Raw genomic sequence first — 121,896 nt, forward strand, 5'->3', positions numbered from 1 at the left:
TCAAAGTGTTAGTCTCTGTGTGCTAGTGTGTGTCTGTGTTTACTGTTTGTTTGTGTATGTGTGTGTGCTAGTCTTTGGGTGTGGGTGTGTGATTGTCTATGCTAGTTGTGATTGTATTTGCCTATATGTGTGCATTTTTGTGTGTCTGAAACATTCTCGGCTGTGGTCAATTAGTTCCCATAATGCACTGCTGCAGTTGAAGTCATCATGCAAGTTTTAAAAGTATTTTGTAGTCACCACTGATCTGCCTCAATTTGTCTCTATTTGAATGGTTTAATAACCATTTTATTGATCGATGACATAATTTGCATACGTGATCATTGATAGTTGATGATGTCACAGGAAGGTGTAATGTTGGGAACACAACAAACGAGAAGAACTGGACAAACCATGTGACACTTGGATCATTTTCATAGTCGCCGAGAAAACCAGAGCGCTGAGGAGCGAGTGACGAAGCAGAAGCTGACGATGAATTAATCAACTAAACCTGTGATTAAAAGAAAAGTTTGTTTTGTCAGCATCTATTACATCGTCAACCGTCGAGGTGTTAGCCTGTAATTACAATCAGCAGCTACACACACGTATTCATCTGTGAGCTCATAAACATTCTCGTGTGTTTGCTGACATCAGAACTTCCACCGCCACACAATCCGACACATGTGTGTTTGTGTTAGTTTGTGCATGTTTGTCTTTGTGTGGGTGCGTGTGCTTATGTGTGGGTCTTTCTTGTTTGAGTGTGCTTAGTGTGTACATTAGTTTAGGTGTCTGCTAGTGTGCGTGTTTGTGTTTGACTGTGTTTAGTGTGTGTTTTGGTGAAAGGGTTTGTGATCGTGTGTGTTAGTGTGCATTTGCCAGGGTGTTTGTGTGGCTTAGTATTGGTGTGTGATTCTGTTTAGTGGGTGAGTCTGTTAAGTGTGTGTGTGTGTGTTTGTTTTTGTGTCTGTGTTCGGTTAGTGTGTGTATTCATGTGTGTTGGTGTGTTAGTATCTGTTCATGTTTATTAGTGTGTGTCCATGTATGTTAGTGTGTTTCCATCTGTGTTGCTTTGTGTAAATGTTTTCATGTGTGTTCATTCTTTGTTACTGTGTGTTCATTTGTGCCAGCGTGTGTTATTGTGTTTTAATTTGTGTTAGAGTGTGTTCCTTTGTGTTAATTCAATTCAATTGTTAGTGTGTGTTCCTTTGTGCCAGTGTGTGTTCATTTGTTTAAGTGCGTGTTAGTTTGTGGGCAACATTGTTGTGTGTTTGATAACATAACTTTCGAGTTTGGAGTTGTCAACCGACCTTAAATTAAAAGTGAAATTAAAGGTTAAAAGAAAAGTTTAAAACGCAAAGTTAAAGTGGTGGAGCTGCAGCAGATAATAACATCCAAACCTTCAGTGCAGGAATCGTCTATTTTGTTTTCCAAACATCTGCATTGAACCTCCCTCCCCATAACACCCACACAAAATTATTTATAATGTTCTATTGTGGCTGCTGCTGCTCATCCAGAACTATCATCAACGTTTTTATTTATTCCCGCTTTTTTTGGCAGAGCCGAAATTAGGAAAGAGCTCAACATTGTTCTTGAGAGGAAGCAGCAAAAATAATGATTCACTATGAGATGTTTCTCGACAACCACTTGGATTCAAGAGCTATTTCAGATGCTGGGTTTCATTCCACGAGACTCGCTGATGGATTCTTAAAAATAATGACATGTTTTGTGTATCAGCAAGAGTGGGGACCACGTGTGTGGAAATGCACAGGTGTGTGGATCAACAGGAAGTAGAGAATGCGTCATCAAGGTAGACAAACATGATGTTCCAGGATGGGAAAAGGCTGACGGACTGAATAAAGACACGGAAGAATAATATTTTCGAGAAACAAAATGTGCAGGTCGAACTGCAGGTTAAACAGTGGATTAACTTTTAGTGGACTCTCAGGTGATGTCATGGTGCCCCCTATAGGCCAGATTTGTAACTACATCAGCAGAAGACATGAAATTGAAAGTATTATTTTATTTGTTGTTTAACAAATCACGCAACATCGGTGATAGTGATACATACTTCCCACATATTTGTAAAGATAAACTTATTCTTATAGCAGATATCAAGCAGTTATTGTCAAAAGTGAACGTAAGGTGGGGCTAGAGTTTTTACGTAATAATAAAATTAAATCATTAAATAATTAATAACAATAGTGAAGCAATGTTTGACGTAATTTCATCCTAAGCACATTTTAGTCAATTGTTGAATTGATACCAATTGAGTTGATAAACTGTACCATTAAAAACATCATGACATAAACCTCATCATCTTTCATTGTAACCCATTTAATGCTGGTTAGTTACACAATGCTCGTCGTAATGTCACTGTAATACACGTTTAGACTTTGTAGTCACTCAGTATTTAGAAATGAGAACCTCATATGGTTGTTCTAAATTTTTATCTAATTTTTATTTTTTATTTCATTAGTAAAACCAAACTTTTAAAAATAAAACCTTTTTTTTTTTTTTATAAATAAGATTTTATCGTACAACTTTGTTACACTTTTAAAAAGCGATTGTAGCTCTAAGTGACATCTCACAATAAAAATGGCATCATTCAAACACTTGCAGGAGCCAAGGTGATAGGTTGAGGTTTCGTGATACAGTATAATACAGTTGCCTCAATATTGAGGCCTCTAGATGGTACTCTTTAAGCTTAATCTCTCCACTATTAGAGCGCCACCTACTGTTTCATGAAACATCATCAACCCACTGTCACATTTATAATTAGTAAGAATTCTTGTTTTTATCTACATTTTTAGTTATTTTATTGTTAAAAATATACTTTTTGAATAAAGGTTATGCAAAAATAAGTGTTTATGCCAGTCTTGCACTTTTAAGTTGCACCTTTTAACGCTATTACTAAAAGACTGTTTCTCATAGTGATATCACGCCCTGCACATGGCATCCTTCAAACCCTCGCCGGAGCCAAGATGTGCCCACTGTGACCTACACAAGGTGCACTGGAAGTCAAACTTCTGACCTTTCAAATGGGGTCATGATGTAAACAGGGGCTGGGCACATGTTGACAACTGTTGTGTCCAGAAAAATCCCTTGATAATGAGCTTGACCACTGTTTAATTAAACACAAATAATTGTTTTTGTTTTTCTCTCCAACCTTCATTTAATCCCAGCAGAGAAGGCAGCTCCAGCTTCAATGGGGGGTTTTCCGCTGTCACAGTTTCTCAAAGATGAAAGCAGCAGCATCTCCTCGCCTGCTTCTTGTGGCAGCGTGCTCGCTGTCACTTGAATTATGTAAAACATCAGATTGTCTCAAATCATTTCTCTGGTGGTTGAATGCAGGTTAGATACGATAAACATGTAGAAATAATGTGGTCTGACAGTCACAGGATTCAATCTGAAGACATCCTCCAGATGTGTTTAAACGGGTTTTGAGCGGTAAATCTTATTACATATGAATGAAAATATATACAATAATTGAAAGGCAAAAGAAGACACAAATGTGCAGCAGAATCATCACATCTGAGTGTTTCGTTCTTCTTCTAAGAACGACATGTTGTAAACACCACTGTTCTCATTTTCCACTTGTCTCTGTCTGGTTTCTGCAGGATCCTCTTCTATGCCGGGTTTTTCAGTCTTTTTCCTGCCGTGAGCAGAAACAAAAGATTAATAAACACAACTCGGATGAAAGTTCTGCCATCAGTTAGGTCTGGGATTAAGGTAGGTTTAGGGTAAGGTTAGGTTTGGGGGTTAGGGTTAGGTCTAGGGTTCAGGTTTAGAGTTAGGGTAGGGTTAGGATAATGTTAGGGTTAGGTTTTTAGTTTAGTTCTGAACAGTACAGAAAACAAGTATTTCGGAATCGTACCTTCGTACTGGAGCAGAGTCAGAGTTAAACCTTGACATTTAGCTGAGGCGGCTTCTTATTGAGGATTGTTTTTGTGTTTTATTACTGTAATTTTCATGACCGAGGTGCTGCATAATTATATTGTTTTACTGCTGTTCTTAGTCATGTGTTGTTGCCTTCATCCACTTATTTTCAACACAACCATTTGAGTTAGATAAGCTTATATCTTACACTGTGATTCTTTAAAAAAAAAAATACATCGACTAATTTTAATCATAAATCTTTGTAAATCAGCCTGTTTGCTTTTTTGTTTTGTTTAATAGAAGATTAAAATATACAGTATATGTAATTATAACTTTTACATGCACACAAACCTTTCAATTGCGCAGCAGAAACTTCTACCTGCGTACTATAAAATGTAAGTGTATTTAATTTATGTTTTTTCGTATTTCCCTCAAAGGGCTGTGTACATGTAGATATATGTTAATGAGGGGGACATATTCATTTTAATTGAAAGAAATACATTTTAGAAATACTTTTATCTCCTAAGATCTGGATTAATTGGAGTGTATTATTGATGGTGCTTTTTAGGTTAGGCTCTTCAAAATTGATTCCAAACCAATCTGAAAAACAGTTTTACAAACCAAAGTCAATCTCACCGTTTCCTCTGAATCACCGAGGTGACCAGCAGTGCAATGAAGGCAGCCACCACCGCTCCCATGACCACCCCAAAAACGATGAGCCACGGAGGGGTGTCATGGCCGACCGGTGCTGACAAAGTGGGGGCGATGCCAAGAAACTCCAGACTGGTGTCGTCCAGCAGGAACGCGCTGTTGATGCGCGGCCTGGATTTCCTGAACATAGAGAGGAGAAATATCAGGACTACTAACAAATCAAATCATCTGAAGGTGGAATTTAACTTGTGATTTGTTGATGAGGTTTCATGATACAGTATGATACAGTTTCAGTATTTTTAATGCTGTACTCCCTTTTTCATATGATCCATCCCTCAACTAATATAGCACCACCTACTAAGCTGTTAAGAAAACAACAATATACAGTATCATGAAACCTCATCAACTGTGTCATGAAACCCCATGAACTATATCATAAAACCTCATCAACTGTATCATGAAACCTCATCAAATGTATCATGAAACCTCATCACATGTCTCATGAAACCTCATCAACTGTTTCCTGAAACCTCATTAAATGTTTGATGAAACTTCATCAAATGTCTCATGAAACCTCATCAACTGTTTCCTGAAACCTCATTAAATGTTTGATGAAACTTCATCAAATGTTTCACTATACCCCATCAACTGTTTCATGAAACCTCATCAACTGTATCATGAAACCTCATCAACTTTATCATGAAACCTCCTAAATTGTATCATGTAACTTCATCAACTCTATCATGAAACCTCATCAACTGCGTCATGAAACCTCATCAACTGTTTCATGAAACCTTCTCAATTGTATCATGTAACCTCATCAACTGTATCATGTAACCTCATCAACTGTATCATGAAACCTCATCAACTGTATCATGTAACCTTATCAACTGTATTATGAAACGTCATCAACTGTATTATGTAACCTCCTCAACTGTTTCATGAAACCTTCTCAATTGTATCATGTAACCTCATCAACTCTATCATGAAACCTCATCAACTGTATCATGAAACCTCCTGAATTGTATTATGAAACCTCATCAACTGTATTATGTAACCTCCTCAACTGTTTCATGAAACCTCATCAACTGTATCATGTAACCTCATCAACTGTATCATGAAGCCTCATGAACTGTATCATGAAGCCTCATCAACTGTATCATGAAACCTCATCAACTGTATCATGTAACCTCATCAACTGTATCATGAAACCTCATCAACTGTATCATGAAGCCTCATCAACTGTATCATGAAACCTCATCAACTGTATCATGAAACCTTATCAACTGTATCATGAAACCTTATCAACTGTATCATGAAACCTTATCAACTGTATCATGTAACTTCATCAAATTTATCATGAAACCTTATCAACTGTATCATGAAACCTCATCAACTGAATCATGAAACTTTATCAAATGTATCATGTAACCTCCTCAACTGTTTCATGAAACCTTCTTAATTGTATCATGTAACCTCCTCAACTGTATCATGAAACCTCATCAACTGTATCATGAAACCTTATCAACTGTATCATGAAACCTTATCAACTGTATCATGTAACCTCATCAAATTTATCATGAAACCTTATCAACTGTATCATGAAACCTCATCAACTGAATCATGAAACCTCATCAAATGTATCATGTAACCTCATCAACTGTTTCATGAAACCTTCTTAATTGTATCATGTAACCTCATCAACTGTATCATGAAACCTCATCAACTGTATTATGAAACCTCATCAACTTTATCATGAAACCTTATCAACTGTATCATGAAACCTCATCAACTGTATCGTGAGACCTCATCAACTGTATCATGAAGCCTCATCAACTGTATCATGTAACCTCATCAACTGTTTCATGAAACCTTCTTAATTGTATCATGTAACCTCATCAACTGTATCATGAAACCTCATCAACTGTATTATGAAACCTCATCAACTTTATCATGAAACCTTATCAACTGTATCATGAAACCTCATCAACTGTATCGTGAGACCTCATCAACTGTATCATGAAGCCTCATCAACTGTATCATGAAACCGCATCAATTGTATCATGTAACCTCATCAACTGTATCATGTAACCTCCTCAACTGTTTCATGAAACCTCCTCAACTGTATCATGAAGCCTCATCAACTGTATCATGAAACCTCATCAACTGTATCATGAAACCTCATCAACTGTATCATGAAACCTTATCAACTGTGTCATGAAACCTTATCAACTGTATCATGAAACCTCATCAACTGTATCATGTAACCTCATCAACTTTATCATGAAACCTTATGAACTGTATCATGAAACCTCATCAACTGAATCATGAAACCTCATCAACTGTATCATGAAACCTTATCAACTGATTCATGAACCTCATCGACTGTATTATGAAGCCTCATCAACTGTATCATGAAACCTCATAAACTGTATCATCAAACCTTATCAACTGTATCATGAAACCTTATCAACTGTATCATGAAACCTCATCAACTGTATCATGAAACCTCATCAACTATATCATGAAACCTCATCAACTGTAATATGAAGCCTCAACAACTGTATTATGAAACCTCAGCAACTGTATCATAAAACCTTATCAACTGTATCATGAAACCTCATCATCTGTATCATGAAACCTCATCAACCCATCACTAGTTTTAACCCTTTAATGCATGATTGGTTTATGATGTTGCAGTTTGTTTTTTACTTTGTTTTTGTATGAAAAAACATGATTTAATCATTGATTTACTATTGTCCATATTTATCGTTGTGGATCTGATACAGATAAATACTTGTGTGTATCTTCACCCGAAAGAGTGACACATAATTAGTTTTTATCCCCCTTTGTTGAGTTTATGTATGTATGTGTGGATGGTTCTTTGTGAGATTTTTTTTCAACACCAAACACAGTTTTTCGTCCAAATCATGATTATCATTAGAGATGTGCCAAAATGAAAATGATATTTATAAACCGAAAATAGAAATTGAGCAAACCGAGTGTGACAAACTGAAAGCGTAAGACAGAAATTACACACTTAGATTTATGGCTCAATCAAAGTTAATGGCAAAAAAATAAAAAAATAATGTGAACAACATTTGAAATGTTCAATTCAAAGATTCAATATTCTGTTAGCACTGAGATACTTCCATACTTCCTGTTTCTAAAATATTCCATACTCTCTATCTTTGTTCTTCCTAGACCACTGCACCCTCGGAACACTATTTAGCAGCAGTTCAAAATCTTGCGTACAGGAAATGAAAAAAGGTGATCACCTGAGCGCTGCGTCCAGGTCCGATCTGTCCACCAGCTGAGTGACATCGCCCGGTGATGTCACCACAAACCAGAAGGAGACTCTGGGGGTCTCTTCGCACACGATGACGTTTGACACTCTGTTTCAGAGACAAGACTTCATGGAGTCAGTCAATCTCTTTAAACCTGTTTTATTCAAAGGTCAAAGGTCACTCACTCAAAGAGCTGTCCGGGGAAGTGATTCCTCAAGGCGAAGGCTATGGTGGAGCGGAACAGGTACATTTCATTCTGGGTCCAGGGGTACTGTAAGAGACAGAGACTTTCAGGGTTGACTGGTCACGAGATGGACCTTGTCCTCATAGTGAGACAAATACAGTGTCACGGAACATGAATACACACAGCGTCGTCTCCCAGAGCTGTTTTAAGGCTGAGGCGAACTTTGAATCCATCTGGGGCATCTGCAAAGATTAAAAAAAAAAAAAGAAGAAAAGTTTTGTGTTCAGAATTTTTGCCGACACAACATTAAAAGTGATTTCTGCTTACATCAGCTTAAATTCTTAAGAGAAAACACAAGTCTTTCATGTAAACTTCGACTTTTGTTTCTCTCTGGAAAAACTAGAAAGTATCTGTGCCATCAGAATATTCAGTAGTTTGATTAAACATTTCAAATGTTGAAACTTTGAATGTTTCATATAATTTAATTAGTTTGGGAATTATCAATTTGTTTTAATGTAAGTCAATCATTTGTACATTTAAAGGTTGAGTTGTTTATGAGTTCTTTAATAAATGTATTAAGATTTTGAACAATTTCAAAATGTTTTTTTGTTTGATATTCTAATTCCAATCATTGAAAAAAGAAATTTACTGATCGAATATTTTTATATGAATGGCGTTTTAGATTACCTTTGAAAATGTTGCTGTGATAGTGCGACCAGACAATACCAAAGGAGTACAGAGCTACTTGATCAACTGCACGTCGTATGATTGGCTGAAAGTTCGATGAAGTAGCTCGGTACTCTTTTAGTATTGTCTAGTGACACTATTATACCAACATATTAATATTTAATTCAAAGGAATATAAATAGAAAAAAATTTGAATTTAGAGAATTTATCTTTTAATTATTGTAATTAAAATATCCAACTCTATGTGTAAAAAAACATTCATTCTTTTTTTAATTAATCACATTTTTAATTACTGATCCAATAAAAGCAAATTTAACCTTTCATTAAATAAATTATTGAAATCAATATTTAAATAAATAATTAAATGCTTAATGATACAAATAAAATTTCAATTTAAAAAATGGAAAATGGAAAATTGAAAAAATGTTAATTGAAATAATTCAATATTCTGAAGACATTCATATACCTCTATATAATGTTACTCACCAGGTTTACAGCGAGGATCCGCTGAAACGGAAAAAAGAAATAACAAGAAGCAGAACTTTTCCAACATGTTGCTGCGACGGGAGAAAGCAGAGTGAGGCTGATCAAAAGATCTCAGCAGGAAAAAAAACACATCATGGGTTTAATGGTTAATCTGGGACACACCTTTACTCTTATTACACGGAGACGGCGGTCAGCCTGCCCAGAGGAGGAGAAAGAGGAGGAATAGGAGGAGGACGTGGAGGAGGAGAGGAGGACGAGGACGAGCTACTGTTTGTTCAGGCCAAACGTGCTTGATGATGTGAGAGTGAGGGGGAGTGTGAGTCACTCCAGCAACATCTGAGAGCTGCAACAGTCGTACATAAACAAGTCTGATCCAAACATCTGAGGCGCCTCATGGCGGGGGGTCACACCACAGTCTCCCAGCGAGGAGGTCGGGAGAACAAATCCAGCTTTGAGGAGTTGGTCTCTTCTTCATGTTCTCGCGGTTGACTCTGATTTCCTCCCCGGGTTTGATTAGAGACTTTAAGTTGTTTGTCGAAACGTGCACCGCTAGATGTCCAGGGTGTCCCCAAACCCCAACCCCCTGTGTAGCTGGGATAGCCTTTGTTTAATGAATGAAAATGGTGTGGGTTGGGGGAACATAAAAAGGAAAAAAATGAGGACAAAAGTTTGGTGCAACAAATAACACAACACTGAATACACAGCGTTCAGTTCTTTCTAGCCAGTGATGGTTTGATGAGGGTTCAGGATACAGTATAATACAGTGTATTCGAGTTCAAAGTCTCTAGATGGCGCTCTCTATAAGCTTACTACTGTAGCGCCACCTACTGAGTTCTGAAAATAAAACTGTATCTCGAGCCCCATCAGCTGTTTCACGGAAACTCATTAACACATCATTATTTCAACCCCTTGATTTTTTTTGGTTGTTGTTTTTCAATGGTATGACAAATATTGAGGAAAATAAATATTTGTGTGTATTGACTTGAGAGGCATTGCATAACTCGTTTACAATGATTCAGTAGTGGCAATGCATTATGGGACTCGTGTCAATGGTGAAAAAAACTCATCATTCTGTGTTTATTGTTGTTCGGCATCATTCCACATCTATTGAGAAGAAAAACAAACAAGTCTGGAGGAAAATGACTTTGAATAAAAATATGTGGTTTTCAGTTCAGGGTGGATAGAACTCATTCAATATCTGGCCCAGACATGATCAGAGACTTTCAAACTCCAAGATACCATATGTTTTATTTGTTGGGATTCATTTTTATGATTTACGGATATGTTTATTTGTTTTATAAAAACCTTTAATTTATCCAAAAAGCTATTACCAAATTAACTATTTCAGACCATCCTCTCCTCAGGCAGTCATTTCAACTGTTTTCAGCATGAGAACAAATTCATACTTTAGTTATTACGGCCCATACCTGCAGTGGCAGCCAGCCGGACGCATGCAGAGAGAGCTGACATGAACTTAAGCTAATCTTTTTTTCTTATTATTAAAAACGTATTCAAGTTTTTTTCCATATGTTGTTTTTGCTTAAACATTTTTTTTTACTTAACACTAGAACTTATAATGGTATAATAATGGTATATGTAATATATTCATGAGGTACCCAGGCTATTATTTATCATTTTAAATGTTAAATACTACCTCTGTTTTGGTATCTTTGGTATGAGCTGAATTATAAAAATATTTTAAGTGATTTAAATCGACTTTCTTGTATTCATAAAATCAAAGAGAAACTTAATGTATTAATAATCATATTTAAAAGAAAATAATTTGTTATGTCTGAGTAAAAACTACTTTAATGATGTGTAATGAGTGAACCCTGACTCTTTCAGGAACTCAACTTTCAGATCAATTATCCACCAGGACAAACGTCACTGTCCTGTGCCGGTTTGTCATTAACTTTATCTTTTAGTGTGGAAGCTTGAGAATGTTTGATGTGGTTTTAACCTCCAGTGAAGCATTTAAAAGACCACAATTGTGTAGTAAAAGTACATCAGTATTTGGAACTCAGAAGGTTTTAAAAGTACTTGTATCATCATAAGAGAAAAACTGCAAGTAACTTCTTCGCTGAGCTCATAGTAAGGTTTCTTTATCATTTTATTTACTCGGATGTACACTTAAGGAAGACAATCAACATGAATCATTTATTATATTTCCTCAAGACAATCACGCTGTAAAGATTAGAAGTGACACAAAATGAATTTTGCTCTCATAAAACCAGGCGTGCTTCTTCATAAAAGACACAAGTGGACATTTAAGCAGATTGTTATGGGAGGTTACGTTCTGTCATGGGTTGTTTATTGGCTATGAAAACAAATGTATTGACACTGATGGCATTATGATGAGGTGATTCATGAACACGTTAAAGTACTTTGGTGTGTGCCACTAAAGCCTTGAAGTGTAAAGGCACTTTGAAACCGCAACAACTGCAGTAAAACTCTCCGTCAGGCGAGGGCAGCACTCTCACGTCTTCTTTTTATTTGCTGTTGAAATTGTGGTGAGAAAGAAGTTGTTATATTTATGAATGTATTTCTAAATACTGAACCAATATTGATTTTATTTGAATAATTTCCGAGCAAATCCTGGGTCAGAACATGGCAGAGATGATAGAAATAATGTCGTCGATTCAGCAACTTATAAAAGACGAACAAGGGGCGTAATTCAGTAGGATTTAATTTCAAATAACAAAATGTTTCTAATATTTATATCAGACTAAAAAACATTTAAAACGTGATTTGTTGTGCCCTTTCCTCGCTTACAACGTCAATGCGGTTCTATATTGGGTTTTTTTTAATGTTGCATATCTTCTCGTATAATACAAGATTCTGCGTTTTAGTACTTTGAAATATTACGTTTTTCTTAATGTATTATTTTTTATTTACAACCATTTCAGGAACTATATGTAAATAACTCTTAATACAATGGATTGTTCTTTTATTGAATGGGGGTTCTTTAAACTATTTACTAATTTTACTTTAATATTCTATTTGAATATGTATTTTAATATATTATTGATATTATTGTGCTGTTTGTTTTATATAATGTAAAAACGTTTTTAAATTAATCTTGTTTTTTTTGGAAAGCATGACACTGTTTCACTGAATTTCTCGAAGGTGTTTTACAAATATTATAAATGTTATTATTATTTAAGTAGATTGACATCGTTTTTAAGCAACAGCAAAAAAAACATATGTCGCTATGTAGACAACGAAAGACAACCGATTTATGTTATACATGTACATATAATGTTATTAACATTTAAGTAATACATATTTTTGTATTACTTAAATGTTATGGCATTAGGAGTTTAATTATGTGTTCTCATACAAATTAAGTCGATTTAAATTGTTATTACCTGCTTATGTAAATTAAATGCATTTCATTTTATTACAGTCATTTACAAACGTTCACAAACGTACAATTTGGCGGTTTTATTTGAGTTTTTATCATCATGATATAATGTCAGGCATGAAGTAGTAAAATCATCAATGTTATAATTTGAATTAACCGGAAGTTGATATAAAATGGTTGAAGTAGGAGAATTGGGCGGAAACGAATGACATGTTGATGAAAGGATTAACAACTCTAAGCGATTTTTATTAATATTGTAGGCGTTAAAATACACCTTATTCATGCAAAAATCAAATGGGTGATTTTTTCCTAGCTTTTTATTTTGAAAGTGAATCCGCTGAACTGCGCTCTTTTCCTGTCCTCTACCGCCGCCTGCTGACGCAGAGCCGCACTGCTACAATCATGTGCAGTGGGAGGGTTGATCTGATCCGAGTCTCTGTCGAGGAAACCTTCATCCCGAGGTGAACCGGACCGCAGATCCCCCTCAACCGGTCCGAGTCTGAACCGACCCCGGATGCGCTGATGCTCAGCGGGAGCTTGATGCAGCAGCACCGGCGGTTATGGATCCAGACACCGGCTTCCTCGCCCTGAGCGAGCACGAGCAGAGGTTCTACTCCGGGCTGCACGCTCTGTGCCAGAGTGACAGCGCAGGAAAGCTGTCGTCCAGCAAAGTGTCCGAGCTCCTGAAGGCGTCTCAGCTGCACCCCGAGGCTCTGCAGAAGGTCAGTGGCGCCCCCCTGCTGCGAGACTGCCCTCCTCACCTGCCTCTTTTGTGTCTGCTTCCATCTGTCTGCATCTCTTCTCCACTTCCTTTCTTCATTCAAGGTTTTCTTCTGCGCCTCCCTCCTCTACCTGCACCCATTCATTCTGTCCATTCTTCTCCCATCTGCCCATCAAGATTGACCTCTCATGACCTTTCTGACCACAGCTGTGACCATCTCAGTTAGATCTATACGTTTAATTTATCGTCTCATTATTGAGGTTAATCCTGAGTTAGATAGATCTACAGAAAATGTAATTCAACACATGTATTGTTACTTTTCATGTATTTTAAATCATGTAAAAGTAAAAATAATAATTTTCCTCACAATATTTCAAGTTTATATATTATTTTTTCCCGTCATGTCATAGTGAAAATGATAGTTTCCTTACAATATTACGACTATATACAGTTATATTTTAAATATATTTAAAATGTTTTTTCTTATTTAAATAATATAAAACAAAAGTTGATTTTTAAATATATTTTCACACACTTTATTTTCACAAAGTTTTTTAGGTATACTCAATATTATATTTCTCTTCTGTGCTTATTTTAGGTTTTTATTGATTTATTTTTGTTATTTTAGTTCATAATGAAATTGAGTAATATTTATTTTATACCTATAAAAAAGCAGCAGTTATATGTGAAGTTACAATTTTCTATTTGTATGATTTACTTTCAGTATTAGCTTATGCATGTATTTCCCTTTTTTAATATCATCAATCTAAAGTCCAATTTTCTTAGTATCTTTTTTATATTCTTTTCTTTATTTCTGCTCAAATTTAATATTTATTATACTATTCTGTTATTTTAGGTTTTATTTGGGTCTTTTCATGAGTTTTTGAGAATTTTGTGAATTTTTGAGTTTTTGAGTCATTGAGATTTGAGAATCTAGACTCACACAAACACATAAGAAGTAATAAAAAGCAACATGGACCTGGTCAGGTGATCCTAATGACGCTCCAGCTCTTCCTGTTAGTCACATGTAACTATGAACACATGAATAATTCATGAAAAACTCTCTCGGGATTTGTTTACAGCTGCAAAAAAACCTGGTGGTCTAGTAGTTAAGACGCTTGAAATAACTGGCTCTAGTTTATTTTAGTGTAATGCCGTCATGTGAGGTTTCTAACTTCTGATGGAGCTCAGTGTCAATAAAGTTGTGAATTTACTTTTATTCACAGAATAAAATGTTAAAGTCGAAGGTCGACATACGAAAATGTTATACTTGACCATAATCATGTGACTTAGTGAACTGATGACTCATCACTCTCTGGACAGAAACATCTTCATGTGTGAGTCCAAACAAACACCAGAAGAGTCAATATTCTGAAAGAGGACTTTGTTCAAACATCACCTGATGATGTGGATCCAGATGAGTGAGGCGTCCACACATAAGTGAGCGTGTTAGGGGTTCCATTGTGTCTCTCTGTGACGTCAGGAAGCTGCTATTGAACTGGACTTCCTTCCTTCTTGGCAGTGAGGTTTTTATTTTATGTTGTGCGGCGGCAGGAAGCCTGCGCCATCACCAGCGTGGTCTCATGTCAGAGCGGGTCACACGGGTGCTGAACACTTCCTGTCTGGAATAACCATGACACCATATTCTTCACTGTGTTTGGACTTTATTTACAGCGTCGCTTTTATTTAACAATTTTATTCTTACACTGTTTATTGTACTTGTACAGGGTTTCAAATGTTCTAAAATTACAAAATAAATATAGTGCCGCTTTGTAGTATTACTCCTCGAGGCTTCGAAATCAGTAACCTTGAGTAATACTTCAAAAACAAGTACTATGAGTTTTACGAAGTAATACTACAGTGACTCGCAGAGTAATACTTTGAGCCTTGCTGAGTAATACTCTGGAATCTTGCGGGGTAATACTTCGGAGCCCTGCAGAGTAATACTTTGGATTAATATTGGATTAATACTTCGGAGTAATATTGTGGAGACTTTCTGAGTAATATTACATAGCCTTACAGAGTTATACTTCAGAGCCACACGGAGTAATACTACGGAGCCTCTGAGAGTAATACTACGGAGCCTCGCGGAGAAAAATTACGGATCCAAGCGGAGTAATACTACAGAGCCTCTTGGAGTAATACTGTGGAGCCTCTCAAAGAAATACTATGGAGCATCGTGGAATAATATTATGGAGTCCTGCGGAGACTCGGAGTAGAATTACAAAGCCATACGATCGTAATACTATGAACCTTGCGGTGCAGTTTCATAACTTACCAACATTTAAAAAAAAGGTTAGGTAAGTAAACCAGAATTACAATATAAGTCTCATAAGACACACTGTTGAATTTTTTGAAAACTAAGTCATTTTACTTGGACCTTTTAATAAGTAAGTAAATTATTATTATTTGTAAAGCACCTCCAAATAATACAGTTAATACATTTCTGTGATTTATCTGTTAAGTTGGCTTTATATAAGTATTTGAAGTGGGTCATGAAGAATACGTTTTTGTCTGATAACAACTGGAAGAATGTTCATGTAATGTGATTATGACGTTTTTAAATAGAGACAGAGCCTCCATGACCTTTAGCTTAAACATCAAGTCATCAATTCCTAATATCTTGACTTGTGTGTTGACTGAGCTGCTGGTATGAGGCGATGCGTTCAGGGACACACTGTCTGGATAAACAACAGACAATGTTGTCAAACCAGTCTGGTGGTGTTGAAGGTGAGGTCACACAGGATTACTGTGACATCATCGTCAGTTTTGCTCGAAGGAGTCGTTACAGTTGACAGTGTCAACAACACAGTGTTGTGTTGAAGGAACGACATCCTTGATCAGATGTGTGCGACCATGTTTCTTCTTGCACAGTGTTGATGACTCACAACACCGTTAATGCTTCATTTCTGTGTTTCAAGCTGCTAACATGCTAACGTGTGTGTTTATTGGGTTGTTTAATTTGCATGTCCTAGTGTGCATGTCGGTGTGTGTGTGTGTGTGTGTGTCTGTGTCTGTGTGTGTCTGTGTCTGTGCATGTGTTGGGGTGTATGCACGTGTTTCTTGGTGTGTGTGTGTGTGTCTATTAGTGTGTGTTTGTTAGTGACTTTGTGTGTCTTAGTTTTTTGTCCGTTTCTTAGTGTGTTAGTGTGTTTGCATGTGTGTCTTTGTGTGTTTGTTAGTGTGTGTATTATTGTGTATGTGTCAATACGTGTATTGTGTTTGTTGTGTCTGTATGTAGACAAGATGTGAAGTATTTATTTAAGGTGTATTTAATACACCTTAAATAAAGATGAAATACCAGTTTTTTTGACTGAACTGTCATTGTAAATGTACTTTGATGACGTTGTCGCATTAACCTACAATACCTACTATATATACTTGTGAGTGTGATCGTGTGGATACATGACGCGGGAGAGTCTTGAGCTCCTGCTGTAGATCTCAGCCTCTCTCAGGCTCTTATGTCAGCATGTTTAGTGAGCTGACCTTCACGCACTGATCCCAGCAGCCCCTCGTCATTTATCAACAACACAAGTCAAGCAGAAGTCGTCTCTGACTCCACAATGATCCGCCCACGTCCCTCTGTGTGTGTGTGATAAGAGTTTGATTGAATATGACGTGAGATCGAGGCTGGTATGAATCTGTGACCTTTCTTCATTTTTTATAAAGTTTTCTCATCAGTAAGAGCTTCCAATGTTGCAATGCATTATGGGAGCAAAAGTAAATTATAATAATCTGTAAATTAAAATACTAGAAGAAATACTAAAGAACTAAAAGTGTGTGTTTGTGTGGTTCTGTGTCTTAGCATGTTTGTGTGTGTACATGTGCGTGTGAGTGTTTACTTTTTAGTTTGTGTGTTATTGTGTTTGTTTTAGTGTGTGTTCTAGTCTGTTTTGTTCTTGTGTGTGTTCGATCTGTGTTATTGTGTATGTTTAAGTTTGTGTATGTTGAAGTGTGCTGGTTCACGCATGTGTTAATGTGTATGTTTTAGTGTGTGCAATTGTCTGTGTGCGCATGTGTGTATATTTAGGTGTGTGTGTCAGTGTGTGTAATGATGTATGTTTTAGTAAGTGTGTATGTTATTGGCGTGTGTGCTTACATGTGTTGGTCTGAATGTGTGTGCTAGTGTGTGTGCTTTTGTGTACGTTTTAGTGTGTGTTTGTGTGTATTAGTTTGAGTGCTTTAGTGTTTGTGTGTTCTCATGTGTTATTGTGTTTGTTTTAGAATGTGTATTTCTGAGTGTGTTAGTGTGTATGTTTTAGTATGTGTGTGATAGTGTGTGCGTTCTCATGTGTTGGTCTGTATGTTTTAGTTTATGTATGTAAGTGTGTTTGCTTGTGTGTATGTTTTTGTATGTGTGTGTTTTCATGTGTTAATGTGTGTGAAACGTACTCTCTTCTCCCCCCTCTTCAGACTTTTAAAATTATTTGGATTATATATAAATTATTTATCATTTGGATTTATTTGTATTTAAGTTTTTGTCATAATAGGTTTTTTGTTTTTATTTAAGTAATTTCTAGTTGTTTCCTATTTTCTTCAGACCCTTACTAAATCAAACCTAACTTACTTGGACAACACCAGGAAATTTGTTCTAAAAATATTGATCTTATACTGAGAATAACTAAGAAAATCAAAGATTGTTTTAGTTTGTTTTCCCAGCTACAGAATGATATGAAAAATATTCTCCACTCAGGTGACGGAGGTTTGTGGAGCCAAGCGTCTGGGTTACTTTGGTACGTCTCAGTTCTATCTGGCCCTGAAGCTGCTCGCCGCCTCCCAGTCTGGTCTTCCCATCCGCCCGGAGAGTGTGACAACAAGTAAGTGTGCGGCGGAGAGAGAAGCACGAGGGGATCAGCAGATTATCCTCCACATGCCAAGATCACGTCTAATCTGGATAAAAGGAGAGTCGCGTGAAACAGGCTAAGTGGGTTAACCCTTGTTACGATCAGCTGCAGATTAAATCTGTTTCTTCATTCTTCAGTGTTTCACAGTTGCTGTACGAGCTGTAAACATATTTATTCAATGAGATGAAACTAGATATAATATTTAAGTGTCAGTTAATGTTCACATCTTCCTACATTTCTATCATTCATTATCCATTGCTTATTACGAGGTAATAGAACCTTTTCCCAGCCTCCAGGTTATTCCTCACACTGTGAAATGTTGAAAATTACATTTTTACAGTTCAGAGTTTAATAAGTTTACAGTAGTTCTGTGAATTTTTACAAACAATGTTCAACTGTAATCAGATAATTTTCAACTATAATCAAACAATTATTAACTTGAAATAAAACAATTTTAAACTGTAGTGAAACAATTATTAACTGGAAATAAAACAATATTCAACTATGATCAAACAATTTTCAACTGTAATCAAACAATTATTAACTGGAAATAAAACAATTTTCAACAGTAATCAAACAATTATGAACTTTTATCAAACAATTATCAATGATAATCAAACAAGTTTCTACTATAATCAAACAATATTCCAATATAATAAAAACTATTTTCAACTGTAATGAAACTATTTTCAACTGTAATCAAACTATTTTCAACTATAATCAAACTATTTTCAACTGTTATCAAACTATTTTCAACTATAATCAAACTATTTTCAACTGTTATCAAACTATTTTCAACTATAATCAAACTATTTTCAACTATAATCAAACTATTTTCAACTGTAATCAAACTATTTTCAACTGTAATCAAACTATTTTCAACTGTTATCAAACTATTTTCAACTATAATCAAACTATTTTCAACTATAATCAAACAATTTTCAACTATAATCAAACTATTTTCAACTGTAATCAAACTATTTTCAACTGTAATCAAACTATTTTAAACTATAATCAAACTATTTTAAACTGTTATCAAACTATTTTAAACTATAATCAAACTATTTTAAACTGTTATCAAACTATTTTCGAATCAACTCAAACACTCTGGAACTGTAATCGAACGATGTATATGTGATGGATGAAGATGACAGAGGATAGGTTAAACTAGGACACATTATTGGTTTGAACAATTATTGAAAGATTATTGGACGGATGTTTTGCCTTTGCCCTTATTATTAATCCTCTCCTGTAGATCTGCCTCTTCCTCGGTTCGTTGGGCTGAAGACTGAGCCAGAGATGAGATACTCAACAGTCCAGCCCAGTGTCGACCCTCAGAGTCTCAGCTCCTGGACGGACAGAAGCAGCTTCAGACCCCTGGAGGCCAGCGTGGACAAGAAGGTACGGGTGGACACCATGATATCTTCAGAATGATATGTGGACTCTTTTGGATTCCAGTTTTGTTCAAGAGACAAAATCCTCCTTGAAAGATAAGACATACTCCTTAAACATCTAAGACCGACACGGTTGTTACTGATGTTAATTCTTAATTCTTTCAAGTGTTTGATTCTTATTTTAAAGCATTTTATTCTTTTCTTTTTAACACTTTAACTGTAAACGTTCTAGCATGCTAATATGTTACTGTCAAAAACACTTTTATTTTAATTTTGGTGAATATAACAGGAAGAAAGGAAGAAGAATTGAATTGAATTATTATTTTCCTATTGTTTTAGGAGTCTTGGTCTCCACATCACTCTCCAAATAGTTCTCCACCTCAGTCTCCTCCGGCCTATCACGCGTATCAATACTGCACACATAGAAGTGAAGCAGATCCAGCCACAGGTGAGATCTGAGCAACAACTACTTTCAAAATGGCTACTTTCACTGGATACTTTAAAAAGGTGATGTCTTAAGTATGTAGAGAAGGTTTAACCCATTTGGCACCTGAGCAGGACTTTTTGTGGTTACATTTTAAAACTTAAATCACACATTTTTTAACTGTAATCAAATGATTTTCAACAGTTATTAAACACATTTTCAACTGTAATCAAACTATTTTCAACTGTAAAACTATTTTCAACAGTTATTAAACCATTTTCAACTGTAAATAAACACATTTTCAACTGTAATCAAACTATTTTCAACAGTTATTAAACCATTTTCAACTGTAATTAAACAAATTTTCAACTAAAATAAAAAAACTATTTTTAACTGTAATCAAACTATTTTCAATTATAATCAAACTATATTCTTTAATCAAACAATATTCAACTGTAATCAAATTAAATCAAACTGTATTTAAACTATTTATAGGTATAACTTTATTGATAGGTTAGGTAGAACTTTATTTATATATATTATATTATATATATAGATTATATACTATATATATAGATTATAACTGTAATTAAACATTTTTAAATGTTTTAAAATGTTTGTATTCATGTTTCAATTTTAATTCAAAACATGTTTTACTGTAAACAACCAACTGTTTAATGTAATCAAACATTTTTCAAATGTATTCAAACTATTTTAACAATTTTATCTTCCACGCTACTTTAAAATGTAACCGGGATCTTCTGATTTTTTTTCTTAGGTATGTCAAGGAGGTTTTCATGTGATAAAAAATGTCAAAATTCTCCATCCTCAGCTTATGAGAGCAAACACTCTTCCAGACCTGCGGTTCTGCTGGATCAGCACTCCTCGCCCAGCAGATTCAGGCCCAAACACTCCGTGGAGACCCCTCTGACTGCTCGTGTACGAACTTTTAGTCATCCGAGCTTATTACACCTCGAGTGTGTACTCAATGACACCTGTTTACTCATGAAAAGTGTTTATTCAAGGCTTCGTCCGTTGAGAGGCTGGAGCAAGGATCGGTTGAATATGAGGACGACGACGACCCCTGGAGGATCACAGAGGAACAGCGGGAGTATTACACGCTTCAGTTTAAAAGCCTGCAGCCTGATCTGGACGCTCTGATCCTCGGTATTGTCTCCCACATCTCAGTATTTCTCAAGTTTTTTTTGCTGATATACTCTTTTTTAATATTTAGGAACTGTTGCAAAAAACTTCTTCACCAAGTCCAAACTGCCCATACCAGAGCTGTCCCATATTTGGTGAGTGATTCTATTTCTGGATCTTTTTTTTAAATGTGTTCTATAATGTTGTTTAAACAAAATATTGACACTTATTAAAGTATCAAGCTTAAAAATGCTTCAGGTTATGGTTAACTGTTGGTAGGGTTTGTTAAATCATAATTTACTTTTTTATATCACTTGTTAAATACCTGGAATACATTAAACATATATACAACATATATTAAGCTTCATTTACTTCCAGAACTTTTTTATTAACTGCATAACATTTTTCCACTTTTTCTGCATGTTAAAATAGAAACTATCCACTCAACCTAATACCATAACAAACTGGTCTGTGTCCCATATATTCCGACAGTTAAAGTCCAAAAAAATAATTAAAAAGTTGCTTCCTGAATCAAACCTTGTGTTATGCTTTAAATAAGACATTAGAATCTCTGTGTTTTTACTCAGAAAATCTGATGTTATTTTTCTTCAATTTTCAATAGTAGGTTTCTCTACTGTTTAGAATTGAAGTCTATTTTTTGTTGCAATATAAATCATCTAAATATTTCTGTGATGGATGCTGATCTCACTCCTGTCAGGATGCATAAAGATAAACCGTGTGGCGTCAGCTGACTCAACCGCTGCACAAATCTATAAAAACATTATTAACAGAACAATGAAAGCCAATTAAAATTCCTCACGCGACTCCTTCTGAACGACCTTCACTCTGCATCTGCTGACTCGTTCATTTTACAAATATGTGGGTAAATGTATCTGCTTTCCTTCCTTGTTTCCTGGTCTCCTTCCTTTCCTGGTTTATTCACTGGTTCTCAGGTTTCCTTGTTTCCATCCTTTTTTCCCTCATTACATTTTCCTCCCTTGTATCCTAGTTTCCTTTCTCTTTTGCTTGTTATGTATTACTTTCCCAATTTCCTAATTCACCTACTTCTCATTCTTTTTAGTTTCGTTGTTTCCTTCCTTATTTACTAGTTCCCTTCCTTTCCAATTTTCCTTGTTTACTAGTTTCCTAGATAATTCAGTTGTTTCCGAGTTTCTTTACTCTTTTCCTCGATTCCTATCTTTGTAGTTTAATTACTCGTTTCCTCGTTTTCTGGATTCCTTGTTCCCTAGTTTATAAAGTTTCCTTCCTTGGTTTCTGGATTCCTTGTTCCCTAGTTTATAAAGTTTCCTTCCTTGGATTCTGGATTCCTTGTTCCCTAGTTTATAAAGTTTCCTTACTTGGTTTCTGGATCTAGTTTATAAAGTTTCCTTCATTGGTTTTGGATTCCTTGTTTTTTTTTCTTAATATTCAAAAAAAGAAAATACCTTGGTTATTTATGTATCCATGAAGGGTTTATTGTGTTTTATTTTCATGCCAGTTTAAACTTAAATTGGAGGTGAAGTCGTGCATTGAAGTCTGTAATTGGATTTCTATCACCTCCTGAGTAATCTCTTCATATGCTGGAATAAATCCATGCTGCTGTGTGGTAATCCCAGTCAAGTGGTCGGGCCCGGAATGTGAAAGTTGAAAAGTTGAAGTGTCGCTCGTGTAGAAGTCCTGACCTTCGTTCTCCCTCCACTCGTGTCGTCATGTCATGAGTTTTGAAGATGTTCAACATTCCTCCAGGGAGCTGAGCGACGTGGACCGAGACGGCGCTCTGACCTTCTCGGAGTTCTGCACGGCCTTCCATCTGATCGTGGCGAGAAAGAACGGCTACCCTCTTCCCGAGAGCCTCCCTGTCACCCTGCACCCCGGAGCACCAGATGAAGAGACGCTCGACACTCCAGGAGTAAGATCCTCCTGTGATCCATATTACTGTTGAAATGTCCTGCTGGAATGACTTTTACTTGCAGAGCGCTGAGCCTCTCATTCTCTTCGACGACGCTGACAGTAGACCGAGTCAAAAGGTATGAAGTGAAGTTTTGTGTTGTTGCCGCAAGAGGTCGCTGTTCAGCTTCACATGAATAAATCCAGCACATCCTCCTTCATCACTCGGTGATATCAATGTTTTTCATCAGACGATTTTTGTGCGACTTCAGCCAAACACGCTCCAGGAGGAGGACAAGCAGTCATGTGATCAAGGTACGTGACTTTTATGGTTTTCTATTTACTTGTTTCCTGGTCCCTGGTTTCAAAGTTTACTTTCTTCTTTCCCATTTTCCTTTATTACTAGATTCTAAGCTTCTTTCCTCATTTCTCAATTATTCTCATGTTCATCTCACGTTCTTATTCTACAAGTTTCTTAGTTTCCTTCATGTTTCCTAGTTTATTTACTTGTTTCATGGTTTCCTTCAGGTTTTCTAGTTTATTTACTTGTTTACCAAGTGTCCTTCCTTGTATCATGGATTCCTTGTTTTGTATCACTTTTAATTGTTTCCCAGTTTTCTTCCTTTTCTTTTCTATGTCCTTTGCTTACTACTTTTCATAGATTCTTTCCTTGCGTTTAACTTTGTTCCTACTTGTTCGTTTCCTTACTTTTTTCCTATTTTCCTTCATACTACTTACATGTTTCTTTTTTCTTTCTTCTTATTTCCTTTTTTTCATAATTGTGTTCCTGCTTTCCTTGCTTTTTTCCTACTTCTATACTTGTTTCCTTGACTTTTATTATTGTGGGTTACTTGTTAATTTTATTTGCATGTTTCCTAGTTACCTTGTTTGATATTGTTGATGTTCAATGCAGCACCAGAGGCGACACCGGAGACACAAATGCTTCAACTTCCTCTTCCTCCGAGGCCAGGTGAGGTCAACAACATGAATGTTTCACAGATAAAATGTTGTTTTAATCATTTTTTCTTCACAGACCCTCCTCAATTCTTCGAACCCCAGTTGAAGATAAAAACACGTCCGAGGTGAACTTAAGCCTTCAAGATGCCGAGGACCTTCGACCTGCTTCATGGATTGAATCGTAAACTTGTGGTTCTGCAGGTCGTACTCTAGCACGTCCATCGAGGATGCCATGAAGAAGGCGGAGGAGCCTCCAACTCCTCCACCTCGACCCCAGAAGAGCCACTCGAGAGCCTCGTCCCTGGACCTCAACAAGCTCTTTCAGCAAGGAGCTCCAGGTAGGTTAGCCACATGCTGACTGTCCTTCACCTGAGCAGAGTCGTTTCATTTTCTGCTCATTAAATATCCCTAAAGTTGACTTATTTCCTGCCTCCTTGTTTACTAGTTTCCTTTCTTCTTTCCTGGACTTATTGTTTCCCAGTTTCATTCCTTCTTTATTTTTAAAATTCCTACCATTTTCCTCAATTCCTCTTTCCTTCCTCTTTTTGCCCCTTAAGTAAATTTTGTGTCTCTCGCATCCTAGTTTCATTCATCTTTTACCTCGTGACATAGCTTCCTTTCTCGTTTCCTAGTTTCCCTATTGTGTATTTAATTGTTGAATATTTACCCGATACAATAAAAAAGGAATTATTAAATAATAATAATCATGAAAAAAATGTGATATTGTGGAATTAAATATTGAAGTTGTTTCATAAATATTTTAATAGGTTTTAGTTATAATTATTCATATGTTCAATTCTGTGCAAAGATGTAGATTTCATCTGAAAGATCTTTTATGTATATATTTAATAACTGTCACAGTCTAACAGGATTCACTGAAGAAATAAGAAAACAACATCAAAGACCGTCATTTTTCAACCAAAAATACACCTCAAAGAAAACATTTAATGTGCTCAGGCTTGTCTTTGTGACTCCATATTAACCGTTAAACAAGGTTCTCTTTTCATGACGGAGTAAAAAGGGAAATGTTTTTTTCATGGTTAGTCAAATGTAGAACCACTGGCTTGATGATCATGTGTTTTTGTTTCTGTGTTTAAGGCATAAAAGCAGGTTGGATGCCGCCTCCGCCCGCTCTCCCGCCGAGGCCCCCCGCCACCCAGGTACAAAAAAAACACTTTTTTATCTTTCCTTCAGATGTTTTCCTGAAAATATCACCACTTTTCAGGTCCCTCATTTTGTCAGCGCGGCTAAAAAAGCTCCACAAAACAAAGTCAAGCAGCCGGACTTTGCCGACTTTAGCCGCTTCAGAGAAGAGGTGAGGGTTATGTGTCGTCATGTGAACTCAGGAAATCTGTATTCTTTTATACTTTCTTATTTTACTTTCTCCTCCCCCTCTCTCTTATTTTTTGGTTATTTTGGTTTTCAAATGTATTATATCCTCTATACAGTATATACCAGGGATACTCACCTATTACATATATGAATAATACATTATAATAGTAAATGAATAGTTATTGTGTGTTAACAATTTTAAGTCCTCCCGTGAATGTGAACAAAACAATTTCACATAATCTTAAAAAAGCGTATATTATTTAAGTATTATTTTGAGAAAACAAAATATTTATGTCTGATCACAATAATCTTATAAAAGACATTTCAGAAAATGTAAAACTACAAATATTCAATGCATTTGATTATTTTTGTGTTGCAAATAAACTTCCGGACCGCTAGATAGCAGCAGTTATCACGTCTTCCGCACTTAAAGGAACAATGAAATCCTTTGTAAATCAATAAATCACTGTGGGTGAGAGGATACAGTGACTCCAGCAGCTTTTAAAGCTCATGTTTCAACATATTTTGATTAAAAAAAGAATGAAAGCAGTTCTGCAACACCAGAGTCAAGTACTCGACAATACTACAAATGTATCCTTTTTCCCACAGTATCATAATAACATGTCGTATCGCTATATTCTTGACAAAAAAAAAAAAACAACCCTAAGGAGGTACATTTGATAGCAAAACCCTGTGAAGTTTAATTCACAAAGTGCAAAGGTCAAAGGCCGAAGGTTTGCTCTGGAAAAGATTCCAGAAGTTTCAGACCACTACACAATCCCTTCACCAAAGCGGGAATAAAAAAGTCAATTCAATTATTTCAGAGTGGATTCCCAGAAGGCAGATTCTTTCCAGATCGAGTTACATTTGTGTGATTGTTTTTCCTTTTGTGCAAAGTGCAAATCCGACCGTTCCCAAGTGCTGTGTTCAAACCCGAGGTCCGAGACTCACCACACACTCGTTTAATGAAGATTGACATGCTTTATGTTAAGAGAGATATTTCAAGAGCTCCTTTCCTTCACTGCTATCTCTCCGAGGAGCTGGTTCCAGTCTCTGTTACCAGCTTAAAAATACACGAGACTGTTGGGATCGGCCGGCACGCTCGGTCTGGTTTGAGTTTTTCCTCTGGGAAAGGTTGGAAATAGTGCACCGACCAATGGGAACGTAGAGTCTCAGGAACACATGTGGTGAAAAGGGCATGTCGGGCTGGAACCGACAAGTGTCCCGTGAAGTGACTTCTGCTCTAGATGTGCCCCAGAGGAGCTGGGATGGATGCCAAACATGCGGGGAGAAAGACCACACCCTCCCGAGGACAGACTGATGGAATACCAAAGCATCTGAGGGGATTAAACAGAAGAACATCTAGTTCATCCCAGCACATGTTGGTCAACAGGAAGTGGAGCAAATATGGTTTTGCTTAAGAAAAGGGAAACGATAAGTTGTGGAAAAGCTTGAAAGAAACAGGGTGAAGGACTAGTTTGAACCTCTGACCTTTCTGGAACTCTTCTAGTCTCGACAGTCCCTCTGACTGTGAGGCAACAGACTGAGAGTCTCACAGTGAGGGACCCTGGAGGGATTCAATCCCAGTTCATTCCGGAATTTGAGTTTATAAAACTACTTCGAAATACTTGAATTATAAAAGAAAACTGATTTTATTGAATTAATGTTTAAACTTTTGGCATTGTGGTTAGTGCTGCTGCCTCACAGCAAAAGCAAGAATGTTTTAGGTTCACTTCCAGCTCTCCCCTTGATTTACTCCAGGAAGCCCTTACTCTATTCATTGTTTCATTTATTTTTTCACTCATTACCATCCTATTTTTCCTCCTACTTTCTTAGTTATTTCCTTTTGAGGTATTTTCCTAGTTTCTTTCCTACGCTCATTATTCCTTTCATGTTTTGCTTATCACTGTTCAATTCTCCTCCCTGAATTCTAGTTCCCTTACTTGTTTCCTAGATTCCCTTCTTGTTTTCTTCTTTGTTTCCTTCCTTATTTACTAGTTTCCTCCCTTGTTTTCTATTCCCCTTGTAAACCATTTTTACTGTTTATTCTTTCATTTGTTCTTTGTTTCCTTTGGCTCCAGGTTTCCTTCCTTGTTTCATGGATTCCTTGTTTCCGAGTTTCCTTCCTTGTCTCTTTTCTTGTTTCCTAGTTTCTTCTCCATTATTTATTTAGTTTTTTCGCTCATTACCATTATATTTTCTCCTCTCTTTTAACCTAGTTCACTTCCTTGTTCCCTAGTTTCCATACTTGGTTCCTTGCTTTCGTCTTTGTTTTCTGGTTTTCTTCCTACAATTATTACTTGTTTTTTTGGTTTCCTTGTTTCTAGGTGACCTTCCTTGTTTCCTGGATTCCTTGTTTCAAAGTTCCCTTCCTTGTCTCTTTCCTTGTTTCCTTGTTTCTTTCTCCATTCATTGTTTCCTTCTTGTTGTTGCCCATCACTGTCCTATTTTTACTCCCTTGTACCTTAGTTTCCTTCCTCATTTCCTATGGCTTATCCAGATCGTGAAACAAAGTTTGCATTTTGTTTGGCCCTTGGCTTAAAGGGTTCTCTATTGTTGGTGCTGCTGGTGTTTGGCCGAGAGGCAACAACTAAAAGCTCTTGAAATGTTTCCACACTGCTCTTGTATTTCATGTCCAGTCCTGCACTGACTCACTTTGTTTATGTTTCAACTGGACTGTGTTGCTTTAAAAAGCAGGTCCTGGGTTGCATTAATAGTCTGTGGAAGAAATCAGGATTTCTTAGACACTTTAACCACAATGGAGACAGTCAGAACTTTGAAACCAGCAGATCAGATTCTCTTCATTCAACATTCACAGATGGACAAGAATGCTGCCCGAGTGGAATTCCTGGACGTTTAGAGTAACTTGTCATTCTTCTGGCAGAGAGTCGGACTTTTAGGTGGAGCTGCAGCACAAAAGTCTCCATACATGTTTGCACTATTAACCTCTGAGCTGACTGGAAGCAGGTGCTGCCACGCTACACGTGTGCGTTACGTTGAGAAGAGAATTATGGCAGCGAAGCAGCGAGGCCAGGCTATAAAAGCAAGTCGATCCGTCATCGCTGCCCTGGGACGTGATCAGGGTCCCGGTAGAGGGGAAGAGCTGATTTATAACCAGGCCAAGGTCGTCATTTCCCTCAAGAGCTTCCTTTAATCGTCTCACCTGAATGACATCATCGTTTTTTTAATGGTATATCAGTGCCATCAAAATATTGAAAGGTTGAATTTAATTTCAAAAGTTGAAACTTTTTAGTGAAATGTTGTTTTTTAAGCATTACATTTTTTATTTAATAATTTAATTAAATAATGTTTATATTGAAAGGTTAATTTTTTTAAATTAAAATATTTCAAAATTAATGCTTTTTCTACACATGTTTTTTTTTCCTGATTCCATTCAATTCAATATAAAAATGTTGCTATAATACTCTCACAAGACATTATCAATACGCAGGCTTATTGATCGAACCATTTGCCAATTGTGGTGACACTATGATACCAACGCTTCAACATAAAAGCAATTGATTAAAAAATATTGACTTAAAAAATGAATTGATGACATCCTTTTTTTATTATTTTATTTTTAATTTATAAATTATAAAATAAAAATAAAATTCAAATTATTTCTAAATGATTAAGAATATATATTAAACATTTTTTTATAATAATAGATTCAACCTTTTCAATATATAAATTAATGAATACAATTTCAAATTAAATTGTTTCAAAACTCACTAAATGTCACCAACAAAATTTTTACATTTGTAAGTTTAAAATCCACCACACAATATTATAATAACTACTGTACCTATTATAATACCTAATATACTTGCACACTTTCAGCCAATCATGGTCGCACTATAATATAACATTTTTATATCAAATTAAAAAGGCTAAACATTAAAAAAGGTTTAATTTTTTTTATCGGAATTAGAACATCAATGAAAAAAAATAATTCATTTAGAAAATATTGGATTTTTTTACATTTTTAATAATTGTTTAGTTTATTTATTTTAATGTTATGATCTTGTCCTGCAGGAGGAGAAGAGTTTGAAACTGGTGGAACACGGACCACAGTCCAGATTTGGCAGAAGCTCCGAAAACTTGACAAATGCCTCCAAACAGGTCAGGAGCTCTGACGCAGAAAGATGTTTTCTCTTCTGTGTGTAACTGTATTTACCTGTGCAGGACGCCGCCGTGGTTCCTCATCCTCCGCAGAAGCCTGTGCGCAGGAAGTACCACCCGGACGGCCAGAACCCAGAGACGGTGCCCGGACCTGCCCCGACAGTTCTTCCTTCAGTGAAGCCGGTTCAAAAGTCAGTGAAGCGTCAACTCGTCAAATGTTTATGTGATGATGATATCGACTCAATGATGTCATAAAATACCAGAAAAAAACAAGATCAGAAAAAGAAAAAATTTAACTTTAATTCACCTTAAGATCAGTCTGAAAACGATGTCTTGTGTAGGTCGAGGTAAGGGCTCATGAAAAGCTGATGAGGTATCATGATACAGTGTAACTCTCTGCTTTATAATCTTTGACTCTGATCTAATAATTAAATCAAACCTGGCGTTATCAAACTGAGAGTGACATCTAGTGGCCTTTCACAATGATGACACTGTATCATGATTCCTCTTTAGATGTTTCATGAGGCGTGAAATGTTGAAAAAATATTCTGCAATGAGTTAAAATGTGTCGACCAATCGGAGACTAGATATTATAGCTAAAAAATAATATGTCCAAACATCAGCTTTAAAAACTGTATCCTCTCATCCTCAGTTATCACCGGGATCTTTTGGGATTACATTGGGCCTTAAACTGCAGATGATATAATGGCTGCTGCCATCTAGCACTGGGAGTTGAATTGCAGCACATAAATGAACTAAAACACCTAACCCTGATAATAAAAACCTCACTTCAATGTATGTGGACGCAGCAGTTGTCACTTTCAATGGAGTAAATATAAAACATCTCCATAAAGGGTTTCAGGCCAGAGTTTTGGACGGCGAAGATAAATAGAAAAGATCTTCAACGCAGATTTATTACGACCTTTGAGACTCGTCTCAGCATGAAGACGGTCTCCGTCTACCGTAATGACTCTAACATATGCTCCCCTGTCTCAACCCCGACCAGACGGCTCGTTGAAACTGTCACTCAAGTCGTTTGCTATCAGGAGCGATTGTTGTGCTCAGATTTCATTGTTCCAGCTTGTTTACTTGAGCTCCGGGAAACAATCTAATCTCCTCACGCTGAGATTAAAGCTGAGCCCAGAATCGTGGAGTTGAGCTCATGTTGTGTTGAAGTTGTTGAAAGTGTTTAAAAGTGCATTAAATGGTGTTCCAGGCTGCCGTCCAGACAGAAGCGGGAGATTCAGATGGCCATCCGGAAAAACAAGGAGACCAACGCTGTGTTGACGCGTCTTAACAGCGAGCTGCAACAACAACTGAAGGTTAGCAGAGGTTTTTCTCTGAGACGCTGTTATTTCTGATGTGTCGTTCTGAGCTCTGCGTTCTATAGTCGTTCATTTATCTATATGTTACTTTATAGTGTTATTTATTGCATTTTCATCACACATTCCTTTTATTTGTATCAGTAATCTTGTGTCTGTGTGTGTTTGTATGAGTAAGTGTGTATGTGGGTGTGTGCATGAGTACGCTTGAGCGTGTATGTGACTGTATGTGTGTTTTTATGTATATGTGTGTATATGTTTGTGTGTAGTAGTGTGTCTGAGTGTCTGTGTGTGCACGTGTGCGCTTGTGTGCAAATGTGTCTCTATTTTTGTATCAGTGTGTGCCTCTATTTGTTATTTGTGTGATTATGTGCCCATGTTAGTGTGTGTCTAAGTGTGCGTGCGTGTTGGCGTCTGGTCTGTGCATGTGTGTACACACTTATGGTTCACATGCAGCTCAAATCAGAAAATAAAGAAGAATTTGATACATATTATCCCGTGAAACTTCTCCGGCATCAGCCACTAGATCTGCAGCTTCATCAAAGCATCAGTGGAATTCTGCAGAGGAAGACATTTGTGTCTTTTTTTAGACTTCAGGCCTTGTTGAAATGCCAAACAAGCATCGGCATCCACAACTGTCGTGGTGAAAATAGAGCTCCGGCATTCTGCCACGACAGGCAGCGTGAAAGGAACCATCCCTTGCTTTACTCTTCGTCGACTTCTCACGTGTTCATCCTCCTTTTCTCGATAAAAGTGTCATTTTATGCTCTTTTGATCGACTCGAACTGTCTGAATATATTTACATTGAAGTGAGTAAACTTCTATAATAACCTTAACTCGGGGTCACAGAGGCTGGATCTTCATGCTAATTGGTTCATTTCAGCACCAACTGTGTGTAACTTAATAGTGAAGACATTAAGAACATGACACTTCACGGTTGACTAAAAGGGTTTCGTGTCAATTTTCTGACCGGAAATAATAGTAGATAGTAATTAAATGTATTTCTTCTTGCTAAATCATATTTCATGAATGAGGATTATGAAGGAATATGACACACACACAGAAACAGTAACAAGAGAAACAACCACAACAATAATACAAATTATGGATAAAACTAGATTTACATTAATAGAATTGTCTGACCTTGTTTAATAAGGAATGCACACATGCAAACACACATTTACAAAAACTTGGAAAGGCAGAGACACACTCACACAAACACAGAACCATCCAATCCCACATACACACAAACACATGTACAGATACACACACACATTAAAGATAAAACTATATTTAAAGAATCAGAAAACCTTTTAACCTTTTAATAAAACCGTTGTATTTATATCATCAGCGGCTGTTAGAGCACTGTTGCAGTGCATTATGGGAACCTGATCATATAATCTCACTGGCTTGACGTGTCTGCTTTATACGTGACTCAAACTTGAATCTATCTCTGTTCTTCTGCAGGTGGTTCATCAGGAGAGAGTCACCCTGGAGACCCAGCTGGACCTCTACCGGCCTCTGGCCTCCTCGTGACCCAGTCCAGTGGCATTCCCAGCAGCGTGCAGCAGGTTCAGCGCTCGTAACTCAGCGTCAGTGAAAGTGCGAGCAAGTGTGTGTTTGGAACGCTGCACAAATGGAAAGAGGCTGATGGTGAGATTGTGTTTCAGTGAAGCTGCTGGTGAGCTGCAGACCTTCTTGTTCCAGCGACTATTCAAACTTGAAGTAGCCTTGAAAATGTGACGATTGGCGTTTTATTTAAAAAGCACAATGTTGGGATATATTTATTTTCTTTTAAATATGTGTGTTTATTGAATATATTCTCAAGGCCACGAATGTAGACACTCTAATGTGAACATCTGCCTTTTCATGACAAACATCTTGAACTTGTCATCCTGTCTCTTGAAATAATGAATGAATGTAGCGAATGTTAACTCGTGAAAATAAAAGATAAAAGCCTGACTATCATCATCCAAGGAGTCCAATTCATCTCATCCTTTAGGTTTACCCTTTCCATCATCTCCTCCTTCTCCTTCTGCTTCTCCTTCTTCTCCTTCTCCTTCTCCCTCTCCTTCTACTTCTACTTTTTCTTTCCATCCTCCTTCTCTTCTCTTCCTCCACCTTCTTTTATTTCTACTCCCTTTCCTTCTCCTTCTTCTCATCCCCCCTTCCTTCTCCTTTCCTTTCTCCTTCTATTTCTCCTTCTCTCTATTCTTCTCCCTTGCTTCTTCTCTTCCTGCTTATCTAGGTCCTTTTTATTTCTCCTAACTCTCCTTGTCCTTCTGCTTCTCCTCCTATTCTTCTACTACTTCTCCTGCCATCTTTTTCTCACTCTACTCCATTTCCCTCCTACATCTTCTTCTCGTGGTTCTCATCGTGAATGTTGTTGATGTGACATCGGAGGCGTGCATGAGGCTGCATGTTGAACTGCTGTATGAACTGAATTGTGAATCTCCAAAGAGGAACTGTTCAATAAAGTTTTCTATTTTTAACAAGTCTGATTATTTTCCAACATTAAGAACACAAAATAACTGTAGAGCACATTCACACAGCACACTTGGGGACCAAATCTGCCCCCTCAATTCAATTCAATTCAAAAGTTGGCAAGTTTGGATTAAATATTTAATGTATGTTGGTGCTAGACCATGTAAGGTTTTATAGGTTAGGAGAAGGATTTTAGATTGTATTCTAAATTCTACAGGAAGCCAATTTAGGGAAGACAGCACAGGTGAAATGTGTTCGCGCCTCTTAGTCTTAGTCAGGACACGAGCTGCAGAGTTCTGAATGAGCTGAAGAGTTCTGAGAGACTTCTTAGAACATCCTGACAGAAGAGAGTTACAATAGTCCAGCCTGGAGGTAACAAAAGCATGGATGAGCTTCTCAGCAGCATCTAAAGGATGGAAGTGCCTGATTTTTTAAATGTTACGAAGGTGGAAGTAAGCAGTCCGTGAGATTTGTTTTATGTGTGAGTTAAATGACAAGTCCTCGTCAAAGCATAAACCCAGATTCTTTACAGTGGTGCTAGTACCAAGCACGGACCAATTAGTAAAACCGTTTTTTCCGAGTTTAGTAGGAGGAATTGTTTGGTCATCCAGGACTTGATCCGTAATACAGGACTGTAGTTGTGTTAGCTGATTTATTTCATCTGGCTTCATGGACAAGTAGAGTTGGGTGTCATCAGCATAACAGTGAAAGTTTATAGAGTGTCTTCTGATCAAGTCCCCTAGTGGGAGCATATAGATTGTGAATAGTATTGGACCAAGAACAGAACCTTGTGGGACACCATAGCTGACCTTAGTGTGTGTCGATGAGAGGTGGTTGACATGTAAATAGTGCGTTCTATCCGACAGATAAGTTTGAAACCAGTTAAGAGCAGTTCCACGTATGCCTATATGGTTTTCTAGCCTCTGTAGAAGGATTTGGTGGTCGACAGTGTCAAATGCAGCCCTGAGATCTAGAAGAACAAGAACTGAAACATGGCCCTGATCAGAGGCCATCAGTAGGTCGTTACTTACTTTTACAGGGCGGTCTCTGTGCTGTGGTGTTCCCTAAAACCAGACTAAAACACCTCAAATTGATCATTGTCCTGGAGATAATCACAGAGCTGACTTGTTACCACTTTCTCCAGAATTTTTGAAATGAAGACAAGATTAGAGATCGGCCTATAGTAAGTGAGAACCTCTGGATCAAGAGTGGGTTTTATAAGCAAAGGTTTAATTACTGCAACTTTAAAAATCTGAGGCACATAGCCTGATGTCATTGACAAGTTAATAATGTCAAGTATGAAAGTTCTAAGTAAGGGGAACAGTTCTTTAAGTAGCCATGTGGGAATAGGATCCACAAGACATGTTGTGGACTTTGGGGAGGAAACAACCGTGGACAGATGTCGAGGACTCACTGGTAGAAAGGAGTCAAAATATGTATCAGTCATAGTGTCTGTGTCCGGTGAGGCTGCACCGGTTGTATTAGAAGAATCTAGCAGGTCTTGAATCTTTTCTCTGATAGTTACAATTTTTTCATTAAAAAAGTTCATGAAGTCACTACTACTGAGATGAGGAGGGATGGACTGCTTAATGGACTGATGGCTCTGTGTCAGCCTGGCTACAGTACTGAATAAGAACTTGGGGTTATTCTTATTTGCTTCTATAAGTGATGAGTAGTAGCTGGCTCTGGCTTTCCGAAGAGATGCCTTGTATATTTTTAACTAATCCTGCCACTCCTGGTAGAATTCATTATGTTTTGACGAACGCCATTTCTTCTCTAGTCGTCTAGAATCCTATTTTAATTTACGTGTTTCCTGAGTATACCAGGGAGCACGACTACTTTTGTTAACAGTCTTTTGAGTTAGTGGTGCAATTAAGTCAAGCGTGTTATGCAATTATTTTCATGTGGCCCAAGAGTGGTAGAATTTCAGTCAATACAAGTTGATCTAGTGACCTATTAAGATAGGAAACTACTAAGAAATAAAGATTGGTAATGCCAGAATTAAATAGGGACATTTACAAACCAAAAACAAACACAGATAGTTATGCTTGATTCATCATTCAAGAATTCCAACATGATATCAAATGATGCCCTTTATTTACTCTCAGAGAATTTTAGATTGAGACCCCTTTTCTTGAAGCAAATAGCTAATTATCAAGTGTTACTATCATAGGAGGTCTGTGTTCTGAATATAACAAATCTAATGATTTTACCTTTTTGTAGTAATAAATAGTAATTTAGTCAATCAAGTGTTCTGCTATGCAATCATAATTCATTCTTCTTTCATCAAAAGAGGGGTGGACGTACTTCAGAACATTTTGACCAAGCTTAATTTTGATTATAAAAGTCCTGCATGTCCCCCACGACCCAAATCTAAAGCAGACATTTTGGAGAACATCTATCCCCCTTTAAGATGCTCAAAACTGATTTCACACTTTGGTTTATGGGCCTAAAACATGTTGAAAGTCTAAATTTTGGATCCGGAGTGGAAACCAATCAGCTTTAAAAGCTGATTGAATCCACTGTATCCTCTCATCCTCAGTTATTACTGTGATCTTCTGGGATTTCATTGTTTCTTTAGCTGTAGAGGATGTTATTACTGCTGCCATCTAGTGGTCGGAAGTTTAATTGCAGCACAAGAATGAACATCAACGGTGTGAACATTTTCCTGTTAGTTGTCAATAAAAAAAATGTTACAACGCTGTTGAATAATGATTCAATATTGTGAAAATAAATTGTGATACATAAGTGTATTGATATTTTCTTGCCCCCCTACGAGCAACAGTTTTTTGCAGGATGATAAAAAAAAAGCCACTAGACTTCCATTTACGCAGTTTCATATACAAACCTTTCGGGTTTGGGCGGATTGACGTCACGTCTTGGTTTCTCGCCACAGCTCCGTGAAAAAAAAGATGAAAGTGTCCAACATTCACAAAGCAGCTGCTTCCATGACAGACACAACAAGCAAGGGTCAACAACAGATCGCCTCTGATGGCCGTTTTCCCAGACACTCTGCCACCCAGAATATCCGCTGACACACTTGGCTCTCCTCAGAGCCGCTCATATGAATATTACTCAACTCCCTGTTATTACCTGCCAAGCTCCCAGCATGCAACTGGGTGGGTTAGAAGGGACTTTCAAATTGAAACTTATATTGAAGTCAAAATGTGTGTGCTTGTGTGTGTGTGTGCGCATGTGTGTGTGTGTGTGTGTGTGTGTGTGCATGGGCTCCAGTCACACATTCGAGGAACTGGAGAGATGAAATAAGCGCGACAACATGGCGGCGGTGCCAAACCCGGTTCTTGGCACAGTCCGACATGTCACTACCTGCTGACTCGGCTCTTGTTGGATGGTATACATCATTTAACCCGACAACCTTCCAACTATAAATACCACTTAAAGGTGTTGTGGCGGCAGCTGCATGTGAGGAGGAAACTATATGTGAGAGGCAGGAGATGCCACTAAGTATACGCCAGATTATTGTAATTACACTCCCACACTGTCTTGTTATTATCCAGAGAGATAGTTATTACTATTAATGTTGCTGCTGGATGTTTGCTGGATTCACACAAATCTAATGAGTATTTTATCTTCTCCAGCTCAGACACTTGCACACAGACGGTCTTAGCATTGTCTAGCATAGCATAGTAATATAGTATAGGATAAGATAGAGCAAAGTATTTTTAAATCATTCTTCCATGGATTGACCTTTAGATTTCTTAATTTCCATTTGAGTTTCATCAAGCTCTTTACATCAGTTCACAATATATTGGTAAATTTGATATAAGTTCAATTTTAGATTTTTCAACTGTAATCAACCCACTTTTAACTGCATAGAAAAAAAAGCAATTGTAATCTAACAATTTTCAACTGTTATCAAACAACTTTCAACAACAATCAAAATAATGTTGTTTATTTTTTTAGCTGATCAATGATGATATTTTAGAGATGAAAGGATTAGAGAGAAGAACTATTATTGTTAGTTTGCCTCATATTCATTCTTAAAGCTATGTCATATTATTTATTATTGAATGTTACAGAATTCTGTCTTAATCAATCTTTTTGATGTTTATGTTGATCATTTATATATATAGCATTTGTTCTTGAATGCTTTTCATGGTATTGATGTTATTACTAATTCAATGCAGTTCATTTTCCGTGATCAGTATTGTCCGAGTACTTGACCAATCTCTGAATTAATATCATATCTTATATATTTTAAAAATTCAAAGTTGTTTATACTTGGGTCAGTTTCAGTGATGTTTAAGATGATAAGTTGGTGGTATTGTGAAGCTGCTGTTGACGGTGACGACATCAGTTTTGCAAGAGGAAGTCTGGGCTGAATAAAGAGTCAACATTTGGAAGCTTCTCAATTATCCGGTGAAGTTAAAGCCGACCAGATTCCCAACAAAGATTAGCAATGTCCGTCAGTTCTGTTTGGCTCTTTTGTGGCGGCATCATTACTCAAAGATGACGACATGGGTCTCTCGTCTCCTCTTTGTTTGGCGGCGAGCTTTGCAAAGGTTGCACTTCTGCTGTGGACTTTGGTTTGACCACAGGAAGGGCTTTAGGCGGCCACCTCTGCCCGGTCTGGCTCTGTCAGCTGGGATTTAGCTAAACACTCATTCAGCAATTGTCAATGAGGCCTGGACTAAGCTGTCAGGTCTGAGCGTACAGAGGTGAAAGCAAAGATTAACCTCGGCAAGAATACCACCCACTAAATAACAGGGATACTCTGTTTGTCACGCAAGTGATCATATACTTGTGTTATGTCTGAGCAGGAAACTCAACAAAACACTGGGATCAAGTCATTAACTCAAGATATTATCTCACACAGATCGTTGTGACAGGAATTTAACTTAAGTTTACTAAGTGACTCTCTGAGCTACTGTTCAGAGTTGTATTCTGAATATTTGTCTATGTTGAACCAAACATTAAGAAAACAAGAAAGCTTTCATCTTTGCTTTTTGTCTCTGTCTTCGCTTTTTACCCTCGTCTTCGTTCTCAATCTTTACTTTGCATCTCTGTCTTAACTTTGATTTCTCTGTCTTTGCTTTTCATCTCTGTCTTCGTCTCCATCTTTACTTTTCATCTCTGTCTTCACTTTTCATCTCTGTCTTCATCTCCATCTTTACTTTTCGTCTTTGTCTTTGCTTTTCATCTATGTCTTCGTCTCCATCTTTACTTTTCGTCTTTGTCTTTGCTTTTCATCTATGTCTTCGTCTCCATCTCCACTTTTCGTCTCTGTCATCGCTTTTCATTTCTGTCTGCGTTTCACTCCAATCTTTGTCTACATCTTTACTTTTCGCCTCCGTCTTTGTCTTGGCATTTCGTCTTAACTTTTCTTTTATCCTTTGCTCTTCGTCCTCGTCTCAATCTTTGTCCAATCTTTTCGATTTTCATATTTGTCTCCATCTTTGCTTTTCATCTTTTTCTTATTCTCCGTCTTCACTTTTTGTCTATGTCCGCTTTTAGTTTTTGTCTCTGTCTTTTCATCCCCTCTTTTCGTCTTCTTCTTCACTTTTCTTTCCATCTGCACTTGTGGTCTACATCTTCACTTTTCTTAATTCTTTGTTTTTCATCGTTGTCTATTAAAGTATTAAAGATATTGAAGATAAATTGATGGTATTGTGCAGATGCTGTTGACGGTGAGGACATCAGGTTTGTAAGAGGGAGTCTGGGCTCAATAGACTCATTTGGAAGCTTCTCAATGTCCAGTGAAGTAAAGCCAGATTCCCAAGAAAGGTTATTTTTGGTCTCGACCTTCTTTTTGGCTTTTTTGGCTTTCTTTTCCTTCTCCTGCTTCTTCATTATTTGTTTTTTTTGGTGTCTGTCTTTTTCTTGGCTTTTCCTCTTGGCTTTCTGTCTTAGCTATTTGTCTCCACTTTTCGTTTTTTCTATAAAAATAACATGGGAAATGATAAAAATGAATGAAAATGTATGACTTTAATCATTACAATAACTGTGTATATTTTTTATTATTATTATCATTATTTATTTCATTATTACATATTTTTATTTTGACATGGTATCACAAAATAAAATCTAATCAATAAAACAACTTGAAAAATGTTTTTTATTAAAGATTGAAACAAGACAAACATTCATTGGTCCCATACAGATATGTGAACTTACTTATTAAAGATCTGAACAAATGACCATGTGAACCAGGGCCGGGTCTAGACAGGCATGTATGAGGGGGCAGCCACAAATCTTGTGCTGTTACTTACTTACTTACATGTATGTTTGAGGGGGCACAACATTTATTTGAGGGGGCCAGGCCCCCTCTTGCCCCTGCCTAGACCCGGCCCTGTTGTGAACAAATATGATAGCGTACAAACAAAAACAAACAAATGCTGAAAATTTACAATTTTGACCAAAATTGTAGCCAGAAGTACTGGACCAATTTACAGACTTTAAAAAAACTTTCCTAAAACAAATGCACAATTTCCTTAAATTGTAATTTTTTTCTTGAAACCATTATTTTGTTTCAGAGTAAGTACACTTATTTTCTGGGCCACCCAAATATTGACAATATTTTTAAATAAATAAATTGTATTTGTCTTTAATTTGTCTGTTATTATGAAACTATTTCTAATATATCAGTAATTGTAACAATTAACTGAGAAGACTCTACAGTGACAGAGAAGCAGTCCTGATCCAGTGAAGTGCGCTACTCCGGGTTTCCCCTCCGCCCTCGTGTAACTCCAGCTCTCTCTGGTGAAGGGTGAGAAAGTGAGAGGGTCTTCAGTAGACCCGGGACAGCGGCGAGGACCGCACCAGTGCTCCTCGCGTAAAAGATGGGGGATACCAGCAGCAGCTGAGCCCAAAAGGACTGGATCAGTGGGGACTTTTCTCTCTACTTTGCCTGACTTTTTTTCGCTCGGATTACCTCCCGAACACAACATGCCGTTCGCCAAGCGGCTGGTGGAGCCTCAGCTCGTCTGCAGGTACCCGGTCCCGAACGACGAGGGTCTCCTCTACGAGGACCTGGTCTCCATCAGTAACGTGGCTCTGTCCCGGACCCTGCGGCAGCTGTCGGACCTGGCCAAGCACGCCTGCTCCATATTCCAGGAGCTGGAGGGCGACCTGGTGTCCACCAGCCGGCGCGTCCGCGGGCTGCAGGGCAAGATCAGCCGCCTCCAGGTGACCTGCGCCGAGATGGACCCCAAACTGGAGGCAGTGCGTAAGTACCGGCTCCACAGAGTGTGTGTGTGTGTGTGTGTGCGTGTGTGCGTGTGTGTGTGGAGTACCATGAGGAGAACATATGAGGGCGAGGAGGAGGCAACACCTTCATCCGTGCGACACAAACTCACAACAACTCCTTTTAACTTCCATCAAACTTTTTTTAAAAAAAGTTAAGAATCTCTGAGTTATTTTCGTTGAACTAAATACGTTTTTAATCTCTTACATTTATACTTTCGGTTTCTCATTGACCAGACTTGGGCAAGGTGCGGTCCGGGGGCCACATAAAGCCATTCATCTGTATTTAAGTGGCTCTCAAGAGGTCACTGTAGAACTAGAAATGTTTCCGACAACATTGGATATATTCTCTAAATATTAAGTTCTTCATTGTTTCTTTTTTTTCTTGCCACTTTTATATATTGATATACACATTGCATTTTTTATTGTATCAGTTCTTTTTCAATGTGCATGCATATTTTATTTACATATTTAGCTTTATTTATTTTTAACTATTTTTTAACGTCTTTCTATCATATTTTAGCTCCTCTTTTTTTTTTTGCTTGACGGCCCCACATGACAATCAGAGTATATAATGTGGCCCCTGAGGAAACTAAATGGTCATACACAAATCTAAAAAAGTATTTAAAACACATATATTAGCCCCTAGAAGAGTTTTTATTGTCATTATTTGGCATGTGAAAATGTATAATAAGAATAATTATTAATAATATAATAATATATATGACTTAACATTTTTACTTTTATTGAAATATTTTCATATTTCTTAAAAAAAACAAAAACCTGTTGATTGTTGAATAACTATATTTTGCCCCTCAAAACTGGTGGACCCCATATACATAGTAAAAACTTTTATTTTGAAATGAATTCCCATTATGCTGGGGTCCGGGTCGGCTGCCAGCAGAAATTCATGACCCTGATAACACAGCATGTGGGCCTGGCCTGGCTCTTTAAACTCACAGCCCCCCCCCCCCTCTGGGTGACAGAAGAGGGGGGTATGTGTGTGGGGGGGCGGGGGGTGATATGTTATTGGTTCGTATTTGGCATGTGAGTGTTTATGTATAAACCCGCTCTCTAGGAAACACTGTGGAAATGGGTCTCTGCCCCCCTTTTACACCCCTAAACTGTCCTGGTTCTCCAGTTCCGACATACCCCAGTGGGTTTAGCCCACTTATAGGTGCAGGCCGGGCGAGTTCTTGCATGTCTTCTTCCCCCTTCTATGTGGTCTGTGGGGCCCCAAGCTTTTAACCTACGCAACGGATAAGACACCCGAGTGACCTTTTATTTAGCTTAAAGGTAATTATACTGTATTGATGTTTGATTGCCCTTCACTGGGTGTCTCTTCAATAAATACATGTGGAAAGATGATCTGTTTCATTATAATAATGATTCTGTATTGGAGTTTTATTTGTTATTACCTTCAATACACTAATAATTTTACTTATTACTAAAAGTCTGGGACATGTTATCGAAAAAAGTAAAACAAAAGAAAATCAATAGCACATTACCTTAATGTTATTTTAAATACATATGTCCTTCATTTTAATAAAAAATGCAAAATCAATCACAAATTTATACATTACTAAAATGCACTTGTCTAATACCTTTTATCTAATATAAAGTAGTTTTTGTTTTTTGACATTAACTCTTTTTCCGGGCATAGTTATATTAAGAGACTAGAGTACCTAGGAGTACTGCAAGCACAAAACAAAAACAAGCTGCTGCATTTAAAGCCGACTTCATTTGTTGTGAAATGTGTTTGCGTCACATGTGTTTTTCAGAAATGAGCAAATCCCTTCACACCACATGTTGTATCAGAGATCTTGTGTGCTTAGTCACCGAACATCATCCCCCTCTCCTCTCCTCCCCTCTCCTCCCTCCTCCTGCCGCCTCTCCCCCGAGCTTGCCTGGAAAAGCCTAATTACTCTTAATTGTGCTTTTCATATTAATGGTGTCATCTTTAAAGAACACAAGCTCACATGAATAACAATCCATGTAAATGGAGCAGAGCCTCAAAGCTGGGCGTGCAGAGGAGGCCCCTCTGATGTGGCTCCTTCTTGTTTGTCCACTGTAAGGGTGAGAAACTCGGGTGTTTATATGTATTCGCTGATTCGTGTCCTTGTCATTCACAAACCGACTGTTTCACTTTCATATTTGTTCAAAAACGGCTCTATTTTTGCACAACATCAAGAAGAGCCTTTGGTTCTGATCCTTGGATGCTAATCTAGCTTTGAAAACTTCACTTTTCGCTGAAGGAGCTTTTAAAATTCCTGTAAACTTCAGTCTAACCAAATTACTAGCTTGTTTATCTGCATCTAAACTCATCTTTACTGCCTGTGTTTTCTTTGTTTTAAAAAAATAATTGAACCGGTAGTTTGATGTGATGCTAGTGAGGAACATTTGCTTTGTGGTTTAAATGCCTTTTAAAAGAATACATCACGTTTTCTTATGCAATAGAGAACACATTTAAATTAAATATACCCATTCCTCAACTTTATATTGTCATCCAGGTAACCCGCGGAGGCTAACTCAGGAGCAGATTTTTTAGCAAGCTTACCTTAAAATATAGGTATTAAAATGGATTTGTTTTTGTGTAAAAGGAAGATTTTAAATGTTTTTTTTACTTGCCTTTCCCCTCCTTTTTCTTTGTTTATACAAAAAATGAGGCAATGCTTGTTAGCAACATGGCTAAAACTTACCGGAACTGCTGTTTAGTTTTATTTAATTATTTATAAACGTGTAAATCACTTCTTCAATTTTGCTCAAGTTATTGATAGTATTAATATGTTATTACTTGTCATATCCACTACAGTTCTTAAGTGGTGTTTCTTAATTACGTCATTCTTATGAGATAAAAAATGAATTCATGAATAAGTTTTCATATATTTTCCTTTGTTTTGACAAAAAATTTACAGGAATTGTGAGGATATTCTAGCAGTGATTTCCCCAACTGCCATGTGTTGTTAATGCAGTTGTTTTCAACTTGTAAAAAAGGTTAAAATTATACATCTGAGTGTCATAGATGAAAGATTATTGACTTAAAACTAGTTCTTGAACCACCCTTTCCTGTCTATTTTCTTTGAGACAATGCCAGTTCGCTTCAGAGCTAACACTTACACCAACTGCAATTATTTATAAATGTATAAATCAATTCTATAGTTTTTGCTTCTTGGAGTAGATGCAGCATCTACATACACATGACTTCTCTACTAAGGAGAAAAGTAAATAAGGATACGTGTTTGTCAAAGAAGAACATTTGTTGGTTTCAAAGTAGTGACTCATCTTTTGCTCTCGGTCTCTCTGGCATGTTTCCCCTCAGCTGTGTATTTGGACGACGCTTTTGGACGAGCATCACAGCCCTTTTGGCCAGGAGGGAGTTGTGTACTTCAGTCTCGTGTACGAGCACTCGCTAGGGTTTTAGGTTACACTGAGCTGAACGTGGAGGGGGAGTCGTAATACTCGTGACGGCGAGCGGCCCTCCGGCTTTTTCTGCTCTCAGCGCACATGGCTGGCCGCTCACCATGTTGGTCCCGATCCTAAACAGAGCAGCAGCACATGCCTCCTTCACGGAATACTTGAGATTACTGGACGGTATTATGTAACAGTGGTGGGTCAGCGGCAAGAAATGGTTTGAAACCTGGAGGAAAATCAAATTATCATAGCTGGAGTAGATGAACCAACTTTAATGTCTGGTTTAAAATGCGGAATAGATCCCAACCATCCTTCCAAGTTCAATTTCTGGGTGAGCGATCCACATGAAAGAAGTCCACAAAGTCAGTCGAACCTTTTACCGAGTAATCCAGGGTCATGGGTTGATTCTGCCAATAATTTACAGCAAACTTTAATAGATTTTAGTTGAGTTTTAACATCCAAGAGAATTGTTTGATCCGGTCATCTTACGTAAGAGTTGATTATTCAGTACTGGTCACACTCGATCTTCAGTAGGTTGCGCTGTAGACCATGACCCGGAAACTTCCTGTTCAAATTTGACACGATCTGTGTTCTATTCATTCTGCAGATGAGAATGATGATTTCTCAAAAGATTTCAAATACGGCAGAATGTCCGCTTCTTTGGAGGGTTTACTCTATTAAATATTTTTGTACAAAAACAATTGTTTTAATTATGTGTTTAATTATCATGTATGTTATATACTGAATTGCATTGAATAGTTAATTCAAACAATGAATAAATTATGGTCAAGATTTCTTAATTTTTCCTTTGTTTTGCCCAAAATCGAACGGGAACTGTGAGTTGATGCTAGTTAGCAACATGACTTACATTTACCCCAACTGTTGTGTAGTTCTAATACACTTCTTTTAAATGTATGCATCACTTGCTTGTGCATTTGAAAACAAATGTCTATGAACAAGTTTTCTATGAGCAGCTAGATCATAATCATGCTAACAGTCAGATACAGGCTCTACCAAGCTAACTGGTAAAGGCTTAACTGGATTATTCCTGTAGTTTGAATCAGACAAAAATCAAGAGCTAAAGTTGAACTAACGGGTTTTTTAGAATCTGGTCTTTGTCGGACTAAGGTAATAACTCCATTATCTCAGCTAAGTAAGCCCAGAAAAAGCACTAACCGCCAAAGTAACCTCTGTGGATGTTTTGATTGTGAAAAGGCAAGAAAATTTTCAAAAAATCCAAAAATGAAAATACCTATCTGTGTGAGACTGAATAGATAAAAACCTTGTTACCTTAATAGTCAACAAACAAGTTGAGTCACTCTTATACTTAAAATTGTTTAAGTTAAGTTTCATTAAAAAATAAAACTTTTTCTCTGATACTCCATCTAATCGTTCAACAATTCATTTTTTATAGTATTCCCATTTTAGCAGAAGAATATGTCGTTTCCAAAAGAAAAGGCAAAGTTTCTAAATGTCAAAAGGCCGTGTGATCTGACTTTAACAAGCATTAGAGTGAAAGTCGGCGTCACTGATTCTCTCCGTCTCCCGACTCTGCGACGGAGCTGATCTTCCTCTTCAGCACCGTGACCTACGTGCATTTACGTGATTTATCCGCTGGCCTGGAATGAAAGCTTCGGTGCAGAGCAGCAGCACATCATGTCCACGGATCTAATCTCGCCCAGAGTGGCTCGAACTGGGAGGACACATTAGCCGTCTAATGGTCGGCTTTTACGCTGACCTGGTTCTGGCATCCATAGTGACTTTTCGATTTACTTAGCAACAGTTAGTCGATGGACCTCCCACCGGTCAGTAGCAATCAGGTCATGTCGCGTATACGGTGACATTCATTTAAGTTTCTTTAATCTTTTAATCTGAGCCAAAACACCGTGTTGTTGGTGCGTAATTACTGAAGTAGTAGTTAGCTCGTTCTCTACGATGGTTTCTAATCACCGCGCTTCATTGAGGCAAAGATGGATGACTTTATTTATTAACTACCCACTACTTGAGATGATTAGTCAGCATTTTTCTGCAGGTCCAGACAACCTGCCAGTAGCCTCCTAATTACAGAGAAGATTTCAAAGACTTGCTCTGCCCCTTCCGAGCCAAACCCCCCTGTTCCCGGATAGACACTTGAAAAGCCTCAATATCGTTCTTCTTCCTCCCTTTGCCACCTGAAAAAGTTTTTCTTACCGCATTTATCGAGATTTCGCTTCGTATCTAACTTCCTCCCGTAACTTAATAAGCTATATCACTTTATTTTGGATTTAAAACATAGATATCCCTTTAAATTACTTCAGTTAAGAAAGCCTAAATTCCGTTTGCCACCTGAACAACTGTTTCTTACTACTTTTGTTGGTATCTTGCAAACATATTCTTTGGCCTTCGTGAGAAAATTTTAACTTCTTCTTCATCCCTTATTATTATTATGATATCTCGCTTTAATATTGGGTTGAAACCAGAGATAACCCTTCAGTTTAAAGCACTTGTGCACCAAGCTTTTTTCCGTGACTGAAGTGGTTTTCCCTTAAATGCTCTGTCAAGTCGAAAAAAAAGCAGGAAACCACAGTGCCCGCTTGCAATTCTGGGACCTTCCCCCCCACACATGCTTTTCCTAAATTGTCCACCGGTGTGAGGTGTAGACGCAGAAGAATCTGTTTCAAAGTTTGTTTATGAAGGCTGACGTTCCAGTCAAATCAAGGATGAACTTTGGCTTTTGGGAAATGTGTGAGTTATTACGCTTTACATTCCTGCGGCGGGACCTTTCACGAGCAGCTGTCCTTAGATCCCTCCACCTTCTGTATATTCTGTAGACCAACGTTCGTAAGCCTGTGATCTGGAAGGAGAAAAAGTTCAGAAACTTAAAGCGGGTTTATCTGTGGTTATTTTATCTTCTACCAAAAATGTAGGGGTGTTGATAAACTCTTTCTTGCCAGCCCCCGAAGAAAGGACGAGAGTGGGGGAGTCTTCCACCCCTGACCTCAAAAGCCTGCTGACCTCCCAACCCCCAAACACACCCCCCCACAACACAATAGAGCAAACATAGTGCCCTCCATCTTGCTCCATCACTCCAGCTTTAAAGGCTCGACCGGCCAATTAGAGTGGATTTCACGTTTGACATGATGCTGAATGACCATAGGTCAGTGGGAGCGACCAAACACGGGCCCGGGTCCGGGCATAATAAAACCGCCAATCCAGTTGGTTAAACAAACATCTCCGCACTTACTCTAATGAACTTCATTCACACAAGCACACAGACCACTTTCACCTGCTCAAAAGAGAAGTCGTACAAACATGGCAGACGGAGGTGTCGTGGTACTACACACCCAGTGTAAGGCAACACAGGGCAAACCTGTTTTTTTCTTCCATGTAGTCCCTCTGTTTGTGTTTGTTTACTGTTCATGTTTAAATCTAAAAACTCATGACTATAGGGGTGTGTTGGACTTGTTGTACCATGTCATAGAAAATCAACCTTTCCAGGATGTCCCTCGCTTCTTGGGTCTATTACGGATTCCATTAAGGAATTTCATTCTAAGAAACAAATTCACTTAAGAAATCATCTCGGCCATGGGCGTTTGCTATTCAATAACTGGCTCTTCTTTATAAAGAGAGCGAAAAGAAGACTTCAAAATAGTTTCAGGCTATCTGTGTCTTCATTCAAAAAATTGGCATTGACACTTGTTATCTCTGCTTTCTATAATAATACATTTAATTTGTGTATATCTCTCACGATGCTAGTCTTGACTTTCATTTTGTTTTAATGCTCTTGTCGGCTACATATAATGGACGTCATAGCTCAGGAGGTAGAGTGGTTGGCTTGTGACCTGGGTTCAATCCGGATGAGATTGTGGCGTTGTGTCTTTAGACACAACACTTTAGCCTGATTGCTCCTAATGTGTGATTGTGTGTGTGAATCTGTGAATGCGTCACTTGCTGTAAATCACTTTGAGTACTGAATAAGCATATAAAAAAAACGCTATATAAGTAACAGCCATTTACTATTTACCAAAATTAGTTGAGTCCCTGGGCCTTGAGATCAACACATGTGATCAAGGATAGGACACCAAAGGTCTAAATCCCTATTAACATTACTTAAAAATTAAAAAATGCTATTTCATCAGATATTCACTGAATTTCTATTCCAAGTGTTTTTGGCTTAAAAAGGGGTTTAAGTGACGTAATCTGCTTTGCACAAAATAAAAAACTATCTTTGTAATAGAAAGTATTTCAAGATTTATTACAATAAAGATGTAAATGGTGGTAAAATTGTCAAACTTCGTAGTAAAATTGACCCAAAAAATTGTATTTACTTCTACATTGGAATATGTTTATTCTTCAATCAACAGTTCTCTGGTTCGACATCAGGTTAGATCTCAACTAGTCAATGAAGATCAGGAGGAAATAAAACACATCTATTATCATGACTATATAGCCTATTTTATGATGAGTAAGGTTTTCTCGACTTTTTTCCATTTTTTCATCACTTACGTGGAATTTAAAGGCGAAAAAGAGAAGCCACCCACCTATTTTTCCTATTGGCAACGAAAGTCAGCGTGAACTTGATTTAACTTCTTCAGTTTACCGTGCAACTTGTTAATACCACGCAGCAATGCCAAAGGTTTCAAATAAACCATTGTTCGACTTTAACATCTGCCCACATTCTTTTTCCGTGGAAACCTGGAGGAATATTGACAGCTTGCGAAGTCATAAAACTATTGTCGGCTGGTTTTTGTGGGCAGACACTCCCCAGACATGTCTCAGGCCACCTGAGAGTTTTTTCTTTTCCTCTCCTCACTCAAACCACAGTTCTCCAGATCTTCTGTAGTTGTATATGTCAGACCTCGGATTGTTATGTAAGGATATTGCTCTGGCATATAAGTTAAAAAGTTAATTTTGTCAGCAGCTCTTCGTGCTGCAGTGGGAGATAAAGATTGGAGTAAGAATGTTCTTTCAAAGAACGAATAAGTCGTTCATGTGATCTTCAGAAACAGACAAGGAAGAGCGTTTGAGTTCAAACTCGGAGGAAAATCCTCGTCCTCGCCATGCAGGTGTTTAGACTGGGATTTGACTGGAATGTGAACTCCCGTCACCTCGCCTGCGGATCAGCCGTGACGAGGAAGTTCAAAGAGCCTTTTTTCATCAATCATCCCAACACCACATCTAGGATGAGCACCTGCAGTTGTGGGGGTGAATTCATCGAGCGCACTTCCGTTCAGGAGTTGATCATTTTCTTTGTTTGTCAACGACAGGATCTTTCATCTAAAGAGACATGTGTCATCAATATAAATACCTGAAATATGTTCTTTTCATGAGTTTCTCTGCAAAAATTATGTCAAGGTTTGATCATAATCCAAGTTATTTTCGATCATATCAAGAAAGCGCAGAAGAAAAGGATGAAATACTTTAATAGGATTTTCTTCATGTAGTCTTGATTAAATTTGTACTTTTTTCATCCACAAATGCCAAGGGATTTCCGTAACTTAATGTATTATATATGTTTATATATATATATATATATATATATATATAAACATATTTTTATCAAAATTTGAAATGAAACTTTATTGTAAATAAACGTGTTTACTATTTTATGAAGTTATATTCATTGCTACACTTTATTTCAAAGCCCCTTGCTTATATGCCTGAATGAACAACATAAAAGTAACAAAAAATGATTTTACAGCAGCCATGATCTTTATTTGGTCATATTTACAAATTAAAAATGTCCGTACTGCAGTTTCCTTTTGATCGTCCATATTGCAAACAGTCCAAGTTATAGTTGGTGGAGAGTTTTTTATTAAAAACATGCATATAAAAGTTAAAATAATGAATAATATTCCATATAGGCAAAATATATTTTTACTTGTGTACAGATTATTTAATGATCTTCGACGTAAAGCAGGGACAGAAAGTTACAAAAGTTTGCCTTAAGCAGAAATGTAAACGTGACAGAATCCTTATATGAATGGTCTCGAAGAATCCCATTTATCTGGCCACAAATCTCTTTCACCTTTGGTCCGACGTTGTCAGAGCAGCTGAGAAGTGACTACGACTGGAGCATAATGAGCATCCGAGGAAGGCTCTGGTCCGGAACAGAGCGTTCACCTGCTGAGGACCTTTCAATTTGGGAAAGTGACATGAGAGGTGATAACAAAGCGGCTTGTTGCCGAGTTGGAAACCCAACCATAAAAGGACAATGTTAAAAAACAGACTGTAGTTGAGTGATCATTTTCTATGAATAATAACAGCTATGTTCTTCATCATTTTTCTGTTAACCTCTACCATCTCCTTAGTATAAGACATGTGTTAAGTTCTAGTCCATAAGTAAGTAAGTAAGTAAGTAAGTAATGATTATTTCCTAAGCGCCTTTCTAGACCAGGGTCGGCAATTCTATTTCTCAAGGAGACACATAAGACAGAAAAGACAAACAGGAACTTTTTTTTTCTTCTGTATATTAAATAATTCTAATTCAACATAACTCTTAAACAAATGTTAATACTAACATCTTAATATGATATAAAACCACCAAAGATGTTTTAGATAAAGATAAAAAAAATAGTTGAAATAGTAACTAATAATACTATTTGAAAACATTTCTAAATGGTCAGTTTAATAGATTTACTCTGTATTCATGAGGGCCACAGTCAAAGGGGCCACATTGGGCCCTTGGTTCGCAATTTACTTATGTCTTTTCTAGTCGATAGTCAAACCTATTAATATTTCAGTGTTTAAGCTAAGCTTAGTTAGAGAGATTATTGATGTCAACAATAATGCAGACACTTCCGATAACAGTAAAGTGATGTTGAGTATTTTTGATGAAGGAGAATAAATGCACAGATCATTGGGATCAGGCATTCAGGAATAAGAAGACAATATCTTAATAAACATAAGTTTTGTTCCGCGTAGGCTGCTTCAAAGACATTTGGCTTGTTTGATTTTGTTTTACACCCCTGCTTTAAGGGATACCTTATCTTATAGTTCCTGAATCGAAATACTTGTGTTCTATAGTCATGAATCTTACAAAAACTGGAAGTTCTTTTTAATAATCTGCAAAAGATGAAGCAGAAAATCTGATGAAATGAACCAGTTCAAAGCGTAGAACAGAACGTTTTCTCCCACATAAGAAAAAGAAAGAAACGTCTGATCTTATAATCTATCTTTCGTTCTCTTTCATTTATTTTCTTTATAATCTTCCCGTGCTGTGGGTCCTCACTTGTCTCTGTGATTTACACTCTGAGTGGTGCAGGAGGCATGCATCTGAAGAGAGAATCAAGTCTGGTGGCTCTGCTTCTCATCACCGTCCTCTGAACAAATGGCTCCACTTTAAACAAAGAACATCGCAGGAAAGGCTGTTCTTAAAAAACAGCTCCTCTCTCCATTATGAGCTGGGCCTGATAAACCTGGGTGTTGTATTTGACAAAGACATGTCTGTAGTTCAACACTACAGAAAACTGACAAGAAACTGATTCCTTCAACTGAGAAAAATCTCTAAATTTAGGAAACATGATCTGGAGCTTGTAATCCATATGTTTGTGTCTTCTTGTTTAGACTATTGTAACAGTTTGTTTTCATGTCTAAACAAGAAGGAGCTGTCTCGCCTGCAGTTGATGCAAAACTCACATTTCTCCGATCCTTAAATCTCTTCAGTGGCTGCCAGTTTCTTTCAGGATCAACTTTAAAATTCTGGTTCTTATTCATGGTCAAGCTCCTCCTTACATCAGTGATCTGATCCAGCATTACACCCCAGCTCGGGCTCTGAGGTCTGTGGATATTTCTTGGTATTTCTTTGATTGTTAAAGCACTTTGTGACCCTGGTCAGGAAAAGTGCTCTACAAATATAAATTACCTACTTACTTACTTACTTACATTATAGGAAGTTTCAATCTGACACTGTGGGAGCGTGCGACAGGATCGAAATGATAGTCGAGATACATGACACATCCACAACTGTCTCATAGATCCTTTTCCCATGTGGCTGCTTAAAGAAGTATTCCCCTTACTTAGCACAGCTAGGTCAGCTATGGTGTCCCACAAGGTTCTGTTCTTGGGCCGATCCAAATCACAATCCATAAAGCGCTTTGTGACCCTGGTCTAGAAAGGCGCTATATAAATAGAGATTATTATTATTATTATTATTATATACTACCTTTAGTTAACTTGAGAAAACACTCTTTGACACCCAATTTGGTCACCCAATATGTATTGATCAAGGAAGCCAGATAAAGTAATCAGCGAACAAAAGTACAATCCTGTATCACAGATATCAATCGGAAACTCAAACAGTCTCATTGTCAGGTGGATCCTCTGAACATGGTTTTGCTCTCAATACTGAAATTGTTTACGTAACCCTTTTTTGTTTTCTTCATTTTCAGTCTTGATCAGCAGGGATTTGATGGCAGATGTGACTGGGTTTAATACACTGGAGAGTATTAGTCGTGGCACTGGGATTGACCTGGGGCCTCCGTACAGGCTTTACTGGACAGGTCAACATCAGATGATGAAACGCGTATATATGTCCGCTCTGCAAGGCTTTTACTACATTTTCTCTCTATCCCTCCTCTGCTGGGAAATTTCCTGGCCATCAGGATTCATCCTTCAGTCCTGCCAATAATTTCTGTGCCGGCCCCCCGGGGCAAGTTACACACTTTTGTTCTCGGTTTCTGGTGGCTCTCGCTGTTCTCTCGGCTTCTGGGTCGGTCTCGCTCAGCCCGTATCCCAGTTTCTTATTTTGGGATTCAGCCAGTTCGGCTCCCAGCAGGCCTACAGTGACGACGTCAGGCAGCGATTCTTATGAAAGCCACAAAAATGAACATGAAATCCACTGTAACTGTCGACTGTTGATGGAAAGAAAACTTCTGTATGACTGGTTTTCATTTAAAGTCATGGCTTTGGTTAGAAGATAAAAAACAAGTTGTTTGCTTATTACAAGTTATACACTGATCCCTCGCTATATCATGGTTCACATATCTTGTTTTATTTCTTTTTTTAAACCACACCCTCCTTACTTGTAGTGCCAACAAAACAGTGCACTCCCATGATGCCTTTCTACACACTCTAATAAAAGACTATGTTGCTATGTCAAAATGGTCACCGATGTGATTGTTAGGCTGGGCGGCAAAGCATTTTGGTAGTTGTCCAGGTCACTGTTACTAAGAGCGTAGTTGTGAGGGATGATCCCTCATATAGAATGTTTAGTTTGCAAGTTCAAATAAATGTTAGCTAAAAGCTAATTTAGAAAAGTGAAAAAGTGTTTCTAACTATGATGTACTTGGCTAAAATACCAGCTCTTAGCCAGGTATATAAAATGTATTGACCCGCCCCCTATAAGCTTCACTGACAGGTCAGTTTTCTAAATGATGAAACTTCTATATACTCATCTGTGTAATTGCTTATATTTAATCAAGACTGCAAAAGGAAATTCCAGTTCACCTCAATCTTTCCCACATGTTTCCGCGAAATAGAAGATCTGGTTACCAATCCAAAGGTTGGCTCTCATATGGGAATTCTGACCAGGGGGAACTTCCACTGACATCCGAGCACGGGAGCCCTGAATGAGTTGTCGTATTGTTCCTCTGTGAATGTGTGGTCCACAGGTGATCCTGGGACTACACCTGAACGGGTTAAGAAAATGTTCCTATTTGTATGTCGTTTTGTTCTTCGCTGTGAGTTTGCTCTACACCAACACAAACTTGTTTACCCGTAAGATCATGTTTGGAACACAAAGAAAGAACTTTATTGTTCAGCCGATGACAGTGAGCTGCCATGTGGCTCATCAAAGCTCGACTTTCCTGAACTCCTTCGACTGCTATAGAACCAAGAATTCCCACCTCAATGAGCAATAACAAACGTCATCATTAGCAACTTCTGTGACTGTATTTCATAGATGTGTAAGAAAATATCGAGACACTTAAATTGCAATTGTCTTATCGATATTTAATAGCTTTTAAATAAATTATAAACATCAAAATATTCACTTGTATTTCTTCTCTTGTGAAGTACGAATAGAGTTCCTCGGTCTGAAATCATTGAGCTAATGTTAAGCATGTAACAACATTGGGTGTTTACTTTGCTATGACGACAGTTGTCCTGCAATAATTAATTCTATATATCCTTGTTCCTACCCTTACTCCGTTCTCGTAACCTCTAGTTCGCCGAGATTTCAGACAGGGGGAAAACTTCATAAAGTATTAACTTCAAAACATGGTCTTGATGAGGGACTTACTGCATCTTGGAGAGGAAGACTTCAACATGTGAACCCTTTAAATGGTTGATGAATTAAAATTGTTAAACTATTATTATGGTTTTATATTATAGTGGGATTTATGTTGTTTTAAAAATAAATATTTAAAAGAATAAGTGCGTGAATTGTAATAAAAATGCGATACTGTAATTAAAAGTATCAATCAAAAAAACATTTATAAGTCCTGTGAATATGCTTGTGTCAGTCAGTGTAGTTTGTGATGTGCAGTTCACCCGCAGAGGTTTGACCGTCTTTTAATTTGTTCTTCAAACAGTTTGTGTTGAGTCACTCGTGGGAAACACATAGTCTGTTGCATCATGGGCTGAGATAAGTTTGGTCGACTGTGTCAGAGGACGGTCTCCTCGTCCTGCGGCTGTTTGCAAAACTGTAGCTCGGCTGGGTGGAGGAGGAAAAAAAACATGGGCATGAAAGCAAACTGAATCATTGGGTGTTCTTTGATGACACGTAGACTTTAATTTAGCCTCTTGTCATCTTGCCGACTCAGCCGAATGCAAACCTGCAGACAGATAACAGTGGACAAGTAAGACACAACTCTGGTTGTGGAGCTATTTTTGCTGCGGTATAATTATATCAGGCCCACAAGGAAATACTGAAAACTTTCTTTTAGAAATTAGGATCTAAATCAGAACCTAAATCAGTATTATAAACACCTAAAGTGGGTTATTTTTGCAGCTTGGAAATCAGAACTCAGATGTCTGGCAATGTTTTTCTCATTAGGATTTGTTTTTATTTTATTTCTTTTAGCGACGCAGATATAGATCGGATCGTTCAGGCAGTAAATCAGTGTTAGAAAGTTAAGTGTATCTGGTCAATACACAAAATAAAACAATGCTAAAGTCTGCTATCTGACTTGTTGGCAAGATCTTGACAAAAATGCCTAAAGATTCACGTTTGTAAAAATTGATAATAAATGCCACGAATAAAAGGTTCATTGTTAATGTGAGAACAAATAATTGTGTTGAAAGTTTAAAATGTGACTTTCTGAAATCTCAAAAAGTTATAAAAATATTCATTTAAATTGAAAACATTGAAAAATGCCCATTTATTAAGTTAAGTGCAACACCAAAGTTCCATCTATCTTTCTTTCAGTTCAGGCTCCACTGTGGTTGTAAATTTGTAATTTGACTGCAGGTCCAAACAAAAGCCAGTGAAGTGTGTCAGGCAAACAGAAACCAATCCAAACAAAGTCCAAAGATTAGACTGAAAGAAAGCGAAAGCTTGAACGGTAGACGTAGAAAAAAGGGCTCCTCATGCCAGCTGCCATGCTGGAGGGTCATTCGGTGAGAATGTTCTTCTCTATTTAGGAATACAACGTGTGCTTGCCGTCTGTGCCTTTCAGAATCTTCTTTTTTTGGAATGCGGAGGTCAAATTCATTGACCTCATGCTGAGACTGCAGCTTCATCCTCCTGCAGCCAATCAAGAGCGTAAATGAAAGTCAGGTGGTTGAGACTGACAGCAGGGAGTCCGTCCCTCTACCTCATGACCCCCCAGTTACCCTGGTAGCAACTCATCGGGAGACAAAAATGTCTCTGTAGACTCAACGTGGCGATTCATTGTGTCCTCAAGGAGTGACTTTGGTTTTTATTGCTGCTGTGTTTGTCCGCACACACGCTGAGTACCGCGGCGGCACCAGCTCTGGTGGTGAATTAACCAGGTGACGATCTATTTACACCTGTCGTGAACATGCAACAAGTGTTGTGTGCTCCATTTCTTTGGAAGACAGTACACAAAAAATACTTTTTCTTATTCTGATGTGAACAACAGTGCAAACAAATCTCTCTTGAAATTGGCAAGAACTAAATAAACATTCAAACATACATTGGTAAAGTTTGGAGAGAAAAGTTATACTACACAAGAATACTACCCTTCGTGGTGTGTGTTGCTGACATGTATTTAAATGTATTTTTAGCTTTCAGTGGCAGAACTTCCTCTAACTTGGTGGAAGTGCTATCCATGAATCTTGGCTAGGCCAGACCATTTGAAGGAGTCACTGGGGTCATTCTAGGGTCCATTTAGTCTGATATCAACAATGTAAAAATGTATTTGAAAGCATCAAAACTGTTAATGGAAGTGTTTAGATCTAAAGCAGGAGTGAAAAATATGCACTACAGAAAGTCCTTCCTTTTTCTCTTTGTTTATTTCTCAATTGTGTTCAGACACATTTTTATTTCCAAAGTCAATACAAGTACATTTTGCAATACTTAAATACCTTTTGGATACCAAAGTTAAAAAATAAAATAACCCTGTACTTTAAGAACACAACTTTACCAAGTAAAAATACAACAATCAATTATTTAACATTTAATGAGTGGTTATGTTCTCTTTTTCAATTCTAAATGTGAAAATAATACCAAACACATCAAATTATTTTTTAAAACATTTTTACTACTGAAGTATCGGTTCCCATGACAACGCTAGCCTAGACTATGCAAATAGACATTTTCCCCTTTTTTTTTTACATCGTCTTATCAATAATTGTAATTTTGTCTCTTCTTTCTTGAAAGCTCAAACTATCTAAGTTTCTAAGCTTTTTTTTCTTTCCTTGAACATTATTTGTACTATTTTTGGAAGTTTTTGTATAATTGTAGACATTCATAATCTATTTCTTATCTTATCTTAAACCCTGGCATCATTATAGGTCAAAATATCATCATGAAGTACTTTGATTTCAAATCAGCTATAAACATGAAATGACTTGAGTTAGACTCTAAACATGTAAATACAGACACTGATTTCATAGTGTGAACTATTAGCATGTGAAAGGCAGAGAGTGTGTGGGCGTAGTCTCGGAGGCATGTGTTCCGACATGTGTTCTCAGAAGTTGCTCAACGAGGATCTAAAGTCGCTTTATTCAGTCAGAATAATGTTTTAATCAAAAACACATGTGGTGCGTTCAGGAGCGTCCAGGTAATACCGCCGGGGCTGCGATGAAATGCATAGATACAGTGTGAAAACTAGTCGCCGCCGACACGGACTTGAAAGTCATAATAAATACCCTGACGCATACCAAGACAGATTAGAAGGACTTACTGGAAGCAAAAACAATTTCTAGTCAATATCGCTGAAGGGATTTCTCATTTCGCTCCAGCAGATCATATCTTGATAACCTTGCAGGATTCTAGGGAGTCCCGGCCCGGAGCCATCTGTGAGTCCGCACTACCCCCCCCCCCACCTTCGTGTGTTAAAGTGGGACATGCTCGGAGCCCGTCTCCTGCTCCAGAGGAGACAATGGAGATTACCAGAGTCTGATCTCTTGATTTAAACACAGTCTGAGAAGGGAGGGCCTCTGGGAGGGGCCTTTGAATCAGCACTGTTGTTTTAACCAGCCTGTTGTCATGTCAGCATCTTTCTTCATTACGCAGCTGTGTTTGAGGCTGGATTAGTTTTCCTGACAAACCAGATGCACAGATTCCCACTCCCTGAATTGATTCTGTATGGAAGTATATCACTGCCATAAGAATATTTAATGATTGAAATTTTAATTTAAAAAAATACAATTAAGTGTTTTTTTTTTAGTTTTAACCCTTTCTGAATATATGTTTATATTAATCCATTTAATTAAAAACAAAGTTTAATATAGAAATAAATGTTCTAATTATTTTCAATTTTTATCCTTTTAAATTGAATATAAAAATGTTGATAAAATAGTTCCAGCCTCCATGGCTGCCCTCCTGCTGCTTCCTCTTGGGGGGTCTACAAGTTAAAGGACCACTGATCCTGATCTTATTACCGGAGAGTCATTTGCCCAGTGAGAGTCAGCTGGTCTGATAGAACCTCGAACACAGCCAGGTCAACCCATGCACTCACTGTTATTGGAGCAACGAAAGAAAACACTTTTTCAGTCAAGGTTTGTATTTGGACGACACTTGGTTCTGAACCAAGACAAAGAAGGACAACATTGTAGATTAACTTTTCCTTTTTCTAATTATCTAAAACAGACCTGTGTCCCTTTAACTATCTATGTGGATCATGCAGAAAACTAACAAATTAATTATTATTTTTTTCCACGCCAAAAGAAGAGAATATAAAATTATATTTGGGTAAAAAAAAACAACAACTCAGTTATATAAAATACAATAAAATGGTAATTCAAGCATATTTAGCTAAATTAAGGTATAAGTGTTTTAAATTGTATTTACACCTTTCACTATTTTTTACTTGATGGTCCCTCACAACAGTCACTGTATATAATGTGGCCCCAGAGGAAATGTAACTGACCACTATTGGGAGCATCCTATTTCTTAGGACATTCTCTCTGTCTCTCTTCCGCCTTCCCGCTGCCAACACTGAGTCTGGTTCTGCTTGAGGTTTCTGCCTGTTAAAAGTTGTTCCTGGACACTGTCACTAATTGCGATCTGCTGCTTTTCTGTTCTCTTGTGTAGTGTTTTTTAAAGTGTTGTGTTTTCAGATGACTCGATTATGATTTCACACGTTAGATAAATATAAATAAACATAATCCCACTTCAGTCACCTCGTAAAAACTTTAAAAAACATTAAATGTTTCCTGCATTCTGATGTTGGAAATGACATTTAACTTTTTTTTTAGTGTTTTGAATATTATAGGTAATATGAAAAGATAAAAAGTATAACGCAGTAGGATATTTCACCTCAGAAGAAAGTGAAGACTTAAATACATTTTTAACACATTCTTGCATCAAAAGATGAAATGTTTTTCATTTCACGGATCTAAAAATATGGCATAAATTTTTAGATGGATCTTGAATTATTGCCCAACTGTCCTCTTGTGCTCCTTTGTTTTGATGACCTCTGTCACATGAAGAGTTTAGAAATCTGAGATGTTGGGAAGAATCCCAGTCTGAGGTGTCTCTCAGTGATTAAGCACTCCGTTTGACCTTCAAGTCAAATACCTGACATGACTCCCTTTTTTTGGTTTTCTATTTGTTTTTGTTGTTTTATCGAAAGACATTCGATGACAAACAAAACAAAAATAAACTTTCAAAGTTAGAAATTAGCAGTGTAAAATGTACACGTAAAAAAATATATATACAGTATATATTTATAAATATAATTTAAAAAAAAAGGAAAAATATATAAAATATGGGAACATTAAAAAAATAAATATTTTTTTTACATATCCTCTGATACACGTATAAGAGGTTGAGTAAAAATGCAGAATGAATTGAGTTAACATGTAAAAATCAAATAAAATTAGATTGTGGGATTCGGGGAATCCTTTAGAGAGTCTAACATATTCTGGAGTGAAAGTTTTGTTGTCAATATGAATTGTTTGAACTCATTATTTAAAAAAAAAAAAATACACATGTCCTCGTCTGAATGTAACCTTGGGGTCATGAAATATTTTCTTCTTCGTCATGTTCCTTCAAGGTCAACTGATATTTCCAAAAGGAAAGGCTGACAAATCCTCTGTTTTCCCTCACATGACCGTGTGGGAAGCAAGCAAGCTTGTCAAGTTGTGTTGTTACTCTGAGTTGTGGTGGCGTATATATCCCCTTACATGGCAACCCTCACGGAGTCTTTCAGTGCATGTCTCTGAAACAGTTTGTGAACACAACTCGCCCTCGTGTGTCATTAACATTTCAGATTTGCTTCAGTCTGTCATTTCCCCTCCTCACTGCTTATTATGGGGCAGACATGAGGCATCACGCTCGGCTGCAGACAACAATACATTCTAATAGCAACACACGACGATACGTGCCTCTCCAGTGATGTCATGAGTAGCCAGTCGTACCACCAGGAACTGCAGCTGCTTCACCGTCTTCCATATGGCAAATCCATAAGTCCGACGCAGTCTTTTGTTGCTCCGGGTGCACTGACCACGGGTCGGAGGTTGAATTCCGTCTGTACGAATTATCTCAGTATCAAAAGTACTCTCTGTTGGGAGCTGATGGTTTTTTTTTGTTGAAGTCCCTGCAGATATTTGCCCTTGCAAATGGAAGCTGCTTGAAAACGTTGAGAAAACACCCTGCTGTGTTTTCAGATGAGCCGACATTGAGGTCACTTGTGGCTGAGTGAATCATCACAGGTTGGGCCATAAGTAATGTGGATCCAAAGAATATACTCGTATCTGGATGTGTGGGTACAAAGAAAAATACATTTATTGTTAAAGCCTGAGTTGATCCTGGCGTCTGGTTTCTAAGCCTCACTCACTAATGCAACAACAACATTTTTCTTTCTATGGCGACTGAAAGTCATTATGATGAGAAACACTTCAGTTCTCAAAAGGAAAAAGAAGGAATTGTTGAACCAGTTTGTGTCGTTGCTTAACTTTATTAAATTTTAATTGATTGTTTGTTGGTAAATGTTTTCTTTTAAAAACCTGTTAAGTCTTGTTTGATTTCCTTTTGCATGATTTTTTAATTAGTAGTTGCCAAATATATCGTGAGAAGATGCGAGAAGAAGCTACGTTTGTGTATTTGGTAAGAAGATGAATATATAGCAAAGCATACTATTTCATTTTTGTTTTTCCAAGTGCCATTTAAAATCATGAGATTAGAATAAAATAGAAATAAAAATAAAAATACAAACAAAGAAATACGATCAGCTATTCGCTTGGATAAGAACCAAAGAGTAAAAGTGTGTTTTAAATTAAATTAGTTTTAAAAAAGAATCTATCGTAACTAAACGTTATCTTTTTACATCATTGGGTAATAGGAGCATGCACACACAGGAAAGAACACATTTGGACAGACAACCTCTCACACTAGCCAACCAGTCAAGACTATTTATTTCTTGTTTTTTTTTGGATACATGGCTGGATACAAACTTTGACCCTTTACTGTGAGGCTGGAACACTAACCGAATATGACAAATGTGAAAATGCCTTCGTAGGAAAATGACAAGATTGTACCAAACGTGACTGAAGGCCTTCAATATCATGATGCATTTCTGCAAGGTATTCACTAATAAGCCTAACTTTCAAAAGGCCTTTATTTTGAAATGTAACATGGTGCTGAGTTCAAATTTTCTTGGGATGCTCTAGTTCAGAGTGTTGTCATGGTTTCTTGACAATAGCATTATGAATTCATAAAAGTTATTCTGTCGTGTTAATGTCCCCTTAAGATGGACACACAAGTGAGAGGTTTTGGAGCGAGAGCTGTCCTTGCAGAAGTAAAAAAAGAACAGGACTGTGATGCGAATACATCATTCATGTCCCCAGCCCTGTCCAAAAGCTATTTGTGGCTTTTTATCGAATTTCAAATCCCCCCCACAGTTGTATCATATATGACTTTTGGTATTGCCGCACTATCTAGCGGAACATTTGAAATTACAGAAGGGCATTTTAAATGTCACATTAGATCTTTTTCACAAGGTTTTATGAATCACACGCAAATGCCACAAAAAGTTGAGCTGCTGGTTCACGACGGTAATTATTGAATACGAGCCTGGTTTTACCATTTTAGTGAGGCAAATACATTTTTAAGATGTATGAACTTTGATTTTAGAATTGGAACATATTTAATTCCAGTTTTAAACATTTCAATTAACATTTAATGGCATGTTTTAATCAGATTATCAGATTTTTCCAAGCATTGAAAAACAGTTATATTTTCTTGTGTCGTGTTCTGTTTGCAAGAAAATGTTCTAGTTCATTTTAATTTATAGTCAGATAGAGTTAAAACAGGAGTGTCAAACTCCATCACACATGAAGCCAAATCTTTTAGCAGTCTTGGTCACAGGCTTACAGGAAGTATGAGTCTGATACAGTGTACCTTATCTTATCTTAAACACTTAAGCATTGGAATGTAAATTGCTTTGTTTGGCGATACGTATCACAATACAGGGGCAATGATACAATATATTGTGATACTTTAGGAACAAGGATATATTTGTAGTATTGTCGAGTACTTGACTCTGGTTGCAGAATTAATAGACCGCAGGATGGTATCCTCAGTCATTGCTGTGATCTCGCAGGATTTCCTTGTTCCTGCAGAGGGCTAACTACTGCTAAGTTTAGTTGTAACACAAATGAAATTGGTAATAAAAAATCAAATTATTTTATTTTACACATACTTTTATACTTTATCTATCGATAATCCTGCAAAAGAAATGTATACTTTTTGAATATCGATACAGTATCGTGAACAAAAAATATTGCGATGTATCTGTGTATCAATATTTTCTCACAAACCTACTTAAAAATCTTTATAGGTCACGATATCAACATGAACAATAATCTACTTTGATTTGGAGCCAACAGTCAGGTATGATTCTGAGGGCTGTTACTGTATTTAGTGTGATTAGTTTGCTCTGGAGTCTATATCGGACGTCTGTCTCTGTATATTTATTTGAGATGATGGATGTTGAGATAGTAAGTCATAAACCAAAGCTAATGTCTGGCGGATCAATTGATAATTCCAAGTCAAACATTGCCACACAAGTCTGTGTCTATAGGCGTGGTGTGATGAATGTGTGAAGATAAGTGATGGTAACGAATTTTCCGTGTCATTGGATGAAGGAAAACACCCTTCAACCAGCAAATGTAGCAGCTGTTGCATAATTAATTCAGTTGCACTTGTTTCCATCTGTTGTCTCGTGTATTCTGACATCTGTTGACGAGTCTTAGCCGAGCGAACGGATCCGGTTATCAATGTTGCATTAGATGCGGCATAATTTGCCGGCGGTGACAGCGTGGATCCGAGACGTCCGATGTCGTAATGCCGCTGCCTGTGTTGACACGAGAGGAAGCCTGCGTCACCGGCGATGATCGCCCGCACAAAGAGTCTTTTCATATATACGCCGAAACTTTCTGATGCGTTGTCGAGAGGGTCAAAGTCAGTGGAATTTGACACAGGGTTGCAGAAAAAGGGCAGATGGTCCAACTATGTGGAAAACTGCTTTTGTGTAGACGTGGAGTTCACTACATTTCCCAGGATTTAATTCCGACGAAAGTGAATTTGCTCTTCTTCGAACTGAAGCAGACGTGATAGAGGACACTTACATGTTGAAGTAATTAACTTTGAAAGATGTTGACTCAAGTTAAAGATAAATCCGTCACACAAAGGTCGCCTGAATGATTCAGACGATTGTGATTTTAAAACAAGACTGTTTTCACTAACAAGGTTTTCCCACTTTTAAAATGCCTTTTTTAACTTTAACTTAACTAAAGCAGAAATGACTACATAACGTTTTTTTACACAGGTCATACAGAGTTGACATCACATCTGAATCCATTGATCCTATTAAAATGATTATTTTCATTGTGTTGTTTTTTTAGCAACGTATAAAAACATCTGATTTTTATTTCTAATTCATTATTTCAAAAGATGTGTGGTTTTCTGGTCATAAACATTACTTTGAGAGTTTCTTTTTGAAGATCAGTTTGTTATTTTCTCGATCTGGTGTGTCCCTGATCCCAGATGGATTAGTTGTGTATTTCTCTGACATGCTTCTGTCAATTTATAGTTTGTGTATTTTGTTTTGGTCCATCCTGCTGACTGCTCCTGGAGTTGTTGTCAGTTGTTGCTCCTTCTGCACCACGTGCCTCGTGTTTGTCATGCTGAGTCCAGAAGATCAGAGGTTAGCTCCATACCTTCTGTCCTCGTGAAGGACAGGAGCGGCGTGCAGATGTGACCCGTCCATCTGGACTCCCAAGAGGTCACTCTGCTACAAAGATAGGAAACCGAAGGTGCGATTCTGTCATGCTGCTTTTGTGCCTCGTCAAACACAACACACTGCTCTCACACCTGAGAGAGTGACAAGCCTTTTTACCGCCAATGAGAGCTCATTTCCCTCCATAAACAAACTGTGGAGGGTCTGTCCGGACCTCCATTAGTCATTCTCGCTCAACGCAGGCCGCGCAAAACACACACCCACACACACACACTCAAGAAGCACACATGGGGTCAAGACCTGGTGTCGGTCTGCGGACAAAGATCTCGCGACGGCTTGTCTCTTCACGTCGTCGGCGTGTCATTTGAGAAGGTCGGCAAACAGAGAGGGAGAAGTTTGCAAAGACACGGACGACACATCAATTATCACACGTGGACTGATCATCTTTTGTGCAGCCTGGGCCTTAAATAAAGCTTCTTTTTTTTCAGGTCAGTTAAAATCCACCTGAAATATTTAATCTGGGACGCTGCTCATCCCTAATCTGCTGGTCAAAGGGGATGTTGTTTAAGGTGACACACTTCTGTGAAGTTTGGTGTCACTGCTGCTATCAAAAGGTTTAAAAAAAAAAGGCCCCCTTTCTCCTCATTAATATTCCATCGACAGCTCCGCCCTCGTGGCATCTGGTGAGCTGTGCTGATGTCGCTGACCTCTATAACAGCCGCCACATTAAAGAGCATTTTTCCGTTGCTATACTACAAGCTTTAGGATTTCTGTTGAAGCTAGTACACATTATAACAGTATTGACCCTTAATTCTTGTTTAGCATGTATATATATACATATATACACATAAATATGTGTTTATGCAATGTGATTGAAAACAATTTGGCTTTTTTCCAATTAGAATCTAGTTCGAGGGTCAACAACCTTTTGTCACTCATTGATAATGAAGCAAACATAATACAGTAGTTCCATAAAATGTATCAACAAAAATAAAAATACTTACTTTGAAGGGAAAAATATTAGCAGTTTTAAGTTTTTATTAGATAAAATATAGCAAAGGTCTGTATACATACAATGAATTGGGGAAAATGTTACTCTTTAACCTCAATAGCAACATTTTAAACTATTTTAAAATAATTAATTTAAATGTCAGCGAACTAACTACCGGATCAACAATCAACTACTCATTGAGAAAATGAAATTAATATAATTCAAATGGGTATTTTTGATCAAATTATATATATTTTTATTCTCTAAATTCATTTCTCTCTAAACTGAAGGAAACAAATCAAGAGTGTGAGGGGGCCACATGTGGCTCTTGAGCCGTGGGGTGCAGACCCCTGATCTAGTTTGGCAGCAGAACACTGACTGAAGTAGCAGCTTACAGCAGCTTTAAGAGACGTTTCCAGGTTTATTGCACGATAGTCGTGATGAGTGACTGATTCAAGGTTTCCAAATGCTCTCTAGGCAAACACTAAATATGGAAATGTTACTTTAACATTTAAATTCTATGCATTAAAAAATTAAAAAATGGAATGGGGTTAAAAATCAACGTGAAAAGTTAAAGCTGCTGCAAAATTATACTCATATACTGATAGAGTCCTGAAAAGTGTCTTTGTTGTACTTCCGATAAGACACATGCTGCAGTTGTCGTACAAGATTCCTAAGATTCCGCAGTGACATAATAAAACAAACAAACCAAGAGTTTGTTAAATACATTTCATAACTCAATGTTTGCGCTTTTGGCCGCAAACCGAATTGGATTATAACTCGGAATTATTATTATATCTACAAATGTAAGTCAATGAAGTTGAAAAACTCACAAAGACCAAGCATAAAAGAATTTGGAAATCTTATTTGATGCATTGGGGACCCCTTCAGGGACCCCAGTTTCAATATCATTGGATGTTTATTAGGGAAACAACTGTGAAAGAAAATTGCAAATGCATTTTTTGCACAGTTCAAGTTGAAACTTTCCTCGAAAGCATCCTTTCAATGAGAGTAAAACTGCTAATGATGAAGGAATTTGATGTTTTATGTAGAACAAACACAAAGGAAACTAGAATAGATTCAGCCTCCTAAAATGAAAAGAATGGGATTCATTCTTCCTGTTAGGTACACAGAATATACATTTTGTCTGGCCTGCCTTGTGTCCTACCCTTCGTGTAGAACAATGCAGGACAACTGAGTTTTACCTCTTGATCAAAGATAAGTTGATGCGTTTGAATGTACGTCATATGGGAAAATGAAATCCAGGCATGATTATAATTATGTAGAGATTATTAACTGTGAGTCACTAATAGTGGATTTCTAGAAGTTTTCACATCGATCAACACTTTGTAGTCGGCTTTTGTCGTTTGACTTTACATCTCACGATCCTCTGCTTCGTGATTAGAAGTCCTGCAAGGTTGAAGTGAGGCTTTGTCTGTGGACTCCCAGCCCGGCCTGCCAGAGCCTTAGAAGTAGTGATGTCATCGCGCCCGAACCACTGACTTGATGCGATTATCATCTCAAGAATCACTGTCAGGAGACCGAATCGCTTTCCACGTTACTTTGGTAACTCTTCCTTCTCTCGCTCGCCCTCCCTCCGTGATCCAGGTTCACCCTGCTGTGATATCATGCCCGGCGGAGCCAGACTAATCACAGTCACTTCCCAGGATCGCTGCCGCCGCCTGCGAGCCGCCACTCATTCTCAAAAGCATCAACTTAGTCAGGAGGGAGGAGATATAGTTTCATACAAGTGACCTTTTTTTTTTCTTTAATCCTTGGCTCAACAAGCGTGTTCCTGCTTTCTAAACGGCGAGCGCTTACGCATATAAGCAATTAAGGTTACTTACGGTGCTGTACCATTTGTTCAAAGGCACATGGAGAACCACAGCAACCATAACACTGGCCTGTGTGCAAGATTTTGTTGGCTCAAGAGCATTGTCGGCCTTCCTTTCTACTCGCATTCCTGCAGTTTCTTGAGCAGCCTCCCGACCACACAAGTCGACGGTCGGGGAAAAGCTCAGCAGCCGTCAAATATTAAATGTGTGTGCCACACTTTATGCATCTACAGTGACGACTGTGAGGGTTGAATGGTTATCTGCACCAGTTGGTGATTAGTGTAGACGTATATTGTTCAAGGATCCGGGGATGAAATCCGTCCACACGCAACAGCCACTGAGTCCCCTCGCAGATAAAAGCTCCTTTAATGGGAAGGGATGGGAGTTCTGCTTGAATGGTGGCTGGAGACTAGGCTCCTTCACATGTGGGGAACCCCCCCGCTGACGTGGTCCCCCACACACACACACACACACACACACACACACACACACACACACACACACACACACACACACACACACACACACACACACAGAAACACACACGCATCGTTGGACTTGTTTCCTTCTTTCTTAATGTTCCCATGCTCAGCTGTGAAGCGTGATAGCGTGTCAAAACCTCACTCAAAACTCTTGCTTTGTTGTGGCACAGCTACGTGTTTCCAACCAAAAACTTGCTAACATGAAACACTGCTAATGACTTGAAGGACACAAAGACACAAGTTTAAAGAGATTAAAAGCTAAGTTAAGTTGTTGTAATAAGAAGTATATCAAAAAATTTGTTTGTCCTTTCAAAAATGTTTATTTTAATAACATGTATACAGTTGGAGGTCCAGGGTGAGATTCTCATTCTTGGTAATATCGTAACAAAGACTTAAGCTAAGAAATCAGGAGGTGTAGGTGGAGTGTTTTCATGTGGAAAATAGTTTCCAAATGCAAACTACAAAAACAAACAACCTCAAAAAGTGTTTATTTGAATAAAATATATACAGGTCAGATCCTCATTCTTATTCTCAAACTATTTTCCAGCATTGATTACCAAATGCAAACTAGACTAAAAAAACAAAAACGTTTATCTTAATTCAATGCATATACAGTTAAAGGGTTTAAGGTCAGATTCTTATTCTTATTCTAAAATGGTAGCAGCAGGTCTCAAGTATACAATTTTAAAACTCTGCAACTAGAGAAAATAAAGAAAGAAAGTTAATGATAAAGTAAATAAGTTATATAAGAAATTATAAAATCAAATCATTTACATGAGAGTAAAGATAACTTAACTAATATATGAACATTAACTTCCCAGTTTCAAACACATGAACAGGAACATAAAACAAAAACTAAATACTCAACTAAGAAACAGACGGAAGGTTATATTAGGGGCCTTGATATGGGCCAGAAATGGCCGTCTGGTCTGACATTGAACCTACCCGTACTACATTGACAATGTCACAGCAATTTTGGGTGTTTACACTTCTTATAAAACTGCATTATTTATGTCAGGTGAAGTCCTAACACGCATCTACTCAGTAGAAGATTGAGCGGGAGGGTCAGCTAAAATTACAGTTGCCCTTTAAATACTCTCATTTTGAAATCTAGGTGGGTGTAATTGTACCCAGATTGTTTAGGCTGCTACTTGAAAAAAAGAAGGGACCAGCCTCCTCTCTGTCCATGTGGTTTCTCTCTCCAAGTCAAGCAGGAGGGATGAGGGATCAGAGAGAAGGAAACTCCGGACTGGAATTTTTGGAGGGATTAAATATGTGATGATGCTGGAAGTTTGGGAAGAGAAATGACCTTTATACTTCAATCCTTCAGTTTTATTTACCAGAAAGCAATAAAGAAAAATCTTCACTACAATTAAATTAAATATTTTTACTTTCTTTATGTGTCACCTCGACATGCAGGGACAGACGGACTGGAGTTAGACGGTGAAAGTGCTCCTGTGATGTCCTTTGTCGGCCCGTTTATCTAAGAAATTATATCCCAAACAAGGGACAGGACAAAAGGGCAAGACAATGAAATCAGTTTTGCTTGGTTGGCTTCAGTGGATTGTTTTTAAGTAGCCCTTCTGTTCCCTTCGCACCCCCTCCCCACACACACACCCCTCTAGCACCTCCAGAAAGCAGCGGCAGCAGCAGCAGGGAGACTCAAACTGTAACAATGCAAAGGAACATGATTGGCTGGAGGACCACGCACTTCTGGCCAATAGCAAGAGGAGAGCTGGTGTGTGTGTGATCAGCGTAGTTTAGCTGCGGTAAACAATCTTATCTTTCCACTCACAGTAAAAATTCCTGGCCTCATTAAAACCTCTAATCTTCCGCGGCGTTGTGATTGCAGCAGCGCGAGGAAACATTATCATCCACCATTATTCTGTTGCATCTCATCAGTCACTTCCTCATTATCTGCCGGCTCTCTATTGATAACCCGCCGGCACTTTTACTACCGCGTCAGGAGAAAAGTTCCAGTTACATAATGTCAGTCAGGGAAGGGCCCGCGATGACTTCATATGTGTTTTTGGCAGCGTGTCCACCTCCGAGGTGGTTTATGGGAAGTTTTCTCTGAAACTGGAGTAGAGCTGGCGCGAGCTTGCAAAGAAAATAAGACAAGATTGACGAGTGCGACTCTAACTCCCTCACAAAAGATCATATTCTACAAGAGTTTCTCAAAATGCGTACACAACATGCACACTAGCAGCTTATTTTGGCTGGAATCTCATTAGAACCTTTGTTATCTATCTGATCATGTTTCTTCCCTCGGTTTCGTTTAGGATAATAAATATGGGTGTAAGTCATCCCGGCTGAAGTCCATGTATTTGAACTTATAGAGAAGGTCGTAGGTTTCCTTACAGTGCTTGCTGAAATACCAGGTATATAAAAGAAAATTGAAAACCAAAAAAGTGTGAAGGGGAGAGAGGAGAGTCATTTCAGGTGAACTTTGAGTCTAATTTCTAAAAGAAGCAGAACTTATTTAAATGAGTTTTTTCAATATGTGTTTAAATTCATTGAAGTAGGCAATATCACACTTTAATGGGGGTCTTCTGCCCCCACGATGCCCTCTTTCCGTTGACCTAATGGAGTTGACCTTTGACCTCCTGCCTTTTAAGGAGTGGTCAGTAGACTACAGGATCATGACATTACTAGATAACAAACTTTCTATATTGTCCCCGATACAAGGGTTTGCTGGAACTTTTCTTTCACCCAATGAACAACTCTAGGCATTTATATTCAAACAAGTTAGCTATTAAGTTAATGTGAGGTGAATAGTACAATGTTTAATTAAATCCCTATCTTCCATCTGTTGATCTTGTAGGTTCACCAAAGAACGTACATGAAAGACCCTTAAAATGTCAAACATTTCACATTCATGTCAGGAACACGTCTGTTAATCTGACAAATCAATCCTACATCAGAATAAGTTCATTAAAGGAACTATAACTATACATATTTTAAATCAATTACTCTTAAACTGATGTTTTATAAAACATGCTCATGATACATTAAAATTATTTGGCTCTTTCATGAAAGTTAGTATTATAAAGTTTAACCCTTGTCAGTAAGTATTGCGTTACTGTGGTGTTGTTTTATGATTGTTATAATTGTTTCTAGGACAGTTATCGGCTTTAACTGAAGAGACAATTTTAGATGCTCTTCCACTATAGACCCTGATAGTACCTTGCAGTGGGCGGGTGTTCATAACATAATGCTACAAAACATAGAGGCAATGGTTTAAGTACCAGATTAAAAAAATAAAAATACGGCTTTGACGGAGTATTGCTGGACACTACAGTGACCAATCAGTGGCCGGCAGTCGCTCAAAGTCACCTTTTTAGTTTTGGTGCAGCAGGTACTCAAATAGAAACTGATTCTATATTCTTTGCTGGTAGAAACACAACACAAGCTGGTTAGAGTTTAGTCGAGTAGAATATAGCTATAAGGCCCTGTTGAAATATGAAGTGCCCTCAAACTTCTTTCATTTCCCCTTAAATATTGAAGGAAAATACATAAATTTGCATTGTTTTTGTTCAGCTGAACGGACTCAAGGGAAGTACAGACAGTAAACTATAACTTTAGCCGTCTGGTACCAACACTTTTCTGATGTTTTTCTCCGCCACGGTCGAAGACTTCAATGAGGGAAGTCAAATCTCTGTCTCCCCGGCCGGACGTAGATCAGCATGGATAAAACAGAAACCATCTGGACAGACTCTTATATCAACACAACCTGAACCACATGACCATTTGGAAGCACCAGAGATGGACCATTTGTTGCCGGGTCGTCTCTGTTCTTGTTTATCTTCAAAGACTTATGGGGGGCTCAAGGGTAGACTTGCCGTGTATTGTGACATGGATTAGAAGTGCAGCTTTTCTACTGGGCTTGTGCTGTGGTCAGGCTGCTGCTGAGCAATTCAGGCTAGGCTCAGCCGCCGTTAAATCCCAAGCCAAGGAATTCATTATGGCACAGTGTGTGTTTTATGGGAATTCAGCTGTTTGTCAGCAAAACTGTCCTGCGGTAGAGAGACATTACTTTATAGCGGCTGTTTTCACACAAATTAATGTGTAAATGCTACACAAGCTACCAAACACTCAGGTGGGACTTTACAAGTGGGTCCAGATCAAGTCTAAGATGTAAACATTCCACTTTCCCCACTCACCCGTCTGTGGGTGCCTCCTCTCCCTGGCCCCTGTTCCTAGGTTATCCTAAATCCCAGCGGCTCCCGGGAGCGTCCTCCAGCCAGTGGAAACTGGACTATATATGGTAAAGAAAGCTGCAGATGATCTGGTGCAGAGCTGATGGACCGATAGAAGCAAAATGAAATACAGAAACAAGACTCTGCGGTGGACACACACGTGTTTATAGAACCTTTGTTCTTAAGACCAGCTGCGACCTAACATACGCTCACTTTTATTGGGACCTTTTGGTTCTCCTGCAAATGCGTTTTCTTTTTATAAGAGGATCTTCAACTTGCTTCCTTCCTTTTTCCATCATGACCCAGTCTCCGATCGTCATGGGCGATACATATCGAAAGTAAAGTTAAAAAAAGTGCTTTTGAATATAATTTATTTGATAAAACAGTAAAAAAAAAAAAAAGATAAATTATTTGATACACTATTTCTGCATGATTGTTTCTTAGTGTTACTTCATTAGGGCCGCATAAACAATATCTAAGGGCTGTATGTGGCCCCCGAGCCAGACCATACTATATAAGGATAGAGACATAGCAGGAGTGGACTCATCACTTATCAGTGGCGATTGTGTCAGTTTGAACCATAAAAACATTTCAATCAGGAGTAAAGTCTGACAAAAGGAGGTGAAGAACATAACTTCTACTTTTCATTTCTCATAATCAAAATAATGATGTTTTTGACTAACCTTTTAACTGTATAAAGATAAGAGATGTTGAATACAAAATGGAAAATGCAGGAAAAAAATTCAAATTAATGTGGATTTTTAAAGATACCCAGAGCTATTTTTTTTTTACTCTCCATCATCTTCATTAGGTTATTGTGACAAGCGTATTCAGGCGTCCTCATAATGACGGATTCATTTCAGGAAACGGGAAAGAGGGAAGCTTGACTAGCTTTCAAACTACTCTTGTTTACATCACAAATTTGATAAGGTGCAGAAAAGCTTTCGGAGAACTTAAGGAGAAACTCTATCCCGTTGGGAACGAAGCACCTCAGGAAACACAAGCTTGACTCTCCCTGTAGAGAACAAAGCAGCTGTTCAGATTAGCTTCAACGCTCAGGGAGGAGTTCCTTCTCTTTCTTCCGGGTGTCTTCGAATATCCAGGCCGGTAAAGACGCCTGGGGCCATGTTTGGAAGATACCTTGTCGGTTTCACAGATTGCCTCCGAAATGCAACCCGTATCGAGGGATGTGTTGCGACAGGTGATTTGTTCTCATAGTACAGGTTCTGATGAGAAAACGCATCAAACATGTCACCATCTTGTGTTTTTCTGCAACTTACCAGTTCATGATATCGAACGTCCATCTTGAATATTTGTGTAGTTGTTGTCTTAGACATTTTACTACTCTGGGAATAATTTGTCAAAACCAGGAGACCTCAATGTTTAATGGAACCTGGACCAGTTTAATTATGGCATTATAATCACGGACCGACCTCGAGATAAAACTGGCCAAAATGAAACATATATGTGAACCATAATGCTAAATCAACTGGAGCTTTGGACCATCAACAATATGTATGTACAAGAAGTATATCAGTGCCATCAGAATATTGAATGTTGAATACATTTCAGATTTTAAAACTATCTTTTTCAATTTAAATGTTGTTTTTAAGTTTTTCATTATTTAATAGTAATAATTAAATCCAATATTTTGTATATTGAAATGTTGAACTTTTATTTTTTGCACAATTGAGAATATTCTTTTTTCTTAAATTAAATCATTTTTTCACATGGATTCTGAATTTGTGATAACAATATTACAATTCATAAATACGTTTTATTGGCCTGTAAATTCAACATAAAAATGTTGGTATAAAAGTTCAATCAAGTAGCTCTGTACTCTTTTGGTATTCTTTAAATTTTGGGAAGCACTGGTCAAAACACTACACTATAATCTATCAGACATAACAGGTTTGTGTAATATTGCATGTTCAAGACACACATTAACACACACATGGTGGGACACACCCTCACATCTGTTTGCTCAGCTGCTTTTTCTTCATCCAGCAGAGAAGGAAGTTGAAATTCCTTTATTTTCATACAAATCACACTGAGTTGTTGCATTTTTCTAACCGTAAATCTTTATATCCTCCTCTGGAGGATACATAGGGCCGATTTCAAGGTCGGTGTGTTTTTATGACTCACACAGGTGCCGTTCAGGGGGAGGCTTGTTATGATTGTGCGTACTTTCCAGAAAATGAGCCTGTTTTTGCTTATGTTTTGCGCACAACTATTCGGAACGGCAGGAAATCCACTCCGCCGCGAGGCCTGAGAGACTTTGGGACCTGAGATAACAGCCCGGCCGCACTCAGGGTCATTTATTATCTTTACTTTACGCACTCAGCTTCACAGCTTGATTGTGGGTCACGGTGGAGCAAGAAAGTGTAACCGTATATCTCGGTGTTCATGCTGACTTTGCACAGACGCCCTGCTAATGGCCTCAAAATTTGTTCCCACATTTGTGAAAGTTAAGGTTTGTCCCAGTTTTCATTTATCCTGCGATTAAAGCCAATTCAGAATATGAGACTATTGAACCTGCTTCTGTGAGTAAAGTATGGAAGTATATCAGTGCCCTCAGAATATTGAATGATGGTATTTAACATTTAAAATGTTTACATTAAGAAGAAAAATGTTATTAAAAATAATTAATTATATAGTTTCTATATTGAAAGGTGGAATTACATCTGTTTCAATAAATTAATGTAATATTTTTATATTTGGTGGTTGTTTTTTTTAAAATATAATTGAATAAAAAACAAGTAGTTTCAAAATGAATGTATTGTTTTTTACACAGTTATATATTTGACTTCCAATAATTTCATTTAATTTAATTTCTAAGTTCAATACTTATTGATTTTTTGTGTTTTAAATTTAATATATATATATGTATTTTTTTGTTTTTAATAGTGCCACCATTACCGAAAGAGTACTGAGCAAATTGATCTAACCATCTGCCCATCGTCAAACTCTAAAAAAATAAAAAAGATAGTTTCATTTTAAAAAATTTCAATTTTTAAATATCTGAAGTTAATTAAAAAAAACAAAAACGAATCAACCTTTTAATATAAGAATCATTTAAATCAATTATGAAAAGAAATCATTTGAATATATTATATTATATATTATATTGATATACTTCCATAATAAAGTTTCGAAATGTTGAGAATATTTACTATAATCAAAGTCTTTCTTCAGGAGAAGACAAATGGGGGTAAAAAAGTTTAAAAAAAATAGCAAATGAGGGATTTAAACTTGCAGACCCAGAGGCCCAGCCTGCTCTTTAACCTCAGCCTTACAGTCATCCAGAGTGACTCGCGCTCTTAAACTCTCGCAGACTTCAACTCCTTTTGGCACCGAGTCCTCCGGCCAAAGCACTTCCACACACGAGTCATTCAAGAGTCAAGCCCACTTTCTCTGCCTCCCTTTAATCAGAAAAAAAGGCTCTAAAGGCCCCTACACTGCTGCCAACACGTGATCTGTCTCCTGTCCAACAGAAATACTCCAGGCAGCACGCATGTGGAGATTAGGGGGAGCTGAAGACTTTCAGACATAAAGACAGTCTGAACAAACATGAAAAAACACATTAGTCAATAAATAATATTTCACCTCATTCCTGGATCAAAAGCTAACAGTGTGTTTTCCTTTTTTTTCTTTTTCATGTCACTGACGTCTTCCTGTTGACCTTCAATAGGTAAGTACAATGAAATAAATGTATATTACATTTATTTACCTCTCTATTCGACAATATCTGCTTTTATAACTTTCGTTTTATTACTACCTACAGACATACCAACAGGACAAAGTCCATTTATGTCTCTTTACCTTTCACTTTGAAATTGTATTTAGTTAATATAAGTACATTTACAACTATTGACACTACCTTGTCACAGAAAACCCAGCTGATTGGACCAGTCCCCTTGACAAGTTGACTAATGAACCAATGAGCCGACAGCCCTAACTTCAACTTCTATAAATCGTGTTTTATTTTGTAAATTCCCTAGAGTCACCTTACCTTTATCACCAATTTCCTGCCTGAACAGTCTTTTTATCACTAGCGCTGCAACGTGATGGGATATAGATTAATAATTCTCTTATTTTCGGCACCAGTTGTTTTGTATTAGTTCTATTTTCAACGGTTGTGTTTTTGAGGTATAACAGCTGTAAAGTACCAGCTACTGTATATCACGTATCACCAGTGGCTCCTATAATGTGCCTCTTCAGTTCAAACCATCAAAAGTCACTCACTTTGTTGAACCTACTAACTTGATAACATTAACGAAAGCTCTGTGGTTGTACTAGTAAAAATTTTGGGTGACAGTGATGAGCAAACAACAACGCATCATCATCACACAAACTCACACACACAAACACACACTCTGGCACAATGATATTCTCAACTGAAATGAAAATATCTATAATTATTTGGGCCGATCTATAGACATGTCGGGCTCTATTGATGGGTCAGTTAGCGACTGGTCAAGTCCATTATGCTCTAGCAGAGTGCAGAGTTCTTCAATATCTTGATCCATGTTGCTGTCAGATCGATAGAAGCATCAGTGGTTTGGTTTTTGGACGCTAATGTGAGACGAGGTTCGCATGGAAACATGAAAGTTGTATATCTTTGGTTCACTTGTATGAAGGACTATGAGTAAAGGAACTGTAAATAAATAAATACATGTATGAATTTATAAAATAAACGTGTGAATAAATATAAATATGTAAGTATAAATATAGTGAATCAATAATAACAGTGTTATTTCTGTGAATATATACATTTATTTATACATTTTGAATTGTATCTATTTTACATTTAATATTGTTATTTTTAACATTTATTTATTCATGTATTTATACATCTTGCTTTTTTATTCATTTATGTTTTTTCAAACTTTAATCTTCTATTTATTGTATAACTAAATAAAAAAATAGAACAGTTTTTCAACAAAAATAAAATCTTCAGTCACAATATATTTTTATATTTATTCACAAGTGTTGTCATTTATTTATACGTGAAGTTATTATTGTGGAATACCTACAACATTATTAACTTACGCATTTATATATTTAATTATTTTAAATTAAGTTATGTAATGTCCTTGTCCATCCACGTGTGTAAGTGTGACTGTGTAGATGTTTTCACTACGTTGTGTTTTGCTTGTAGTGACTCAGAGATTTGACTCAACTGCCTCTCAAGGTCACATCCGTCCTATTTCAATTTTCTTGAACGCTCCGGCAGACTCTCTCCACTCCCTGTGGAGGATTTTTCCCACAGTCACACACGGGTCACTCTTTTCCAGTTGAAACCTCACCCTGACCACATATGTAAAAAGATGTTTCCACTGAAGTTGTCCAGCTCACTTTCTGCCCTCGCCGTCTCTATCCAAACCACCATCTTCCCTGTGAGTCTGACTCTCTCTCTTCCCCATCGCTCCCCCTCTTTGCCGCCCAGCCGGTCTGCTGCATGTAAGCAGGGAGGGACGCCAGCAGACCAAAGTCAGTGTTTAGTTTAGAAACAGAGAGATTAAACTCATTCTTATATAATCGTCTGCACGACCTTGTTCACAAGCAGGTTACACTTGACCGTGTTGTTGGTCTGTGTGCGGACATTCAGTTCTTCTTTGACCCCCCGTGACCTGTCGCAGAACCAATAACACCGTGATGAATGAGGAATTTCAGCCCTCTGTTCCAAGGTTGTTCTTGTTGAACGCAGCGACGGCAGGCGGCGTGCCAAAGTGTTGTTAGCGGCACCTGAACAAAGGCGTCAGTCTGTCAACAGTGTGTTTGGCAAAGATGTCAAGTTGTGTTGTCGTTGTAGGACTCACCTGCCAAGAATCTTTTGCACACATGCATAACAAACCCCCAATCATGGGGGTGAAAATGACAAAATATCGATACAATAAAATATCATGTTTTCTTCACAATTCTTTATCAATATTCAACAAAACTCTAATTTTTTTTTTTTAATATCGTTTTTTTTTCTTTTCAAATTCTATTTCCTCTTTATCATTGTTCTTATGGTTTATATTTCAATAACGTAAAATTATTTATTTTTTTAAAATTTACAACTTAGATGAAAATACTCCCAGCATTAATTTTTTGTGATATAGTAAAACAGTCCTCCATAGGTAAAGGAAAAATGAAATCCTTCGCGATCCCAACTGAGGACGAGAGGATACAGTCGAATCCAGCAGCGTTTAAAGCTGATGTTTGGACATATTTTGGTTATAAATCAAATGAAAGCAGTTACGACTTATCAAGAGTCATGTGGTCTGTAAATACTGCAACACCAGAGTCAAGTACTCAGACAATACTACAAATATATACTTGTTCCTACAGTATCACAATAAATGGCAATATATCATATTGTTGACCCTGTATTGTGATACGTATTGTACCAGATTCTTTCCAATACTTACCTCTACATCCATTTAAAACATTTTTTATATATATTTTTACTTTTTTTTCTGTCTATGTCTCTTTTTCGAATGGCTTATTCACTTCCCTGGAATGACGCTCTTTGCCTTCAAGATGTTTGGTTCGTTCATATGTCTGTATTAAATATGAGTGCAGTCTTTGAGTCAAAAGCTTGTGTTGGAGTGCGTACAAAAGATTCCTTTAGCCATTTCTTTCTTTATCTCCCTCTCTTCCGTGACTCTGAAGAAAAGGTAAATCCACTGCTTCAGGCAAATCGTTTCCTAACTCAGCTTCAAAAGCTTTTTTTTTCAATTAGAAGGAAAAATACTTGACCATCGGGCGTCAACTCTTCTCTTGTTATGACTATTTTTTTTTTACTATCCCTGTTGACTCCAAGGATTCCAACACTCCCTCCTGTCTTATGGTGCCTGTGAGACGAGAGCTCAGACTAAACAAAGGCACCGGGGTTAAAGGTCACTCATTTCCATTTGTAAGACAAATGGTCAAGGTGTACCTGGAGGGGAGCCCGGATATCAGGGACCATCCCAAACAGCCCCTCCGGCCCCTCCGTTCTGATTTGATGACTTCAAAGATTCAGGGTAAAACGGGAGCCAAACTTGGCGGGAGAGCCGTTACACCCCAATAGAAATCATCTGTGACCTCAGAGCGCGTCAAATGATGTGACATGAGAAGGCGTGCGGTGGCCGCCTGCAGGCATCTGCAGCCAATCAGGACGTGGAGGCAGTAAAAGGAACGTTGTGCTGATTTAAGGGGTGAAGGAATGTTAAGTGTACCTAAGTGGAGCCATTTTTTTCCTCTGTATTAAACATTTACAGCCTGAAGAAACTGCTTGACAGCTTCTTTCTTTTTCTGGGACGTCTAGAAGAAAGTTGTCTGCGTCCAAAGGTTCATGTGAGAAACATAGTCATTAAGTGGAGAAGACCGTTGTGTATGTTACTCGCCAGGATTCACTGGAAAGTGGATTATATTGCAGTTCAATACGTTCAAAAGGAGTCATTTTGAATGCTTTCAACCAATCGATGACTTCATTGATTTGATTAAACTAAAAAAATGTTTGATTACAGTTGAAAATTGTTTGATTAAAGTTAGAAATTGTTTGATTACAGTTGAATATTTTTTATAACAGTTGAAAATTGTTTGAATACAGTTAAAAAGTGTTTGATTATAGTTGTTCTATGCTTTTATAAAAGCCTATCATGGATCTAGAATATCACACTATCAAGTCCAGACAGGAGTCAGTGAACAACGTGACAGAAACATAATTATTCATGTTAAAAAGTGTTTATACGTGTTCATGAGCCGTAGATTGAATGTTGTGTCTCCTGGCAGAACAGAAGTCAAGTGGTGCAAGCAGAAGTCCAATCATCATGTGATTTACTCCAGTGTTTACCGATGTGGGCTGACCTCCCTGTCTGTGTGCAGACCCAATAATGAGGTGTCTGGAGGTCAGGAGGTCGACTGAAAGCAGGTCCTGACCCTGCTGAGTGTGCAGCTGAAAGCAGGAGAGAATCAAATGAGCAGCTTTGTCAGCCCAGATCTGCTCACGTGTCTGTTGTGCTGCAGCTTTTCATTGCTCAGCAAGTGTGGAGAGAGTCAGCAGCGTCCGGTAAACAAGGCTGTTCTTATGTGAACTCACCGGAGAGAACACACTGACACCAAACACACCAAAGTCCTGTTTAGGATCACAATAACATTCAAAATTGTTTTTTTATTTTCATTATTTTCTTGTTTGGTTACAATTATAATTGAAAATCCTTTGATAAGAGTCAAAAATAGTTTGATTATAGTTGAAAATTGTTAGATTACAGTTGGAAATTGTTAGATTACAGTTCAAATTGTTTACAAATGTACATGAGTGATTTACACAAAAGATACATTTTTTTTCTTTCCAACTCTTACTAAAGGACAAAATGAGATTGAAACAAATACATAAACAACATAACAACATCATATTAAATAAAAGTAAAAATGAACCACATGTTGATAGTTGTAGTATGAACGTTTTTAAATTTTGTTGAAAGTGGCCGTTGTTTTTGCTTTAAAGAGAGAAATTGTCACTTGCAAAGCCCATTAGGATATAGACTTGAATATTTGAATATTCCTCAATAAAGATCTATATTGTTCAGCATGTGTTTTAAATGTCAGCTCTTATAAAGTCAGATTAAGTTGGTCACAATAGTTTGATTTAGCAGCTGTAGGAAGTGAAACATTACCAAAAAGAAAATAACTTTTCCATCGAAAATGACGTCTTTGTGCCTCAGGAAGTTTGATCCGGTGTCAGAAGTGGAGATGGGAATATTGCCATCATTCGCGGTCACGGATGACAGTGGTGTTATTAAACGTGCGCTCCCAGCCCAGCTCAGAAATGTGGTGACACTTATGTTACGACACTCCCAATGAATTAGTTCCACCGCTGTAAAACCCACCACACACTTATTCCACATCCCGGCGGCCGTAAAAACTCCACAATGGAGATTCCTCCACGCCTGTCAGACATTCTAACCGTCGCCCAACCCGTCCCACCTCTTTCTTTACCAGCACTCCCCAAAAAAAATCCCGCTTCCTCAGCCGTCATTCCGAGTGATAAATCATCCCCTCTGGCGACCTGCCCGCTCTGTGATATGTGTGCCACACTTGGAAAAATGGAAAGTCACCACAAGCATGCTGATCAAAAACAGCTGACACAACAAGGAAAACTTTTCCTCCTCGAAACATTCAGTGAGCGGTACATGCTGGGAAGTTTGCTGCAGATCCTGAATAACAATTAGTCATTGTGGCTGGAGCGGCTATGTGCGGCAATAATGTCAGGAATTTTATCTCTCTATAGGGAATTTTGGAAACAGCAGCTTTTTTTTTTTGGCAGACTGAAAAGTGCCAACACGTATTTAATGCTCTTCCCTGGAAATTCAGCCAGAGGATTAAGAGTGGAAAACTTCTGTACAAAAGTCTGAATGATCCGCACACACATTTACATTTACGCTTTTTTTTATATAACCCTATATATCCTTTCCCATTTTTAAGTACATTTACTTCATCAGTTATAAACCAAGTACGCACAAGAAACTGTTGCAGGACATTTTAATAGATTAAACATCCAAATAAATCTTTAAATATAATATAGTAACTTTTTATATCTGTCTGCGTGTGTAATTATGTTGATGCAGTTTGTGTGCATTTGTCTGAGTATGTGTGTCTATCTGTGTATGTGCGTATCTGTCTATTTGTATGCATATAGATAGATGGATGGATGGATAGATAAACTTTATTGACCCCTTTTGATATCTCCTTCGGGAAATTGTTTTCCAGCTCACAGCAACACTGACGATAGATTCATAAAACAAGAACTAAGTGCAATAAAAGAACAAAAAAACAAACGACAGAAGTCTAAGTATAAAGAACATGTCTGTGTGTTGTTGTGTGCATGCATGTGTGTGTCTGTGTTCATTCTGTCTGTGTGTGAATGTCGTTGTGTTTCTGTCTGTGTGTCAGCATGACTGTGTATATCTAATACTTATTTAATGTTTTTGACGTGCGACGGCGGGTATTTGTACTAATAGTCAATAAGTAACCATTTTGACGTAAAAGGATTCCCCCTCTTCACTTCCGCTCGACCAGACAGAGACTCAGGCGCTGGTCCGAATCTCAAGAGTGTTGTCAGGATGCAGGAGATGAGTTCATCCCGGCAGAAGAGTGTGCAGGCCGGTCCGTGCACGCCCACTGTGTGACCTTAACATCAGCAAACCCTCCACAACTGCAGAAGTGACTCTAAAGTCACCGTCAGAATTCACCACAGTCGTGTACGCCGACGACACTCGACTATTAATCATTCCTCCGACTGCTAATTAAACGTCTGGCGCTGTCCGACATCTGAGAGGCGCAGGAAGGGAACCAGCGACTTGATTACAGTTCAGGTTTGCTTTGCTGTGGTACCTGCAGGCGGCTGAGAGGAGCTTTGTCGCCCGTCTGGACTGCCTTCTGGTTCACACACAAGGTTCAGGTGAAGCTCCGGAGGTGTGGCGCTCTCATCATGATCCATGTGGTCAGAGTTGATTTGTGCTGACTCTATACGGTCACACACTCAGAGTATTCACTCTATTATACATAAGTCAATTATTTAACTTTTGGTTGTTTTTTTGACACACATTTGTTATTCTGATGTTTGTGTTGTGTTGCTTCATCTCAGTAACTTTCATGTTATTTATTCAGTTTTTAACAGTTGTGTTTCTTTAAATCAATTGATTGATTGTATACACACTTCCTGGTTTTATTGTTTTGATGTGTGTCTATTTGTGTTTTTTATGTCTTGCGTGTGTGTGTTTGCATGTGTGTGTCTGCATCTCTGTGATGCTTGCGTGTTTTTGTTTGCTTGTCTCTTTGTTTGTGTGCATATGTGTGTGTATGTGTCTTTGTGTGCATGTGTGAATCTGCGTCTGTCTTTATGTTTAAATGTCAGTGTGTGTTTATTAGTTTGTGCGTGTGTGTCTGCATGTGTGTGTCTACGTCTCTGTGTGCATGTGTTTCTGTGTGTGTGTCTGTGTGTGTTTGTGTGTGTATCTGCATCTGTTTTTGTGTATTTGTGTGTCGGCATCTGTGTGTTCTTCATTTGATAATGACACAAAAAGGACGTTAGGAGAACTGCCTTTTATTCCTATTATTATTTCTCTAAATCCCTAAAAAGTTCTAGAAAATCTAGACAATGAACACCTGAGACGGGTACCTGAAAAGTACAAAAAACACAGGAAAATATCTGAAATTGTAGTATTAGTTGTCTGTTCTTCAAGTGTTCATCCTTTCTTACTCGCTGATGCAAACGATCTCCACCCGCTCACTGGATCAGCAGCGACATCATCAGCCGGGAGGATGTTGGGCTCAGAACGGATTACGAGGACGATGGTATTATTCTGTGGTTACTGGGATTGCTACTCTGCTCTTTGTGTTCCACTAATCAAGACGAGCGAGGACTTTCTCCTGCAGCTGCGTCCCAGAGAGGAGTTCATTACGCTTGGTTTTTGTGGAACTTTATTTAGACAATAGTGTTGACTGAGCTTTTCTGTTTCCGGTGAGTTTTCTTTTTTACTTTGAGCTGCATCAGAGATGTTTGTTGGATCGATGATCAGATCAAGTCAAACTCGTCTGAGATTCCACCATCCTCATCGTGGGGGCATCAGTCTCCGTCGCTCCAGCAGTTTGGATTAACAGACTCCTGCTCTCCTGCACAAACAGATTAGTGTCCCAAGTCTGGGCCGGACGGCATCATCTGTGGTCGGGGGGAGGAAGAGTGTGAGCAGATGTCACGGTGAAGCTTTAGGTCAGTGTGGCAGTGGTGACACGAGGGAGGTTTGGTGGCTCTGAGCTCGTGTCATGGCTCTTGTTTGCTGCTTCAAGTCAATAGGTATCGTTCGCTTGATTTTCTTGCTACCGTTTTGCTTCTTCTAAGCTGTTGGTTCCTCCACCTTCTGGCTCGTGACACCCTCTTATCAGACTTATTTTTTATTTTGTAACCTGAAAAAAACACACCAAATTCTTCAGTTTTAGCACCATATAGTAGTTGAAACAAAATAGAAGTACATCATCTGCATAAAGAGTTATTTTGTGCTTCATATTTCCAACTGCTATATGGCCATTGCGTTCAATTGCGAGGGTGGAAAACATCAGTTTTTGAAAAGCAAGTTTGATGCCAACAGAAGTGTTTCCCAGGCCTCTGAAGTACTAGTCTCTGCTGCTGAGGGTCTTTATCTGGGCTCAGTGTGGCTGGCTTTGGTTAAATTACAAGGTAAGTCTGAAGATCAGCCCAAGGGGTTTTGCACACTATTGAGATGGTCCTGAGAACAAGACCTGGAGAGATGTTTGAAAAACATGCTGGGCAGATGACATTCTTTTCATGTCCTCCACTTCTTTGTCTGGATGTTGTGTACATGTCTCCGCTAACATTTCTACAATAACAACAGTCATTTTAATTGTCGTCCAAATCTGTGTGCATGAGAAACAGAGAAAACACTTTTACTTGAAAAGACACTATGGTTGTAAAAAAAATACTTCAATACTACATTTTTTTTAATTAAAAAAGAAATAGTAAAATAAATATATTTTTTAATTTCCCTTTTTATATTTTTACTATTAACATGCAAATATTCAATGCATTTGTTCATTGTTGTGTTATGATTAAGCTTTCGGCCTTTAGATCCTAATCCCAATCCTCCACATTTAGACTATTAAATCTTGTGGCATAATCGAGACCACTGAGGACGAGAGGATACAGTCGACTCAATCAACCTTTAAAGCCAATGTTTGGACATATTTTGTTTTCAAAATAAATAAAAGCAGATACGACTTCATCAAGAGTCATGTGGTCTGTATATACTGCAACACCAGAGTCAAGTTCTCAACAATACTACAAATGTATCCTTGTTACTACAGTATTATTATATATTGTATTATATTGTTGCCACTGTATCGTTATATCTATTGTATAGCCAGATACTTGCCAATACACACCCCTTATTTTATACCACATATGTTGACCAGGTTTCATGAAGCTATGATTTTGCCTCATAAAAACAGCTTCTAAGTGAAGTGAGACGTCCAGTGAGAAGGTGTAGACCAGCAGGCTCTTGAGAGAAAGTTAAAAGGTCGAGCTCCGTGTGAGTCCGGATTGTTGTTATTGTTGCTGGTGTCAAATGGGTTGTTGGTTTGCTGAAGACATTAGGGTTTGGCTGCAGGGCAACAGTTGAGATCTCAGCAGGGATCCAGAGGTTGGGGGTTCTGAAGGTGTCCTGTGGTGAACATCTGACCCCTAAAACTCTTACCTTGGTGATGGCGTTTGCTAACAGCCAGTGAACATGTTGGATATTTAAAAAATAGGGAATTGGCTCTAATGGCAGATTCTTTTTGGATTAGTTAAGAAACCAATTAGTTTTCTAAGTACATTGAAATAACTCAATTCATAAACGTTCATAAACATGGGTGCATATTTTTTTTGATTAATGCTACATCAATTCAACATAAAAGTATCAGTGTCCGAAAAGTGTTTTACTTCTTCCTACATTTTTTGCTTAGTTATATTAAATAAAAAAATAAAAAAAAGGAAATCAATTAAAGAAGCAACAAATGTTAAACCTGATGATTGTTTTCCCCCTCGCTGGGTAACTCATTGTAGACAAATACCAGAACTAGCTCTGAGGTCAGTGGGGTCACGTCAGGAGTCTTTTGGCTTCGGCTGGAAGATGGAAAACGTCTCTAAGTGATGTATAAACATGTTTCCTCTCCTGGGATTCTTGAATCTTGACATGAGCCATTCCTTTTTTTACATGTGCTAAATGTGTCCAGCTTAAGCCCTAAAGCCAAATAAAGCTCAACAACTAGTTTTATAAAGTCCACAAGAGATTAAAGTCATTTGGATTACTTGTTTCTAAAATAATTTACTTTAAAAAATGTTTTATTTTAACTACAATAATTAGAATCGATTTTTTAAAATTCATTATTGTTTACGTGTAGTCTTTTAAATTCAATATATAGATGTTGTCATATTTTAATTTCAATTTGAAAAACATATTCAATTCAGAAAATGTTCAAGTCGTAATATTTCAAAATCAATATAAAAAGAAAATACTATACCAACATTTGATATATAATTTGAAATGTTTTTAATTAAAAAATATTGAAATTTGAAAAAAATTACAATAGAATTAGAATATAAAAACTTAATGTGTAAAAAAAAAATTGAAAACATAATTTTGAAGTGCAATTTTAAGTACAACAAAAATCTACTACCTCAATCGAGTGATTTTTAGCTTTGTCATTTCATTTTTTCAACTGGAGGTCTTAAGTGACCTGCTTACAACACAAGATTTTGGCAACACAAATCTATTTTTCCCCAAGTAGCTCTTCTTCAGGTGTCATCTGCCGTGATGTGGTTAAACATGGACGCTTGTATGTGTGGGAAAGTGTGAGTTGAATAAATGTAACATCACTGAACAACAAAGACGCCTCGGCCCTCCCCTCACCATCAGGGTAACCCGAGTGCAGCCTTGTTGTAACTGGAGCAGACATGAGGGGGCGACGAAGCTACCAATTGCTTGGGATGAAAGCTGCAGGCTCAGGTTTTTCTAAAGCCATTTATCCTGTCTGCAGGTGACGCCACTGCATTTGTAAACAATGTTTAGTTACTAATGTTGAATTCGTTTTTTGTCCTGTCGGAATTTGACCTCCAGGGTCAGTTGGTGACCTTCGCTAACTCTGCACCAATGTGCTTGTGTTGTGCTAACAGGAGAATCATTCGTCTTTTTCTGACACTTCAATGAAAGTACAGACATTTTATGACTACAAGTGCACTTAAAGTTCTTATTTACTGACCTTATTTACTTCAACCGATGTGGTACAAAGTGCTCAAAAGTCTGTCTAAATCATGGTAAGCTGCACCACGTGGCTCTGTAGTGTTAATCTGTGAGGCTCCATAGTATTACTCTGCAAGGCTTTGTAGTATTACTCTGCCAGGCTCTGTAGTATTACTCTGCCAGGCTTTGTTGTATTACTCTGCAAGGCTTCATAGTGCTACTTTGAAAGGTGCTGTAGTATTACTCTGCGAGGCTCAGGGGTGTTACTCTGTAAGGCTTTGTTGTATTACTCTGCGAGGATCCTTAGTATTACTCTGTGAGGATCCGCAGAATTACACTACGAGGCTATGTAGTATTACTCTGCGAGGATCCTTAGTATTACTCTGTGAGGATCCGCAGAATTACTCTACGAGGCTATGTAGTATTACTCTGCGAGGATCCTTAGTATTACTCTGTGAGGATCCGCAGAATTACTCTACGAGGCTATGTAGTATTACACTGATCTGATCCAGCCTTACACCCCAGCTCGGTCTCTGAGGTCTGTGGATCAGAATCTACTTATGGTTCCACGCACACGGCTCAGGACCAGAGGAGAGAAATCTTTTCAGGCTGTTGCTCCTAAGCTTTGGAACAATCTTCCTCTCTCTTTGCGCTTGATGGAGTCTACTGACTCCTTTAAGAAACATCTTAAGACGTTTCTATTTGTGCAGGCTTTTCCTTGAATTTCTCGAACTCCTGTGTTGTTCTCTGTGTTGTCTTGATCTTTGAAGTATGTACTGTTTTGAGTATTGTTTTGATTGTTAAAGCGCTTTGTGACCCTGGTCTCGAAAAGCGCTATATAAATATATATTACTTACTTACTTACTTACTCTGCGAGGATCTGAAGTATTACTCTGCAAGGTATTAGACTTTGTAGTAATACTCCACGAGCCGTTCCTCACTCAATGTTCCTTGTAGTTAAAAATGGTGATACTTTCAATAGAGCAGCTCCTGCTCTCGAATGTCATGTGAAGGTTATTCATCTGAACTGGTGTTTCTCCTTCACAGCCGTGTCTGACCTGGACGTGGAGAGTAAGCTGACCAAACACTACAGAGCTCCCTGGCTCCTGCAGAGGAACGTCTTCCGGCCATCAACGAGGCCATCATGCTTGGAAGAGCTGCACCGACAAGCTGGCCTTTACTCCTCGCACCAAGGTGAAGCAGAATTCACGCGCACACCTACAAAAACATGATGGTTGGCGCCGGAGAGGTTAGCTGTGTTGATCAGTACCGCTCTGCCCCCTAGTGGACAAGATACGCCGGCTGAAACACGTACATTATTTCACATACACCTACATAACACATACAGTACTCAATTGTTAACTATTTTTGGGCGTGTGCCGACAACAAAAAAACGTCACTATAAAACACTGAACTTTTTTAAGAGAAAAGGTAATTGTAATTATTATGATATTTTGAGTTATCCCTGATCTCTCTTTGACTTTACATTTTCATTCTTATTCTTTAACATGTGGCAAAACAACTGCATTAAGTATGTTCTTGTTAAAGGAAAATGTGTGTAAGAACACTCTTAAATGAAAAAACTAAAGTAAAATCAAAGTGCAATGGTATTTACAGATATATTAAATACGTCATAAAAGGTTCTTGCCGTACCCTAGATCCATGCTGTGCCATGAACCCTGATCTACAGTATTTAACAATAAGTAAATGTACTCAAGACCCGGGGGTCAAATCGGGCCCACAAACCCATTTTATAAACCCAACAAGGGATTAAAATACTTCTTTAACATTAAATATTAACTTTCAAAAATTTAATGTAATATTGAGGACTATGAACATAATTTCTGGAGACAATTGTTTATTATTCTTAATAATAATAATGATAATATTACTAATAATAATGAGCAGAGCGATTATTTCTGGACATAGTTATTTGTTATTCTTAATCATAATAAAAACTGTTTGGATGATTTCTGGACATAGCTATTTATAATTCTTAGTAATAATAAAAAATAATATTAAGGACAATTAGGATGACTTCTGGACGTAGTTATTTGTTATTCTTAATCATAATAAAGACTGTTTGGATGATTTCTGGACATAGCTATTTATTATTCCTAACTACTAAAATAACTTTTTAAACCAGACTCCTAAAATGTAACTATTTACTTAAAAAACATCATTTTCTTTGCAGATCCCCAGCAGAGGCTTCTGGGAAACAGGAGGAGGCGAGTAACAATCTCCATCTCTGCTTTGCCCCCGATGCCTCTGTTCCCTTCTCCGGACTTCAACCAGAGGCGAGACAACAACGGCACGCTCTTGACTACAGTAAGATTTACTGGTTTTTTTATGCCTCGTACTTTTTTTTATTTTCACTCAGGTTCATACTTTTTGTTGGTCAATTATTCCTAAATGTTTTGTTTTGTCAATGTTTTCATTCCTCATCTTCATCTGTTATTGTCTTTATTTGTATAGTTTGAAACCACTCGCTCCTCCTCCCCCACCGAATGTTGCCGCTTCTCTCCCTGGAGCAGAAAGGTACTGGTTCCTCCCTCGCTCCTCCTCGTGTGCTCCTTTAATCTCACCTGTGACTTCCTCTTCTTTGCATGTTTGACGCTTGTCGTGCACGTTCCTTTCTTTCTCCAGAACGTGTTTTAAATATGCTGATGAAGCCCTGAGATGTCAAAGATATGACACAGAAAAAGTTTATGGACAAAGTTTTATTTTCTTTCGATACAGATTTTGATCGTGATGGGGTTGAAATTCTTAGGTGGATGGCATGTTATTTACCAAGATTACCAACAGGGGGCAGCACAGGCCAGAGAAAAAAAAATCTAATTTGCGTTAATTTCAATAATAATAATAAAAACTTTGTTAAACGTATTGTCATTACTATTTATACTATTTATATTTACTATTATAATTACATATTTATGTAGCAATACAAATGTAGCAGAATTTATAACTTGAATTAAAGAAGATTTGTTTAAAAATTACTTTTCCAATTTGGTGAAATGTTTCATGCCTATTCAAGAGCAGCTTTATTCGCCAGTACATATTGCTATACATACATGGAATTTTCCGTGGTTGTGGACGACTCCGGAATTGGTTTAACAAACTTAGAAGATGGATAAACAATATGTACAAAATATACAAGAGAAATAATAATAATAATACAGTGCAAAAATCGTCAAACAGTGCAAATGTACGTGAAAATAATAATAATAACTTTATTTATATAGCACTTTTAAAACTGTAGTTACAAAGTGCTTTACATTAAAGCAAACACATACAGTAAAAAATGACACAATCCATTAAAACAGCACAGTAATAAAACAACACAGTTCCATTCAAGGAATATATTATTAAATAAAATTATAAAACAATGAAAATAAAGGAGAAAATAAAAGTGTGTTTTTAAAAGAGACAATTCATTAGTGACATTCAAAGGCGCAGTCTCCGTACTGTGACCGGATCTAAAACTTGATTGAAATCTTTCAAATAAATTAATAAAATTTTGAGGGACACCGCCTTTTCTAAGACTTTTGCTAAAAACGGGAGTTTAGAAATGTGTCTTAAATTTGTAACAAATGATGGGTCCAGGCTGGGTTTCTTTAAAAGTGGTTATCTGTTGCCTTATTTCATGGACTCTGGTTATAAAAAAGTGCAGAAATCTTTCGCAGTCTTCGAGAGTAGCATTTGGGGAGTGGGATTTTTTTTGGATTAAAAGCATTATCTAAAACCTGAAATAAAGTCCGTGGGTTGGCTTGGTTCGCTAAAAATCGTCATTTATATTTATAATGTCATGCTTATTATATATCCACAATATTTTAGCACATTTTTAAAGGCACAAGATATGAAAAATAGCCCAGAGTTTTATGTCGATTTTGATCGTGATGCGGTTGAAATTGTAGAGGTTGATGGCTTGTTGTGTACAGTTTTGCCAACAGGGGGCAGCAACGCCCTTAAAAAAAACTTTTTTGATTTTGCTAAAATAGTTGTATTTAAAATGGCATTATGTTATTTTTATGATAACAACAAATTCTAATTTTTAATTGATTTTATTTTCTAATATTATATTGAAAAATACAGATGATATTATCGTAAAAAAAACACAACATTCTTATTTTCTTTCAAATGGTTATTATCGTTAATTATATATTCTAAAATAATTTAAGTTAACAATAGTGTTGGGTTGTTATAAAATATATCTAGGACAACATATTTTCACACATTAGCATGTATCCCGATACATTTAAGGAATAAAGTGGGTGGTATGTAAAACTGCAAGACAGGGAAAGAAATAATGTTATAAAAATAATACACTTTCTAATGAATAAAAATGTGGTTTAAAATTGTAGACTTGTGAGATGTATAAAAATGTCTAAATAGTCTATCTAGCAGCCGGATGTTGAATTGCAACACAAAAATGAACAAATGTCATAAATATTTACATGTTAATTGTATAATATAATTTTTTTTTTAATTTATACCATAAACTAAGTGTTATGAAAGAAAAATATGAATTGAAATTAAATATAAATATATTTATTTTTATTTAATTTGAATTCTTAATTTTCTTTCTTTTTAAATATCACTCACACCTCTAGTGTGTGTTGACTTCAATGGCTGCTGCTCTCTAGTAGTGGTTCTTCAGTGTTCTGTCAGGCCTTTGTTCTCTGTAAGTACCTTAAGTTCTTAACTTGCTGGAGTGAGAAAAGTCTTCCCACTTGTATCACTCACTGCTGCTGTCAGACTCTCTGCTTTCTTCTCTAGAAACAAATCAGCTGGAAAAGTTTCCTTTTTTATCTTCTCTCCTGGTTGGGGGAAAGTTTCCAAGGAAACGGGTTTCTTTTGTAGAGGCGGTTTTGTCATTGGTCTGATGGGGCTGGAGAGCACAAAGGCTGGGGAGACACATTCGAATGGGGGTGGGAGGTTGTTGGGAACCAGTTAGTCTCGAGGTGCAGTTTCACGTGTGCGTGTCTGACTGAGTCTGGAGGTAAGAGAGCAGCTGTTGTTTTCACATCATTTGACTTGAAATGACCTTCAGGTGTTTGTAGTTGTTGATGTGAGTTAAGATGTTTGTCTCTGTTGAATGTTGACACCACAGATTACAAAATGGAATGTTTGCGCTGGAATTAACTCTTCCATCTTCAATTCTGCTCATGTGAGGCGGGCTAACCTTCTAACCACACGATCATCCATCTGTTGCAGGCGGCGCCCGCTGACCCCGACACAGACGAAGGGGTGCCTCTCGGTCAGCGCTCCAAGTTCCCCATCCCTAACACCCCCACCACTCTGGACAAGCAGACCAACTGGTCCAAAGCTCTGCCGCTGCCCACCCCTGAGGAGCGAATGAAAAGCAACTCACAAGTCATCAACTCATGCATCATACCCATTAATGTGACCGGTAAATATAGTAAAACTCTTTTTTCAAGTATTGACTAGTCATGAAATTCACATTTTCAATAATAATTACAATCAGGAAAATCTGTGTTGTCAGCAATTTAGTCCTGTCCTGCAGTTCTACATCCTACATATGTATATATTTAAAAAAAACATCTTACTGTTGTTAGTTGTAAAAATAACTACAATTAATTAACAAAAAAGAATCAATTGTATTATGATTATTACTATTATTACTTACGATTTCTAGCACAAAAACATATATTTGACTCATTATTAAAACTTAAAAAACAGTTGTTTTAACAAAACAATTATATTTTCCAAAATGAATAAAATAACCTTTCCAAATTCAATATTTTTTAATGTGTAGCCTTTAAATTAATATAAAAATGTGGGTATTATAGAGCCACCAGACAATACCAAATTGATATACTCGATCGAACTTACAGCCAATCATGTGACACGCAGCCGGTTACATGACGATGTCACGGTTTGAGCAATGGTATTGTCTGGTGGAACTCTTTTACCAACATTTTTATATTATATATAAAAGACTACAAATTGGAAATATATAGAATTTTGACGTATAAAAAAACTCACTCGTTTTGAAAATATTTACATTTTTAAAAGAAATGTTTTAAAAAAAGAGAAATCAACTTCTCAATATAGAAGTTATTGAATGAAATGAGTCCAAAAAATACTGAAATGCTTAAAAAAAACAATAACAGCATTTTAATTTACGTTGTATTATTTGTTTTTGATACTTTATTAAAGGTCCACATGTGTTTCACTCTATGCTCCGCCCCAAAAACTTTCTGCAGGGAGTGCCCCAAAGCTCCAGTAGCTGCAACGAATAAGAAAATGATCTTGAAGACGATGCATAAAATGCTTTCTTAGTGTCAAATGAAAGAAGTTAAGTGGACTCGTCCACCGTGACGGCTCACAAGTGTTCTATGCTCGCTTTGTTGCTGCTGTTGTGACATGAATTCTAATGGCTTGTGTCTAAACTGCTGAAAAGGTTATTTACTCGTGTTCACGTCCTCTCACAAGAGAAGTCGTCGCCAAGTCTGGCCAAGCGGCTTGAGGAAAGATTCCTGTGAGGAGTCAAGAAACACAGAAAAAAGTTTAACGATTGTGCTCACAACAGGAAGCTCAGAGTCAGCAGCATGTTGTGATCCAACATGCGCTCCGTGAGACTCCCGGCTAACAAAGATTCCTTACATGTCACGTCGTCTTCACAGGCGTCGGCTTCGACAGAGATGCTAGTGTGCGCTGCTCGCTGGTTCACTCCCAGTCGCTGCTTCAGAGGAGGAGGAAGCTGAGGAGACGCAGAACCGTCGCCGGAGTTCCCAGACAGTTGCAGCAGGATTTAGGTGAGTTTTGCCCTCAAGTGGATCTTGGTGTTAGAAAGAAAGATACAAGTAAGGCTTTTGCTCTTCTGGAACAGATCACAATTTTGACCAAAAAACTTGACTATGACTTTAACTAACTATGATGTAAAATAATTATAATTATTTTCAAACTTAAGGGACCAACATATGGTAAAAGTCTTGAGTTCGCTACCAAACGAAAATGTAAATTAACTTTCTAACAGATTCCAGTTTTACTAGTTTTGTGACATAATATTTGTCCCTTATCTTATTTGATTCAGGCCGAAAAGGACATGTGGGGCTGGATTGGGTCCCTGGCCTTTTTTGAGCCGGTAACCCAAGCAGTGAAATGAAGAAAAAACAAATATTCAAATTAATTTAAAAAAAGAAAAAAAAAGACAAAATGCTGTAATTAATGATATAAAAGTGTGTAAAAAAGATGCTCTAAAAGAGGTTAACTAAGTTTATATTTACATTCATTCTTATGAATTTGATGATAATATGTGAATGTCTTATTAATATCTATTAAAGTATTAGTTTATATCTGACTTAAGAAAAAGAGAGAAACATAATGTTAATAAAATGACTTTATTACAAAATAATTTAGTAAAGTAAAATGTTTTCATTTACTATATTTTCAAAAAAATTACTTCTTAAAGTTATATCATTTTAAATAAATAAAATTAAAGGGAAAAGAAAGTAAACAAATACACACATATGAAAAGTTATGTTTGATTTAAACATGCAGAGTAAATACAAATAAGTTGTTAAAAAAACTAATGACTTAATAAGAAGAAAATTATTAATTAAACTAAAACTATTAATAATGATAAATAAATGTGAAGATCTTAAATTTAATTACTCAAATCAATAAATATTTGGCTCATTAATAGAAACAAAAACATACAATAGATGTAAAAAAAATGTAACTTCTTAAAGTGATAACATTAAAGAGACCTACAGAAAAAAACAGTTCTGTTTGAAGGTCTTCATGAAGCTCAAATGAATAAAGAGGATTTATAAGACTTGACATTTGGTTGTTTTCTCACGATTAATAAACAATAATGAGAATATTGAAGAAATATATTTACTTCCCAATAACAATTACTTTATTATGGAAGTATATACAGTAAGTTCCACTAGCATATCTAATAACATTTCAAATGTTGAAACTTTGAATTTTCTAAATAGACTTTTTCAGAATTTAATCCTTTTTTTTAATTATTTAAATTTAATAGCATCTATATTTAAAAAAAAAGGTATTATAATTTCTATGAATCTATGGAATTTGATAATTTGTACATTGAAAGGTTGAAAACTGTATTCTATTGAAAGAATAAAAAGGGGGGAAATGTCTTAATTGATGTTGTTTTTCAACAGACTCTGACGATTCTCCCAGCTTCAGAGAGAGGACTGTGATTGTTCATGCAAGTTTGGACATCACTCCTTCTAACGAGGAACTGACGCTTCATCACGGCACCAGAGATTCGGGTTGCCAGACGGAGGAGTTTCTGATCCCTGGAGCTCCGTCTCGGAGGAGGATCCGGGCCCAGCGTGGCCAGGGAGCGTCCCTCTGCCTCTCTCAGTCTGCAGGCAACATCCGTCTCCTGCCGGACGACGCCGACGCCATGTTCACCGCAGTGGACGCCCGGTTGCGCACTCGCAGTCTGCCGCGTGAAGGTAGCCGCGTGATCATGGACGACGAAAGCGATGAGGATGAAGAGCTCTCCCCGTTCGAAGCCGAGGGTTTCTTATCCGGGGCCGGACAGTTGATGCTGAAGGACGAAGAGGAAAGTGCAGACGACCGGGCGATGTCCGACCGGCAGCTGGGAAGCCTGAAGTTCAAGGAGCTGGCTGAAAGTCCAGAGCGGCGTTGGATGGACAGGTCCAGGTCGCAGCTGCCCAGGAAGGTGGACTTGGGCAGCTGCGACATGTCGTCCAGCTCAGACACATTCAGTAGTCCAGTTCACTCGGTCTCTGCTGCGGGAGTCCAGATGGATCACAAAGACGACCACCAGTCCTCCAGCGGGAACTGGAGCGGCAGTAGCTCCACGTGCCCGTCCCAGACCTCCGAGACCCTCCCGCTGGCGGCGTCCCCTCATCTCACTGGCTCCTCGCACTGCGACTCTGAGCTCTCGCTCAACGCCGTGTCCAACGTCAACGACGACCAGAGCGGCTACTTGCTGGACCAGCTTCAGGGCGTCAGGACCCAACGAACCGGGTCCTTCTCCTCCACGGCCATGGACATCCTTGAGGAAGCCGGGGTCGACACTAACGTTGAGGGGGAGTGGAGCTACTCCAACGCAGAAGCTCCACTGCCCCAGGACTTCAGTCCAGAGCCCAGCCGGGAGGCAGAGAGCAGCCTGGGCTGCCCCAGTTTCACCAGCATGGCCACCTGTGAGAGCAGCTTCTCAGACAAACCTCCGTCGGAGAAGGCGGACACCGTGTCACACTACTCGGTGGACACCGAGGGCTACTACACCTCCATGCACTTCGACTGTGGGCTTAAAGAAAGCAGGAGTTTCACCTACAACTACGCTTTCTCCAGCTCAGACTGTGGCCTGTCAGATTTAAGTTGTCACATGACACTCGGAAGACGATGTCTCTCTCTGAGGAAGCCGAAGTCAAAGCCGTCTCCGCCCAAGAGAAGTTCGTCGCTGAGGCAAATATTTAGTGAAGGAAACCTGCCGGTTAAGAAGGAGGCAAAGATCAGCTGTGGACAGCAACTGTCCTGCAGGGACAAGAAGATGCAGCTGGTTCTGTCCGGCACATCTCAGCAAACAGAACCACTGCGGGTGTGGGGGGTCGAGGGTTCATCGGATTTACCAGATTTGGGCGTTTTTAGCTCCACGGACGCGCATTCTTTCAAAGATGACGGCGTCGTGCAGACGGACTACGCAGACCTCTGGCTGCTAAACGATTTGAAGTCCAGCGACCCATACCGCTCCTTGTCCAACTCCAGCACAGCAACAGGCACCACGGTCATCGAGTGCATCAAATCGCAGGAAAGTTCCGGGTCACAGACGTCGGACTCCAGGGCCACCACGCCGTCACTGCCTTCAGTGGAGGGCGAGTACAAGCTGTCGTCCCCGGAGAAGCTAGCAGGCCTCGCTAGCCCGTCCAGTGGCTACTCCAGCCAATCAGAGACCCCCACGTCTTCTTTCCCCTCAGCCTTCTTTCCTGGGCCGCTGTCCCCGTCCTGTGGCAAGAGAAAACCCAAAGTCCCAGAGCGAAAGTCATCTCTAACACCCTCTTCCTGTAAAGACGCAGCAGCGTCCAAGAAAGACCTGGAGTTACCCATCATCCCTCCCTCTCATCTAGACCTCAGTGCCTTCGTCAACAACAACAATTCCACCTACAGGACTGACACACAAGTCTTTCATCAAACGGTAACGCAAATCTCTGAGACACTCAACAGCCCTCCCATGTCCATCACACCGTCAGTGCTGCACTCGGTGCAGCTGCGCTCCGTCAGTAAAGAGAAGGACTCGAGTCAGAGAGATGAAGACGACGCTGATCTCTGCAACAACTACCATCTGACAAACGAGTCGTTCGTAAACTCCTCAAAAGAGGACCTTTCTGATGGATATCAGTCCCTGAACGAGCGAAACAGAAACGCTCCAGATCTTCTACAAAGCATATCCGCGTGTAGGTTGCCCTGGGGACGACAACAGCTGGACGTCCCTGAGATGCCGGCTCGCGAGGAGCCAGCGGAGACAGAGGTCAACTGCTCTGAAACTGTAGATGCAGCAGGAGATGAAGATGAGCTGATAGAACCGAACCTGCACAGTTCGCCCAAGAGGCCGCAGAACAATCAAGTACCCGAGACCGATGGCAAGACGACGCAGGAGAGTTTGGTCCAAAAGGACGACCATGAAGAACTAGAGTCTTCTAGCGCTTCAGCTGAAACTGCGTCTCTGGACGAAAAGGAGGAGACGATCTCCGAGGACTCCTGCTGCATAGGTTTCTAAATCACTTTTTTCACCCTTTATTGACCATCCTATCTAGAGTTTAAATACCGTTTTATAAATAACTCCTCAAATACCTGGACCACATGAGTCAAACTCAAAGCTCGGGCGCCTAATATGGATGGTTGTCTAAACATCAAAGAGGATTAATGTTTAGGTTGATGTGGTGATTTATAAAGATAAGTCAGAACAGAGATTATGAATGTCAACAATAATATACACTAAGGGTGTATTGAGTAAGAAAGACAGTGGGGAAAATTATTTTAGTTCAATTTAAAGTATCAATTAGTAGATCACAACCCAAGATTATAAAGCAGACAGTGACATCTAGTGGTCATTTAGAATGAAGAAACTGTATCATGAAGCCTCATCAACACATCAATAATATCAGTTACTAAACCTGGACTTTGCACTTTATAACTGGCAGAAAAAATTAATTAAATTAAAAGACAAGAGTGAGGATTCTTTATTATATATATATATATATATATATATATATATGATGTTGTGATCTCCATAAACTGACTATAACTAAAATATGTATAATCAACTATAGACATAAAATTGACATAAATCCAGGACACTTAATAACTAAAGGGTTAATTCACGTGTGTCTCAAAGACCAGGGCATAATCTGGTACGCCAAGTCATTTTTGTGGCTGAGAATAATAGTAGAAAATTTATGTCAGACAAACACATAGAATATTTAGATTAATTGAACCTCCAAGAATGAAAAGACGACATTTCAATTAGAATCATACTTCCTTCCAGGTTACTTTACATATTTTTCGGCCTGCGACTTATTTGCCTAAATATGTCGGCCTTTTGTGTCATTTTGTTTGACACCCCTGGTTTAACAGATGACCTCGATGTCTAAAGTCTGATTATCATTTTTAATTCCGTCTACAGATTCTACATCCAACGAAACGGTGTTTTCTCCTCCAAGCGATGACTCCAGATCCGAGGATGATGCTGTGTTTGTTTCTCCAACCAAGTCGAGGACCACTGAAGATCTGTTTGCCATGATACACAGGTGGGGGTCTTAAGAAGAAGATTGTCAGTCTGGATGAGTTCCAGAGATTCTTATTTGTTTTATTTTTCCAATCACAGATCAAAGAGGAAAGTGTTGGGAAGAAAGGATTCCACAGAGCTGGCAGCGAGAGCTCGTCTGGGTGCTGCGTCCGGACTCACTTCACCCGTCAGCAGCGCGAGCTCCCCCACTCCACTGGCGTCCCCGCCCTCCGTCGTGAGTCCACCCGGACTACAAAAGACCCCGAGTCCAATCTACAGGAACGTGAAGAAGTCCAGCACCTCCAACGAGGAGTTCAAGCTGCTGCTGTTGAAAAAGGGGAGCCGCTCAGACTCCAGTTACCGCATGTCAGCCACCGAGATCCTCAGGAGCCCCATCACGCCCAAATCTCCAGCTGAGTGTTCCTCGGAATCTCAGGAGCTCATGTCACCTTTGCAGATGCAGCTGCAGCTTCAATGCGGACCAGATGTTACCTCCAGCCCCTACCCTAAAGCCAATGCTGAGAGTTTCTCCCCAAAGTCCTTCCCTACCGCAGCGTCTTGCAGACAGAGCCGGTCCAGGGTTCCACCACCGGCCACCAGCAGTCGCTACAGCATGCGCTGCAGACTGTACTCTGCGCCCATGCAGGCCATCTCTGAGGGGGAAACAGAGAACTCAGACGGAAGTCCTCATGACGACCGGTCCTCACAAGACTCTTTCTAGACCAGAAATATAAAATGTTTGTTTACAAAAAGACCATTTTCTTGAGAAAAAGCTGCAGTGGGGGCGATCAAACACATTATATAAAAGATTAACATTGTTTTTCCCTTCTGGTTACTATTTTGTCATTTAGAAACAATCCATAAATATATATATATATATATATATATATATTTTAAGAATATATAGTATGTATGACATGAAGATTTACTGTAATCTAGGTGCCCAGAGTATTTAGTTTGAGTTGCTTCACCCAAAAATCACACTCGTAGACACTTTCAATTTGTCTTTTAAGAGAAACCTTTTAATCACTCCTCAGCTAAACATAAACGTACAAATCATGTATTCTGTGAATACTTGGCTAAGTTTGCTCCCACATCATTTCTAGTTGTTGTCAATAGTGATAGGTTTATGAGGCTTCATGAGGTATCTTGCATACGGTATCTTTATTTTTCTGATATGCCACTAAATGTCACTCTCAGTTTGAAAATAATTCCAGTTCAATCTCATTGAATTAATAGATCAGATTCAAAGATTATAAAGCAGGGAGTGACATCTAGTGGTCTTTCAAAATGATGACACTGTATCATGATACCTCATCAGCTGTTTACGAGGCCTCATCACTACGATACAGAATAATTCAAGTCAACATTTATGATGCAATAAAAAGTTCAATGGTACGACTGAAAACTTGACGTGGCAGGTGAGGTGGTTTGCTGGGGTCAGAAAAGTGATACATAAGTGCGAGAAAGTTTATTGTTTAAGGTTTATATTGGGTTTGCTTACTTACATGTGTTCAAAGGTTGTAGGGAAGTTGTTCAAGAGGATTAATGATGCCTTATTTTACTCAGATCAGCAATAAGAAGCAGGTTTTTATCAAATTATTTCACTGTTTTGGGTGATATTTTTACATGTGAACTTAAAAGCAAAGAACCCCATCGGTTTAAATGATATAGCAATAAATATATATTTATTTTTCTAACTTCAACAAAGACTTAAGCACCACCCGAGTCCATATAAGAAACCTCTGGGATATAAACAATAAGCACATTTGGATAGACTTAAAAGCACCCAAAGCTAAGCTACATTTTAATTACTTTTATAATAATTGACTTCCTTTGCAACATATTCACAGTAATTAGCTATATTACAGTGATGTACTTGATAAAGATGTTGATGTTTTTATAGCTTATTTTTGACAACTACTATATAACACTCGACAGTGTTCTGATATTGGTTTTGTCGAAGCCTTCATTCCATATTTTTGTGCACTGAAAAGGTGATTTTTGTGTCTTGCTGTAGCATCAAATATTTAAAGTCTTTCCTTGATTAAACTTTACATTTTACTTTCTGAACAGGGAGGACACAAAATCATTTCCTCCCTTTGTTTACTTGACTAGATCTTCTTAAATGACTTGTGGTACCAGATGAATCTGTGGTTCGGATCAATTCTTATTACTGTAGCTGTCAGATTTATATTCTTTTCTGTAAAAACTTGTAAATACAACAACTTTTAAAAGATGTTAGCGAGTTGTTGAATTGTTTCTCCTGTAAAAACCTTTTTTTCTTCAAAGTTTACATGAATTTGAAACCTTTGTATATTTTTGAGCCGTGGAACATTTGCTGTCTTGTATTTATTTTTAGAAAGCAACAGTGAGGAGCCTCAACAGCATCCAGTCAGAGCAAAACTGCAAGCACAACGCTGCTTGTCAAAGTTGTATCAAATAAGAAATAAATATGTCTGCTTGAAAAACCGTGGGTCTATTTTTGGATTTTGTTAATTGAAAAAAGGTTACTTAACCTTTTCGTTTGTGACAAAGTACAATTAAGTTTAAGATGGAATCCATTTTTTTTTAATTTACAAGAAAGTGTGTTTGAGATAATACTTTGTTATCAACTATTAGATGAAGATAGAGATATTTTATGGATGTTTTTTTTCTTGGCTTTCAGCAGAATAATCAAATGTAAAAAGTGATCAATTTTAATAAACACCATTATTTACATGCAAACACATTAAAATTAATAATTATGTAAAGACTTTATTTTAGAAAAAATAGAAAGACACAGTAGTTGGGCCAAATTCCATGCTGGGGACTGAAAAAAATGGCAGAAAAACTTGAAAGAACTTGGAAGAAAAAAAACGTTCCACATTACAAATTCCACCAAAACATTAATTCAAATTCCACTGTCCATTTTGAAGCTGTAGAAGTTGTTCAATTCTTATTGATTCTCAACAACAATCTTTTTTTTACATATTTTTATTTATTCTATTACTATCATATATACAGCCATTCGAGATAAGGGAACATCTATATGTAATTGAATCAGCTTAAATATTTTCTTTCTTTTTTGACAAAGTAGATATAGATTTCAATTCAACTCAACTCAATTAAATTAAATTAAATTAAATTAAATTGTATTCAATTCAGTTCAATTTTATTTAAAGTGTCTTATCATAACAAAGTTATCTCAAGACACTTTACAGTTGAAGTAAGACTATAGTGGAGAAAGGAAAAACATCCCAGCAACTCAATAATGAGTAAAGCACAGTGTGGCTAGGGGAGGAAAAACTTCCTTTAAGAAGGCAGAAACCTTGATCAGAACCAGACTCATTGTTGACGGACTCTCGCTGTGACCGGCTAGGAGGAAGGATGGGGGGGGAAGACAGATAGACGGAGATAAGAGTGAGGGAGTATACAGTGAGAGAAAAGAGGAGAGTATATAAGAGTCCATGGAGGTGATGACGCGGTGGAGCTCCTGGATAAGAAGCTCTGGAGGTGGAGCCCTGGGGCTCAGGGAGAGAAAAGAAAAGTGTGGGTTATAACTGCACAGGTGATGAATTTAATGCAGAAAAGGAAGGAAATACAGAGCTGGGTGTCTAAAACCCCTCCAGCAATCTAAGCCTGTAGCAGGCCATGCTTAGAAAAGTGAGTCGGTTCATGTACACACTGAGAGAAACCAAATGACTCCAGGTTAAAGTTAAACCTGTTAGCCAAGCTATCATGAACCATATCCACGTGGATGTTCAAGTCACCAACAATAATCACTTTATTTGATTTAAGCACCAGGCTGGTCAAGGACTCGGGAACTCAGACAAGAATTCAGAATATGGCCCAGGAAGACGATAGAGTCCAGCAAAGAGAAGTGACTGACCTGATCTCGATGTTGTATTAGATATGCTAAGTATAATAATTCCAATAGAGTTTAAATCAGATTGTGGTCTAGTAAAGGTTGACAGACATGAGTTGATGATGGCTGCGACTCCACCACCTCGACCAGAGCGTCGAGGGGCATTAAAGTTAATGTGGCTGGGTGGTTTTGATTCATTTAAAGATACGTAATCATCTTTAGACAGCCAGGTTTCGGTTAAGCAGAATAAGTAAATGGTTTTATCTGATATGAGTTCATTAATTAGTGCAGCTTTTGCGGACAGGGATCGGATAGTAAACCATCCACACTTAATTCTCCTGTCCTGTACAATAGTAGTGGGATTTTGTATTGGAATTAACTTTTCTTTAACAACTCTTCTACTGCCGACATTTTTTCTTGGTTTTATTAAACTGGGCAGATTCACCCTCTCTATGTGGTTAAAGGCAGGTGACTATTGTGGGAGAAGTGCAGAAGAGTGTGTAAGACTGCAGTTCTGCCTCCTGGTATGTGCTTGTCATGTTAAACTAATACAAAATAAAAAGATTTCACATATATTGTAAAATCAATATATATAATGTAATTTTATAATTTTATTCAGAACTGATTTAAGAGGGAACATTGTCCTTTTTTATATATATATATATATATATATGCTACAAAGTGCAGAATTTAGAATATAAATAAACAACACTATATCCCTATATGTGTCTGCAAATAACTAATATTATAATACTATTTTTCCCTGATAATAATTTCTTTAATAAACATGTACGTGGACAGGTCTGTTATTGTAAGATCTTTTTCCGCCGGTAGGGGACGTAGGTATAATAATGTATACGCACAATAAAAATCATCCATAATTATTATTTTATTATAATAATAATTTATTCTGTACGAAGTGTCATTATATCAACTGACTTTTCTGTCAATTTAAAAAGTTTCTATTCTTTTTTGAGCAGCGCTGCCCACGGAGTCACGTGACATGAACCAGGAAGTGCTTGACAGCGCGGTTTTGTCAGGACATGTCCTCAGTGACGATGAAGGAACTTCTAATAAACATAAAAAGTATAACCGCGAAGAAAAAGAAGACACCTGTCGCCCAGAGTGAACTTCAGAGTCATGGTTTGACAGGTCAGAAGTTTGTTTTGATGTTACCAGATTTATGGATTAATTTAAACCTTAAATGTCTGATGAAAAATGGATTTTACAACGGTGTAGTTTGTTTTAACCATATACACCCAAGAAGGTTTACGGTGCTTTCAAATAGTAAAACCTTGTTTGTTTGTGCAGGTATCCAGTTGAGGGAGTACCAGTTAGATGGGGTGCAATGGCTGACCCAGTGCCTACAGAACCAGCAGGGATGCATTCTGGGAGACGAGATGGGTCTGGGCAAAACATGCCAGGTCACTATATTTTCATGAGTAAACAAGTATTCTTGCAAACCTTAAAATGAATTGAACAGTTTCTTGTGTGTTTAATTGCATTTCCTGTCAAACACAATAATATATTATCATTTACACAATTTGAATTGTATGATTGCATAAGGTAACTTTGATGAACACACATAAACACGCACACACACTCGCACAGGCATAGAGGAGAGCAGCGCACACACACACAACATGTCGGCAGCGACACACACAACGATGTCAAGATGTAAAGTTGTTCAAAACACTGTAGTTTGTTTCTTACTGCTGCTCTTTAGCTTCTCTAGACTCTCTGATTTACGGGTTAAAGCGTCTCTCCCCGCTTGCTGCAAGTCATTTTGACGGCTTGAAAATATAAGTAAAATCGCAACCTCTGATATAATAATCGCAAATTTAAATATCGCGATTATATCGCAGATGCTATTAATCGTTCAGCCCTACTACTGTCTATATCAGTTTCATTATGCCAAACGTTGATTTATCCATGGATATGGTAAGAGAGTGAACTTATTATTAATGTCATTCAAAGGGCCTTTAGTTAAAAGTCATGCTCCAGGATCCTGCTGGAGACCGCATCTCTGCAATGATATGTTCAATTGTCTACAGACTATTTCTTTGCTGATCCACACATCTGGCGTGCACGGAGTGAAAGGTCCTTTCTTGGTCTTGAGCCCACTGTCTGTGCTGGAGAACTGGAGGAAGGAGCTGGGATGGTAATGGATATGAATAGTTTAAAGACCAGTGCTGGGCAAGCAACTTCAAATAAAGTAATGCATTCCTTTTTGCTGTAACCAGTAGCATGAGGCCTTATAAAAGATATATAATAATACATTATATTACTGAGTACATGGATTACATTTTAAATTTAAAAAAATTCATATAGTTTGTGTGGCCAAAAAAAGAGAAAGAGAAACTAGGGAAATCTAAAAAAGGGTCTCATTAAAGTTAGAAATATTATTGTGAGTCATAGCCATTTTATTGCTGTATTGAAATAGTAGAGTATAGAAACACTTTTTTTTAAGTAATATAAAAGTAGTGTAACGCCTAACAATACAAAGCCTATTAATAAGTCATAAATAATGCATTACCACTGTGCAGTAACTTACCCAAAACTTAATGACGAAACATGACTTTACAGCATCGCACCATCTCTGACCGTGCTGTGCTACAAAGGAGACGCAGACCGACGGGCAAAGATCCAGCAGGAAACGGTGACACAAGAATTTCATGTCCTGCTGACCACATACGAGGTGTGAAGATTTAAACTCTTTAAAGTCTTGTTTTTAGCTTTTTCAATAAACTCATTTGATGGTTTGTGCTTTCAGTTGTGTCTCAGAGACACTTCCTTCCTGAGACGGTACGTCTTGTCTGTTTTTATGATGAATTGTCATTGGTTTTTAGTGGTTTAAGAAAACACTGATAAAGATAAACATTGCGAACATTCTTTTCATGATACTGTATCGATAACAGCACTGTTTTGTTTTTTCTTTGCTTTGAAATCATGTTTAATTATAATCATTAGGTACTTCATGGATTATATTTAACTAAGTGAGGATAAAACAAAATCAGTATCAGTAACAAGCAAATATGTACAGTGTGGTACATTTTTCGGCTGCAAGTCAATTTCCCGCCGCTAGATGGCAGCTGTCACCACATCCTTCGCAGCTAAAGGAACAGTTAAATCTTACGCTATCCCTGAGATGACTGAGGATGAGAGGATACAGTCGACTCCATATTTTTCTCATGTCTTTTATTAGGTGGAAATGGAAGATTCTGATTGTTGACGAAGCTCATCGCCTGAAGAATCAAGAATCTCTGCTGCACAAGACTCTGACAAATGTAAACTTTTACACATTCTTAGTTTAATTCATTACTGTGGTTGATTTTTGTTTTGTTTCTATTCTAGTTCTCAGTTGACTTCCGAGTTCTGCTGACAGGAACTCCCATCCAGAACAACTTGAAGGAGCTCTACTCTCTGTTGAGTTTTATCCAGCCCAGTGTCTTTCACGCTGATAAAGTAGAAGAATTTGTTGAGGCTTTCTCCAACATACAGAAACAGCAGAGTCTTGGTAAAATTTAGCTTTTTTTCTCCTTTACTTCTGTGTATATACTATGTAAGCAATGTGGACATGAGCACCAAAAACATCAGAGGCAAATCTAAATAAGTATTCCTGGCTGACACCTTTATTCTTGTTATCAACTCACTCGTCGTAGTATGAGTCGGACAAGGTTCATCATATTGTTTATGGCTTATAAATTATATTGTGAAAGTCTTGAATTGAAAGGTAGAGATGATAACATTTTATGATTCATGAGTCAGTCTAAAGCTGCATTATGTTGTATTATGTGCTAAGTTCCACATTTTTTTATTCGTAGACTTTTATTTTCTGTATAAAAATTATCAGATGATTGGCTAAAACTAGCTCTGTACGCTTGCTATTGTCTGGATGCACTATTTTGCATGAATATCAAACTCTATTAGTAAGTATATTAGTATTACTAATATTTAATAATTCATTTCAAAAATGATCAATTTCTTAAAAAAATATCTAACTTTCAATATATAAGTATTTTAATTAAATAATTTGAAAAATTATATATCTAGTTCCAATAATTATAGTCTTTGATCATGTTGTTTTTGAGAGAACTGCATTCGTAAAAATAACGTTCTACTATATTATCTTAACCTAATAAAATATACTGATTTTTAATTGACTGATGCAAGTCAGAATGACAAGAAGAAATTATGTCTGAACTACTAATTTCAAATCTCTGTTAAAAAGCTGCTGAACTCCAAACTATTCTGGAGCCATTCTTGCTTCGTCGAGTTAAGTCTGAAGTGGCTCTCGATCTTCCCAAAAAGACTGATTTGGTGGTTTACCACGGCATGTCAGCTCTGCAAAAGAAATACTACAAAGCAGTATTAACGAAGGATCTTGGTGAGTTACAGGAAGTATCTTTAAAAAAATTAAAAAAAACTCTTTTATCTTAACATTACTATCGTCTCTTTTCAGAGGCTTTTGGTATTGAAGGCAACAAAACCCGTCTCCTTAACATCCTTGTTCAGTTGAGGAAGTGTGTCGATCACCCGTACCTGTTTGACGGTGAGAGGCAGCTGAGCTGAATTTACAAATACTTTTCAACGAAAAGAGGAAAACGTTGTTTTATATCCATGCCAGGGGTGGAGCCGGAGCCATTCGAAATGGGGGAACATCTAATTGAATCCAGTGGAAAACTTTGTCTTTTAGACAGCATGCTGAGCTTCCTGCAGAAAGGGTTGGTTCCGATTATTGTTAGGCAGTGACATCTAGTGGCAGAAATAAGAATGACGCTACAAAATAATAATAAATACATGAATACGTTCTGAGGTATCTGCATCCCCCTCTTTGACCCACTTTATCCCATACTGTTTTACTCCAGGGGTCATCGAGTACTCTTGTTCTCTCAGATGACCAGAATGTTGGACATTCTTCAAGATTACATGGAGTATAGAGGTACATTTGTTTCCATCTACATTTTTTCACTCTTTATTTCACTTTCACTTCTCTACTTCGACGGTTTACAATAATATAATAATGGGTTTTTTTGTTTTTTACCTCATATACGTACAATCACATCATTTTCCATTATAATTAATTAAACAATTTTCAAATCTGATCAAACACATTTTCAACTGTAATCAAACAATATTCAACTAAAATCAAACAATTTTCAACTGTGTTTAAACTATTTTTAACTGTAATTAAAGCATTTTCAACTGTAATTAAACACTTTCACAATGTTATCAATCCACTTTTAGCTTTACGAACAAGACATTTTAGAGAGGAACAGGAGCAGAGAGAAGAACAGTAATTATTCAGGCCTCTTAATTATTATTTTCTAATTCACTGAACACAATATTTACTGCATACTTAAATTAATAATATTGTTATTATTATTACAAAATGATGACTATAAATATGTCCTTTCATCTTTTTATGTGTGTTTTATTTTATTTGTGTTATTACTCACTTCCTGATTCAGCAATTTTTTGTTTTTACCTTTTGACCCATCCGTGAATGTAAAAGGTCTACAGTATGTGTTGATAAGGCTTCATGAAACAGCGGATGAGGTATCATGATACAGTGTCTTAATTTTGAAAGACCACTAGTTTTCATTCTCGGTTTGAAAATGATGCCAGGTTTCATCAGGTCAAAGATTTTAAAGGTGAGACCACTATTTATTTCCAAATTCATGGTTTTTGAATTAAGTTTCAGTGATATGTCTTGATTCCTCCACACACCAAATCAGTGTTTTCAAATAATGTAAAAGATTATTTAGAATGTAGATCGCTATTTTAACTACAAAAGATGTATTTGTTCAGGTTACAGCTATGAACGTTTAGACGGGTCGGTGCGAGGGGAAGAACGGAATCTGGCTGTGAAGAACTTCAGCAGCAAGGACATATTCGTCTTTCTTCTCAGCACTAAAGCAGGTGAGAAAAATTTGACTGGGAATAAACCATTACATCACAAATGCAGTTAATGGTAAAAAGTGCAGAATGCAGGTAAAACAAGGGGAATCGTTCATGTAAAGCACACGTGGTAAACTTGTGGCCCATGGGCCAAATCCAACCCGCTGAGTCATTTTATGTGGCCATCCGGATGGCTGGCTCAAAATCACAGTGGATTACTGTTTATGTTTATATGGTGACCTATGAAAATGTGATTGTTCAAAATGAGTTTGTAGACAATTACCAGGACAAAAAAGACCATTTTTGTCATAAAAAGACCATTTTAAATCAGCGCGCACGGTGGCACAGTGGTTAGAGTGTCCCTTGCCTCTTTTTATGTGTTTTGCTGTGTCTAGAAAGGCACCTTTAAATCAAATGTATAATTATATAACAAGTACCGGTACTTGTTTCGCTGCAATGAGATGCCGATGAGAGACACCTGCAATGTTTTTTTGTTTGGAATCATTGACAGCTGTGATTGGTTGGCTTGGCGACAAAGGGGTTGTTAGGAGGAATGGTACCTCATATGAATAGCTGAAATTTAAATACATGTTTTTATTCTAAACAAATGAAAAATAAATGGTCACTACTTAGCAGATTTCATGTATTGTGGGGGATTTTCAAAATTTAACCACCGCATTAAACCAGTTTGTCTGTGCCTTGTGAAAAATCTGTGCAATTATATCAGCTGTTCATTTTGAAGTGCAAGTCGAAGCAATCCTATGACTTAGGGTGTATTTTTCTTTCCATTTACACATTAAGGCTGCCACGGAAGTGTTTCAGGGTCATTATAGTGGCAGGTTCTCAAAAATCATCTCAAGCCAACACGACTCACTTCCCCCACTCAACACTTAATTACGGGAAGTGCTGCAGTGTTTTTCAAATAAGTAACCGAAAGGAAAGAAAAGTGATGACAAAGAGATAAGAACTGTGTTTCTGGGGAAACGAGGCCACGTAAACCACCGTTAATGCATATCTGGTTTCCTGTAAGGGTTTTCTTTTTTTTTTAAAGAGCCTATTCTTCTACAGTATATCCTAGTGATATTTAACTATCAATTCATGTGTCTACTGGCTTGCTTTCATACTCACGTGTTGTCATCCGTTGCTGCAGGTGGAGTTGGTATGAACCTGACTGCTGCTGATACTGTGATTTTTGTGGACAGTGACTTCAACCCTCAAAATGACCTGCAAGCTGCTGCACGCTCCCATCGGATTGGCCAGGACAGGTGCTTAAACCATAGGAAGATTTGATGTATGAAGTTTATATAGAGTATATCGGTGCCATCAGAATATAAAAAAAAAATCAAATGTTGAACCTTTTAATTTTTTTTAAAGATGATTTGAATTTTTAAAAATGTTGGTATAAAAGTGTCAATGTTATTAAAAGGCTACGCAATAAGACTTTATATACTGTATTTATAAAAATAAATTATAATTTTATAATCCTTGAATACCTTTTAATTATATATCAAAATTATTAAATTCAATTATTTAAAAACATTTCAATAAAAAATAAAAAGTTTCAACATTTTATATTATTAATTCAACCATTCAGTATACTAATGACACTGATATACTTAATACCATAATTGTATTATAATTTGTGGATGTTTTTGTGATGGCCAAGGCCAGTTAAGGTGATACGACTTCTGGCCAGAGACACAGTCGAGGAGGTGATGTACTCTCGTGCTCTGTCCAAGCTGCGTCTCACCAACACAGTGATAGAAGAGGGACGGTTCTCTCTGTTGGACCAGGACCAGTCGGCTGCTGGAGGACTACAGGTTTGTGCTCCTCAAGACTAACTCACCACAAGATTAATTTGTTCCTAAATATTCCCTTCATAGCTCAGTGAAATCCTGAAGTTTGGCGTCGACAAGCTTCTGTCATCTGATGAAAGTTCAGTTCAGAACCTAGAACTGGACAAAATCCTCGGATCCTCACGGAACGGACGCTGGGAAGATGACGAGGATGCGATCACATTCAGGGAGGAAGATGAGGAAGAAGAGAGTGACGCCGAATGTGAAGTCGAGAGTATGTTTGAACAGGATTAATTATCTTTCATGTTGATCTAATCATTTTCTTCTCTTCCACCTCAGCCCACATGTACTACTTTGAGGGGAAAGACTACAGCAAGCAAACCAGCTATGAGGACCAGAAGAGATTTGAATGTTTTCTGGAGACACAGAAGGCTGAATTTGATAAAGCAGTCGGGACGGGGCGAGCGTTACGAAACAAAACAGAGGTCCTTACTTTTCTAGCTCAAAAAGAGTTCATAGTTCATTATTACTTTTATAAATACTATACATATTATTATTATTATTATTATTATTATTATTGTTATTGTAAGCAGAATTATTATTGATATTATTAGTACTAGTTTTAACTAATTTTAATGATTATTATATGTAGAAGTAGTATTTTTATAGGTATTATTAGCGGTAGTAATTTAAAAAATATATATTATAAGATGGATATTATTACCTTTATTAGAAAAATAGTGTTTGTATTATGTAGTAATGGTATTGCTAGTAGTATTGGTATTATTAGTACTAGTATTAGTACTAGAAATTCTATTATTCGTTTTTTATCTTAAAAACTGACACTATGGTTTGAAACATCTGCAGGGCTCACTGTCGGCAGCAATGATGATCCCCACCAGGAAGAGGAAACCTCTCACTGATGCTGAGCTAGAGCTTAGGAGGCAGAGGAGGGAGGAGGCTGCCGCTAAGAGAGTCAAACTACAGGAGGATGTGAAGAAGAGACAGCAAGAGCAGAAGTATCAGAAAAAGTAAGTGTTTTTCACAAGGTTAACATTGTTGCTTAACACAAGTAATAATATTTTAAACATTTTGGTTCACAATTATTTATTTTTAATCTTATTTATGTTTATTCAGTTTACAACATATAATATTATATACATTACTGCTGTGTATGTAAATATTTTATAACCATCATAATATTGAATGGTTCAATTTAACATTTAAAATGTTTAAAAAAGGTTACACAATTATAAAGGATCTTTATTTACATAAAGTTTGACATTCTAATTCCTATAATTTGAAAATACATTTTGTCAATGTATTTTTAAGTCATAGAATTTGAATTTGTAGCCTTTAAAATTCAATATAAAAATGTTTAATAATAATAGTGCTCAGCTAATACGAAGAAGAGTACTGAGTTACTTCATCAAGCTTACAGCCAACCATGCGACGTGCAGAATATCAAGGGGACATCAATTCAGTACAGAGAAATGTCTGTCTGTAAGGCGCTTGATACAAACATTTTTATATTGAATTTAAAAGCCTATAAATAAAATAATTTTGTATTTAAAAAAGGATTTTTTGAATTATTGGAATTAGAAAGTCTATGTGTAAAAACTAATTTAATTATTTAATATAATCTTTCAATAAAAACTAATTTAACCTTCCAATATAGAAAGTATTATTTAAAAAAAATGATAGATCTGATAGACTTCCATAAAGGTGATCTTTAATTGGTCAACAAGCAGTCAACATTCTCAGATAGATTTCAAAAGTTAGTGTTTTTTTAATCTAAATTTTGACACATTCTTCCAGTTTTTATCATAATGTAGAGTCCAACGTAATGTAAATGTGTTTTTTTATGAGTTACTATCGACTCATAATTGTCAAACTCCTTCGCAGAATGAAATTGTGGGAATCGTGCGGCTACAACTCCATCTGCCTGAAGGCTCCTGACAGTGAGGAAGAGGAGGATGATGAGGGCAGTATCATTTCCACTGATGAGGACAGCACTGCCATCAACTATGTCCTGGGTGATGTCACTCATCCTCACGCTGCACATGGCGATGCCATCATTGTGCACTGTGTTGGTATGTACCGGTCATCAGAGACTTACCAGCAGACCACAGGTAAAGGTAATTAAATTCTTATAGATGACTCTGGCTGGTGGGGAAGAGGCGGTTTGTTCACAGCTCTGGAGGTGAGATCAGACCAACCACGGAGGCAGTATGAGCTGGCTGGCAAGATGAAAGGTAAATCAAACATAAACAAATGATTCAAACCTGTGATACATACTATGTGTGATGCTTGATTCAGATCTGGAGGTCGGAAACGTCCTGCTTTTCCCCATCGATGACAAACAGTCCAGAATAGACGGCCAAGATCAGGTGAGTTCTCTTGAGTACATGATCTGTGTTCTGTATTAACATGTTCTGTGTCAACATGGTAGAAGTGAGATTTATATCCTTGCTTTGTCCAGCTTGCTCTCATCGTTGCACAGCAGCGGGACAAAGCCAATAACCTGTCGGGGATCATGCTCAGCGCTCTGGATGAGGGACTGAGGAAGATCTATGCAGCCGCCAGAAGAATTAAAGGTTGTCACATACGCAATTTAGATCATTTCACAATACTATCAGCTCTAATGGAACTACAGATCTGTTCACTTTTTATTTTTACATGTGTATTAATCTTTTATTGATTTTCAAGCATAAAGAGAGACAAACATTCTAAATAACAACCCAGCAAGAAATGTTACCATAATCATGTAAATCCAGTCCCCCCTCCTTCTTCACATTCAGGGCTTAAAGAATGTAAAATAAAAAAACTATTATTATTATTATTATTATTAATAAACATTTTTATACTTTTATTCAGACATTCAAAGTAAGGCTAATTGACAATGCATATATAGTAGAAGACATGCATATAGTAGAATGATGTAATGGATTTAATATGGATTTAAGTAAATAAATACAATTGAAGTAACATTAAATGTAAAATTCGTACATACGATGGTAAAAAAAAGAAAGATATTAATAATGTTGATACCTCATATAGGTTCAGATCTTTAATATATTACATAAAAGGGGACCATCCAGTTTATTCACAAAATTGGACTGACTGTACCTTGAGCCTAATTTACTTAATCTGGATTTTACAAATCTCGGACCATAGACAATGATCACCATGTAAGCAGGTGTAGATGATCCTGTTCACCTTTCAGACAAACAAAGCAACTTTCTAAATCGTAGATCGAAATAATTCTGGGTGAAGTGGAGTTTAATAAGAACTTCTGTTAGCGGTGGAGACATGTTTTTTACTTTTTATTTTATTCTGTTAGTAGTGGAGTTTAAAATATATATTTTATATTATTCTGTTTGTAGTGGAGTTAAAAAATATATATTTGATTTTCTACTGTGATCACCAGATCCTGCTGAGAAGACTGAGGGATGTCAGGATCTGTGTTTCAGTGGTTCTCCTAATATTTTTCTGGGCCCAGTTTCAGTGTATGTGACAATCAAATAGGGTCTGAATCATTGAATCTGTTGGGTCCTAATTATTATTTTGGATGTGGGTAAACCTGGGTAAAATGATTCAGAGATTTCCTAATGTTTCTTACCACATTTGTTCTGATGACATCCAGCTCTACTGCTCATTTAATCCAACTGAACAGCTTAGTCAATTGTTTGCTAGAAATCAAACAATGGCTGAGTGAAAACAATTTGCAGCTAAATGTGGACAAAACTGAAACTCTGGTTAAGGTTGCAGGGTTGAGTCAGTACTTGGGTTACTTAGGTCAGTCTTTCAAACTGAGCATGAGAAACCTGGGTGTTGTATTTCACTTAGACACGTATGTAGTACAATACTGCATAAAACTGACCAAAAATGGTTTCCTTCAACTGAGAAAAATCTCTAAACCTTGGAAAATGGTGTCAAACCATGATCTGATCTGGAGTTTATAATCCACAAGTTTGTGTCTTCTCGTTTTGACCATTGTAATATTTTTTTGTGTCTAAACAAGAAGGAGCTGTCACGCTTGCAGTTAATACAAAACTTTGCAACAAGAATTCCAACATGCTCTAGTTACAGGAGAACTCACATTTTATTTTAACTGTGTTTTCTTTTAATTGTTTAAGTGCTTTCTGAGAAAAGCTAAATAAATATAGCTTTACAAATAACAATTACTTACTTACTTACTTACTATTAATTCTGGAGTTGTGACAGGACAGTCAAAGTGCAGACATGTGACACATGCTTTTAATCATCCTAATATAACTGTTCTATCAGACAATAATTTAGATCGAATGCAAACAGGCAAACTGCTTTAGGACTAGCAAGATCCAAGCTACTAAAATATTGATGAAAGCCAGAATCTGGTCAATTTATTTTATATATATATATATATATATATATATATATATATATATATATATATATATATATATATATATATAAAATATGAATTACTTTGATCAACATGTGGAATATCATTTATATAATTGAGCGTAATGGTATAGCAGGTTGTGGTGGTGTTTCATATCTTTCATAACACACACAGAAATCATGAACCTGGATTCTAGGATCAGACTTAATGAGTTGAAGCTTTGCAATTTCAGAAAAGTTAAAGTCATCTTGAAAATGTGTGAAGCAAAGGGTGAGAAAGGACACTGTTCTCCTTGATAACACAAGATACACTGTCATTATGAAATTCTCATGCAAACTTGTTTTTCTTTTTTATTGTGAAGTGTTGTTTGATGAGCTCTAATGGTCATGATTTGTTTTTCTGTTTCCAGCAAGTGTTCATTTCCCACGCATCGGTCACTCCACAAAAGGCTTCAACTGGTATGGCACAGAAAGGCTCATTCGAAAACATCTTGCCTCTCGTGGGATCCAAACCTTCATGTAAAGGAGCACTGTTTGATTATATCTCTGAATTGTGCCTCCTCAGAATTTGTAAGGTTTCTTTGCCACAGATACTATCACAGCCGCTCTACCAAACACACAGCTGCAGCTTCCTCTGGTGCCACAGCAACAACTTCCTCCCCCCGACCACAGACTACAAGCAAAAAGACTACTGAGGCAGGATCCTCTTCACAGCAGGCCTCAAATGAGCTCCCCAGCTTCTTGACAGGGGTCCGTGTGTTCTTCTTCAACCTGTCCTTGTCAGAGAAGAAGAGGTTGTCTCGCAACCTCATCACATATCCTTTTCATAGCCAACCACATAACAGTTTTTAAGTCGCCCTCAAGTCTTCTTCGACAACATTTTGTGTTTGTTAAAGGGAGTTGAAACGGTACAGAACCTTGACTGCAGCATACATATGATGGAGATGAGGAGGACATCATGAGCTCTGAAGTCACCCACGTGATCGCAGAGGTGGAAAACAAAGTGCATTCTCAGGCAAGCTCTAAAAAAAGTTTCAAATTTAAAGGACAATAATGTGAAAACCCAACTCTATATACAACCCCAGACTTACTCACATGTTTTAAATGTTGAAGTCTCCCTCTCCAAGATGCAGTAAGTCCCTCATCATGATGATTTTTTAAAGTTACTACGTTATAAAGTTCTACCCCGTCTGAAATCTCGGCGAACAAGAGGTTCAGCGTGCGGAGTCCATTATGATGTAATAATGACTTCATTCCTCCAGCCAGCTGTAATGATTTCCCGCTTTGTTTGGACAACAAGTCCCTTAGAGGTGAAGACTTAATGGGTGTGGTTATGACAAGATTTTGGCCCATTCCCAATTCTTTCCTCAAAAGGCTACCTAATTCCTCAAGCTCAATCCTCAAAACTAAGGAATTGGGCTCATTTGCCCATTTAAAAAGTGACACGCCTTAAAAGCAGATACATCATCATATATCATCCATTACCGGAGATAGGTAATACTGCAGACAAATGAACAAGGTAGTCTCCTCCCCACCATCAGTGTCAACCTTGTCCTGCTGTTTTTCAGTTCCTGTAACTCACAATAAGAAGAGAGGATGAATGTATGGCATGGAGAGAGAGAGAGGGGGGAAAAGCAGGAAAGGAAGTTAGAAGAGAACAAAAGTATAGGAGGAGAGGATACTTATAAAGACTTCCAACAAAAGTAAAATTGAGTGACCAGTATTATACCTTCCAAAATCGAAATTCCTCAACCGCTGAACAATTTTAGTCCCTTGTGTCATTCAGTTCAACAGACCTGTTCTAAAGCCACGCAGAACTTAAATGTGCCTTAAAGTTTTGTTTTTTAATGTTCTTTCACTGTGTTTATCAGGAGCTGAAATATCTGCTGAGTCAGTATCCTGAGGTTGTTGTTGTGAAGAAAGACTGGCTGGACTCTTGCTTCTCCAAACAACGGAAGGTGGACACAGAAGCATTCAAGTATCTTCACTGAACTCCTCGACATGAATCAAGTGATCTCGGACCTTGTTGTTTCTGTTTTTATTTACTTGTATTTCCTCATTCAGAGATTTCAGTCAAAAATCAGGATTACAATCAATCTAATTGTGAGAGAATAATTCAGAGTTGATCAACAAAACTAGATCAAGCAAATAAAGCAAAAGCATTTCAATGCCAGCTTCGTGTTTCTATGAGTTTTTATTTCTATATAAATGTATATGTGTAGAGTTTTGAACACATCAAGACAAAAGATTACTGTCCACAGGGTTCATGAACCCAAGCAGGAGTCTTTTGCAATCAGATTCACTTGCTACTGCCTAACAACCAACTTGCAAACTAACAGTTCCATGGAGTAATGGTTAGCAGTCTGTACACTGAATCCAATGATCCTAGTTCAAATCCTGGTGGAAACTTTAGTGATTCTTACTTTGTGACATATCATGCCAATTTTTAGATAGTTTAAACACATCAAGACTGTTGCAAGAATGGATCTTGTGACATGCTGGCCTTGGAGCACCCAATCTCTTGATCGTGGTTCTAGAGACACTCAAACTGGATTCCCAAATCGCAAAGACATAGTAGTCTGCTCAAAACTATCCTGTACGGCCGTTGAGGATAAAACAGCGTCCAATGTGGGGCGCCACTAGCCCTGCTACCACATTATTCTCTTGGTCAATGTCTTCCTCCTCTTGAAGCAGTTTATGGCAGCAGCGAACATTTTTTTTCTCCACTGCAAATCCTTGAGTAGGCTAGGTTTGGCTCATCACAAAATGATATGCGATCCACTTCTATGCATCAGAGGTCCATCCAATCCTCGTTAGTATAGTGGACAGTATCTCCGCCTGTCACGCGGAAGACCGGGGTTTCATTCCCCGACGGGGAGGCTCATCTGTTTTTTGAACAAATCTCGTCCATCTGTTATCTCTTATTGGAGATTGAGAACTATAGGAAGTGAATCCAAGCCTTGTGTAGGCCACATCTAATTTAATCACATTGGGATTAAAGGCGCCAACGAGGACGGCTGCTTCTTCCAGTAGCTCCGCAGCAATTTCTATAATTTTCTGTTTTTTATTAATTTTTTTACTATAATTTTTTAAATGGATACTTTTGAACATGGGGAGAATCGTCTTGTTTACTCAAGAGAGGATCTACTGTCGCTGAAGTCAATGGCACGGGCTGGAGATCGCCACGAGATCCCGATCGAACTTCAGCGCCGTTACAGAGGCTGTCGGCAGGGAAGAGACTAAAGGCTAAGCTAACGGACAATCGTAGACGTCACAGACCAACGATCCCAACGATCAAGATGGGGAACGTCAATTCACTGACGAATAAGATCGACGAGCTGTCTGCCCTCAACAACCAGCGGATCTACAGAGAGAGCAGCTTGTTGATCTTCACGGAGACGTGGCTCACTCAGCTGACTCCGGACTCACACGTGGAGCTGCCTGGTTTCAGCACCATCAGAGCGGACAGAGACGCGCGCGCGTGTGGGAAGTGCAGAGGAGGAGGTCTGATCATGTACGTGAATAAACGCTGGTGTAGTCCGGGACACATTACTGTAAAGAAAGTCTCTTGTTGTCAAGATTTAGAACTGTTGGCTGTCAGCATGCGTCCATATTATCTACCGCGTGAGTTCAGTCACGTGATCGCGCTGTGTGTCTACATTCCTCCGAGCGCTGCGGCTGCATCTGCCTGTGAGTAGATCCACACAATGACAGCTCGACTTCAGAATCAACATCCTGACGCGTTTATCATCATCTCTGGAGACTTTAATCATACCAACCTGGACTCTACTCTGCCTACTTTCCATCAGGCTGTGGATTGTCCCACCAGGAATAACAGGACAATTGACCTTCTTTATTCCAACTTGAAGGACGCCTACAGAGCCAAACCTCTTCCTCCACTTGGAAGGTCCGATCAGTCACAGTACATTCCTCTGGTGCAGAGACAGACTGTGACCACTAAGACAATCAGAAAGTGGACACCAGCTGTGGAGGATGCCATCAGAGACTGCCTTGAAACAACAGACTGGGATGTGCTGCTGAGGTCTCATGGTGAGGACATCGAGGGTCAGACACACTGTCTAACAGATTATTTAAATTTCTGCTTGGACGTTGTCGCCCCTACTAAGACTGTCCGCTGTTACCCTAATAATAAACCGTGGGTAACAAAGGAGGTCAAGGATGTCCTTAACAGGAAGAAAGTGGCATTCAGGAGCAGGGACAGGGACGCCATGAGGTCAGCTCAGCAGGAGGTGAAGCGATGCTTGAGGGAGGCAAAGGACACCTACAGGAGGAGGTTGGAGGAGAAGCTGAGCCGAGAAGAAATAAGAGAGGTCTAGGATGGTGTTAAAACCATCACTGGACACAAGACCAAGGCCTCTCTGACTGCAGTGGACACGGTGGAGGAGGCAAATGGTCTGAACAACTTTTTCAACAGGTTTGAGCAGGTCACCTCACCCTCACTGCTGCCCGCCTCAGGACCTGCCCCACCTTCTTGTGCCCCCCTCAGCTCCACACAATCACTTCCCAGCTTCACCTCACTCCAGGTACAGGATGTACTTCGGAGGATTAGTCCAGGGAAGGCTGCTGGTCCTGATGAGGTGTCTGCTCGACTGCTAAAGACCTGCGCTGCTGAACTAGCTGAGCCACTCCAGCATTTCTTCAACCTCAGTCTACGGCTGGGGAAAGTACCAACTCTGTGGAAGACTTCCTGTATCGTTTCAGTCCCTAAAAAGACCCGACCGAGTGTGCTGAACGATTACAGACCGGTGGCACTGACTTCGCAGCTGATGAAGACACTGGAGCGGCTGGTCCTCAAACATCTCAGGCCACAAGTCCAGCACGCGCAAGACCCCCTGCAGTTTGCCTACCAGCCAGCAGTTGGTGTGGAAGATGCCATCCTTCACCTCCTGCATCGAACCTACTCCCACTTGGATAAAGGAAGCGGTTCAGTGAGAATCCTGTTCCTGGACTTTTCTAGTGCCTTCAACACTATCCAACCCACTCTGCTGCAGGACAAACTGACTAAGATGCATGTGGACCCTGGTCTGGTCTCCTGGATTACGGACTATCTTACTGATCGACCACAGTATGTCAGGCTAAAGGACATCAAGTCTGACACTGTGGTGTGCAGTACAGGAGCACCTCAGGGGACAGTACTGGCCCCTCTCCTCTTCACCATCTACACTTCGGACTTCTGCTACAACTCAGAGCTGAGTCTCGTCCAGAAGTATGCTGACGACACTGCCATTGTTGGATGCATCAGGGACAACAGCGAAGACGAGTACAGGAGTCTGATACGTGACTTTGTGGACTGGAGTGAGAGGAACCACTTGCAGCTGAACACCTCAAGGACCAAGGAGCTGGTCTTGGACTTCGGGAGGTCCAGGACAAAGCCACGTCCAGTGTCCATCAGAGGCGACGAGGTGGAGATAGTGGACAACTATAGGTACCTCGGTGTGTGGATGGACAGTAAACTGGAATGGTCCTGCAACACAGACCATGTATATAAGAAGGTTCAGAGTAGACTGTACTTTCTGAGGAGGCTTCGATCATTTAACAGCTGCAAGAAGCTCCTCTGCATGTTCTACCAGTCTGTGGTGGCCAGTGTCATGTTCTATGCTGTGGTGTGTTGGGGTGGAAATGTGTCTAAGAGGAGTGTCAGTAGGTTGGACAGGTTGATCAGGAGGGCTGGCTCTGTGGTTGGAATGAAGCTGGACTCACTGGTGACAGTTGTTGAGAGGAGATCATTGAACAAACTACTGTCCATCATAGTGATGATGACAGTCATCCTCTGAACACTGTCATCAGTGAGCAGAGAAGCAGAATGAGTGCACGAATGCTCCTACCCAGGTGCAAAACAAATAGACTCAGGGACTCATTCATCCCTCAGGCTATTAAATTGTACAATTCTGAGTTCGGGGGCAGGAGTGCAGTGAGAGTATCTGGATGTTCTGTTCCATGTTAGTCTTTGTATCCTTTGTCTTTGTTGTTTTTCTTTCCTTGATCTATGTTCTTTGTCTTTGTCTTTAGACTTAGATTGTGTCATCTTGTTCTTCCTCTTTATGTTCTTCTTATTTAATTTTTATGTATTATTTTTTATTGTTTATGAAAAATTGCTGGCTATTGGTAAAAAACAACCTCCTGAGGGATCAATAAAGTTTTACCTTACCTTACCTTACCTTACCTTATCTCGATCATGGTGTCTACTATACAAATACAAATTACTTACTTACTTACTCTGCCAGCCTATCTTTACTTTCTTATTTCTAAACAAAGATGTTCAACAAAAAGATTACTGTCCACAGGGTTCATGAACCCAAGCAGGAGTCTTTTTCAATCAGATTCACTTGCTACTGCCTAACAACCAACTTGCAAACTAACAGTTCCATGGAGTAATGGTTAGCTGTCTGTACACTGAATCCAATGATCCTAGTTCAAATCCTGGTGGAACCTTTAGTGATTCTTACTTTGTGACATATCATGCCAATTTTATAGATAGTAACGTTTAAACACATCAAGACTATTGCAAGAATGGATCTTGTGACATGCTGGCCTTGGAGCACCCAATCTCTTGATCGTGGTTCTAGAGACACTCAAACTGGATTCGCAAATCGCAAAGACATAGTAGTCTGCTCAAAACTATCCTGTACGGCCGTTGAGGATAAAACAGCGTCCAATGTGGGGCGCCACTAGCCCTGCTACCACATTATTCTCTTGGTCAATGTCTTCCTCCTCTTGAAGCAGTTTATGGCAGCAGCGAACATTTTTTTTCTCCACTGCAAATCCTTGAGTAGGCTAGGTTTGGCTCATCACAAAATGATTTGCAATGCACTTCTATGCATCAGAGGTCCATCCAATCCTCGTTAGTATAGTGGACAGTATCTCCGCCTGTCACGCGGAAGACCGGGGTTCGATTCCCCGACGGGGAGGCTCATCTGTTTTTTGAACAAATCTCGTCCATCTGTTATCTCTTATTGGAGATTGAGAACTATAGGAAGTGAATCCAAGCCTTGTGTAGGCCACATCTCGATCATGGTGTCTACTATACAAATACAAATTACTTACTTACTTACTCTGCCAGCCTATCTTTACTTTCTTATTTCTAAACAAAGATGTTCAACAAAAAGATTACTGTCCACAGGGTTCATGAACCCAAGCAGGAGTCTTTTGCAATCAGATTCACTTGCTACTGCCTAACAACCAACTTGCAAACTAACAGTTCCATGGAGTAATGGTTAGCAGTCTGTACACTGAATCCAATGATCCTAGTTCAAATCCTGGTGGAACCTTTAGTGATTCTTACTCTGTGACATATCATGCCAATTTTATAGATAGTAACGTTTAAACACATCAAGACTGTTGCAAGAATGGATCTTGTGACATGCTGGCCTTGGAGCACCCAATCTCTTGATCGTGGTTCTAGAGACACTCAAACTGGATTCCCAAATCGCAAAGACATAGTATTCTGCTCAAAACTATCCTGTACGGCCGTTGAGGATAAAACAGCCCCCAACGTGGGGCTCGAACCCACGACCCTGAGATTAAGAGTCTCATGCTCTACCGACTGCGCCAAAGCTGGCGCACGTTAGTCTGTTAAGGGGGGGGAAGAAGGAAGAGAAGAGGGGAGAAGGGGGAGGAAGAAAAAAGAAGAAAAAAGAGGAAAAAAGAGGAAAAAAAGAGAAAAAAAGGAGGGGAAAGGGAAATATTCAGGAAACTGAATTTATCCCATTTTTAGTGATCGTTGTTATGCTATTGACAGTTTTTATCAACTATGGGCATTGTATTTAAATAAAATATGTTGGTTATGTTAAGGGAAGTTGATACATATTCTGCTTTTCTTTCTTGTGATGTGATGAAACATGCAAAACACAAACAGATGTTTCAATATATATATATGTTTAATTTAGTAAAACACACAAGAAAAATTTACACATCAACCCAAAACCAGTAAAAAAACCAAATATTTTATATACAATACATATTATATATATTTTTTTAATATCCTCAAGCCACTTCTCTTTAGGAACAGTCTCAGTCGAAGGGCAGTACATTTTCCCCTGATACTGACTGTGCCCAGTCTCCTTTGTCCTAAACTGCCCACATTTTTTACAGCTGTTGTGCTCCTCCTTGCGGTTCACCCTTCTAACCGGAGCTGGAGCAGGTGCATGTACAGGTGCAGGAGAGGCACAGAGGAAGACTCCTAGAGAGGGCCCACTAAGGGCGGATGGTGTCACTAGGAGCATCCTTGGTTGGGGAAAGGCAGGGCTGGGTGGAGCAGGGCTGCGTGGAGCAGGGCGGGGTGGAGCAGGGCTGCGTGGAGCAGGGCTGCGTGGAGCAGGGCTGGGTGGAGCAGGGCTGGGTGGAGCAAGGCAGGGTGGAGCAGGGCTGCGT

General features: G+C 38.0%; 4 protein-coding genes, 1 long non-coding RNA gene and 1 other non-coding gene across 11 annotated transcripts; 4 read left to right on the forward strand and 2 right to left on the reverse strand.

Annotated features, from left to right (window-relative positions):
• Positions 1–1,976: 1,976 nt before the first annotated feature.
• Positions 1,977–9,214, reverse strand: cltrn (collectrin, amino acid transport regulator). Its single transcript, XM_087783099.1, has 6 exons — positions 9,148–9,214; positions 8,158–8,216; positions 7,976–8,061; positions 7,782–7,898; positions 4,489–4,683; positions 1,977–3,628 (listed from the first exon to the last, which is right to left on the reverse strand). The coding sequence occupies exons 1-6, from the start codon at positions 9,212–9,214 to the stop codon at positions 3,502–3,504; spliced, it is 651 nt and encodes a 216-aa protein (XP_087639225.1). The 3' UTR covers positions 1,977–3,501.
• Positions 9,215–11,630: 2,416 nt separating this feature from the next.
• Positions 11,631–32,619, forward strand: reps2 (RALBP1 associated Eps domain containing 2). 3 transcript variants are annotated; one of them, XM_087785308.1, is made up of 20 exons: positions 11,631–11,657; positions 12,896–13,233; positions 17,926–18,049; positions 19,332–19,477; positions 19,810–19,918; positions 20,727–20,833; positions 20,920–21,061; positions 21,129–21,192; positions 22,784–22,946; positions 23,011–23,064; positions 23,197–23,239; positions 23,838–23,894; positions 23,958–24,006; positions 24,083–24,219; positions 24,980–25,041; positions 25,107–25,196; positions 29,249–29,335; positions 29,399–29,526; positions 30,552–30,657; positions 32,125–32,619. In XM_087785308.1, exons 2-20 carry the CDS (start codon positions 13,072–13,074, stop codon positions 32,191–32,193), a joined length of 1,899 nt encoding a protein of 632 aa, XP_087641434.1. In that variant the 5' UTR covers positions 11,631–11,657; positions 12,896–13,071; the 3' UTR covers positions 32,194–32,619. The 3 variants fall into 3 exon arrangements, with proteins under 3 accessions (XP_087641434.1, XP_087641431.1, XP_087641433.1); XM_087785305.1 differs by having other exon boundaries at positions 11,633–11,657; positions 23,176–23,239; XM_087785307.1 differs by lacking the exon at positions 11,631–11,657 and having other exon boundaries at positions 12,885–13,233; positions 23,176–23,239.
• On the reverse strand, positions 21,930–27,691 carry LOC148087078 (uncharacterized). 3 transcript variants are annotated; one of them, XR_015710556.1, is made up of 4 exons: positions 27,678–27,691; positions 27,546–27,616; positions 27,157–27,227; positions 21,930–21,967 (listed from the first exon to the last, which is right to left on the reverse strand). It is a non-coding gene; the product is annotated as an uncharacterized LOC148087078 (long non-coding RNA). The 3 variants fall into 3 exon arrangements; XR_015710555.1 differs by having other exon boundaries at positions 21,930–22,016; XR_015710554.1 differs by lacking the exon at positions 21,930–21,967 and having other exon boundaries at positions 27,156–27,227.
• A 7,259-nt stretch (positions 32,620–39,878) lies between the features above and the next one.
• On the forward strand, positions 39,879–100,046 carry nhsa (Nance-Horan syndrome a (congenital cataracts and dental anomalies)). 2 transcript variants are annotated; one of them, XM_087785301.1, is made up of 9 exons: positions 39,879–40,327; positions 86,868–87,014; positions 88,015–88,148; positions 88,296–88,358; positions 91,035–91,230; positions 92,468–92,599; positions 93,977–96,559; positions 97,474–97,597; positions 97,675–100,046. In XM_087785301.1, exons 1-9 carry the CDS (start codon positions 40,048–40,050, stop codon positions 98,294–98,296), a joined length of 4,281 nt encoding a protein of 1,426 aa, XP_087641427.1. In that variant the 5' UTR covers positions 39,879–40,047; the 3' UTR covers positions 98,297–100,046. The 2 variants fall into 2 exon arrangements, with proteins under 2 accessions (XP_087641427.1, XP_087641428.1); XM_087785302.1 differs by lacking the exon at positions 88,296–88,358.
• A 2,397-nt stretch (positions 100,047–102,443) lies between these two features.
• On the forward strand, positions 102,444–115,678 carry chd1l (chromodomain helicase DNA binding protein 1-like). The gene is made up of 25 exons (XM_087785311.1): positions 102,444–102,574; positions 102,734–102,846; positions 103,477–103,583; positions 104,009–104,120; positions 104,196–104,227; positions 104,628–104,709; positions 104,777–104,939; positions 105,654–105,809; positions 105,885–105,974; positions 106,050–106,146; positions 106,291–106,364; positions 107,234–107,344; positions 108,474–108,588; positions 108,990–109,143; positions 109,207–109,393; positions 109,459–109,604; positions 109,987–110,150; positions 111,025–111,212; positions 111,276–111,374; positions 111,439–111,509; positions 111,602–111,716; positions 113,916–114,024; positions 114,096–114,318; positions 114,437–114,520; positions 115,377–115,678. The coding sequence occupies exons 1-25, from the start codon at positions 102,466–102,468 to the stop codon at positions 115,494–115,496; spliced, it is 3,021 nt and encodes a 1,006-aa protein (XP_087641437.1). The 5' UTR covers positions 102,444–102,465; the 3' UTR covers positions 115,497–115,678.
• A 4,684-nt stretch (positions 115,679–120,362) lies between these two features.
• trnad-guc (transfer RNA aspartic acid (anticodon GUC)) lies at positions 120,363–120,434 on the forward strand. Its single transcript has one exon. It is a non-coding gene; the product is annotated as a tRNA-Asp (tRNA).
• The last annotated feature ends 1,462 nt before the right edge of the window (positions 120,435–121,896 follow it).

Source organism: Callionymus lyra, chromosome 2 (genome assembly GCF_982586985.1).
Source record: "Callionymus lyra chromosome 2, fCalLyr1.hap1.1, whole genome shotgun sequence".
NCBI classification, from domain to species: domain Eukaryota; kingdom Metazoa; phylum Chordata; class Actinopteri; order Syngnathiformes; family Callionymidae; genus Callionymus; species Callionymus lyra.

Coding starts and splice junctions, on each gene's coding strand:
- cltrn (XM_087783099.1), bottom strand. CDS start 9,214: ATGTTGGAAAAGTTCTGCTTCTTGTTATTTCTTTTTTCCGTTTCAGCG. Junction 7,899..7,975: donor TTCCCCGGACAGCTCTTTGA/GTGAGTGACCTT, acceptor TCTCTGAAACAG/AGTGTCAAACGTCATCGTGT. Junction 3,629..4,488: donor TCGGTGATTCAGAGGAAACG/GTGAGATTGACT, acceptor TGCTCACGGCAG/GAAAAAGACTGAAAAACCCG.
- reps2 (XM_087785305.1), top strand. CDS start 13,072: ATGGATCCAGACACCGGCTTCCTCGCCCTGAGCGAGCACGAGCAGAGG. Junction 21,062..21,128: donor TCTGGACGCTCTGATCCTCG/GTATTGTCTCCC, acceptor TTTAATATTTAG/GAACTGTTGCAAAAAACTTC. Junction 23,240..23,837: donor CAAGCAGTCATGTGATCAAG/GTACGTGACTTT, acceptor TGTTCAATGCAG/CACCAGAGGCGACACCGGAG.
- nhsa (XM_087785301.1), top strand. CDS start 40,048: ATGCCGTTCGCCAAGCGGCTGGTGGAGCCTCAGCTCGTCTGCAGGTAC. Junction 40,328..86,867: donor CCCCAAACTGGAGGCAGTGC/GTAAGTACCGGC, acceptor TCTCCTTCACAG/CCGTGTCTGACCTGGACGTG. Junction 88,149..88,295: donor ACGGCACGCTCTTGACTACA/GTAAGATTTACT, acceptor TTATTTGTATAG/TTTGAAACCACTCGCTCCTC.
- chd1l (XM_087785311.1), top strand. CDS start 102,466: ATGTCCTCAGTGACGATGAAGGAACTTCTAATAAACATAAAAAGTATA. Junction 104,940..105,653: donor ACAGAAACAGCAGAGTCTTG/GTAAAATTTAGC, acceptor TCTGTTAAAAAG/CTGCTGAACTCCAAACTATT. Junction 114,319..114,436: donor GGTTGTCTCGCAACCTCATC/ACATATCCTTTT, acceptor TGACTGCAGCAT/ACATATGATGGAGATGAGGA.